Source organism: Mercenaria mercenaria, chromosome 1 (genome assembly GCF_021730395.1).
Source record: "Mercenaria mercenaria strain notata chromosome 1, MADL_Memer_1, whole genome shotgun sequence".
In the NCBI taxonomy this organism is placed as follows: Eukaryota; Metazoa; Mollusca; class Bivalvia; order Venerida; family Veneridae; genus Mercenaria; species Mercenaria mercenaria.
Window position 1 is genome coordinate 63,732,771 of NC_069361.1, and position 144,179 is coordinate 63,876,949.

The 144,179-nt window shown below is 36.4% G+C and overlaps 2 protein-coding genes across 8 annotated transcripts in view; both read left to right on the top strand.

Annotated features, from left to right (window-relative positions):
- Positions 1-214: 214 nt before the first annotated feature.
- Positions 215-77,079, top strand: LOC123535870 (ral GTPase-activating protein subunit beta-like). 7 transcript variants are annotated; one of them, XM_053549370.1, is made up of 31 exons: positions 239-314; positions 1,304-1,431; positions 1,837-1,933; positions 8,042-8,316; positions 10,726-10,924; positions 12,759-12,923; positions 15,719-15,739; positions 22,056-22,289; positions 23,236-23,499; positions 23,953-24,102; positions 26,960-27,157; positions 28,810-29,045; positions 29,593-29,735; positions 41,859-41,962; positions 42,500-42,628; positions 43,606-43,713; positions 47,453-47,548; positions 47,954-48,321; positions 54,044-54,112; positions 60,594-60,704; positions 64,545-64,722; positions 65,147-65,238; positions 65,588-65,715; positions 66,075-66,330; positions 67,273-67,446; positions 70,060-70,198; positions 70,631-70,774; positions 73,439-73,666; positions 74,112-74,268; positions 75,116-75,232; positions 75,909-77,079. In XM_053549370.1, exons 4-31 carry the CDS (start codon positions 8,107-8,109, stop codon positions 76,027-76,029), a joined length of 4,539 nt encoding a protein of 1,512 aa, XP_053405345.1. In that variant the 5' UTR covers positions 239-314; positions 1,304-1,431; positions 1,837-1,933; positions 8,042-8,106; the 3' UTR covers positions 76,030-77,079. The 7 variants fall into 7 exon arrangements, with proteins under 7 accessions (XP_053405342.1, XP_053405345.1, XP_053405350.1 ...); XM_053549375.1 differs by lacking the exon at positions 1,837-1,933; XM_053549367.1 differs by lacking the exons at positions 1,304-1,431; positions 1,837-1,933 and having other exon boundaries at positions 215-314.
- A 6,259-nt stretch (positions 77,080-83,338) lies between these two features.
- LOC123535921 (2-oxoadipate dehydrogenase complex component E1-like) overlaps positions 83,339-144,179 on the top strand; it is a 68,340-nt gene continuing 7,499 nt past the window's right edge. The window contains exons 1-21 of the mRNA XM_053549405.1: positions 83,339-83,491; positions 88,664-88,784; positions 89,137-89,314; positions 93,588-93,695; positions 97,046-97,157; positions 98,171-98,268; positions 99,002-99,065; positions 103,902-103,975; positions 107,080-107,223; positions 108,671-108,786; positions 109,910-109,985; positions 120,159-120,350; positions 121,709-121,810; positions 124,069-124,200; positions 124,573-124,693; positions 127,024-127,163; positions 128,012-128,168; positions 129,146-129,348; positions 134,959-135,204; positions 135,518-135,581; positions 138,703-138,788. Of these exons, the coding sequence (XP_053405380.1) occupies positions 83,362-83,491; positions 88,664-88,784; positions 89,137-89,314; positions 93,588-93,695; positions 97,046-97,157; positions 98,171-98,268; positions 99,002-99,065; positions 103,902-103,975; positions 107,080-107,223; positions 108,671-108,786; positions 109,910-109,985; positions 120,159-120,350; positions 121,709-121,810; positions 124,069-124,200; positions 124,573-124,693; positions 127,024-127,163; positions 128,012-128,168; positions 129,146-129,348; positions 134,959-135,204; positions 135,518-135,581; positions 138,703-138,788 (2,664 nt within the window). The 5' untranslated portion in view covers positions 83,339-83,361. The remainder of the gene's footprint in view (positions 83,492-88,663; positions 88,785-89,136; positions 89,315-93,587; positions 93,696-97,045; positions 97,158-98,170; positions 98,269-99,001; positions 99,066-103,901; positions 103,976-107,079; positions 107,224-108,670; positions 108,787-109,909; positions 109,986-120,158; positions 120,351-121,708; positions 121,811-124,068; positions 124,201-124,572; positions 124,694-127,023; positions 127,164-128,011; positions 128,169-129,145; positions 129,349-134,958; positions 135,205-135,517; positions 135,582-138,702; positions 138,789-144,179) is intronic.

Sequence of the window (144,179 nt, forward strand, 5' to 3'; positions counted from 1 at the left end):
TGCTTTCAGAGTAATGGAAATACTTTTTTTAAAAATCTTACCTGGAGAGTGATTTGGGAGTCAGATTTTTTTTTCAAAAATAAAATGCCAGCCCCCATCCCCACCCCAAGAATATCAAATTGTCGGTCCGTCAGTATATTGTGACCATTAACATACGGTTATCGGAGGAAAGATGTAATAAATTATGGTAAGGTATGGCAATTTAAACATTACTATTTTGTTGACGTTGTAAGAGGCATGAATAAAACCAAACTTCGACTTTTTCGTTTTGTTCAATTTTTACTCTACTGCAGTATGTTCATTTGAATAAAAGGGTAAAACAATATGTTTACACATTAAAGATATGTTTATATGAAATTAGGCGCTGCCTATCTGACGGGAAAACCTAGTCATAGGGATTCTTTTTTCTGCATAAATTGTTCTTTTCTGATATTTTCAGTTTTGACAGTAAGCCTGGTGGTTTTGATCTTGTTATAAAAATTAACAAAGGAAAATGTTTTAAAATGTTTTGTTTAAATGAACGTAGATCTAATCATTTCTTTAAATGTGTCAAGACTAGACAGACCATGGAAAATAGTGATATTTGAGTGCACAGAATCTAGTCCCAAAATGCACCCATACTGGTATCCTCGTTCACCCGTGGTTTGCGACCATAAGACTTTCTCTTAATGAAAATTAATAAAAAATAATCTAGCAACATAAATTTGTACTTACTAATAAAATTCAATCCATTTTTCACGGGTATGTTTAATAAATTACTCAACAAACAAATTTCAGCATCCCTAAGTAGGTCAAATATTTCCATGTATCACTGGGGGCCGCCATTTTTCTTACTACCATTCAATTCGCGGATGGGGTTATCCCATAATTCCTCGAATATAATTTGCAGTTAGGCTACACCTAAAGTCTATAAATGGGTTCTGGTACACAATAAGTCACATAAACCTAATATCAACATGAAAAAGATTCAGTCATGGTTTCAAAAATGTTTCAACAAGACACCCTCCTCAAGCTGGCTAAACAAAGATAAAGAGACCATCACAAAAATTTCTGAGTCAAGTTTACCTGGCTCTTTTGTCTTTTAAAGTATTTTTATGACAGAATATACATTTTTGGTGCTCTTAGAACAGATTCCCCTTCCTCTCAATCACATTAGTAAGCTTATGTCTTTAAGGTTTGTAAATACAGTCCATATTTCTACCCAACTGGCTACTGAATGACTTTAAAACAGAAAAAATAATCACTTAAAAGATGGGGACTGAAAACTTAACAATAAAAATATGCTTGGCCTAATTCAAAATAGGTGGCGCCACTGTTCAAGTATGGCGGTTGACTAGGCATGCAGACGAAGGAGAATTAGTGAGATATTCTTGTTTTTATTTTCTAAAAATGGATTTTAACAATGACGAATTTTGGAAATAAGAAAATAAGGTAAATTTCTAGAAAAAATACTTTTAAAAGCTCTTCTATGTTTAAATGGCATGATTTTCGTAAAAATTAAGGTCGTCAGGGTAGAGTAACCTCTTGTCAAAACATTCCATGGGTTGTGCATGCAGGACCTACGTTTACATTGGAGATCACGTGAAAACAAAGATGGCCGCGAATCGATGATAGTCGCGAATTGAGGGGAGTTGTCCTGTACCTACCTGTAACTTTTTTTAAAACTGCAAATTGTTATCAATGGTTGGTATCAAAATAATGCTTAACATTTGCTGAAAACTTTACATAATTCAAATTTATATCTAGTAAGCAAACTCACACGAAGTGAGGGCCTGAAAGGGGTATGTAAAATGCTGACTGTAAGAACGTTGATACTCTGTTTATATTTTCTGTAAGGCAGTGGCTAGGGGTATGGCTGTCTAGTGTCCAGTAACCAACATGAACACTTGAATGGTATTTGCAGAGACATGGAGAGGGAACTGTCATTTATCGAGCAAGTGATGATTTCATAAAATTTTATATCGTTTTTTTTGTGTGTGTGTGTGTGTGTGGATTAAGTTGCATTGCAAGTGGTGGGAAACAGAAGTATTCTGTGGACACTAATCCTTTAACCCCGAGAAAAACACAATCACGAATTTTAACCCCGAGAAAAACACAATCACAAATTTGATAAAGTATTAATAATAATTAGCCATTTGTAGGTACAGTCGATTTGTCAGTTCCAGATCACTAAGGGCTATATTTGTTACTGAGCTTCTGCAATATATTTTTTAAAGCACATTTTTACACAGGGAGAAAGGAATTTTTTTTTATCCTCCTGCTTTTTAAATTACCACATTTGGTTTGAAAATGCAAAGTAAATAATTATACTGTAGGAGCAACAGTCACCACTTCGGTCAGTTAGGGATCAATTTGGACTAACTCATATCATTTTAGAATAAAACTAAAACGCACTGGGGCACCTGTGAAATAATAATTGTTTTCTCTCATCTGACCAAATCATGACTTACTGGCAACAGGGATTTCCCAGACGCTTGTTTTCTCATATTTTGGGCCAAGGACTCGCATTTGTTAACTGGCGTGTGTCCGCGGGACCTGCTTTTTCGCTGATACCATTTTCAGTACTTTGGTTCTTTTCAGTATTTAAGCTTCTTTTCGGAAGTAACTTTCGCCTGAGCTTGCACAAGTCAAGCGTCTAGCTGACACACGATCATGGCTACCGCTACTTTCTTTATTTTTTTTGGAAATAAATTCTCAACAGACTTAAATGATAATGCAGGGAACGTTCCAAATAATGTTAGCCTAGGCCAGTCTGATGGAGTTGAAACTAATACCAAGAGAAATTCAAAAGAAAGAAAGTTTTTACACGAGTGGACAGAAAATTTTGTATGGCTTTGCTATTGAAATAACGTTATATATAGCAGCTACTGTGTTTCAAAACTGTATAATTGAACAGAATTGCTGCTGCAGACAGACAGCAGTCATAGTATCATAAGTTTGATAAATGACAAAATCTAGTAAATGGCTACAGCTTAGAAATTTTAGCTGACATGAATCATATAAAAAGGTAATTATCAGGTGTACCAGTAGGATGAATAAAAATAAATATAGGTCAACTTATAAATATAATATTGTATCTTTTAGGTTGTTAGATATTTGCTATACAATTCATGAAAATCTCAGTAAATATAATTGGGGACCCCCAAAAGTCACACAGGACTCCCAAATTGGCAAGTATGGGAGTCCCAGGACCCCCATCCAGAAAAGCCAAAGGAAATCCCTGGGCAAGCTGGAAAGATAAAAAAATATTTTCTTGTCTAAAAATAATTTCTTGATTGTGTTGTGTCCCTGTTGTGTCACTGAGTTCCGGCTCACATGGATTGACAAAATACGAATTTTCTCCAGATTCCAGCAATCTGCAAAACTTACGTTTTGGTATGTTATTTCCCTTATTGAAGCAAATATTCATGCTAAGAATAAAATGATTATCTTCATCATGTAAGTGTAAACAGTACTGTGATCCGGAACTGACTAATCAACTGTAGTGAAGGAATCTATTTATCAATTTTATGTTTTTCTTGGGATTGAAGGATTAAAATAATAAACAGTTTAACTTGCTTATGCTCTTGTTTAAATTAGTTTTTAGCTCACCTGAGCATGAAGTGCTCAAAGGTAAGCTTTTGTGATCGCCCTGTGTCCGTCGTCGTCCGTCCGTCGTCAACAATTTTACTGTTAACACTCTAGAGGTCACAATTTTGGCCCAATCTTAATGAAACTTGGTCAGAATGTTACTCTCAATAAAATCTTGGATGAGTTCAATATTGGGTCCGTCATGTAGGGTCAGAAACTAGGTCACCAGGTCAAATTAAAGGAAAAGCTAGTTAACACTGTAGAGGCCACATTTATGACCATATCTTAATCATACATGTGATAAGTTCAGAATCCCAAAACTGGAGGTTTGCCATTTTTCAGCTGGAGTTGGGGTCTCAAAACTGGAGGTTTTTTATCGACATAAATTAAGCGCGCGGACACGTAACTTAGAGGCAAAATCCAACATTTTTGGCCACACAATAATGTATATAAGTGTACACCAGAAGAAACAGTCCTCATAACTCTTGATTTGAATTTTGACAGAGTTATGCCACTTTTTAACTTCATTTTTTTTTTTTGTTAAAGTTTTATATAATGTCAAATATCTCTGTTACATACAAAGCTATTACCTATTATGCCCCTTTTACTGGCAAAGCTTTAATTCTGAGTCAGTCACTGAGAAAAGTCGAGCATGCTATCTTACAGAAGCTCCCTCTTGATCTAACTTTAAACTTTCTTAACAGATTAAATTTGTTGAAACAAAGTCTCAATTTAGGTCTGAAATGAAGGTGAACATGCATTAACATCATTCTAATCAAGGACTTAAAAAAAAAACGAAGCTCTAAATTGATCTGAACACAACTCATAAATTATGTAAATTCCTTACCCCACCCACTTTCGTATAAAAATACTGATGATTTTTGACATGAAAAATAGAAAACAGAAATGCATCAACATGTATTTACCCTTACCAAAATAATGTAGATTGATGTTATCAAATAAATGAGTGTGTGTTTTCATCCAATTTTCAATGAAATAAGTCTGATTTAGCAAATTAATTTGGTAAACATTGGAAGAAAATGGCGTAACTCCGTAAGGGGAAATAACACTCCTGTTCTAAACATAGTAATGGGTTGTTTTTTCCAACAATTTATTTACTGTATGTGATTTTATTACCGAGCAAAATTTTTCTTTGAATAATCAAAATTCATTTCAGTTGGGAATTATTTCTTATGACTGGGAGTTTTTTGCTTCAAATTGGTAAAAAATGGAGCTTAATTGGCATTGAGAATGGGCAGATATTCGGCCCCGTGAGACAGGTGGAAAAGGCCCTGCTTGTCTAATCCCTTATCAAAACAAACAATTAATAATTCACCTGTGAAAAACAACTCTTTCCTCCAGCTACATGTGTGTCAAACATGTATAATACACAACAGTCGGTGACACTTTGATTTACTGTGTAAACATGTTTGGCACTCCTCGGTAATTATCAACGCAGTCATAATACTGATTTTTATTTTTTGAAAAGCGGGAGAAATATGGTTTTGGTCGGGAGACAGGAGGCAAAGTGAAAAAATCGGGATTTTGACCCTCCCGCGCGGGAGATCACATGTATGTCTTAATGAAACTTGGTCAGAATGTTGATCTTGATGATCTATAGGTCAAGTTCAAATCTGGGTCAGATGGCTTCAAAAACTAGGTCACTAGGTCAAATCAAAGAAAAAGCTTGTTAACACTCTAGAGGCCACATTTATGACTGTATCTTCATGAAACATGGTCAGAATGTTAATCTTGATGATCTTTAGGTCAAGACCGAATCTGGGTCATGTGGGGTCAAAAACTAGGGCACCGGGTCAAATCAAAGGAAAAGCTAGTTAACACTTTAGAGATCACATTTATGACCATATCTTTATGAAACTTGGTCAGAATGTTAATCTTGATGATCTTTAGGTCAATAGGTCAGGTGAGCGATACAGGGCCTTCATGGCCCTCTTGTTTAAATTTGGATTGTGCTCATAAATTGCTGAATTCATTTTAGTAAACAATGAAACAGAAATTGCCGGTAAAATTTCCTATTCAATATCGGGGTTTCTGCCAGGCCGTTTTCACTTGTCGAGACCAACATGCCTTTGAAGAGGAGGCTAATTACTGACGTGTGTAATTGCACCAACAAGCTTTAACCACCGTGGCGACATGCCTTGTAAAACACAGGATCGATAATTTGTGACACTGTACAATTTCTTAACTGGCATGTGGTTTTGGTCGGACAATAAATTGAAGGCGTGTTGGTGTACATGATGAATCGATGATCCAACCAATATCGATTTTGCCGTATCAGTTACATCACTTATTGATAATTGCCAATCAGAGTTGTTAAAAACTCTTATTAAGTTGGACAACGATGCTCATTATAAAGTATAAAAGGGTCTGATTGAAAGCATATTGGTGTTATTCATCATCAAGACCGTATTTCACACTTAACCCTTACCGTGCAAAATTTCTATAATGAACTTGTCCATCTTCAAATTTGGACATTACCATTAACGGTTAAAAGGTGTGCTTACCAAAAATATACCTGCTGAATAGCGAACTGCAGATCATGATCAGACTGCATCTTTGATGCTGTTAATTAATCTGAAATTAAATAAATTATTTTAATCTTTAAAAACTCAAATGCACATTAATTGTGATTAATGTGTTAATTACTGGAATCAGTTTGGTATTGTCTTTTTAAAGTTAATATTCATGTGTAAACTGTGAACATGATCACAGAAAAGACAATGACTACAGTTATATAAAAACATACGGTAAATATTCAGTCTTTATTAAGCAAAACATTAATAAAATTCATTAAAGATAGTTACTGATCACTGGAACAAACCATGAAAAAAGCAGCAGTTCGCGGAACATGTTTGACAAAGAAAAAATGCAAGGAAATACCGTAGAAATCTGGTATGTTGGTTGCGTATTGCGGTGCAATACAGTTTTGGCAACATATTGCAGTATACTGGTTTATTGTGACACCCCTACTGATCAGCTGATTATATACGCAAGTGACATTACGTCACATAACGTTTTGACAAAAAAATGAACGCTAATATGCAGGGTTGTTATACTTTAGTTTACTACTCTTCAGTATCAAAATAACTGCCTTTTCATACTGTTAAGAGGGGTGGCAATATCTGAAATTTTACAACTTGTCCACAGACAGTACGGTACGGCTTTTAGACATCAGAAGTCGCATTAGACAAAACCATCATAAATAAACATCCACTTTATCGTTAATGAACACACAGACCTTAAATGCCTGAAAATTTACTTGTCTACGGACAAGTAAGATAGAAATTTTCACTTGCCCGGACCACAAAATGTACGACTTAGACAACTCGAACGCCCTGGTTAATAGTTCTTGAAAACTGGCTTAAAATGCATGAAATTACACCTACCGCGTTCTTATTTATATACGCCTGTCTCTGGAAGAGCGGGCGTATTACGTGAACACTCGTGGTGGCAGGCGGGAGGTCGGCATCCAAACGCATCTCCGCCCTCTAAGTCAAACAGTTTTCATCCGATCTTCAAGTTCAGCAAACTTGGTGACAATATTTGTGGGCATAATTAATATCTCGGCCTAGTTCAATAACCAGCAAAATTGCTCCAGGCACTCTTGAGTTCTGGCCCTTTAATTACTCAAAATCTGCAAATTTAGCCTTGTCTGCCCTCTAAGTCAAACAGTTTTCATCCGATCTTCATCAAACATAGTGACAATGTTTATGGGCATAATATCTCGGCCAAGTTCAATAACCAGCAAAATCGCCCTAGGCACTCTTGGATTATGGCCCTTGAATTACTCGAAAATCTGCGAATTTAGCCTTGTCTGCTCTCTAAGTCAGACAGTTTTCATCTGATCTTCACCAAACTTCCTGACAATGTTTGTGGGCAAAATATCTTGGCCAAGTTAGATAACCAGCCAAATTGCCCCAGGCACTCCTGGATTATGGCCCTTGAATTAGGCCAAATTCGATGACGGGCGTATTTTGTGACAGTCTGCCACTCTTGTTAAAATTTTTCGAACTCTGGAGGGGACACCCCTCCTGTTCACACCCCCACTAGGGCTCCCAACATGCCTTCCGAAATTTCTGGCGGAAACCCTGAATGTCTTCAACCTGAGTGAGAGCTAGAATCTATTTCTAAAACATATTTACCAATATTGTTATTTACTACATGTATATACATAATAAAACGGCAACTTCATGACAATTTATTAATTTACAGCTTTCCTTTAGCAATTATTGAATACACTGGTATCACAGTACATAGCAACTTACAAGTATTTTGATAACCGTACCTCTAGACTCAATGCCAATGGACACTTAATTTGTTATATACCCTTCCTTGAAAACTTACTGGTAAAGAAACAGTTTTTAGTACAAATGAGACAAAGACATTAGTGAAAAATAAATGAGTCTTTGCTTTCATTATAAGTATTTGATAAAAAAAATTATTATTTCAGATGAATTTTAGATGAATGTGACGATATAGAGCTTGAGGCGGTCAGTGAAATTATTTGACCAGTAAATGACAATGTATGCAGATTGGGCATCTCTTCAAGATGAGATTCAGTTTGACAAGGCAAACAGAAGTGTACTGCACAAGTTCCCTAACACTGTTGGAAAGGATGTGGCCTGTAGTGTTGTCAAACATATAGCGCAGAATCTCAGTATCACAGTCAATACATGCGATCCAAGTAATCTAGAATCTCATTCAGAGGTGAAATGGACAATGGAGGTTAGTATCACAGTCAATACATAAATCCAGTAATCTAGAATCTTACTCAGAGGTGAAATGGAAGATTGAGGTAAGTGTCACTGTCAGCACACGCTATCCCAGTAATTAATCCTAGAATTTCACTTACAGGTGAAGTTGACAATAATATAAGTATCGAAGTCTTAAAGTATATTATGTGACCCTTTTGAGTTAGAATCTCAGAGGAGAAATTGTCCATTTGAAGATAGGGGTTAGTATCTCAATTTATACATGTGATACCATTATTTTAGAATCTCACTTAGAGATGAACTAGACAATAGATGTTACATGGGTGGTAAATGCGCAATACAATTCCCGCTAGGAATACGCTTAAAATGGGTTGCGCAACGTCCAGTGCTAGTGTTGCGCGTAAAAAAAAGACGAAATTGAGGTATGGGAAGTTATGATTTTGCTTAGTATGAGACAAGAATAAATTTTCTCGAAAAAAGCAAAATGCTATTCGACACAAATATGATAATACATCATATGTGTAAAATATCTGGTTTGTAAGTTATGATTCGGCTCTGTTATCACAAAAACTCAGGCGACAAGAAGCGTGAAAAAAGTATGAAATCAACAAAAATGGACGTTTCTGACCTCATATGCCTGATCTGAGGACATTTGATGCTTTTTATGATAACTCAACTGTTATAAAGAAACGAATATCAAAATTATTTGCTTCAAATCCTGCTTACGAGGACATAATTGACAAAAAAAAATCGGGAATGGGGTTGCGCACTGGGAATGGAGTTGCTCATATACATCATAATGTATATAATGTATACGCGCAACTCCATTCCCGGGGCGCAACCCCATTCCCAATTATTTTTTGCCAATCTTTCCCCCAAAAGCAACATTTCATTCAAGTGTATGTAATATTCATTACTGTTTTACACGTGTTTGATCATTAGAAGCGTCACATTTCCAGAAAGAAGGCACAAGAGTTAGAAAATTGGCATTTTTCATGATTTCATGCTTTTATGACAGTTGAAGCCAGTAGAGTTTCCGTGATAACAGAGCTGATTCTTAAATTAATAAGTTGGTATTTCACACATATGATCTTTATTCATTTTTGTGTCGAATAGCATTTTGCTTTTTTCAAAAACATTCGTAAATGTGTCAGTATTTACAAAAACAAAAACCCACCCACCTTGATTTTGTATATATTGATGCACAACTCCAGCACTGGAAGTCGCGCAACCCATTTTTAGCGTATTCCCAGCGGGAATTGGATTGCGCGTTTACCACCCGTGTGTTAGTTAACTTCTTGGAAAGGTGCCATCCTCCGACAGCTCGTGTACCAAAATGTTGAACCCATCAAACCTAATTCATTGCTCAGTCCTAAAGTTAGACTTGCATATACATGGAGAAATAAAAGCTAAAATGTTTTGTTTCACATCACATTTCTATTGCTTATTGCATGACTAACACAATTGAGTGTTTTTAGTCCCCTACAGGGTGGAATACTGAGGGGACTATAGGAATGCCCTCTGTCCGTCCATCCGCCTGTCTGTCTACAAATCTGGATCCTGCGATAAATCAATAAATATTCAAGCTAAGTTCTTAAAACTTGATATGTGAATAGAGGGCAATATGTAGATTGTGCACGTGCATGACATATACTTGTAGGTCAAAGGTCAAGGTCACTATTGAAGGTCAAGTAAAAATTGTTTCTGCTACATAACTTTTAAATGCATTGATGGATTATCTTAGTGCTACACACAAGCGTTCCCCATTATAAGACAATGTCTATGCTTATTGGTTAAAGTTTAAGGTCATTGTTCAAGGTCAAGTAAAAAATTATTTCTGCTCAATTACTTTTAATTGCATTAACCCTTAGCCTGCTGCAGGCGAATTTAACAGCCTTTGCAAACAGCTTGGAACCAGATCAGACGCCGATTAAATCGGCGTCTGATCAGGTTCTAAGCTGTTTGCTACTCTGACAATATTTCTTCCAATTTTGGAGCAAATTGAATGAACTTTACAATTTTAGCAGACGACATTTCCAGCAGACGACAATTTATCTAGCATGCTAAAGGTTAAAGGATTTTTTAGTACCACATGTAAATGTTCCCCATAATTAGACTATGTGTCATGCACATGACCCATGGTTGTTGGTCAAAGGTCAAAGTCACTATTGAAGTTCAAATAAAATTGTTTTTTCACTGGTAGGGGACTTCTTTATTGCCACTGCAATACTCTGTCACTTGTTCTATTTACTTTTAAAGCTTTTTTTCTATAATATATAGATTATGACTTGAACTTGTCAGATTACATTCTTTTTACTTTTTGTTCACAAGTAAAAGTTCTTGCTTAATTAAAAAACAACAGCATAAAAGTTGTGTGCCACTTGATGCACACTCATGCATTGTGTTCTTTTCATATTTATAGGTGTTATGCTATGGTTTGAGCCTACCATTGTCTGAAAATGATACCATTAAGGACTGTGTGAATGTGTACTGTGAGTGGCTTTCTGCTCTAACAAGCCCCAAGCTTTCAGTGCCTAAACCTGTGACCGAGGACCCTAATCCATATGCACAGGATATGCTACACCATCTTCTTAACTTGTTTGTTCCAAGAGCTGGATCAGGTATGATTATTTTTCTATCTTATTACATAGGGTTAGCATTAAAAATATATTTTTCTAAAACAAGGAGATGACATGTGCTAAATATACCAATTTTACAAATACTGGAGTTGTAAAATTAGTATATGTGTATTTAGCACATAAGCAGCCACATTGTCTGGCTCTCTTGACTGGTGTCTTCATATATAGGTTTTACTGTAGAAGTAGAAATTTCAAAATTGATAATTGCATTAAAACTGGCCTAGCATTGCTTGATAGAATTTTTGTTTTTAATGGAGGGGATTAAATGAAGAAACTGGCTTTGTGTATTAAATTGTTTTTCGTGTAGGAGCAGATTTAGTGAAGAGACAGGCTTTGATGTGCCACCATGTATTTCTTTTTAGCTCATCTGAGCATAAAGTGCTCAAAGGTGAGCTTTTGTGATTGCCCTGTGTTCGTCGTCGTCCGTCCGTCGCCCCATGTGGTTCTGGGACGATCTGTGTTTGAAAAGAATTGGAACCACTGCCTTACCCTTGCATGATCATAAGAGGCGACTAATAGGGTCTTAACACTTGGTTTTGCAGTAACTCTGTGATTCCAGCAGGTATGCAGATTTTGATTCCATACCTCGTGTTTTTATTTCGATGTAAATGAGATGTGGAACCAAAATTTGTAGTCCTGTTTGGCGCCATATAACCTATACTGTGTTGGTGCGCCGTAAAACCCAAATAAATAAATAAATCGTCCGTCTGTCGTCAGCCTTACGTTGTCAACAATTTGACTGTTAACACTCTAGAGGTCACAAATTTAGCCCAAACTTAATGAAACTTGGTAAGAATGTTACCCTCAGTAAAATCTTGGACGAAAACAGTATTGGGTCATCTAGGGTCAAAAACTAGGTCACCAGGTCAAATCAAATGAAAAGCATGTTAACACTGTAGAGGCCACATTTATGACTGTATCTTCATGAAACTTGGTCAGAATGTTAATCTTGATGATCTCAAGGTCGAGTTTGAATCTGGGTAATGTAGGATCAAAAACTAGGTCACCAAGTCAAATCAAAGGAAATGGTAGTTTACACTGTAGAGGCCACATTTATGATTATATCTTAATGAATCTTAGTCAGAATGTTAATCTTGATGATCTATACGTCAAGTTCAAATTTGGGTCAGGTGGGTTAAAAAACTAGGTCACTAGGTCATATCAAAGGAAAAGCTTGTTAACACTTTAGAGGCCACATTTATGACTGTATCTTCATAAAACTTGGTCAGAATGTTAATCTTGGTGATCTTTAGGTCAAGTTCGTATCTGGGTCATGTCGGGTCAAAAACTAGGTCATCAGGTCAAATCAAAGGAAAAGCTATTTTACACTTTAGAGGCCACATTTATGACCATATCTTAATGAAACTTGGTCAGAATGTTAAACTTGATGATCTTTAGGTCATAAGGTCAGGTGAGCGATACAGGGCCTTCATGGCCCTCTTGTTTGTGTAGGAGCAGATTTAGTCTTTTATGTGCCACCATGTGTTTCTTTTTCGTGTAGGAGCAGATTTAGTGAAGAGACAGGCTTTGATGTGCCACCATGTGTTTCTTTTTCGTGTAGGAGCAGATTTAGTGAAGAGACAGGCTTTGAAGTGCCACCATGTGTTTCTTTTTTGTGTAGGAGCAGATATAGCAAAGAGAAAGGCTTTGATGTGCCACCATATGTTTCTTTTTTGTGTAGGAGTAGATTTAGTAAAGAGACAGTCTTTGATCATGATGTGCCGCTATGTGTTTCTTTATTGTGTAGGAGTAGATGGAGAGAAGAGAAAGGCTTTGGTGTGTTACCATAATTATGTTAAGTATTTTTTTCCTGTAGGTGCAGATTTAGTGAAGAGGCAAGCTTTGATGTGTCACCGTGTGTTGAGAACGATTGAGAGTGTTGCTAAGGAGTCAGCCATGTTGACAAGAGAGACATGGGAAACACTTCTCAAGTTCCTTCTTGCTGCAAATGACAGTCTTCTCTCCCCACCAACAGAGAAAGGTAACCAGGAAAAGTCTAAATGTTGACGTTTCTTGTCTTAGTCTAATAATAGCAGAGTCTTACCTTCATTTAAGTCTCTTACATAATGAGAAAGTTGAAAATTATAGTATTTTGTGGAAAGAAAAAGCAATTGAAATTTGGCTGTGTAGTATACTAGAACCACTGTTACCTGGAATGTGACACACATTTTCTGTCCCATTAGTTATAATTGAGCCGTGCCATGAGAAAACCAACATAGTGCGTTTGCAACCAGCATGGATCCAGTCTAGCCTGCACCTCTGCTCAGTCTGGTCAGGATCCATGCTGTTCGCTAATAGTTGCTCGGATGCGCAGGCTGGTCTGGAGCCACTATGTTGGTTTTCTCATGGTGCCGCTCATATATTTAGTTTTTTAAATGGTATGAGATATTTCTGTCTTACATTTCATTTAGAAATGGTAAGTTAAAGAAGTGAAATTTATACAGAGCTTCAAAATGTGTCGAAATTTTCTTTGTTAGGTAAATGCAATGTTAACTTTTTTTTTTTGCTTAAGATCTTTTCGTATATGCATTTGTTTTCATTAAAAATAAAAACTTGTAAAATATTGTAAAATTAAAGGGTATGAACATCGTATATAGTAGGTGCCAAGGTCCTCACAACTGTGACTTCATAGAATATATTCTTCACAAAAGTCTGCATTTTTTCTAGACAATTTTTCTTTTGTCAGACTTTTGTCCTTCGGCAGAGATTTCTCTTGGGTCAGTGAAAAAAGGTCATCTGTTATTTTAGAATTTCTGCATTAGCAGGCTATTAAAATAAAAAAAATATAAAAAAATTTGATAATTTTAATCTGAAATTGGTGTACTAAGTGTTCAAGGTGATACTTTGCGGCAATTTCCCGGGAAGGACATTAATTTTGGCTTTCTAGTTCAATTTAAGCCACACTCTCACGCTTAAGGCCATATGGCCCTTTTCCAGTTCTAATGATGGAGGAGAGTATTAATTTCACCTGCCAGTTGGTAGAACCACTTTGGTGTTCGGTCAGTGGTGAGTGGCAGGTGATGCAACGTGATGAATCGCTCAGCAGTGGAGGCTCCCCAAGCCTGTTGATACAATATTTCAATAGTAACTTACTGTATAATAAATGATGGAAATGGCTATACATTGTATCATAATATTTATATCTAATTATGACCACACAATTTATCGCTTTCAATTTATTCCCTTTTTGCTTGAAAATGTTTTATATTTATTTTCATTATGTTTTGAATGAAAGTAAATGAGTAAGCCTTTTGCTTTTTTTTTAAGTTTTGCAGACTTCATGTCTTTTATGAATTTCTGTTTTTCATTGTTTCTGAGCTATTTTTCATTTTTTCTAAAGGGTCATTATGAATGAAATTATGAGTGATTTCAAGGAGAATGTGTGCCACATTTTTACACGAGAATGTTACATTATAAGTCACTATCCAGCACAATATATTTTCATGCATATATTCTAACATTGAACCATTTTCTAACAACTTATATAGGAACTTTAACTTGCAGTAAGATCATTTATTAATGTATTTAGCATGTATGGTATTATAATGTAATAAATTCTACATGTTTCTCTTTCTATCTTTAATAATAAAAAAGCTTTAACAAGTTGAGGCATATTGATTTTAACATACTTTCTATGCTTTTCTAATATGTCAAAAGCATTGATATATTCACACATCACTTATAGATATGAAACATTGAAAAAGGAAAATAAAGGGAAACTGAATTTTTTATGTTTATGAAATTTGTATGATCTTGACTCAGTAACCAGATTGAAGGGATGTGATCTATATAGTTTATATGAAGGAATGTTAAACATTTTCATAGAATTTATTTCACATTTCCTCATTGATGTGATATGATGTATTAGGTTGATGAGCAATATACCATTTAAGTCATAGTCTGACTGGTATGGTACACACCCAGCTGTTTATCATCCATAAATATCATGGAGTATCAGTGTCACCTTGTTACCATCAATAGGCCCCAGGTTTTATCTCCTGGTGAGGTGTTTGTTCTCATTGAAGATTTTTTCGTAATTCATTTTTCCTCACCTCCTGATGCATGTGGGGAAGTTGTAAGGTGTCTGTGGAGAACAAGCTGGTACTGGTACAGAATCCAGGAAATTAGTTTGGTTAACTGACTACCACTATTGAAAGTAGAAATAGGAAATGATTTTAAGCCCAAAATTCAACAAACAAATATCCAAAGACATTGATTTGCCTTACCATTGCTCATTATTTATACAGTATTTATATTCATTTTTATAATGATAAGTAACTTGTTTGTGACACCTATGTTTTTTTTTTTGCTTGTATCAGATACATGCTTTATTACCAAAAAAATTTACCAGAAATTGCCTATGTTCCAATTTCCTAAAAGAACTATATGCAGAAACTGATGTAGCACAGATGTTTAGATTCAGATGTTTCAAATTTCATGGCCAAAAAATTATATTGGGGCAAAATTTTATGAACATGACGCTTGTGTTTGACATGTAATAACAAGCTTTTGGTGTGACCTCTGGTAAAAACACTGAAAAAATGCTGGAAGAAATAAAAAAAAATTACAGCTGAATAACATAGGGTCAGTCAGGTAATCAGAAACAATACTTTATTTTGAAACTGGCTGTTCCAGCTTTTATTGCAAATTGATTGCTAAATTTTAGCGTGAATCTAAGCATTTATAAACATGTGATGTTAAAGGCATATAAACCTTGGAATGTTCTGGCTGTTGAAATTTTATCATTGCTTCATTCTATATATTTTTGCATGCCAGACGACACCGGATTGAGTTCATGTAAGTTAGTCACCAGTGCACAGAAAAATAAGTTTGTTTTTTTCCCCTGTCAGCCCTGCTTTCCTATCATCGTAACCATGCTTTACCTTGTTTCTGCAGCAAGCTTTATAAGTTACATTGAAGTGGCGAATTATATATTACATCTGAATATTGAAGTTTTATAACTGTGTAATCGAACTCGAGTTTAAAATTGGATTGCTTAAACTGCTTGTTACATTTACGTTTAGCAGCTAACTGCAATTTTTGTTGTGTTAACTTTAAACAGAAAGATGATAATAACATTATAACTCTTGTTTTTATTAGCTCACCTGTCACAAAGTGACAAGGTGAGCTTTTATGATCGTGCAGCGTCCGTCCGTAAACTTCTGATTGTGACCACTCTAGAGGTCACATTTTTCATGGGGTCTTTATGAAAATTGGTCAGAATGTTCACCTTGATGATATCTAGGTCAAGTTCGAAACTGGGTCACGTGCGGTCAAAAACTAGGTCAGTAGGTCTAAAAATAGAAAAACCTTGTGACCTCTCTAGAGGCCATATTTTTCACAAGATCTTCATGAAAATTGGTCAGAAAGTTCACCTTGATGATATCTAGGTCAAGTTCAAAACTGGGTCACATGCCTTCAAAAACTATGTCAGTAGGTCAAATAATAGAAAAACCTTGTGACTTTTCTAAAGGCCATATGTTTCATGGGATCTGTATGAAAGTTGGTCTGAATGTTCATCCTGATGATATCTAGGTCAAGATCGAAACTGGGTCACGTGCCCTCAAAAACCAGGTAAGTAGGTCTAAAAATAGAAAAACTTTGTGACCTCTCTAGAGGCCATATTTTTCAAGGGATCTGTATGAAAGTTGGTCTGAATGTTCATCTTGATGATATTTAGGTCAAGTTCAAAACTGGGTCAACTGCAGTCAAAAACTAGGTCAGTAGGTCTTAAAATAGAAAAACCTTGTGATCTCCCTAGAGGCCATACTTTCAAATGGATCTTCACGAAAATTGGTCAGAATGTTCACCTTGATGATATCTAGGTCAAGTTTGAAACTGGATCATGTGCCAACAAAAACTAGGTCAGTAGGTCAAATAATAAAAAAACCTTGTGACCTCTCTAGAGTCCTTATTTTTCATGGGATCTGAATGAAAGTTGATCTGAATGTTATCTTGATGATATCTAGGTCAAGTTTGAATCTGGGTCACATGCCTTCAAAAACTAGGTCAGTAGGTATAAAAATAGAAAAACCTTGTGACCTCTCTAGAGGCCATACTTTTGAATTGATCTTCATGAAAATTGGTCAGAATGTTCACCTTGATGATATCTAGGTCAGTTTCGAAACTGGGTTACGTGCCGGCAAAAACTAGGTCAGTAGGTCAATTAATAAAAAAAACCTTGTGACCTCTCTAGAGGCCATATTTTTCATGGGATCTGTATGAAAGTTGGTCTGAATGTTCATCTTGATAATATCTAGTTCAAGTTCAAAACTGGGTCAGCTGTGGTTAAAAACTAGTTCAGTAGGTCTAAAAATAGAAAAACCTTTTGACCTCTCTAGAGGCCATATTTTTCAATGGATCTTCATGAAAATTGGTCTGAATGTTCACCTTGATGATAACTAGATAAAATTCGAAAATGGGTCACGTGCGGTCAAAAACAAGGTCAGTAGGTATAAAAATAGAAAAACCTTGCAACCTCTCTAGAGGCCATATTTTTCATGAGATCTTTATGAAAATTGGTGAGAATATTCACCTTGATGATATCTAGGTCAAGTTCAAAACTGGGTCACGTGCCTTCAAAAACTAGGTCATTAGGTCAAATAATAGAAAAACCTTGTGACCTCTCTAGAGGCCATATTTTTCAATGGATCTTCATGAAAATTGGTCAGAATTTTTATCTTGATGATATCTAGGTCAAGTTCAAAACTGGGTCACATGAGATCAAAAACTAGGTCACTATGTCAAATAATAGAAAAAACGACATCATACTCAGTTCAAAACTGGGTCCTTTGGGGACAGGTGAGCGATTCAGGGCCATCATGGTCCTCTTGTTTGCCATTAGTATTCTACTTCCTTACTGATTAGTTTATATGCTTTATGGAGGCTTGACTATAAGATTCTTTCACTGGTTATAGGTGCAGATGGGAATTTCCGGCCTCGAGGGTAACTGTTTAGGCGGTAACGAGGCTCCAGCCATGTTTCCGCCTAAACAGTTACCGGAGAGCCGGATATTCTCATCTGCACCCATAACAAATGACAGAATCTTTTTCTTGCATACCGATATCAAGAAATAATAGTAAAAATAAAATCAATCAAACGGCTTTCTTTTTGGAACTATTTCTTATAGCAGCGTATTTAAACAAAGCGCGGGAAAGCAACGTCCATAAACAGGAAAGAGGTCATGATGTTTCATACACAAATAACAATGTTTAGTTCCGGTTTTGTTTTATCAGTTGCAGCGTAACGTTATGAAATTTTGATAAAATAACGTGTTTTGAATCGAGAAATATACTATCAGGAACAAAGTCGAGGTATTTGATTCTGATTCCGTTTTTTGAAATAAAATATAAATAACTACACAAATCTTCTACATATATGTAGTTCGTAATACGTCATTTAAAGCACGAGAGTCATCTTACACCCTGGTAAAAATACTGGAAATCCCCATCTGGTATGCAAGAAAGCCCTTTCTTAAGTGCAGAATGAGCTATTTGTCAAGAATTTTAAACTAAATTATCTATAAAGAAAGAGCAGATATTTCAAAACAAAAAAGGAAGTCCCTGATATATTGCAGGTAATGAAAACAGTTTCTGTAACATGCATATTGGTAAATCATTATTATGGCATCTATTTTGGGGGTGGTGGCTGGGGAGGGGAGGGAAGGGGCGGGGGTCATTGATTTGTCATTGTTCATCTGTTTGTGCATTACACAAATGTTAAAGAGCATGTGAAGATTTGCACCTGGCATATTGTTTGTGATATCACCCAGTAACAGCAGAGTTATGATCCTTGAATTTACATGTGTTTTGCACTGTTCAAAATATATATATGACTTACAGAATCAGTAGATCATGGAAGGGACATGAAAAATATATTTTCTTTGGCATGCACACGTGATTGCCTTTACATGCATACACAGTAGTATTGACGTGCAGATGGGATAATCTAAAGGTTCAAAAGACTGCCTTGTGTGCATGTAGAGACTACTACACTACCATGTGCACACTTACACACTTAAACCCTACCATGTGAACACTTAGACACTGCCTTGTGTGCATGTAAAGACTACCACACTATCATGTGCATACTTAAACACTACCATGTGCACACTTACACACTTAAACCCTACCATGTGAACACTTAGACACTGCCTTGTGTGCATGTAAAGACTACCACACTATCATGTGCATACTTAAACACTACCATGTGCACACTTACACACTTAAACCCTACCATGTGAACACTTAGACCCTACCATGTGAACACTTAAACACTGCCTTGTGCACACTTAAATCATATAAAGACTACCACCATACTATGTGAACACTTAAACAATGCCTTGTGCACACTTAAACACAATCTTGTGCTGCACACTTAAAGACTGCCTAGTGGACATGTAAAGACTAAAAACTACCATGTGCACACTTAAACACTACCATGTGTGCTCTTAAACACTACCATGTGCACACTTAAACAGTTACACTACCTTGTGCACACTTAAACACGACCATGTGCATACTTATACACGACCATGTGCACACTTAAACACTGCCTTGTGTACACTTAAACATGACCATGTGCACACTTAAACACTGCCTTATATACATGTAAAGACTAGTATACCCACTACCATGTGCACACTTAAACACTACCATGTGCACACTTAAACACGACCATGTGCACACTTAAATACTGCCTTGTTTGCCTGTAAGGACTACCACACTACCATGTGCACACTTTAACTCTACCATGTGTGCTCTTAAACACTACCATGTGCACACTTAAACATGACCATGTGCACACTTAATACTGCCTTGTGTGCATGTAAGGACTACCACACTACCATGTGCGCACTTAAATTCTACCATGTGTGCTTTTAAACACTACCATATGCACACTTAAACACTACCTTGTGCACACTTAAACATTGCCTTGTGCACACTTAAACATGACCATGTGTACACTTAAACACTGCCTTGTGTACACTTTAACATGACCATGTGCACACTTAAAAACTGCCTTGTGTACATGTAAAGACTAGTATACCCACTACCATGACCATGTGCACACTTAAATACTGCCTTGTATGCATGTAAGGACTACCAGACTACCATGTGCACACTTAAACACTACCATGTGTGCTCTTAAACACTACCATGTGCACACTTAAACACTGTGCATGTAAAGACTGTCACATATGCACAAAAAGGCAACTGCGTGTGCACACCAAAGAAGATTTTATCTTTCCTTCCCTTCAGTGCCACTGTACATTGCTATGCATACAGCAACAGTGAGTGGGGGCATCAGTGTCCTGTTGACACATCTCTAATTGTTGTTTTTGTTTTAACAAGACTAAAACTGCAGTAAATGTTGTCTGTAATTCTATTTGGAAAGTATTCTATATACTAATATTCCATCCTTGTAGAAATTATTATTTCTCTTTGCTTTGTATAAATTCATTTATTTTACATTGATTGTAGAGAAATTTTTCACAACATGAGTTAACTACACTACATAGAATGCTTCCTGGATTTCATTACATGCGCTTTAGAAAAGAATTTGAAGACTGCCATCAAATTGTACTATCACTGGGATTCAAACCCACGACTGCCGGCTCATGTGTCCGAAAACTGCCCAAGCATCACTGAACCTTTTGCTTATAAAATGTTTTAAAATTTCAGATGTAAAAAGTAGTGAATGCTAGTGTTGGAAAAGAATTCTTTAAAATTTCTTGATGAACCATTTAACAGAGAAGACCATTTAGTTGTTGCTTTTATGCTTCTATGGAATTTACTATCTCATTCGCAATTATTGCGTTTGAGTATAAAAGTTGTTATCATCATCATCTTCAGTAAAGACCTAACTCTAGAAGAGTATAATATATCTGCCATTATGTGTGTTTATTAAACCGGAAGTCATTATATCACATCCTATATCTGTAAAAACATAGATGAAAATCATGGTTCCATCATACATTAACTCAAAATATGTCACAATTAGATGGCAACCCATATGATATAATTAACTGAAAACACAGGAAGTTTTTCTATCTTTCTTAAGATAAGTATTTAAACAGAAATGTTGGTCAGTGAAAATGTTTCAAATAATGTCATTAAATGGCTTGTAATTTTGGGTTTATCTTATGCACATGTAAAATTCTCAAAAATGATTATACAGCCCTAAACATTTTCCGATAATAAAAATTTGCTAGATTTTTCTGCTACAGTGAAACACCGCTCGCTCGAGCATCGATGACTCGAGCACCCGGGCTCGCTCGAGCAACTCATGTGGTCCCGGTCGATTTCCTTCTATTTTCTATGTGAAAATGTCACAAGTATGTTATTATTACGCATGACTGTTTACAGTCCCGATGACCGTAAACTTTAGTTTTCTTCGTATGTTGGTCAATGTTTGGGTCGCTCGAAACCATGGATAACTTGAGCATTTTGCTCATCGCCTTACGACCTCGAGCGAGCGGTGTTTTACTGTATGTGAAATTTCATTTTAATGTACATACTGAGAAAAAAAATCTTAATTTATAAGTGTCCAAATATTTTCTTTTCCGTAAAACTTCCACCATCAAACTTTCCTTGAGGTCCACAACACGCACTAGCATCTGTTTCATTGGCTGAATTTCTCACTGCATCCTGAAATTTGGAAAAATTCGGTTTACCTAAATCAAATTCTACATTATTGAAAAAAAAATGACATGAACATAAAGAACTAGCTTAGCTGTTACAGGAAAGGCTTTTGGTGAAATTATTTTGATGTTGAACAATTTTGAAAGTAATTATTTATTCTGCGGCAAACTCTTCAAAAATCTAAGTCTTTCATACAGAGCTTTTATTTTTTGGTTTTGCTATGCTAGCTTTAACCTTTAATTTTATCTTTTATACTTATTTAGCAGTTTCTTAGTTTGTTTTAAAGTTAAGAAAGTTTAAAATAGAATAGACGAATAATTTATACAACAATTATTTATAACTTGTCTATTGTTAGTACCCCAATAATTGCTTCATTATATAGTTAACTTTCTTTTTTTTTCTCAACAATGAGTTTCTCCTCTGACTTCTTAGTGAATTAAATGGTGATTTTTTTCACTTCTGATTTATAGATGACATAGGAGATCATTTATGTGAACGTGTGCTAAGTGTGCTGTTTGAACTGTGGTTACTTGCCTGTCAGAAGTGTTTCCCATCCCCGTCTCTATGGAAGACATTCCGTAAGATGTGTATCTACTGGCGTCATCACGAGGCCTTGATCACACAGTGGCATAGAGTGAATCATGCACTTACTGCAAGACTTCTCAAGTTTATGTACGGACCTGACTACCCAGAGCTTGTAATACGTAAGTTACAGTTAGTCTTTTTTTCAAAAAAGAAAATATTTAGTTTTTACAGTTTGGATTAACTGTCAAAGAATTAATCAGTTTGGAATCTAGATTTACCTAAACCGTCAGAGAATAAACCAATCTGGAATCAACATGTGTACTTTCAATATAACATCATATTTGTCTATGTTATTTAGATTAAATAGCACAATGTTTGAATGGGGATCAAAATAAAACAGACAGAACACAAATCCTTTATTCACATATTAGACATTTTACAGTTATAAAGTGTTAGGTTATTATACCCCCAGTTAGGTTATTATACCCCCAGATTCAAAGTGTCTTGGGACTATATTGGATTTGTGCATATCCGTCAGTCAGTCAGTCCATCCATCCTCTGTGTTCCGTAACTTCTTAACTGCTGGGAAGATTTTCATAAAACTAGTGTCAGTTGTTAACCTCATTAAGACAATGTGCAGAGCACACAACCCAAGGTCAATTTTACATTTGGAGGCCAAAGGTCAAATAGCTTAACTTTGTGTCCACTCGGTACGGCATTGTCTAAACTGCTTGGAAAATTTTTGTAAAACTTACATCAGTTGTTTACCACATCAAGACAACATGCAGAGCACATGACCCAGGTAATTAAGTTCAAGGTTTATATCACACTTAAAAGATCAAATACCTTAAATTTGTGTCTATTCCATATCTTCTTAACCACTGGGAGGATAAACATACAGCTATCATCAATTGTAAATGTCATCAAGTCTTCTTGCGGAGTGCAAATTTCAGGTTACTAGGTCCAAGTTTAGGGTTTCACTTGAAGGTCAAAGGTCATGATCACAACATTTTACTATGCCTGTAATAAACTGGCATCATGGGGTATTAGTTGTCTGTAGTTACAGCTGTAGTACTTTTCTCGAACACTAACTGTGGATAGAATCTCTGTCTTCTGATGTTGCAGCTGATGATGATGGTGTATCGCTGGTACCTGTTGACATGAGCAATGACTGTGTAGCACAGAGCTGGTTCCGGTTTTTACATACAATACAAAATCCTGTAGATCTAGCTAAGCCTGAGCTGATCAGCCAGACACCGATGTTCCTGAGACTTGCCCTCGAGAGTGAAGTTGTGGTAGACCCAAGGCAACATGAGTGCCTCAATAAACTGCCTCAGATATTCTACAAGGCAATGAGAGGGGTGTCCATCATGGTTAATGCATTTTTAGGTAAGAAAGACATTAAATTTGATGTCTGCTTTAAATTTATATACATATAAACATACTCCTGTATGAGAAAGGATGAGTATTGCAAATGATATATTAAATGTTTATCTCTGTTAAATGCTAGAAATGCACTTTTACTTTCTGTTTGAAAATTATGTAGGAGATGGAAAAAAAGTACAATGGAATTTTATGTATGCTCTAGGTAAAAAAAAAAAATTTCGGAGACAGCAGAGAAGCAAACTTACGATGTAGTACATGTATTTCTAAATGTGGGTTTGTGGTTTATAAAGTGTTAATATTTCGTAGTGTTAAATAGCCAATCCTCTTGCTGTAAAATACAGTAAGTAATATCTGAGAAATAAAAAATGCCAAATATTTTCAGAAAACCATAGAATTTAGAGGATGATACGATGAAAATTACCCTTTCAATATATGCAGCAAACATCAATGTTACAGGTATAGCACAAGATGTAAAAGAAGAGAATATGTTAACTAACATGAGTTTCCAGCCCAGCCGACAATCTGTGATGGGTCCACCTACACCACCAGGTCAGAGGAAGTCTGCACGTCCACTGGCTGCAATAACTGCTCCACTGACACAAAGAAGTATATACTGCAGTTTATACTGTTTATTCAAGACTGATTTAATTGGATGATAGTAGACACTGTGCATGTTAAGGATATTAGATTTATTTAATATCATAAATAATTGAAATAAAACTAAGTATACGAAAATCATATTTCAATGACAGTTAATTCTGAATATAACATGAGCACACCCTATTACCTGATGTCCACCACGCTGAGAGATGCGGCTGCCACAGAGGTCAGAAATCAACGATGAGTAGTGGTGTTAGTCTTTTAAGCTGTATTATTTCATTTCAACTTTCCATGAAAATATTCTGGTGCAAACATACGTGTAAATGCCTTAACATATTATATAATTAATCCTGGTGACCAGCTTTGCGAAATAAAGAAGAATTCAGCTGTTTAAATTGGACGTTTATTAAAATTGATGCGAAAATCATATTTAACGGCCCCATTCGAAGCGTTTACAAAATATTTTGATCGGATTTACCTCACATGTCAAACGATCAATCATCTGGGGATAATCCTGGAAAGTTTCAAGTCTGTCCGTACGTCTACACTGACGTTCTGACCGTCCAAAGGGATCCGGGTATAGTCACGCATGATAAACTTTACTGCAGAGGGCATTTTTAAATGATGCCCATCCTGCCGAGGAGTCAAAATATAGGATACTGTTTACGGCAGAGGGAAATTTGGTGTAAAAACGTCTATTTTGGCTGTTTGTTTCGCTTTTAAGACTTGGGAGGTCATGGAATCATTTGCAGTATGTATTGTTTATACTTGTGTTTAATAATGGGCGATTTTCAGTGGCGAACACCGCTGTAACATGGTGTTAATCAGTCTAGATTGAACTATCTTTCTCCGATGTTGCATACTATCTGCTACATGTATAGATTGGTTCTGCTGTTGTAAATGTTCATTTTGTAAATTCATTTTTGTTTCAGTTTCTTTTATGATGAAATATACAGAAATAATGATATCTTAAGTCCTGGTAGTTGCGTTCTTGCAGGATTCAGTGTTGAAGTTACGGTTAATATTAGATTTAAATCGTTTGGCATCTATTATATATTATTATTGGAATGCTGGATATAGGACAAAAACATATATCCATGATTCCAAACGAAGGTGAAATACTTATTTCTAGCGACCAGCGTGTGGGCATTTATTGAAGGTACAAGGCAAAATATCAAAATTGGATACATTTTTAAAGTTGTCAAGAGAGATCGATCAAAATGAAATCTTCATTTCAGATAGTCACTCGGTAATAACTGGTGGTTTAGTTATTTCCATTGCATTTTGATAGATCTCTCTTGACATGACAATTAACTAAATGGTCATTCACTCCAGTGTTAACTTCAAAATCATTGTTACAGCAATAACACATGTATGCCTTCATCTTTGGTTCTGAAATTGAATACAAGATAAATTGTTTAGAACATTTCTGTAAACGATTAATGAATAACAGCTTTATTTAGAACCGATCACTTGACTTATGCCACTGACAACAAAATATTATATTTAAATTTTCTAGCCTAACTGATGTTTTATGTAGAACTATGTTACTATCAGTAGCCTCTTAGTATGAAAGCTTGATAATGCAAAACAATTTGATATTTGATATTAACCTATATTCAACACTGAATCCATCAAGAACGCAAGTATCAGGACTTAGGATTTCATTGCTGGCAGCAAATATCTGTATATTATGATAAAAAAAGAAACAAGAATGATTTTACAAAACGAAGACTTTCAGTGGCAAAACAACACTATACATGTACAGTATCAGATTGTATGCAATGTAGGAGATATATATAAATACAATCTAGACTGATTGCAAAACGATTTATCATTTAATATAAACTGTAAATTCAACACTGAATCCAGCAAGAACGCAAGTACTGATACCAACAGGTCTTACAATATCATTATTTCTGTATATTTCATGATAAAAGAAATTGAAACAAAAATGAGTTTACAAAATGAAGACCTATAGTAGCAAAACAACGTCGGAGATAGATAAAAGTTCAATCTAGACTAAATAACACCGTGTTACAGCAGTGTTCGCCATTGAAAATCGCCCATTATTAAACAAAGTATAAACAAGGCATGCTGCAAATAATTCCGTGATCTCCCAGGTCTCAAAAAGAAAGAAAAAATGCCAAAATAGACGTTTTCACACCAAATTTCCCTCTGTCGTAAACGATATCCTATATTTTGACTCCTCCGCGGGATGGGCATCATTTAAAAATGCCCTCTGCGGTAAAGTTTATCATATGTGATTATACCCGGGTCCCTTTGGAGGGTCAGAACGTCGGTGTAAACATACAGATAGACTTGAAACTTTCAAGGATTATCCCCAGATGATTGATCGTTTGACATGTGAGGTAAATTCGATCAAATTATTTTGTTAACACTTCGAATGGGGCCATTGAATATGATTTTCGCATCGATTTTAATAAACGTCCAATTTAAACAGCTGAATTCTTCTTTATTTCGCAAAGTTGGCAGCCAGGATTAATCATATAATATGTTTAGGCATTTACACGTATGCTTGCACCAGAATATCTTCATGGAAAGTCGAAATGAAAAAATACAGCTAAAAAAAACTAACACCACTACTCACCGTTATTAATTTCCACCTCTGTGGCAGCCGCATCCCTCGGCGTGGTGAACATCAGGTAATAGGGTGTGATGAGGCTTATTTCTTATTAAAACACATCCCAAGTTAGGTACATGTAGTTCTCCACGGCACAGTAGTGGTCAGTGATAACAAGTCATGTAGCTCGAGTATATTTGTACACTGCATGTTTTTAGTGAGCACTGATAAAATCTATAAAGATGGCTTCCTACTGAGAGTCATTTTACTTTTTTTCAGGCAGCAAAGCTTCATCGGCGTTAATCAAGTCAAGTGCACCCACACCTCAGTGCCTACCTGGGTTGTTGTCGTTGGACAGTCGTCTCCCCTTGGCACCAGGCCGACCTAAATGTAACAGCATTCTGCACCTGTTTGGTTCCTGGCTGTTTGATGCATCGCTGGCAAATGTTAAAATACACTCAGTGCATAAAAATGCAGGTAAGTTCTTGCTTATACAGAATAGAATTATTTTAAATTTTAGCTCATCTGTCACTTTGTGACAAGGTGAGCATTTGTGATCGTGCAGCGTCCGTCGTCCGTCTGTGCGTCCGTAAACTTTTGCTTGTGACCACTCTAGAGGTCACATTTTTCATGGGACCTTTATGAAAGTTGTTCAGAATGTACACCTTGATGATATCTAGGTCAAGTTCGAAACTGGGTCATGTGCGGTCAAAAACTAGGTCAGTAGGTCTAAAAATAGAAAAACCTTGTGACCTCTCTAGAGGCCATATTTATCATGAGATCTTTATGAAAATTGGTCAGAATGTTTACCTTGATGATAGCTAGGTCAAGTTCAAAACTGGGTCACGTGGGGTCAAAAACTAGGTCAGTAGGTCTAAAAATAGAAAAAACCTTGTGACCTCTCTAGAGGCCATATTTCTCAATTGATCTTCATGAAAATTGGTCAGAATGTTCACCTTGATGATATCTAGCTCAAGTTCGAAACTGGGTCACATGGGGTCAAAAACTAGGTCAGTAGGTCTAAAAATAGAAAAACCTTGTGACGTCTCTAGAGGCCATATTTCTCAATGGATCTTCATGAAAATTGGTGAGAGTGTTCAGCTTGATGATATCTAGGTCAAGTTCATAACTGGGTCACGTGCTGTCAAAAACTAGGTCAGTAGGTCGCAAAATAGAAAAGCCTTGTGACCTCTCTAGAGGCCATATTTTTCAGAGATCTTCATGAAAATTGGTGAGAATGTTCATCTTGATGATATCTAGGTCAAGTTCAAAAGTGGGTCACGTGCCTTCATAAGCTAGGTCAGTAGGTCTAAAAATAGAAATAGGTCAAGTTCAAAACTGAGTCATGAGATCTTCATGAAAATTGGTGAGAATGTTCACCTTGATGATATCTAGGTCAAGTTAAAAAGTGGGTCACATGCCTTCAAAAACTAGGTCATAAGGTCAAATAATAGAAAAACCTTGTGACCTCTCTAAAGGTCATACTTTTCAATGGATCTTCATGAAAATTGGTCAGAATTTTTTATCTTGATGATATCTAGGTCACATATGCTCAGAAACTAGGTCACTATGTCAAATAATAGAAATAACGACGTCATACTCAGTTCAACACTGGGTCATGTGGGGATAGGTGAGCGATTCAGGACCATCATGGTCCTCTTGTTATTCTGTGTTCTTTTGTTTTTCTATCCATTACAAATGTTTATGCTTTTTACACTTCTTGAGATATCAGATATATAGAAAATTCTGGAAAAAAGTTTCATCTTGAAAAATTTAGGCTGAAATTGTATACATGTATGTCATTCTTTCTGTTTTGCTGTACTGCTGTGCAGATGGTATTTTCTACTGTTTTGATGCATTGTATTGGCATTTGAAAAAAAAATTCATGCATGGCAATATAAGTGTCTCTAAATATCAGTCCAATTATTTTTTTTGGACTCCATGATGTAATAATTCTTGTTAAGGATTAAGATTGGCAACAGTCTTAAGATTAATGATAATCTAAGGTAATATAGATAAAAGTCATACAAATTGTGTGTCATTCAGTGACGGGCTGAAGCTGCATCTATAGATTGATATTGCGGTGGGAGAAAATGACTGACATGTGCCTTTATTTTTGTTACTAATAGGTCAGACTCATAGAAGAACAAATTCTTTGATTGATCAATCACGTCCGACCTCGCTGTCCATAGATTCGTCACCAGAGAAAACTTCACATTCTGACAACACGTATGAAGCTGGGCGAGCTGAAGCATGTGGAACATTATGTAGGCTGTTCTGTGCTCATAAAACAGGGGAGGAAATACTACCAGCTTACTATTCTAGGTTCTACTTTGCCATGTATTATGGGCTTAGAACAGATGAGGTATGTTAGTAATTTACTCCTGTTAGGAAAGACACTTAAGATTTTAAAAGTTGATCAAATGTTGTCCTTTACATTAAACACATTAAAGTGACTTGCTTAAAGAATTGGGGCCAAAAAATCAAGTCCACTAAATAACGATTTGTTAAAATTTAGATTTCATGAAAGTGAACATTTTAGAGAATGCCAATGAAAAAGAACAACTTACAGCGGATCTAAAAGAGAAAAATATCTAAGACTCTGCATTAAAATAAAACAAGATGATATTAAGATGACAGTTTTAACCAGAAAAAAAGTACAAGTAAGTTAAGGTTAGCAGAAAGATTGTTTAACAGATGTTATGGTGTTAGAGGCTAACTGATGGGTGAAAACACGTTGTAACTATCTGGAAGCGAAATACCATGGTGTCGAGAGACTTGAGACTACTTGTCACTAAACATATCCAACTCAATCATATCTTAAAGTAAAGAGTAATTTAAAATGCTTTAGAAGAAAGGCTTGTGTATATATATATATTTGTAAATGTGACATTTGTGTTGATATCTTACAGAATATGAGCGGTCCAGTTTTGTCAAACATTTTATTCAACTCATGCGACCTACTGAGAGTGGACCTCGCTGGTGCACAGATTCTCGTGCCACATATCCTCAACTCCCTAGAGCTTGTTCTTCATGATCTTACACCAAAGTTCAGGTTTGTGTCTATAGTAAATACATGCAAAAATCTGCAGATGAAGACAGAAAGAAGAAAGTCAGATCTTTTAAGGCATTTAAAGAGAAAAAATACTGATAGACAATTTTCTTATCTGATGCAGAAAAACGTTTGCCCTGTTTGCATTTGTCTTGTTTCAACCCCCCCCCCCCCCCCCCCCTCCCCCCCTCCCCCCCTCCCCCAACTACCTGCCCATGACTGTCAAGTTTACTAAGTTTACTGTCTTCAGACATTCTCTGTTAAAAAAATAGAAATTTCATGGAATACAGCAAAATTGCTTTGTAGTGATGAAATTCATGTCAAATTCTGCAAATGAGGATAAAACAAAAGAAAGTCAAAATGCTTTATGGCATACAGATTTTTTTTCCAGCAAGTAAGATGTTATGATTGAGTGTTTCCCCATCTGATGCAGAAGTCTTGTTGAAATATGGTGCTGGTGTTTGTTCTCTGAAATTTCTTACTAGTGTCAATAGTGAAATGCCTTCAGTATACAATTATCAAAATACTGCTGAAAGTGTACCGAAAGTGTTTATGAATATGGTTTCTGTTGATATTTTGTTATTTTTCATCACAATTTTTCTCCTTGACTATTGATGTGAATGTATTTTCTATATATTTTGCGATTTCCTGACAGTCTTCTTTTTCCCAAAATATATTTCTGGAAATACACTTGGTCACTTAATTTCAATGTTTTTACACCATTCAAGGGAGGTTGAATATATTGCTTTGGTCTGGTTAGCTGGTCCATCAGTACACACGCTGGTTTCAATAACTGGAGAATGTATTGACCTGTGTCAGTCAGACTTGATGTGTTGATTGCTTGTCATCAGTAGATGATGACTATTGTTTTTGGCTTTCAAAGGTCAAGGTTGCCTGTTAATATTGCCTGATTGTCTTTTTATCTCGCCTGAGCATGAAAGAAGAGGCAAAATTTCTAGGAGTGGGCTTGAGTTCATGCCACCTAGGACAAAATTTTGCAAGCGTTCCTCAGATAGTGAAACGGGGGTATATTTTTAGCAGAACGCAAAGTCATTAGATTTTAATTTTTACAGCTTTTCAGTCTTTCCATTATGATTTGATATTTTTGCAAATGAGTGAACTGAAAATTTCTTCTAAATGTCTCAGTTTTAGGGTGTCAAAAAAATGTATGCTTGACCAATCTTATGGGGGCATGCTAGGTGCCCACTACCTTGATCAACTTTTGAGTATGATATCAATTTGAGGAAATGCAATTTAACTGCTACATAGTTGCTTAAGGTTGGTCTATATTTTAGTTATAAATAGTTCTGTGAATGATGACAGATAATCTGAAAGTCAGAAATAATCTCTACACATTACATGCACTGATGATCATGTGACCGAGAATCTGACACAGAATTTATAAATGGTGATCACAGATTCTGAAAATTTTCATATATGGTTGAAATTCATGTTTTTGTACGTAGGAGTGAAATTTCTAAACTTTTCCTTGCTTCTTTCCTCATCCTAAAGTGCAGCATTATAGTTTGATAACTTAAATTTCAGGGCATATTATGGTATGCTATGTACAAGAAGTAGCTACTGTATCTGTGTCTCCTACTATTCACTGTTAGGTATTTGATTACATTTGCAAGTATTACATATTTGAAGCTTCACTACTGTTTTTTGTGGTTGGAAATCATATAGATTCTTTGTTTCCTGAATTGATATTTTGTATTTTGTTTTGTTGGGAATGAAATCACCCAAACACAGTTTATGTGACTTTTCAGTGTTATGATATAGAAAAACCTCACATGCCTGTGTGGTCATTATTTTAGGCACAAGTTGACACTGTAGGGTTTGAACCACTAAGCAGCTGCTAGCCAGCTGGGTAGTTTCCTAACATGAAAGAATTCTGCTCTTTGAGCAGGGTCTAAACCATATTTATTGAGGGTCAGGTGGCCCTAAACACTCCTCCATCAAGGTACTTATACTTACTGTTAGCAACTGATAAATTTCTATGTCACCCTGTCAAATCTTTCAATATGGAAAAAAAGCTGATAAACTTTGATATTGCTGTGATGAATCTTGAAGAAAGTTATACAACTTGGATGGGTTCTGCAGATGATTAAAACTGTAAGCAAGTCGGATGAGAGAGAGGGTCTAATCCTTGGCCATATGATAGATTGTCGTTTGTTATGATGCAGAGCTACTAGGAATGGTTTTCATTGCTAAAATACCAGACTTGTAGATATTAACTGTACTACTTAGTAGAACCTGAAGCTTGCATTTTTCTCTGATGAAGAGCTTTTTTTGTGTAAAGTTGAAGCAATATCTCCCTCCTTACTAAGCTTCAACTCTTGCAGACATGTACACATTGAGTCTGGAAATAAAGAAGTCATTAGCTCGACTATACGAAGTATAAGGAGAGCTATCCTACTTGCATCGGCGTCGGCATCTTTCCGCGTCCCCACCTTGGTTAAAGTTTTGATGCACTTTCTCTTTTTTCAATTTATCTCTGTAATTACTAGATGGATTTGATTCAAACTTGAAATACCTATTCCTCATCATCATCCACATCATCTGACATAAGGGCCATAACTCTGGCACCAAAATTTCATGAATTATCCCCCCTTTTCACTTAGATTTTCAGGTTAAAGTTTTGATGCACTTTCACTCTATCTCTGTTATTACTGAATAGATTTGATTCAAACTTAAAATAGTTGTTCAGCATCATCACCCACATCATATGACACAAGGTGCATAACTCTGGCACAATTTTTCATGAATTATTCCCCTTTTTACTTAGAATTTCAGGTTAAAGTTTTGGTGCACTTTCACTCTACCTCTGTTATTACTAGATGGATTTGATTCAAACTTAAAATAGTTGTTCAGCATCATCACCTACATCATATGACACAAGATGCATAACTCTGGCACAATTTTTCATGAATTATTCCCCTTTTTACTTTGAATTTCAGGTTAAAGTTTTATGCACTTTCACTCTATCTCTGTTGTTACTGAATGGATCTGATTCAAACTTAAAAACAATTGTTCAGCACCATTACCCTTATCATATGACACAAGGTGCATAACTCTGGGACCAATTTTTCATGAATTATTTCCCCTTTTTACTTAGAATTTTAGGTTAAAGTTTTGATGCACTTTCACTCTATCTCTGTTGTTACTGAATGGATCTGATTCAAACTTAAAAACAATTGTTCAGCATCATTACCCTTATCATATGACACAAGGTGCATAACTCTGGGACCAATTTTTATACGCCCGTTTGAAAAACGGGACGTATTATGGGAACGCCCCTGGCGGGCGGATGGGCGGGCGGGCTGACAGCGTCCACAGACCTTGTCCGGAGCATATCTTCTACATGCATAGAGGGATTTTGATGAAACTTGGCACAGATGTTCACCATCATGAGACGGAGTGTCATGCGCAAGAACCAGGTCCCTAGGTCTAAGGTCAAGGTCACACTTAGAGGTCAAAGGTCAAATTCAAGAATGACTTTGTCCGGAGCATATCTTCTTCATGCATGGAGGGATCTTGATGAAAGTTGGCACAATTGTTCATCATCATGAGACGGAGTGTCATGCGCAAGAACCAGGTCCCTAGGTCTAAGGTCAAGGTCACACTTAGAGGTCAAAGGATACAAGAATGAAAACTTTGTCCGGAGCATTTCTTCTTCATGCATAGAGGGATTTTGATATAACTTGGCACAAGTATTCACCACCACAAGACGGAGTGTCATGCGCAAGAACCAGGTCCCTATGTCTAAGGTCAAGGTCACACTTAGAGGTCAAAGGATACAAGAATGAAAACTTTGTCCGGAGCATTTCTTTTTCATGCATAGAGGAATTTTGATATAACTTGGCACAAGTGTTCACCACCACAAGACAGAGTGTCATGCGCAAGAGCCAGGTCCCTATGTCTAAGGTCAAGGTCACACTTAGAGGTCAAAGGATACAAGAATGAAAACTTTGTCTGGAGCATTTCTTCTTCATGCATAGAGGGATTTTGATATAACTTGGCACAAATGTTCACAAGCATGAGACGGAGTGTCATGCGCAAGAACCAGGTCCCTAGGTCTAAGGTCAAGGTCACACTTAGAGGCCAAAGGTCAGATACAAGAATGACTTTGTCCGGAGCATTTCTTCTTCATGCATGGAGGGATTTTGATGTAACTTGGCACAATTGTACACCATCATGAGATGGAGTGTCATGCACTGGTCCCTTCTTTTGAATTACTTCCCTTTGTTGTTACTATAAATAGCTTATATTGTAACTTTTTCATTACTAGACGTAGGGAAAAATGGAGACCACTTTTCTGTAGTACAACATGCATGTTACATCCAATTTTGAGGTGTATTTTGACCAATCTCTACCTGGTTAGGATTTTTGTGTGGACTTACAAATTTTTTTTGGATTTTTTTTTTTTTTTTTTTTTTTTAAAGATTAACTTCCCTTAGTTGTTACTATAAATAACTTATATTGTAACTTTTTTATAATTGACCGTAGGGAAAAACCAAGACCACTTTTCTGTGGTACAACATAGATGTTACTTTCTAATTTTAGGTGTATTTTAAGGTATCTCTACCTGGTAAGGAGTTTTTTTGTGGACTTAGAAAAACAAAAGAATTACAATGATTACTAAACAACCACAAAATTAAAATTCCATTTGCAAATACAGGTGCTACAGTAAAGAAATTTGCTGTGACGGGCGTATATTGTGACATTCTGGCACTCTTGTTCATGAATTATTTCCCCTTTTTACTTAGAATTTTAGGTTAAAGTTTTGATGCACTTTCACTCTGTCATTACTGAATGGATTTGATTCAAACTTAAAATAGTTGTTCAACATCATCACCCACACCATATGACGCAAGGTGCATAACTCTGGCACCAGTTTTTCATTAATTATTCCCCCTTTTTACTTAGAATTTTATCTTTACCTCTCTTATTACTTTAAGTTGATATTTTTGACATAGACTCAGGCTATTGTGCAATATCTTCATCCACAATTGGAGTCATTAAACACTCCAGTGACAGCTCTAGTTTCCTCAGATTTGCCCAGTTTCACTATCCAGCATCGAAATAGTCGAGCTCTCCTGTGACAGCTCTTGTTTTTGTGTGAGACGGTGATTTAAATTTGCAGATATAGTGCTTTCATTTAACAGTTTCATACTTAGACCTTGGTATTTCTACAACTTTTAAGAAAATAAGTAAGTATCTTGAGAGACTGCATTTGATGAAATTCTGTCTGAAATCATAACACAGGTGTTGCATTTTATAGCTGTATATGTCTTATCAACTTTTGGTCACTTATTCCCAGTTTCAAAGATACTCAGAGAAAAAATATATTAAAAAAAAAATCAAAAAGAAATATTGATTTGAAGTTGGGTAGGTGGGGAAAGTATTAAACTTGTCCTGTATAAAATAGCTGTGATTTTTCCCCCAAGGTTTACATTGACTGGTGCTATACTAGCATAATATAGAGAACTGGGAATATAGATTGTAAGGTCTTGAGTTTATTCCCCAGTTGGGACTATTATTTTATCATTCGAAAGTAAATAAAACAAAATACTTCACGATTTATCATTATTATTCAATAAGAATCATGTAAAACATTACATCATATGACATTTATCACAAGGGGTAACAAGTAATGTAGATAATAACATTATTATGGTAAGTTTGGAGGTTTAAGGCCACTTAATGTTTGGACAGGGAGTGCTGGAGCAACTGTCCAAACACAGTCGGTCGAGAAGAACCAGCGAGCCTGAATGAGTAAAAACGAAGTGCGGATCGATGCAAATTTTTGTCCATAAAAACGAGTAACGAGACTGCAATATTATGACAGTGAGTGCCGAAGCAACTGTCCAAGCCTGCAATATTATGACAGGGAGTGCTGAAGCAACTGTCCGACATGAATAGCAAAATAAGCAAATGGCATAACCTGTTGCGAATAAGGCAAGCTATCATTGGAATCCACGGGCAAAGACGCAAATTTACTTGAAACCAATTAATTAAGTAAAAAACTTGGCAAGTGCAACAGTAAACTACGCAAACTAGGCAAATATGGAAAAGCGCAACAGTAAACTAAGCAAGCTAGGATTGCCAGATCACTTGGGCAAAACCTAGAAACACAAACAGAATTGCAGGCTTACAATCAGAATTTATCTAACCGCGATTCAAATTACGCTGTGTATTATTACTATAAATACGTCAGTCGAATAGGCCCCCAAACCAACAGGAATGAGGCCAAGGCCCCAATATCGACAGACAGATACCATACAATATCAAATAATAAAATAATTTTGTGTATAAGCGGTGACTTTTGCTGGTGGGCATGTTCAACCCTCGACCGACAGAATTTTTACGCCACAATAAATTTGTAGAAATTTATACCCCAAAAATTCTTAAAGAACATTGTGCAAACTAAATTTTCCTTCATGAAATAGTCTCATATTTCCAGCTCAGCAGACTTCTGTAGCAGTAGTATCAAGCTTTACCTCCAAAGCGCTTAAAATATAAACACTATTGCTTTAAGTTTTTATCCAGTACAGTCCAATATAGTCTAGATAAAACTCTAAACCGACATTATTTAAATGGATGCCATCTTGTCTCCAAAAGTTAGTTGCAGAATCAATGTCAGGAGATACAATATCATGTTTGCCAGATGAGCGGACCAAATATCTGCCCCAGCGATTAACCCTTGTACGCTTGTTCTCTATGGTACGCCACGGATTGACTGCGCCATCCCACACCCGTCTTTGCAGTATATCAATCCAAATAATTGTTGCTGAAGGAAAAGCTGTTCTTAGGTATTTAACCTCTCTGTTGATTAGGTTTTTAATTTGGAAAATTGAAAGAGAGGTCAAGTCATTTCCCACTAAATGAATAATAATGGCTTTGGGTGGGGATGAGAGCAGGACTGCAGCCTCAATAGTGCAGCGAAAAGAGAACCAGTGCAGACCCCTGACGGCCCACCAGGCAGTTGTCTTACCTGGCAAGCGAAGGTTGGGTTTTCCAGTAGCTTTAGCTCTTATCCCGGCCCAATAAGGGATGGAATCACCCAACATCCAAGCGTCCGCATCTGGCTGTAATAAGCTGTTTCTTGCACCATCGAGGTCCTCGCTCGTGCGCGTCTGTCCCCGTGTAGTTACCACCGAATTTGGAGAGGGTGGAGAGTCCGTCTGGCAATGTGAATCAACCAATCTCCGGCAACGGCATCATCGTTGACAGGATTGACATCGGCATTATTTACGTTGTGTTCCCGCCTAGCATTAGGATTCTGACCTGCAGCACCTTGCTGCCTTGGCCCAGCAGCAGCTAATTCCTTCTCCGTACACGTCGACCACGTGGCATGATAAACGTAATAGAGTTTACAGCTGTGAAATTGAGCTTTTAGCAGCGTAGTATATCTTCAGTGTTGAATCGAGAAAGAGAAATTTGCACAGACTTTTGGTGCTTATATACCGTTGGTAGAACTGATACCTGGCTTAATGATAGCATGCTGGCTAGAAACCATGCGTAACGGACGATAATATCCGAAGATCACCAATTGCGTAGTGATCGTGACGTAACTGCATAGCAACGGTGTTGACAGCTTTTTCTTGCAAAATAAAGTAAATTATTTGCAGAAGAAAATAATTTCTAATATTTGACTAATTGTGAAGTAAACTTCATTATCATGTGTATCTGTACATGGTGAGACATTTTAGAAAGTCAGAATACAGGAAACTTTGTGTTTTATGTGAGCTATATGTATAATATATGCCTGACAACCATTGTCCTCTGATACAGAATTCCTCTGATATTGTGATGTTTGTCTTCTTAATCATATTCCTTTGACTACTCAGAACATTCTGCACACATTCAATGGAGTGAAAAGGAATTGTGTTCCGGAAAGTTTAGAACATGTGCAGACTGTGCTAAATAAAATCTGGTACAGACTGAACAGTCACGTGATAAGATATTTAGGACAATGGAAAGCAGGTCTTGGTTCCTGTCAACTATGTGTAATCTCAACAGTGCAGGGTACCAGATCAGAACAGTATACTATTTTATTCCCTTGTCAACAATTAGAATTATGCTAGAATTTTTAGTGCACTGTTCTGTATAGTCGCAGGAACATGGCCTTTAAATCTTGAAATAAACTTGAATATTGACATACATATAAACATTTGATATTTTGTTCTCCGGTTAGATTTTCATGTTTTAGGGAACATTTGCATTAGAAAGTATTACCAGTTAAATTTCATTGTCAGAATTTATAGTGGATGTTTATAATTATATTTTAGGGATAAAAACTGGTACACTACAAACAATCTTGCTAGTATCTGTGAAGTGAAGTTTGCACTATATTATATAGAGAATTGGGAATAAAGATCGTAAGGTCTTGAGTTTACAGTAATCCCCTGTTGGGACTAATATTTGACTAATTGTGCAGTAAACTTCGTTATCATGTGTATCTGTAAGTGATGAGACATTTTAGAAAGTCAGAATACAAGAAACTTTGTGTTTTATGTGAGCTATATGTTTAATATATGCCTGACAATCAATGTCCTCTGATACAGAATTCCTCTGATATTGTGGTGTTTGTCTTCTTAGTCATATTCCTTCAACTACTCGGAACATTCTGCACATTCAGTTAAGTGAAATGGAGTAGTATTCTTCAAAGTTTAGATTGTGTGCAGGCTGTGCTTTATAAAACCTTTTGCAGACTGAACAGTCATGTGATAGATATTTAGGACAATGGAAATCAGGTCTTGGTACCTGTTAACTATGTGTTATCTCAGCAGTGCAGGGTACCAGAGCAAAACAGTATACTATTTTATTCCCTTGTCAACAATTAGAATTATACTAGAATTTTTAGCGCACTGATCTGGATAGTCACAGGAAATTTTTAAATCTTGAAGTGAACTTTAATGTTGACATTTGTGTAAACAAGTGATATTTTGTTCTCCGGTTAGATTTTCCTGTTTTAGGAGACATTTGCAAAAGAAAGTCTTACCGGTTAAATTTCTTTGTCAGAGTTTATAATGGATGTTTATAATTATTATTTAGGGGATAAAAACTGGTACACTACGAACAATTTTGCACTTTGCAGTAAAGTTTTAAAGTATTTAACTATTAAGGCAATATATTAATTGTTAAATATGTTGTATATACACATAAAATGTATTCCTGAACACTAGTATAGGAATTTTTCAATGCACACTTTCAGAAGAACTTTCATTTATTTTTAGCTCACCTGAGCAATGCTCAGGTGAGTTTTTCTGATCGCTCGATGTCCGGCGTCCGTCGTCCGTCGTCTGTCGTCCGTCGTCCGTCGTCCGTCGTCCGTCGTCTGTCGTCTGTCAACATTTAGCTTGTGTATGCGATAGAGTCTGTATTTTTCAATTAATCTTCATGAATATTGGTCAGAATGATAACCTTGATGAAATCTAGGCCGAGTTCGAAAATGGGTCATCTCGGGTCAAAAACTAGGTCACTAGGTCAAATCAAAGAAAAACCTTGTGTATGCGATAGAGGCTGTATTTTTCATTTAATCTTCATGAATATTGGTCAGAATGATAACTTTGATGAAATCTAGGCCGAGTTCGAAAATGGGTCATCTCGGGTCAAAAACTAGGTCACTAGGTCAAATCAAAGAAAAACCTTGTGTATGCGATAGAGGTGGTATTTTTCAATTAATCTTCATGAATATTTGTCAGAATGATAACCTTGATGAAATCTAAGCTGAGTTCGAAAATGGGTCATCTCGGGTCAAAAACTAGGTCACTAGGTCAAATCAAAGAAAAACCTTGTGTATGCGATAGAGGCTGTATTTTTCAATTGATCTTCATGGATTTTGGTCAGAATGATTGCCTTGATGAAATCTAGGCCAAGTTCGAAAATGGGTCATCGCGGGTCAAAAACTAGGTCACTAGGTCAAATCAAAGAAAAACCTTGTGTATGCGATAGAGGCGGTATTTTTCAATTGATCTTCGTGAATTTTGGTCAGAATGATAACCTTGATGAAATCTAGGCCGAGTTTGAAAATGGGTCATCTGGGGTCAAAAACTAGGTCACTAGGTCATATCACGTAAAAACCTTGTGTATGTGATAGAGGCTGTATTTTTCAATTGATCTTCATGAATTTTGGTCAGAATGATTGCCTTGATGAAATTAACACCAAGTTCGAAAATGGGTCATCTGGGGTCAAAAACTAGGTCACTTAGTCAAATCAAAGAAAAACCTTGTGTATGCAATAGAGGCTGTATTTTTCAACTGATCTTCATGAAATTTAGCCAGAATGATTACCTTGATAAAATCTAGGCTGATTTCGAAAATGGGTCATCTGGGGTCAAAAACTAGGTCACTAGGTCAAATCGAAGAAAAACATTGTGTATGCAATAGAGGATGTATTTTTCAATTGATCTTCATGAAATTTGGTCAGAGTGATTGCCTTGATGAAAACTAGGTCGGTTTTGAATATGGGATATCTGAGGTCAAAAACTAGGTCACTAGGTCAAATTAAAGAAAAATCTTGTGTATGCGATAGAGACTGTTTTTTTCAGTTGATATTTATGAAATTTGGTCAGGTTGATTGCCTTAATGAAATCTAGGTCGAATTTGAATATGGGTCATCTGAGGTCAAAAACTAGGTCACTTGGTCAAATCAAAGAAAAAACTTCTGTATGTGATAGAGGCTGTATTTTTCAGTTGATCTTCATGAATTTTGGTCAGAATGATTGCCTTGATAAAATCTAGGTCGAGTTTGAACATGGGTCATCTAGGGTCAAAAACTAGGTCATATCTAAGAAAATGCTTGTTTTATCGCAAGAGACCAATTTTTTGGTCCAATTTTAATGAATATTGGTCAGAATATTTGTTTCCATGAAATCACTAGGACAAACATGTTTTACACTGTTATGGAGTGTTTCTTAGGTGAGCGACCTAGGGCCATCTTGGCCCTCTTGTTTATTGTTAATTTAACCGAGTTCTGCAGATGACGAGAATAGAGGGTTGTCAGATTGTACGTTTTGAGATATTTTTCTTCAGTGCCAGTCCCAGGTTTTTCCTTCAGTGCAATATGGTAGAAGAGTTACTTTTCTGATGCAGCACTTGTATCTTTTAGGTTAATGGTGTTTAAAAATTCTGTCAAAGTATGTGATTTAGTGCACATAGCCAGACATTTCCCCCAAAAAATCAAGGAAGACCATTTAAGAGGTGCTCTTTATACTTGGTTCCATTCAGAACATAAAAAATTGTTGTTACAAATTGTATGACCTGCCATAGGTTGATAGTGAATTTGAACATTATAAAAGATAGGTAGAAATAATGTTTAGCTTCTTCAACTTACTATATTTTGTGCATACAGTATGGGGAAATAGCTCTTTGACATTTTAGGTAACTAGGTTAATATTTCAGACAAGATTTGATTTAATATAAACTGATGGATAGTACTCCTGTACATTGTTTATGTCCATATTGGCCACTATCGTACACAACCGTGGATTAGTTCAGCAGCAAGTCTTGAATTTAGTAACTTGAAAGTGTTTTACATGTATTGTCATTACTTGAATCATATCTAAAGAAAACACACAGAGTTTGTTGCTTTGCTAGAATGACAGAGCCCCAGATCTTTTACTGAGTCATTATGAAATGGCACACTTATTGCTATTGTAAATTTTGAAGTCTGCCAATGATTATAAACATAAGAAAGTCAGAACACTGCAGCAAAACATTGCTGTAGACAGCACGACCTTGCAATATAATTGCAACACGTTTTACTTGTGATTGACCGATTACGAACCTATGAGGCAGAACTGGTATTTCATAAATTATAATGAACCTGACAGAACATCCTTTAAAGTAAGCAAGATTTACAGTGGATAGTATAAATGTATCAGATATTGTTAGTCCCATACCAGTGAAACACCAGATAGGACTGTGCTATGTCTGTCTGTACATCTGTCTGTCTGAAAATCTGGATCCTGCAATTACTCAACAAGTATTCAAGCTAGGTTCATAAAACTTGGTATGGGCATAGAGGGCACTGTTACAGGCTGTGTGTGCAGATACCTACTGCAGAGCTGAGGTAAGCTTGTGTTTACCCTCTAAATGCTTCTTTCTGACATGTTACAGATTGTGTGAGCAAATACCCAGTGTAGAGCTGAGGAAAGCATGCGTTCACCTTCTTCTATCAATGCTGTGCCTGCCACAACACTTCAAAGATTTAGAAATTAAAGGTAAGATTGAAGTTTTAATTTACATACTGTGAAGTAATTCAGTTTGTGATGAAGATCCTAGCCTTCAGTAGATTCACACACTAGCCATAACATTTTTATGCTCCCAGCATCTACTGATGTGGGAGGCATACAGTGATTGTCCTGTGCGTTCGTCCATCCGTACGAGGTTAACCAAGTGGGACTGTTTCGTCTAGCATCAATATCCCTAACTAGAATGACTTGATACTAATGCAGATGTAACCTGTGACCATTCCTCATCTTCAGACATCACCAGACCTCAGTTTGACCTTGACCTTGAACTTGACCTCGTTTTGGACTTAGGTTGCTTTGTATCGACAAGGATGCCACCTGGGGCATCAAGCGTTTATTGAACGCAGCTCCTTGCTTTGCTTATTCATGGTTTACAGTTCAATTTGTTTCTACTTTAATCAGTCTGAGGATTTTTTATGAAATTTATTTTTGAAGTTCAGAAAAATTTATGTAAGAATTTATTGTTTTTATAATAGGTTTATGTTAATCTAGCTTTCCATATTTCAGATATTCTGTCCAATGAGAATGTACCAGAACACACCATATCGTTTATATCACTGAAATCACGTATCACAGAACTCTTGTTTAAGGCTTTGCTGAATGAAACGGACTCAGCTAACACTCAGATGCTTCTTGGTAAGTTGTTGTAGATCTTAATAATTTTTTTATATGAGGAGCTGCCACTTTGGGATCTAGATTCTAGGGGTTGTAGTTTAATGGGAAAAGGTTTTCAGAAATAGTTACTTGCTGTAAATGTAGAATACATATGAAATCTAGCGTATAAAGTCTCAAATATGTAGGAAGTGAGTATAAAGACTTGAGTATATGCAAGAAATCTACTGTATGATGTCTAGGATTTGTAAAAAGTCTAGTGTATTAAGTCTAGTATACGCAAGAAATCTAGTGTATAAAGACTAGTACATTTAAAAATCTAGTGTATAGAGTCTAGTATATGCAAGAAATCTAGTATATGCAAGAATGTATATGTAAGAAATCTAGTATATGTAAGAATGTATATGTAAGAAATCTAGTATATGTATATATGAGAAATCCAAGACTGGTTAGATTAATTGCTTACCTTGTTAGACAGAAAATTGAGTACAATGAAATCATGAATTTCACATTTTTACTGTAACTAAAAAAACAACAACAAGGGAATAATATCTAAGCATGATATAATAAGTTAAAGGCATATCTGAATATCATTTTCAGGAGTGTTAATTAAGAAATAATATATCTCATCCAGTGATTTGTCGTTGAATAAATCATTGTTTGGAGTTCAGATGCGAAGGAATTATATCACGAGGGCGCAGCTGAACGACAAACAATGATTTATTCAAGAGCAAATCACTAAATGAGATATATTATTTCAATTCTAACACATTACCAAGGATTTTTAAGTACATCCTTGACAACATTCATTAAATATTTGTCCGTTTTCAATAGGTTTCTTTTCCAGCGCGCCGCTATGCCGTTTGACGCCATGACGTAATAATTGTGACGTCAGAACAGTGATTTGTTGTATAATAATTCACTGTTTTCTGCCTTCTTTGTTTAATAGGAAAATGAATCGGATCCTGTTAGAATCATTTATAATGCTTAACTATTTGCAGGTGGTTTGATGTTACTGATCCAGGATCTTGCTCTGTGTGAGGAGGCCGACCATGCTACCATACAGCCCCCTCAACATGAGGAACAAACTGACACTGACCCTCATACTGGTATGTGATACCTAAAGGTTTACTATCTATACCTCAACATAAAGTTAAACTGAAACTGATCCTCATGCTGGTTCATGATACCTCATACTTCTTTTAAACCTCAATATCAAAATGAAACTGATTCTGACCCTCATGCTGGTATGTGATACTCATACTTTACTTTATACTTCAACATGAAGATCAAACTGACACTGACCCTCATACTGGTATGTGATAGCTCATAGTTTACTTTATACCTCAACATGAAGATGAAACTGATACTGACCCTCATACTGGTATGTGATACCTCATAGTTTACTTTATACCTCAACATGAAGATCAGACTGATACTGACCCTCATACTGGTATGTGATAGCTCATAGTTTACTTTATACCTCAACATGAAGATGAAACTGATACTGACCCTCATACTGGTATGTGATACCTCATAGTTTACTTTATACCTCAACATGAAGATCAGACTGATAATGACCCTCATACTGGTATGTGATACCTCATAGTTTACTTCATACCTCAGCATGAAGATGAAACTGATACTGACCCTCATACTGTTACATGATAGCTTGTAGTTTACTTTATACCTCAACATGAAGATCAAACTGATACTGACCCTCATACTGGTATGTGATACCTCATAGTTTACTTTATACCTCAACATGAAGATCAGACTGATACTGACCCTCATACTGGTATGTGATACCTCATAGTTTACTTTATACCTCAACATGAAGATCAGACTGATACTGACCCTCATACTGGTATGTGATAGCTCATAGTTTACTTTATACCTCAACATGAAGATGAAACTGATATTGACCCTCATACTGGTATGTGATACCTCATAGTTTACTTTATACCTCAACATGAAGATCAGACTGATACTGACCCTCATACTGGTATGTGATAGCTCATAGTTTACTTTATACCTTAACATGAAGATCAGACTGATATTGACCCTCATACTGGTATGTGATACCTCATAGTTTACTTTATACCTCAACATGAAGATCAGACTGATACTGACCCTCATACTGGTATGTGATAGCTCATAGTTTACTTCATACCTCAGCATGAAGATGAAACTGATACTGACCCTCATACTGGTACATGATAGCTTGTAGTTTACTTCATACCTCAACATGAAGATGAAACTGATACTGACCCTCATACTGGTATGTGATACCTTATAGTTTACTTTATACCTCAGCATGAAGATGAAACTGATACTGACCCTCATACTAGTATATGTTACCTACCTCAAAGTTAACTGATACTGATCCTCATATTGGTACATGATACCTCATAGTTTTCTATAAACCTCAGTAGGAAGATGAAACTGGTTCTGACCCTCGTACTGGTATGTGATACCTCATAGTTTACTTTATACCTCAACATGAAGATCAGACTGACACTGACCCTCATACTGGTACATGATATCTACCGCAAAGTTAAACTGATACTGATCCTCATATTGGTACATGATACCACATAGTTTTCTATAAACCTCAGTAGGAAGATGAAACTGATTCTGACCCTCGTACTGGTATGTGATAGCTTATAGTTAACTTTATACCTCAACATGAAGATCAAACTGACACTGACCCTCGTACTGGTATGTGATACCTCATAGTTTTCTACATACCTCAACACCAGGATCAAACTGACACTGACCCTCATACTGGTATGTGATACCTCGTAGTTTTCTACATACCTCAACACAAGAACAAACTAACTGTTTCTGACACTCATATTTTTTTACAAACCTCAACATAAGGAACAAACTGGCACTGCCCCTCATACTGGTTTGTGATACCTCATAGTTTAACACATACCTCAACACGAGGAGCAAACAGACGCTGACCCTCATACTGGTACATGATACTTCATAGCTTACTATATACTTAAACATCAGGATCAAACTTGCACTGACCCACATACTAGTTCATGAAACGTCATAGTTTACTATATGCCTCAAAAGTTTTACAATTTGTCTTGAATAGATTATGCTTAGAGATAATACAGTTCTGTACTTAAAAGGATGGTTTGGACACTCATAGTTTACTGTATACCTCAAAAGATTTACATATATACAGGGCTTAAGCTAGGCTAAGATTTTAGGGAGAAGTCACTTCTCCCTCAGCATAGATCAGGGAGAAGTGGAAAGATTTTAGTAAGAAGTGGAGAGATTTTAGGTAAACATGGAAAGATTTTATCGCCATGACATGCAAGCTGAAAAAGGAACTTTAGAACTAGATTCTTAACTATTTTTACATGATTTCCTGTTTTTGAGTCTTTTAATTTAAAGTAAATAAAAATTCACCAACATTTCAGTGATTCTGTTTTCTTATCCTTGTAAATCTAATTTCTTATCCTTGTGAATCTAATTTCATATCCTTGTGAATCTAATTTCTTATCCTTGTAAATCTAATTTCTTATCCTTGTAAATCTAATTTCTTATCCTTGTAAATCTAATTTCTTATCCTTGTGAATCTAATGTGATTAAACTGAAATTAAAGGTTTTTTTCACTCTTGCCTAATGATTACCCAAGAAAACCCTTTAAATATGAATACAATAAAAACAAAGTTGATTCCAGATCAGCAAAAAATAAATCAAGCTCCCAGTGCTAATATGCCTGCCCGCTTAGCTCAGTAAGGAGAGCGCAGATATAAGGATTGCGGGTAGTTCGAGCCTTGGGTGTGGTGTATGTTCTCCGTGACGATTTGATTAAAGACATTGTGACTGAAATCATTCCTCCACCTCTGATTCATGTGGGGAAGTTGGCTGTTACTTGTGGAGAACAGGTTTGTAATGGTACAGAATCCAGGAACAATGTTTAGGTTAATTGCCCGCCGTTACATAACTGAAATACTGTTGAAAAATGGCATTAAACCCAAAACAACCAACCAACCCAGTGCTAATGCACTCAGAATCAAAACAGGAAACCCATAAAAGCATTTCACAGTCCCTTTAAATAACACGTTTGTATTGAGTTGGTCCTGAATTAAATACATGTCAACAGCAGTGACATCACACAGAATACACATCTTTCTTTGATCTGGAAGTGTTGGCACACATTAAAAGAGAAAAAGTTGTCAAACAGGTTTAACCCAGTTTCTTTACGTGACTTTCAGTTATATTAATTTAGTCACAGAAAGTGTCAGTAATAATATTTTGTTTTTAAAAGTCTGGGTTTTGAAAAATACAAATAAAATTATTACTAAAGGTAAGGTAAAGGTCAAAAGCAAATGTATAAGCCAGAATAACTTAATGTAATATAAATCCCTATTGCTTAGTTTAACAACACAGTGTGAACAATCTATTTACAAAACAAGTGTCAAAGACCGTACATACCTTCGCACTTCTTGGTATCTTGAAGTAGGCGGAGCTTAAATTATGCCATCTTGTATTCGAGTCAAGTGTCAACATGCCGATAGTGGATAACTGGCGGATGTGGATAAAAGTAGGGCGACTTGAATTTCGCATTGATGTTAGATTGGGGAGCTACAAAGGGACTATTTCGCTCAAGTCGCCCCCTAGCTCAAGCTCTGGTATATTGGGTAGCAAAGGGATACACTGGCCTAAAAAGACAATTCAATATTTAAAAGTGAGGTGGTTTGGACAACAGATTGCTTAACTTTATATCAACTCCACCTGTTTCACATTATGTATTGATATCATCAAATATAAAAGCAGAAGCTTTTGTAAGACTTGATATTCAGTGAGGATATATAATTTCAGATGCTAGTCAGACAAGTATATTGAGTAATGGATCAACAGACTCCAGTTATACAGAATCTTCCTATCATAGACTACATACCCAGTCACATGATAACGGTAAATATTTAAGTCAGTGTTGATATTTCTACACATATATAATGCTGTAATGCCTTTGCTCAGATTGCATTTATTTAGATCAAGTATTTTAGTTTTATGTCTTACTCGTGTATTTGGCTGTATCTGCATTAAAGCATATCAATTGTTAAAAATATTTGCGCAAAATCCACTATTGATCAGACTATACTGATATATCATTAAAGTTGATGGTGGTAATATTGTATGGTTCTGGCCAAAATGACTTGTTTTATTAGTAGATTTTGAAAATGAAAAAATGTTAATCTCATTTCTTTGTTTGAATTTTACCGTGTGAATAAGCAGATTCAACACCATCTTGAAATCTGTGAAAGGTAGTTACTCATGAAAAATAATGATTGAACAAGACAGTTATGATCTGTGTTTCAGAAACAGCATATGGATTGTTTGGTCAGGCTACATCTCTTGTGTGCAATAGATTGATGGCATCATGGAAGGGTGAGCTCAGTACAGCTCTAGCTGCCATGGAGCTGCTGTCGGGGCTTGCCAAGGTCAACATTACACCTCCCAACATGCTCATGTGTAAACGGACAGTCAAATGGATTTGTGATTTCATTGTGTTCCAGTGTAGTCGACCCGCCCCGAATCACTCACGTGACCTACATTCTATGATTGTAGCGGCGTTTAAATGTCTAACTCTGTGGTTAGTGGAGCACAGTAGACTACTGTATGATAAAGAGTGTCTACACAACGTTCTTGAAGTGGTGGAGCTTGGCATCTCCGGATCAAAATCTCAGGTATGATCCCTTTAAACGACTTCTCCTCTTTCACAGTAGTGTGAGTCAATCATACACAACAATAACCATTCTTTGCTTTTCAGTTATATACCATTAAGTTAACAAGGGACTCGAAAAAAAAATTTTGTATAGAGATGAAATTTCTTCAAAAGTATATTATAATGTAACTTGCAGTTCAAGATTGCATTCAGGAAATTTTCAACCATTTTTCAAGTGTTATCAAAATTAATTGATTCATTTTGAAAAGCTGAAATACAGTACACAACAGTTTATTTTTTATTATGCCCCCGAAGGGAGGCATATTATAGGTTTTTGAACCGTCTGTTGATCTGTCAGTCTGTCCGCAATTTTCGTGTCCGGTCCATATCTTTGTCATCGATGGATGGATTTTCAAATAACTTGGCATGAATGTGTACCACATTAAGACGACGTGTCGCGCGCAAGACCCAGGTCCATAGCTCAAAGGTCAAGGTCACACTTAGACATTAAAGGTCATTTTTCATGATAGTGCATTCGTGCCCGGTCCATATCTTTGTCATTCATGGATGGATTTTCAAATAACTTGGCATGAAAGTGTACCACAGTAAGACAATGTGTCGCGCGCAAGACCCAGGTCCGTAGCTCAAAGGTCAAGGTCACACTTAGACGTTAAAGGTCATTTTTCATGATAGTGCATTCGTGTCCGGTCCATATCTTTGTCATCCATGGATGGATTTTCAGATAACTTGGCATTAATGTGTACCACAGTAAGACGACGTGTCACGCGCAAGACCCAGGTCCGTAGCTCAAAGGTCAAGGTCACACTTAGACGTTAAAGGTCATATTTCATGATAGTGCATTGATGGGCGTGTCCGGTCCATATCTTTGTCATTCATGCATGGATTTTAAAATTATTGGGCATGAATGTGTACCACAGTAAGACAACGTGTCACGCGCAAGACCCAGGTCCATAGGTCAAAGGTCCTAAACTCTAACATCGGCCATAACTATTCATTCAAAGTGCCATCGGGGGCATGTGTCATCCTATGGAGACAGCTCTTGTTTGTATTGTAAATAAAAATAAAATGTTTGCATTGCTGAAGACACTTATTTGGGGTTTTTTGATGGAAATTTTATATATATTTTGGCTGTATAGTACATATTCATCAACAAAGTTCATGTTCTTACGCAGTGAATGTTTATGACATATAAACATATATTTTATTTTGGAAATTTAATAATCTTGGTTAAGTAGTCTTGAACTATTCAGTAATTTTAACTATGTTAACAGTCAGATTTTTTGTTGACTTTATAAACTTGTCGTTTTTTTATCCTGCACATTTTTTTCATTTTCTGATATGCTTACATTGTGTACTATAGCACATACATATTATACACTGATGTACCCCACACACGCCATTGTACACTGTTACACGGATGCATGCAGATACTTTATGTGACTTTATTTTGAAGAGTTTAATGATTAAACTTCTGTTATTCTATCATTTTATTCTGGAGACCTGAAGAAGTAGCAGGATATAAAGGTCAAATAGCCTGGGTCATTTTTAATGATTTAAATACAGTAACTAAGAAACATATTTTATGATAAATTACTGCTTAAAGCATTGGATAGAACTTGGCATTTATGACCTGCTCCTGCCCATTAAGGGTATATTCTTAGCAGTGTTAGGTCAACATGGTCAATGTTTAATGTGTTCAGCCGATGTCAAAAGCATCATTATTTGATATCCTTGTATGACCCCTGCATTGTCTTTTTGACTTGTGTAGCTTTTCCCAGAGTCAAGGTTATACAAAGACAATATACTGATATAGTTCTTTTTATCTGTTCAGACAGATACTCTACTATGAGTTTTTACACACAATATGAAATTTGGGATAGTTAACAAAGGTCTTGATTGAAATAGGCTTAAATAGTATGCATTAGTGCCTTTTCACAAAGAATTCATAAATTCATTTTAGGCAATATCTCAACTTCTGTAAACTTTCTTTTTTAGACAAAGGCTTATTTAGTGGTTTACTAATTATCCCCCGCCGATGAAATCGGGAGTGGGGTATTGAAATGGCGTTGTCAGTCCGTCCGTCCGTCCACAGCCATTTCTCAGTAACTACTTGGTAGAAAAACTAATTTCACAGGTTCGGTTATTCGCCGATGACACTGCTGTCTACTTAACTGTAAATAGTTCTGCCCAAGAAAACATCCTCCAGCAAGACTTAAATAGGTTACAGATATGGGAAAGTAAGTGGGACATGGAGTTCAACCCCTCAAAATGCACTGTTATGAACATAACAAGGTCAAAAAACCCTTTTAAATCAAAGTACACACTCCATGGCCAAGTCTTGGAAACAGTTCCTGATGCAAAGTACCTTGGGGTCACTATATCCTCAGATCTAAATTGGAATAAACACATCAGTTTAGTCACTTCCAAAGCTACCCGAACACTAAACTTCATTAAACGAAACATCCCATGCAAGAACCATAAAGTTTGAGAAGTAGCTTATAAATCACCAGTCAGGCCACAGCTAGAATATGCTAGCTGTGTTTGGAACCCTTACACCCAATAAAACATCCACCAGATCGAAATGATTCAGCGGAGGGCAGCACGATGGGTAAATCATGACTACTTTCCTTACAGCAGTGTCACAAACATACTATGTCAGCTGAGATGGCGTACCCTTGAAGATAGGAGATCTGATTCACGCCTCCTTATGTTCTACAAGATAGTGAATGGTTTGGTTGCTGTGCCACTCACCCCCTATGTCAGCCCACTATCCCGTCGAACAAGACATATGCATCCCCACTCCTATACTCAGATCCTCACTCCCTGTAATTACTATAAGTACTCTTTCTTCCCAGCCACCATAGTACTTTGGAATGCCCTTCCAGTACAACTTGTGCAAGCCCCCACCCTGAATCAGTTTAAACAGGGTGTGACCAAACTTGTACACAATGCTTAACATGATAGACCTGTTTTTAAACTGCTTGATAGAATTTCATGAAACTTGAAATAAACATGAACCAACATACTGCGATGATGCCCGTCAAGTTTTTTGTTTTGATTGGTCAATTTCCCTCAGAGTTATTGCCCTTGATTTAATAAAAATGTCCGTCTGCAGCCATTTCTCAGTAACTAACAGGTAGAATTTCATCAAATTTGAAATAGACATGAACCAAGATACTGCGCTGATGCCCGTCAAGTTTTTTTTTTTTGATAGGTCAATTTCCCTGGAGTTATTGCCCTTGATTTAATGAAAAATGTCCGTCTGCAGCCATTTCTCAGTAACTAGCAGGTAGAATTTCATAAAACTTGAAATAGACATGAACCAAGATACTGCTATGATGCCCTTCAAGTTTTTTTTCGATTGATCAATTTTCCATATAGTTATTGCCCTTTAATTGTTTAAAAATCCACAGATCTGTACATAACAAACCAACCAATTGGAAGAATTTCATTAAACTTCTTTCATTCTTTTCCATGAACATTTATTATAAACATGTGATGTTGTGTACCTACACCTGGTCGCTACCTTACCTTGGTCACCCCCCCCCCCCCCCCCCCCCCCCCCCCCCCCCCCCCCCCCCCCCCCCCCCCAATTTTTTTTTTTTTTTTTTTTTTTTTTTTTCATTTTCGTTTTCTATCAGTATTTATAATCAACATGTAAACTGTTGTATCCTCACCCCTCCCCCCCAAACAAACCGTTCATTTTCTTTTAATTTGATTTTGACTAATGAAATTATTTGCTTCTTGGTAACATTCTTAACTTTCTGCTGGATATATTTTTTTGCCGTTCCTCACATCTGACCCTTTCGGCGGGGGATTCCAATTCATCGAATTTGCTTGTTTAAATTTTTAATCCCCCGCCGTGGCGGAGGGATTATAGGAATGGTCTGCGTCCGTCCTTCCGTCCGTAACAAAATCATGTCCGGTCCATATCTCCTAAACCCCTTGAAGGATTTTCATGAAACTTGGGTCAAATAATCACCTTATCAAGACGATATACAGAACCCACGAGTCAGCCTTGTCAGTTCAAGGTCAAGGACACAACTCAAGGTCAAAGGTTTGAGCCTGCCATTTTGTGCAGCTCTATATCTCATAAACCCCTTGAAGGAATTTTATAAAACTTGGGTCAAATGATCACCTCATCAAGACGATGTACAGAACCCATGAGTCAGCCATGCCAGCTCAAGGTCAAGGTCACAACTTAGGGTCAAGGTTTTGAGCCTTCCATTTTGTGTCCGCTCTATATCTTCTAAACCCCTTGGAGGAATTTTATCAAACTTGGGTCAAATGATTACCTCATCAAAACGATGTGCAGAAATTATGAGTCAACCATGCCAGCTCAAGGTCAAGGTCACAACTAAGGGTCGAAGGTTTGAGCCTTCCATTTTGTGTCCACTCTGTATCCCCTAAACCCCTTGAAGGATTTTCATCAAACATGGGTCAAATGATCACCTCATCAAGAACTCATGAGTCAGCCATGTCAACTCAAGGTCAAGGTCACAGCTGAAGGTCAGAGGTTTCAGCTCTGTATCTCCTAAACCCCTTGAAGGATTTTCATGAAACTTGGGTCAAATGATCACCTCATCAAGACGTTGTGCAGAATTCATGAGTCAGCTATGTCAGTTCAAGGTCAAGGTCCCATCTAAAATCAAAGGTTTACCCTTTCACTATCCATAGCAGTGGCGGGGGATTTAGCTGCCTTGTTATGCTTATTTTACTATACCTCAGTTTAAATGTTTTACTTGTAGAACGGTTGAGAAATATTTTTGCTGATAGTTATGTAGTATTTAAATTTCATCATTGTAGAACTACACTAGTAAGCAGTCAGTCTTTGATAATGTAACAAATAAATATCTTCATAGTTCATGAGTTAGCCTTCTAGAATAAAAATATTTCATCATGAAAAAAAAAGAAGATATTTTTGTCCTGATCATGCTTCACATGTCAAAATAGAACATTTTGGAAAGTGTTCATTTGATGTCCGAGTTCTACAGTAATAAGTATTTTCGTGATGGGCAATATTTATTTGTAGCTCACAATGTTTGATGTCCTTGACTCGTTTTGTTTGCTCTGATGTTAGGCTGTTTTATTGGCAGAATTGAAGCTTGCCCCTTATTTAAGTTTGTGTATTCTTAACATGACTGAACTCTAATCTCCACACAAGCAAGATCTAGATAGGTATATCTAGGGACAAGCAATGAAGAGGTCATAGTATGATTAATGTTTTAATCAGTATTCACATTGATGACAAAAGACAAAAAGTTTTAAAAGTCATTCATCCTGTATCTTGGATTCATGTTGGAAAATTGTGAGTAACTTGCGAAGTATAAGAATGTGCTTGTAGAGGATTAAAGACCACTAATTATGTTAATTGACTGCAATTACGTAACCTTAAGAGTATTGAAAAATGGCTTGATTCTAAATGTGAAAAACAAACTATAGTTTTTTGTTAACCCCAGTTGTGATGTAGAATTTTTCCATGTGAGTCAGTTATCTAGCAGGCTTGAGTTATTCTGTTCAGGCGCAGAGAGAGATATAACCGCCACAAATTATTGCAGAAAGATGTACATATGACATATGACCTTAAGTTATGCGACTTGAATTGCAACAAAGCAAACACACGAGTCAAAGACTGGCTGCATATTTTGTATTTTGTTGATAGTTCTTCCTGTCATTTAGTTGATCTAATGTTATGTTTGTTGCTACATCAACTTGGTTTTCAGAAAAAATCTTCTGACACTGGAACGGTGTCTTTAAAATTTGGAAAAGATGAAAAATCTGTGTACACGCAGGTATACATTGTATCACGCTCCTGCACATTTCCTACACATGGCTGCTTGTACTCAAGAACTTGTTTGTCTTCACTTGATGCAGATTTATTTTTGCATGGTTTGAAAATGTACAATTTTTCTTTTATTTTTTCGAAGAAAACAACGCTCCTTTAATGGGTGTGACTGTTTTTGATTTTCAGTTCATCTATATTAATCACATAGTTAATAAGTTATTCTCAAATTGGTCAATATAACTTAGGAGCCTAGGGTGTCTTCCATATATTTATGAAGGTTTGCCTGTATTAAGGAAAATGGCTAAAACATTAAGAAAAGCAAATGAGCCGTGCCATGAGAAAATCAACATAGTGGGTTTGCGACCAGCATGGATCCAGACCAGCCTGCGCTTCCGCGCAGTCTGGTCAGGATCCATGCTGTTCGCTAACGGTTTCTCTAATTGCAGTAGGCTTTAAAAGCGAACAGCATGGATCCTGACCAGACTGCGCAGATGCGCAGGCTGGTCTGGATCCATGCTGGTCGCAAACCCACTATGTTGATTTTCTCATGGCGCGGCTCAAATATTAATCTTCTATTTTCCAATTGAAACTTAATTTCAAATATAATTGAAGATCCTGTACTTCTTTTACTGCTTTATACAGTGAAGACATTTAAGTTTGAACAAGCAGCCCTATATATATATAACCCACTACACTTACTGGTTCACACAAAAATATGTGTGTTTTGAGAACATGACATTTTTATTTTTCATTAGAAATATTTCTGGTATTGTGGTTTTGAAACGAGCAGCCCTTACCTGTCAGTAGCTTTATGAGAAATACTGTATGATAAGTTAGTAAGTAAATGACAACAAGAAATTGAATGAAACACACATATTTTTATAATGGTTTTGTATATATTGTCTATAGTTTTGACCAGTTTTAGTTTGTTTGCTATGTATTTTAGTTATTTTTATTCACAGGTATCAATGCCTTTATATACAATATAAAAGTAGTTTGTGTTTTAATTTGAAACTTAAACTAAACCTTTCCTGAACTAGATTATTTTGAAATTTTTTACCGTTTTCATGTCTTATTTATGACTGACTTACTTTTCTGTTTTTCATGCACTGCATAATTATATCAGTTCAGTTAAAGCTTAACTCCATCTCACAGTTCAGTTATACCATGACTTTATATATCAGTTAACTTATACCATGACTCCATATGTCAGTTCAGTTAAGCCATGACTATGCAGCTGTTTAATTAAACCATGGCTGCTTATCACAGTTCAGTTATACCACGACTCCACATATCAGTTCAGTTAAAACCATCATAAATTAGTTCAGTTATACCATGACCATACCACCTTTCAGTTAAATATGAAAAATTGTTGAAAAAGACGTTAAACCCGAACACACACATAATATATTGGTTCACTTTAAACATGACCGTATCACTGAACAGTCAAAGCAGTCAAAGCATGGCTTCAATTATTTGTTTAGTTAAACTATGACCCCCATATATCAGTTGAGTTAACAGGGGGGCCAACACAAGTAACTTTAGATACCTTACAGAGAGAAAGGTCACAATTCAGGTAACATTTTACCTGTATTTTCCTTATTACTTGACAGATTTTCATAAAATGAAGTGCGTCAGAGACAGCGAAATGAGCGTTTTTCCTCCGCACAAAGCGTCTGCCATCTGTTCTCAGTAGTTTTCTAAAACACTTCGCCCAACTTCTTTTCTTTGACATTGTGGATAGCATACACACTTTAACAGATGGGCGAAGTGTTGGAGAAAAGTACTGAGAACTGACTGCAGACATTTTGCTGTCTTCAACACTGTTTATCTTATGAAAATTCGTAAAGTAATAATGAAATTATTGGCAAAATATCAGCTGAAATCGAGTCATTTGTACGGTATCCAAAAGTCATGTTGATTGGCGACCCTGTGACTGAGTATCACAGTTCATTTAATTATGTCTCCCCCAGGAGACATATTGTTTTTGCCCTGTCCGTCCATCCGTCTGTCCGTCCGTACGTACGTCACACTTCATTTCCGAGCAATAACTGGAGAACCATTTGACCTAGAACCTTCAAACTTCATAGGGTTGTAGGGCTGCTGGAGTAGACGACCCCTATTGTTTTTGGGGTCACTCCGTCAAAGGTCAAGGTCACAGGGGCCCGAACATTGAAAACCATTTCCGATCAATAACTAGAGAACCACTTGACCCAGAATGTTGAAACTTCATAGGATGATTGATCATAAAGAGTAGATGACCCCTAGTGATTTTGGGGTCACTCCATCAAAGGTCAAGGTCACAGGGGCCTGAACATGGAAAACCATTTCCGATCAATAACTAGAGAACCACTTGACCCAGAATGTTGAAACTTCATAGGATGATTGTACATACAAAGTAGATGACCCCTATCGATTTTGGGGTCACTCCATAAAAGGTCAAGGTCACAGGGGCCCGAACATTGAAAACCATTTCCGGTCAATAACTAGAGAACCACTTGACCCAGAATGTTGAAACTTCATAGGATGATTAATTATGAAGAGTAGATGACACCTATTGATTTTGGGGTCACTCCGTCAAAGGTCAAGGTCACAGGGGCCTGAACATTGAAAACCATTTCCGATCAATAACTAGCGAACTACTTGACCCAGAATGTTGAAACTTCATAGGATGATTGGACATAAAGAGTAGATGACCCCTATTGATTTTGGGGTCACTCGTCAAAGGTCAAGGTCACAGGGGCCTGAACATGGAAAACCATTTCCGAACAATAACTAGAGAACCACTTGACCCAGAATGTTGAAACTTCATAGGATGATTGTACATGCAAAGTAGATCACCCCTAATGATTTTGGAGTCACTCTGTGAAAGGTCAAGGTCACAGGGTCCTGAACATTGAAAACCATTTCCGGTCAGTAACTTGAGAACCATTTGACCCAGAATGATGAAACTTCATAGGATGATTGGTCATGCAGAGTAGATGACCCCTAATGATTTTAGGGTCACTCTGTTAAAGGTCAAGGCCACAGGGGCCTGAACATGGAAAACCATTTCCAGTCAATAACTTGAGAACCTCTCAACCCAGAATGTTGAAACTTCATAGGATGATTGTTCATGCAGAGTAAATGACCCCTATTGTTTTTGGGGTCACTCCATTAAAGGTCAAGGTCACAGGGGTCTGAACATTGATAACCAGTTCCGATCAATAACTTGAGAACCACTTGACCCAGGATGTTGAAACTTCATGATGATTGAACATGCAGAGTAGATGAACCCTGTTGATTTTGGGGTCAGTCTATTAAAGGTCAAGGTCACAATGGCCTGTTCATGTAAAATCATTTTTTGGAAATAACTTGAGAACCACTTGACCTACAATGTTGAAACTTAATAGGATGATTGGACATGCAGAGTAGATGACCCCTATTTATTTTGAGGTCACTTGATCAAAGGTCAAGGTCACAGAAGCCTGAACAGTGACTTGAGAACCACTAGGCCAAGAGTGTTGAAATTTAGCAGGATGATTGGACATGCCAAGTAGATGATCCCTATTGCAGCCAACCATCAGTGTCTCTTTGACTTTCGCTCCTGACCCCTATTGACTTCTTGCCTATAGGACTTTGCATTGGGGGAGACATGCGCTTTTTTACAAAAGCATTTTCTAGTTAACCATGATTCCATAATGTATTTTCAGTTTATTTAAGCCAAGACTCAATTTAACAGTTAAGATTTTCATGACTTTAGTTATGTCATGAATCAGTTTAACAGTTCAGTTTCATGATAGGCCATTGTGTATTGATATTGTTATATCATGGCTCATGATCATCCAGTCACTGATGTCACAGTACATGGCTTAATGTGTCAATTCATTTATGCCATGAATTTAATCGATGAAACCACATCACTTAAACTGCAGTGAAGACTTTATTTGATTGATTGAGTGAATAATGCATTGTGGTGTAGAGATTTCTGTAGTTTTTGTGTTAAGTATACACATCGTTCATTTTGTAGTTGACCAGTACATCTCACATAAGTATTTAAATTCCACACAGTTAACAGGATACTAATACACAGAAGATACTAAGCTCTTGCTTGTGTGAGCATACAGAAATTTTGAAGAAAAAACATTCTGCATTCAACTTGCTGAGGTGTCTATCTGGCCTGATTTACTTTGCAAAGCTTGGACTACAGACCAGAACTCGCCCGCCCGCTTAGCTCAGTAGGTAAGAGCGTTGGTCTACGGATCACGGGGTCGCGAGTTCGATCCTCGGGCGGGGCGTATGTTCTCCGTGACTATTTGATAAACGACATTGTGTCTGAAATCATTAGTCCTCCACCTCTGATTCATGTGGGGAAGTTGGCAGTTACTTGCGGAGAACAGGTTTGTACTGGTACAGAATCCAGGAATACTGGTTAGGTTAACTGCCCGCCGTTACATGACTGAAATACTGTTGAAAAACGGCGTTAAACCCAAAACAAACAAACAAACAAACAGACCAGAACTCGCAAGCCTGATCCCAAAGCAAGGCAATCATACTCCCTGATGATTTGATGAGAAATGACATTATGTCATATTCACCCCCACCCCCCATCATACTACCTGATGATTTGATGAGAAATGACATCATGTCATATTCACCCCCCACCCCCCATCATACTCCCTGATGATTTGATGAGAAATGACATCATGTCATATTCACCCCCCACCCCCCATCATACTCCCTGATGATTTGATGAGAAATGACATTATGTCATATCCCACCCCTCCCCTCCTTCATTTTAATCACAGGCAAAGAGTCATTTATCTGTGAAGCACATTGAAGTTAGGTCTTCTAGGAAAATAGAGAGGCACCAGTGGATCAATGTTTGTATTAAACCTTACATATAATCACCACTAGTAGAAGAATTTTAGTAATTTTTTTTTTTTTTTGTGGGAGAATAGTGCAAGATACAGAAGACACTCCAAACTTCCTAAAAAGCTTTCCTGGTTCTTTTGCATGCCAGATGTAAAGCACCCATACACAGGATTCTTATCTGTCTTCTATTGACTTCTTGCCTATATGACTATTCATTGGCAGAGACATGCGCTTTTCTTCAAAAGCATCTTCTTGTTAAAAATGGTTTGAAACCCTACAAAAAGAAGTGTCTAGGTTTTAGAGTGGAGATTATGAAAAGCTGTGTTATGGAATGGCATTGTAGAGAGTATGATTTAGGCTGCTCTGCTAATCTGCTTGTTTGTTTCTGTTTTAGAGTAGTTGTGTGTTTAAATTACAAATTCAGCTTCACTGAAATGGTCATTTATCATCCATTTATATACACAAGTTTTTACAGAAAAATCACCAGTTAGAAAGCTAGATATTCCTGTCACCTAGTAGTCCTGTGGTTAGATCAATGTGGTTATAGTAATTTTCCAGTTAAAACATATTTCCGCATATCATTAAACGATTTTCTATTGACCCATTTCAATATTCCACCATTTACAAGATCAGTAATGGTCCTGCTAGAAATAGCAATGACAGTGTGCACGTTAAGATTACATGTAGATTCTAAGTTCTTGCAACCTTGTTGGAATGTTGTGAACAATATAGAACAGATAAATAGGACTTTTCTTGAAATGTAAATATTTAACCCTAACCCTGCTAAATTTCTATAATGAACTTGTCCATCTTTCAGTTTGGACATCCATCTTTCAGTTTGGACAGTACCGTTAACTGTTAATAGGGGTTTACCAAAAAGATACAGACTGAATGGCAAACAGTGCAGATCTTGATCAGACTGCACAGATGTGCAGGCTGATCATGATCTACATTGGCCACAAGGGCAGAATCAGTCGTGTCCAGCACGATAAGGGTTAGGTGTTGGTCAGGTGCTGGTCAGGAAGACTTCTGCTTTTGATATCACTTAAAAAATCTAGGACATGGTGATACAGAAACAGAAAAAATAAGATTGTAGCAAAAAAAAAAATAAAAAATGTACGCTGATTTTTTCCTCTCAGAGTCTCATGAATGTTTAACAATACGCAAATGTAGAAAATACTATTCCACCAAGGTATATGACTTCATGGTGTTAAATCTCACAAGATCAAAATAAAAGATTTTCAACTTTTTATTTATTTTTTTAATCACAATTTTCTGTTTTATTCACTTTGTTGGGAATTTGGATTTATGGCACATTACTATTTTTTCTTTTTTCCTTTTTTTCCTTTTTTTCCTTTTTTAAAACTGGATCTTTATTTCAGATTTGCTTTCCAATATTTTTTATTTGTGTCATGGAGCATGTGTGAAAGTCGTGTCTTGTCTTAATAGAGATCTTTGACCTGATTTAAAATTTATTTTCTTTTGACACAGTAGAATTATTGAAAGAAGCATCAGAACCTTTTCTTTAATCTGTGCACAAAATTGAGTTAAAAAAGTTGTGTACATTTTGTTACAATAGTACCGATAATTTAGCAAACTGTGATAAAAGTCATTCAATATTTCTACATTTTTAGAATAAAGCGAGTGATCCTCCAAAGTTTAAGGGAGAAAAGGACCTGATGCCAGCATCTATGAGGGTGAAAGATGCTGCTGAGGCTGTTCTCACCTGTATCATTGATCAAGTGGTAAGTACAGCTTCTATAAGCTCTGTAGAGAGTTGCAATAATTAAAGTGAGATAACAACTTGATGCCAGCATCTATCAGGGTGAGACTGTTCTTTCTTGTATCAATGACAGTTTGGAAAGTGCGCCTTCTACAGGGATGGTAAGGTATTGTAATAAATGGAGAAAAAGCCTTGTGGTCATCTATGAGGATGAATGTTTTCTCATTTGTATCAGTGGCCAGATGATAGGTACATTTTTAGCTCACCTGAGCAATGCTCAGGTGAGTTTTTCTGATCGCTCGATGTCCGGTGTCCGGCGTCCGGCGTCTGTCGTCTGTCGTCCGTCGTCTGTCAACATTTAGCTTGTGTATGCGATAGAGGCTGTATTTTTCAATTAATCTTCATGAATATTGGTCAGAATGATAACCTTGATGAAATCTAGGCCGAGTTCGAAAATGGGTCATCTCGGGTCAAAAACTAGGTCACTAGGTCAAATCAAAGAAAAACCTTGTGTATGCGATAGAGGCTGTATTTTTCATTTAATCTTCATGAATATTGGTCAGAATGATAACTTTGATGAAATCTAGGCCGAGTTCGAAAATGGGTCATCTTGGGTCAAAAACTAGGTCACTAGGTCAAATCAAAGAAAAACCTTGTGTATGCGATTGAGGCTGTATTTTTCAATTCTTCTTCATGAATATTGGTCAGAATGATAACCTTGATGAAATCTAGGCCGAGTTCGAAAATGGGTCATCTCGGGTCAAAAACTAGGTCACTAGGTCAAATCAAAGAAAAACCTTGTGTATGCGATAGAGCTGTATTTTTCAATTGATTTTCATGAATTTTGGTCAGAATGATTGCCTTGATGAAATCTAGGCCGAGTTCGAAAATGGGTCATCTCGGGTCAAAAACTAGGTCACTAGGTCAAATCAAAGGAAAACCTTGTGTATGCGATAGAGGCGGTATTTTTCAATTGATCTTCATGAATTTTGGTCAGAATGATTACCTTGATGAAATCTAGGTCGAGTTCGAAAATGGGTCATCTGGGGTCAAAAACTAGGTCACTAGGTCATATCACGAAAAACCTTGTGTATGCGATAGAGGCTGTATTTTTCAATTGATCTTCATGAATTTTGGTCAGAATGATTGCCTTGATGAAATTTAGACCAAGTTCGAAAATGGGTCATCTGGGGTCAAAAACTAGGTCACTAGGTCAAATCAAAGAAAAACCTTGTGTATGCAATAGAGGCTGTATTTTTCAACTGATCTTCATGAAATTTAGCCAGAATGATTACCTTGATAAAATCTAGGCTGATTTCGAAAATGGGTCATCTGGGGTCAAAAACTAGGTCACTAGGTCAAATCGAAGAAAAACATTGTGTATGCAATAGAGGATGTATTTTTCAATTGATCTTCATGAAATTTGGTCAGAGTGATTGCCTTGATGAAAACTAGGTCGGTTTTGAATATGGGTTATCTGAGGTCAAAAACTAGGTCACTAGGTCAAATTAAAGAAAAATCTTGTGTATGCGATAGAGACTGTTTTTTTTTCAGTTGATATTTATGAAATTTGGTCAGGTTGATTGCCTTAATGAAATCTAGGTCGAATTTGAATATGAGTCATCTGAGGTCAAAAACTAGGTCACTTGGTCAAATCAAAGAAAAAACTTCTGTATGTGATAGAGGCTGTATTTTTCAGTTGATCTTCATGAATTTTGTTCAGAATGATTGCCTTGATAAAATCTAGGTCGAGTTTGAACATGGGTCATCTAGGGTCAAAAACTAGGTCATATCTAAGAAAATGCTTGTTTTATCACAAGAGACCAATTTTTTGGTCCAATCTTAATGAAAATTGGTCAGAATATTTGTTTCCATGAAATCACTAGGTCAAACATGTTTTACACTGTTATGGAGTGTTTCTTAGGTGAGCGACCTAGGGCCATCTTGGCCCTCTTGTTTAGCTCACCTGAGCACAAAGTGCTCAAAGGTGACCTTTTGTGATCGCCCTGTGTCCGTCATCGTCCATCCTTCCATTTGACTGTTAACACTCTAGAGGCCACAATTTTGGCCCAATCTTAATGAAACTTGGTCAGAATGTTACTCTCAATAAAATCTTTGATGAGTTCTATATCGGGTCATCCGGGGTCAAAAACTAGGTCACCAGGTCAAATCAAAGGAAAAGCTTGTTAACACTCTAGAGGTCACAATTTTGACCCAATCTTAATGAAACTTGGTCAGAATGTTACCCTTAATAAAATCTTGGACGAGTTTGATATTAGGTCATCTGGGGTCAGAAACTAGGTCACCAGGCCAAATCAAAGGAAAAGCTTGTTTACACTCTAGAGGTCACAATTTTGGCCCAATCTTAATGGAACTTGGTCAGAGTGTTACTCTTAATAAAATCTTGGACGAGTTCGCTATTAGGTCACCAGGTCAAATCAAAGGAAAAGCTTGTTAACACCCTAGAGGTCACAATTTTGGCCTAATCTTAATGAAACTTGGTCAGAATGTTACCCTCAATAAAATCTTAGACGAGTTCGATATTGGGTCATCTGGGGTCATAAACTAGGTCACCAGATCAAATCAAAGGAAAAGCAATCTGACTAAAGTACATATCCTATTACGCTACACACAGGATCTGAGAACGACCTATTCATTGCTCGTTCTGACGACCATTTCGCTAGCCAATCAGAGCCTAACTTACAACATCTTGCAAATCTACCTGTAGCTTTGACTTTTGATATTTACAATTCTTATGTCGTAATGTATCAGATAGCCGGTTAGCTCAGTCGGTAGGCCACTTGCTTTGTAAGCGAGGGGTTCCGGGTTCGAACCCTGGAATGACTGCACATTTTTCTTACTCTTTGACATTCGAACAAGTCGTCTGATTGGTTAAAATAAAAATAGCAATACTGGAAATCCAAAATATACAGAAGACGAATGTGAATGGGTCGTTCTCAGATCTTCGTTTAGAAGATCAAGTACTTTAGTCAGATTGAAGGAAAAGTTTCTTAACACTGTAGAGGCAGCATTTATGACTGTATCTTAATGAAACTTAGTCAGAATGTTAATCTTGATGATCTCAAGGTCCAATGTGAATCTGGGACATGTAAAGTCAAAAACTAGGTCACCAGGTCAAGTCAAAGGAAAAGCTAGTAAACACTGTAGAGGCCACATTTATGATCATATCTTAATGAAACTTGGTCAGAATGTTAATCTTGATGATCTTTAGGCCAATAGGTCAGGTGAGCGATACAGGGCCTCCATGGCCCTCTTGTTATAATTCTGGAAGATTATTACAGTAACTAAAAGGATGAAAGAGTCTAATGTGAGCATCTAAAGATGCTATTTAGGCTGTTTATTATTGTATCAATGATCAGTGGGTATGTACATTTACTGAAATACTGTTGAAAAACGGCGTTAAACCCAAAACAAACAAATAAACAAACAATTATCAAGGTGATTGCAGAGACTTACAATAGTTCAAAGGAGTAAGGACCTATAAAGCTAAAGTATGCCCCTTGACAATGTGAAAAGTACAATTGAAAGTGACTGTAGTGTGTGACAGTGAAAACATACTTTTTAAGTTGAAGGCAAGGCACTGAGACTTGACTGGTTAAGGAAAAACTGAGTATCAACCTATTCCGAAATGTGAAAAGTTTTCAACAGTGAAATGTTTAAAAACACTTGATTTTTATATTTTACTAGTCGTAAACTATCGTAAGAAATGAGTATGATCCAAGCTTTTCAAAAAGTTCTGTACAATTAGAAGGATGTTGAAGTAGTTTTATGTTTTAGTCTATTAAGTATATATTCAAGTTTACATATTTAAAACCTATAGTGGTCAATGCTGTTATTACAGGGTGCCTTTCCACCACCGTGTGGTCCCGAGTCACTGTTCTCATTGCTTGATGAGAAATCTTTGCTTAGGTACGCCAAAGGTACCGGGCTACCAGAACATGGGTCACCATTCAGATACTTTGTTCTAGACAACTCTATCATCATTGGCCTACTAGAACAACCACTGGGAAACTATGAAGGTATAGCTGCCTGAAGAACGTCAGTTCGGATTGTTTTCATATTACTTTTAAAGTGATAAACACCAAATGTTTATTGCCTTACATATTAATGGTATTAGTAACATTAGAACAGTTTAAGTACATTACTCTGTTTTCTTTCTCAGAAATTAGTCTTAAATCCCTTCCTGACATTGGTCATGACTATTAAAGCAAAACCATAGATTTTGCTATTCTTTGCTTCCATTTATTTTGCAGTCTGGTAGCCCATAGCCATATTTGCATTGCATTAATGCTTTTGACTGGTTATACATGCACTTTAGGAGTTATTGAAGCTTTATTCTTGACTACCTGAATTTGTTAGTATTGCTGTTCATGATCATTAGTCAAGATTTAACTATCCTGACTACATTGTATATTCAAATCTACAATATTTTGATACTTTCAGATCCATTACCAACAGTGACAGCACTGATACGAGGTCCATTTGGTCGGCATGCTTGGACCATGCAACTGAGACATTCTCCTAGGATAAATAAGGTATATACATTGCTAAAACTGACTTGATTGTAATGAAAATATATTTCATAACCATCTGTTGTACTGTAATTTATATTAAAATGAAGTAAGATGTTCTAATCCAGCAGAGGCCTCCTTTGTTTGTCAGGTAAGGTTGTTGACTTAAGGTTACTTGCCCCTCGTGGCCCCATTATGGGTTAACCTAATTGATGGTTCAGCAGGTGCCTCAAATAATGTCTGGAACAGCAATTGATGTCTCCTCTGCCAATAAAGATGGGTAGTTGTTGTATGACCTAAATTGTGTTAAAATTCAAGAAAATACAAAAATTTACTGAACAATTCTTCATTTCATGTTTATTTCTTTTATTAGATGTCTTCATCAAAGAGTCTTTTAGCTGACCCAGGCAGGCCACTGCCCATGGAGAATATTGGAACACATCATGTAGTAAAACACAAGTATTTCCCAGATAGTGTGGACAAAATACCCCTTACCATGGCGTGAGTACAGTAGATGGTTGCTTTCATTTTCCACAGTTCACTTATTCCATAGTGCAACTTGTGGTTGCTTAATTAATCATGTTGAAACAATTTAACAAATTATCTGATGGCTTAAGACTTAAAAAATTCAATTTAGATATAGTTGTAATCTGACATTACTGTTAATGTCCTTTGTTCACCTAAACTCCCGAATTCTATTTCAGTGTTAGTGACCAACTAAACTTTTATAGACATTTTCCTTCATTTTGCATGACAAAATTATGTTGAATTATTTTGAAGACTATGTCTGTGTTTGTATTTATTAGATAATTCAGTGGGAAGTAGGATTTACATACATCATGACTCCTGTTCATTTTCAGAGACAAAAGTATACCGACCCTTGATTCATTAGTAACTGATGTAAAGATGCAGTCAGATCTAGATAAACTGAAAAGGCAGATTGAGCAGCAGACACAGTTTGAGAACAACATCGGTAGGCGGAGTCAGGTAGAGGCTGCTCGGCGACCGTTTCCGAATCCTGCAATGGAGTGTAAACCACCTAAGCTGTGCCAAGAGTTCCAGACAGCAAGACTGTTCCTCTCTCACTATGGATTTCTCTCTTTGGAGGCTTTGAGGGTAATCTTGCTCATTACTTATAGTGGAAACATTAAAAAAGTCTTGTCATAAACTGCTGCCTAATTACAAAAGTTCCTTTTGTTACTAGACAAGATTGTTCAAATTGTTTTGATTTATTGAAAAAAATCAGTGACTAGAAAATTCATGTTCAAATTAATTTTGACTTGTTAAAAGATATGACAAGCAAATCTATTCTAAACTACTGGTCTTTAAAATATTGTCACAGAAATGTTCCTTTGGTGACCCTCCATTAAATATTCAAGCCATCCTGATTCTTCAAAAACAAACTGGCCACCAGGGGACAGTTCTTGTTTTACCTATATGACAATTAAAAACAATCTTATTAATCTGCAGGTATGTTGTCAAAATAATTGACTTTCTACTTGTATAAATTACAGTGACCTAAATGGCATCTTCTTAGGAGCATTTCAAAAGTTTGAAATATTCCACTTTAAACAAAATTTACTCAGGATCCACATGATGGGTCTATCCAGACTTTGTCTGTAGCATCCTTGGAACATTTCTCATGTTTGGTTAATGTGACCTTTTATGATACAGTGTATCATGACTTACATACAAATGGTCATGGTTCAGTAAAGAACTTAGGGTCAGGAAAAGCCTTCTTGTCATTTAGTAAAAAAAAATTATAATATTTGAGGATTTTGAGCAATTTGTTATCGTTTAGTTATTTTCGAGGCCATTAGAAATAAGGACTAAATTTAAATGTATTTAAATCTAAGTTACAGTACAACCTCTCTACAACAGACACCACATGCAAGTCTGAAATGTTCTTACTTTAAAGAGGTTTCTGCTCTGGAGTGGTTAATTTACATAGAATCCTATCTAATGGGAAGAAATATCTGTCTTTATGGAGAGGCATTTGTTCCTTGCAGGTTTTGTTAGGACAAGTTACACTGTACTATGTCAAATTTTCTGTTACAGGAGCCTAGCAACAGTAGCCTGCCACCAGCCTTGGTGATGTTGGACACCAGTAACACCACTTTGTTCTCGGACATTGAGTTACTTGATAACATACCAAGTAGAGATAGTGATACTGTCCATGTATTCTACGTCAAAACAGGACAGAAACAAGCACAGGATATTGTTACCAATGTTGTAAGAGTTTTCTGTATTACTATACCTCAGATACAGTATATGATAGCATATGTGGGTTCCATTGGAATCACATATATCAGTATGTTGGTCCATCTGTCCATAATTCCTTTCTGTCTCATAATCCTTGTTGCTTTTGAATCACTTGCCCCTCTTAGGTGCTTGTTGGAAAGCTCACATGGGGTATTGAATTTTTCATGTGAGAAATCCATCCAGCTAGCTTACTGAAGGTCTGTAGTTCTACCCAGATGCCCACTCATGATAAAGCAATGCCTGGAGGTGCACCTGGGGTCTTCTTCCACCATTAAAACAGTCTTAAAGTTGCCACCTTCACTGTTATGAGTTATATTAATTTAGTTCAAAATACATTTTTGGAAGGGGCCAAGGAGGGCCAGGTGGTAAAGGCTGACTTTGAAACACTTGCCTGTCACTGATATAGGTTTGAAACTTCACTTTAGGTGTAGAATTTTTTCATGTGAGGAAGCCGTAGAGCTTGCTAATTTAAGGTGGTTGGTGCTACTTGGGTACCAGCTGATCCTGAAACTTTACATGAAGAGGCGCTTGGGATAGGGGGGGGGGCACCTCAAGCTGATAATTTGACATATTACCTGTATTTTTTGTCTCGTAAACAAACAACATAAAACACATAAATAAAATATTTATTGAAAGTTACTGTCATTGAAGCTCGGCTTATAATGATGAAGACATACTTTTTTGCTCACCTGTCACAAAGTGACAAGGTGAGCTTTTGTGATCGCGCAGTGTCTGTCGTCCGTCCGTCCGTCCGTAAACTTTTGCTTGTGACCACTCTAGAGGTCACATTTTTCATGGGATCTTTATGAAAGTTGGTCAGAATGTTCATCTTGATGATATCTAGGTCAAGTTCGAAACTGGGTCACGTGCCTTCAAAAACTAGGTCAGTAGGTCTAAAAATAGAAAAACCTTGTGACCTCTCTAGAGGCCATATATTTCACAAGATCTTCATGAAAATTGGTCAGAATGTTCATCTTGATGATATCTAGGTCAAGTTCGAAACTAGGTCACGTGCCTTCAAAAACTAGGTCAGTAGGTCTAAAAATAGAAAAACCTTGTGACCTCTCTAGAGGCCAAATATTTCATGAGATCTTCATGGAAATTGGTCAGAACGTTCATCTTGATTATATCTAGGTCAGGTTCGAAACTGGGTCACGTGCCGTCAAAAACTAGGTCAGTAGGTCAAATAATAGAAAAACCTTGTGACCTCTCTAAAGGCCACATTTTTCATGGGATCTGTATGAAAGTTGGTGTGAATGTTCATCTTGATGATATCTAGGTCAAGTTCGAAACTGGGTCACGTGCGGTCAAAAACTAGGCCAGTAGGTCTAAAAATAGAAAAACCTTGTGACCTCTCTAGAGGCCATATATTTCATGAGATCTTCATGAAAATTGGTCAGAATGTTCATCTTGATGATATCTAGGTCAGATTCGAAAGTAGGTCACGTGCCTTCAAAAACTAGGTCAGTAGGTCAAATAATAGAAAAAACCTTATGACCTCTCTAGAGGCCTATTTTTCATGGGATCTGTATGAAAGTTGGTCTGAATGTTCATCTTGATGATATCTAGGTCAAGTTCGAAAGTGGGTCACGTGCCTTCAAAAACTAGGTCAGTAGGTCAAATAATAGAAAAACCTTGTGACCTCTCTTAAGGCCATATTTTTCATGGGATCTGTATGAAAGTTGGTCTGAATGTTCATTTGTTTATATCTAGGTCAAGTTCGAAACAGGGTCATGTGCGGTCAAAAAACTAGGTCAGTAGGTCTAAAAATAGGAAAAACCTTGTGACCTCTCTAGAGGCCATACTTGTGAATGGATCTCCATAAAAATTGGTCAAAATGTTCACCTTGATGATATCTAGTTCAAGTTTGAAACTGGGTCACGTGCCGTCAAAAACTAGGTCAGTAGGTCAAATAATAAAAAAACCTTGTGACCTCTCTAGAGGCCATACTTTTCATGGGATCTGTATGAAAGTTGGTCTGAATGTTCATCTTGATGATATCTAGGTCAAGTTCGAAACTGGGTCGACTGCGGTAAAAAACTAGGTCAGTAGGTCTAAAATTATTAAATTCTTTTGACCTCTCTAGAGGCCATATTTTTCAATGGATCTTCATGAAAATTGATCTGAATGTTCAACTTGATGATATCTAGGTCAAGTTCGAAACTGGATCACGTGCGGTCAAAAACTAGGCCAGTAGGTATAAAAATAGAAAAACCTTGTGACCTCTCTAGAGGCCATATTTTTCAGTGGATCTTCATGAAAATTAGTGAGAATGTTCACCTTGATGATATCTAGGTAAAATTCAAAACAGGGTCACGTACCTTCGAAAACTAGGTCAGTAGGTCAAATAATAGAAAAACCTTGTGACCTCTCTAGAGACCATATTTTTCAGTGGATCTTCATGAAAGTTGGTCAGAATTTTTATCTTGATAATATCTAGGTCAAGTTCAAAACTGGGTCACATGAGCTCAAAAACTAGGTCACTATGTCAAATAATAGAAAAAACGATGTCATACTCAAAACTGGGTCATGTGGGAAGAGGTGAGCGATTCAGGACCATCATGGTCCTCTTGTTGTTGCTAGTCATCAAGAGCCAGTGTTCAGCCCCAGTTCCTAGAGTTCCTCCACTCACTTGGTTGGCCAGTAGACATTGGGAAACATGCTGGATGGACAGGTCACGTAGCTACAAGTTGGAAAATCATGGATCAAGATGATGCTAGTGGTATGTTTGCATTTTTGATAGATATATACAAAGACATTTTATATGATAAATCAGTCTGTTTAAATTTTGTATTTAAACACGTCTTTCCTATGATAGATATATTCAGTTTTAAATAGGTTTTTGAAAGCAGACTTGCAACACAAATTCTTAGACTAAATTTTCTTGTACATGATCATAAAAAGGTATGTGTATTTTAAAGTGATCATGTTTGAGCTCCGAGATTAGATTAGGCTATTCTGTAATTCAGATGGTTGCTACAAAAAAATGACTGATATTCTGCTAAACCAATAAACTTGTGAATTGGCCATCTTAAATATTCTTGCGACTTCTAGCATTGAAGAAACAAATACCATTAGACCTCTCTACACATGCCAAAGGAAGTAAAGATGACAGTGGCAAAGAACTTACTGGTTTACCATTCATATTTAACAGATAGTGACTACCCTAGAGGTACTGGTGGCAGTGTGTATGATGGCAGACAGCAGGTTCTCTACTGGGCAGATGTCATGTCCGAGGTTGCGTTTGTAGTGCCCTCTATTGACAGCTATAATAGATACCTGGCTGACCCACAAGGTGGTAAGTGTATGACTTATTGACTATTCTTTTGAAAACTACAGGAATCAAATTTTTTTGAGAAATTAAGTTTCTGGGCTATTTTCACCTAAATCTCATTTTGTCATTGTTCAGGATTCATATATATATATGAAAGTCATTAAATCTGGTGAAATGGAGATAATTGTCAGTTACTTGCACAGTGACAGTTGTTAATAAAATTTGTTAGAAAATCTTTTTGATGTGTAGAATGCAGTCAAGCAAACTAGTAGCAGGCTCAGTTTGATTGAGAGGTTATGAAATATATGACACACCTTGCGTCCCCTAGCACTGGCTTAAACAGTTATGTTAATACAGAAACAGTGAAAGGACTGTATGACCTCAGAGGACCAGAATATATAACATTACTGAGCCTTGCATTAAGGACAATGCTGTAGAAAAAATATGCAGTAGAACATACTTTGTCCTCCGGCTTTCAGCTGTTGGCATTGTCCTCTATGGCAGAGAATTTAAGACTTGCTGGCATTAAACTGTCTTCCTGGTAGTTTGATGGTACTTTTTTGTGTGCTTTTTTAGCTCACCTGTCACAAAGTGACAAGGTGAGCTTTTGTGATCGCGCGGCGTCCGTCGTCCGTCCGTCCGTCCGTGCGTCCGTGCGTGCGTAAACTTTTTGCTTGTGACCACTCTAGAGGTCACATTTTTCATGGGATCTTTATGAAAGTTGGTCAGAATGTTCACCTTGATGATATCTAGGTCAAGTTCGAAACTGGGTCATGTGCGGTCAAAAACTAGGTCAGTAGGTCTAAAAATAGAAAAACCTTGTGACCTCTCTAGAGGCCATATTTTTCAATGGATCTTCATGAAAATTGGTCAGAATGTTCATCTTGATGATATCTAGGTCAAGTTCGAAACTGGGTCAGCTGCGGTCAAAAACTAGGTCAGTAGGTCAAATAATAGAAAATCCTTGTGACCTCTCTAGAGGTCATATTTTTTATGGGATCTGCATGAAAATTAGTCAGAATGTTCGTCTTGATGATATCTAGGTCAAGTTCGAAACTGGGTCACTTCCGATCCAAAACTAGGTCAGTAGGTCAAATAATAGAAAAACCTTGTGACCTCTGTAGAGGCCGTATTTTTCATGGGATCTGCATGAAAATTGGTCAGAATGTTGATCTTCATGATATCTAGGTCAAGTTTGAAACTGGGTCGACTGCGGTCAAAAACCAGGTCAGTAGGTCAAATAATAGAAAATCCTTGTTACCTCTCTAGAGGTCATATTTTTCATGGGATCTGCATGAAAATTGGTCAGAATGTTCATCTTGATGATATCTAGGTCAAATTCGAAACTGGGTCATGTCTGGTCCAAAACGAGGTCACTAGGTCAAATAATAGAAAAACCTTGTGACCTCTGTAGAGGCCATATATTTCATGGGATCTGCATGAAAATTGGTCAGAATGTTCATCTTGATCATATATAGGTCAGGTTCGAAACTGGGTCAACTGCGTTCCAAAACTAGGTCAGTAGGTCTAAAAATAGAAAATCCTTGTGACCTCTCTAGAGGCCATATTTTTCAATGGATCTTCATGATAATTGGTGAGAATGTTCACCTTGATGATATCTAGGTCTTTTTTGAAACTGGGTCACGTGCGGTCCAAAACTAGGTCAGTAGGTCAAATAATAGAAAAACCTTGTGACCTCTCTAGAGGTCATATTTTTCATGGGATCTGCATGAAAATTGGTCAGAATGTTCATCTTGATGATATCTAAGTCAAGTTCGAAACTGGGTTACGTGCAATCAAAAACTAGGTCAGTAGGTCAGATAATAGAAAAACCTTGTGACCTCTGTAGAGGCCAGATTTTTCATGGGATCTGCATGAAAATTGGTCAGAATGTTCATCTTGATAATATCTAGGTCAAGATTGAAACTGGGTCACATGTGTTCAAAAACTAGGTCAGTAGGTCAAATAATAGAAAAAACTTGTGACCTCTCTAGAGGCCATATTTTTCATGGGATCTTTATGAAAGTTGGTCTGAATGTTCATCTTGATGATATCTAGGTCAAATTTGAAACTGGGTCAACTGCGGTCAAAAACTAGGTCACTAGGTCTAAACATAAAAAAACCTTGTGACCTCTATAGAGGCCATATTTTTCAATGGATCTTCATGAAAACTGGTGAGAATGTTCACCTTGATGATATCTAGGTCAAGTACAAAACTGGGTCACATGCCTTCAAAAACTAGTTCATTATGTCAAATAATAGAAAAACCTTGTGACCTCTCTAGAGGCCATATCTTTCAATGGATCTTCATGAAAATTGGTCAGAATTTTTATCTTGATGATATCTAGGTCAAGTTCAGAACTAGGTCACATGAGCTCTAAAACTAGGTCACTATGTCAAATAATAGAAAAAACGACGTCATACTCAGTTCATGTGGGGACAGGTGAGCGATTCAGGACCATCATGGTCCTCTTGTTTGTATGATTGTTTGCTCAGTTTAGTTCCCTGTTGATGCCTGAAATGTGGCAATCTAAACTTCTAAAGAACAAAATAAAAACATAACTACTCAGTTTTGAAATGACTGTAAACTTCAGAGAAATCAAGATGCAGGTCTGTAGGCAGTTGGCTCCATTTCATATCCTAAGATCGGAAACTGAGCGTACAGTCTTTCAACTTAAAAACTTTCAGATAAGTCACCACAGTTTATGAAGAGGAGTTCTTCAGTAACTCTGACCAAACCAAGATCCTTGACCCAGGAATCTGTGGACAAGATGCGACTGGAGGCCCCAGGTTCCCCGACTGATGCTCCTGTAATGAGGTCAAGGCGTGGTCGTCAGCCATTAATGATGGGACTGGATACCAAAATATTTGTAGTTTGGCTAGAAAACTTTGAAGATCATGAAAATTTCCCAGCAGGTACAGTTTCAATATTTTAGAGAATTATAGAGAATAACTATCATCTGAGAATGAAGGACACAGTATAGTGATATCCTTCAGTTATTGCTTTTGTAGTAGAAGGCATTTAAGTTATCACCAAATGTATCTTACCTGCATTGCCTGAGTCTTGCTCTAGAACTAGATACATCTACATTTCCAAACTATTTTATTTAAATCCCATCATAGCAAAAGATTTCTAGACAAGTACAAGCTACTTTTGCCAAAAAGCCTGCTTTCTTCAGGTTTTCCTGCCCTTTTAAAAGAGATGGTAAAGCTGTCTGTCAAAATGAGTGCATTAATTGGTCATAAGCTGCAGCCTCTCGTTCTTTAAAACTACCCTAAGTTTTGGACTTTATAATGAACTTTCTGATTTGTGAGGTTTCCGCTGAGCTTGGTAATGAGAATGTTGTTGTAATTATTCTAGGTGACTTACTTGGGGTAACAAGTACAGGATTGGAACATCACTCAACAAGTAGCTCCCTGACATTACCTAAGGCACCAGAAAAAGATGTGTTCATCATCTTTATACATGCTCTACAAAATGGACTGTTCCGTATACACATGCAAGGACAGACTGGAAAGTAAGTTTATCTATACATTATTTACATAATGGACTGTTTCGTATACACATGCAAGGACAGACTGGAAAGTAAGTTTATCTATACATTATTTAAATAATGGACTGTTCATTTACGAATGCAAGGTCAGGCTGGGAAGTAAGTTTGTCTTTGTACATACTTTAAAGAATGGACTGTTCCATATATAATGTAAGGTATTGTATTTGTACATACTGTAAAGAATGAACTGTTCCATATACACATGCAAGGACAGAATGGAAAGTAAGTATATACATTCTTTACAGAATGGATTGTTCAGTATACACAAGTGACTAAGGACTGTAAAGTGTTTATATTTGGGATCATTTTGGAAACATTTGTAATACATTGACACATTTATCATTGCAGGCACCTCCACCAGTAAGGCCATACGACTATTCTGTAACCTTTACCTTGCTATATTTTTAAAATGGATTTGTCTCATCATTCAATTTGGGCAGTACCATTTATTATTTGAAGGGGTGTTCACTGAAAATTTACAGACTGAATAGCAAACAGTGCAGACCATGATCCGTGCATGTGCATGGTCTGCACTGGTCGCAAAGACAGAATCACTTGCCACTAGCAGGATAAATGTTAAGGAATATTACAGTCATCAGAATTGCAAATCCATTAACCTTCTACAAGGCAAAGTAATGGCTTACTTACATATAAAATGTATTATATAGACAAAGCATCTCGAGACAGTAGCAAGTGATATGAAATTGGAGGCCTGAATAGATTTTCTTTTACCTACTTACTAGCCTAGATAGCCAATCAAGACATTTCTGTAGGTACAACTTACATTCAGTCAGCTTCTTTCGTTTTACAGATTAACGATGGCAATTCCATTGGTTGATGGAATGGTGGTTAGCAGACGTTGCCTTGGAAACCTGGTCAGACAGACTGCAATCAACATCTGTAAACGTAAACGTTTAGAAAGTGAACTGTGAGTAGCTCAACAATTACTGTAGTTATTTTGTACATTTCAAAATTTCTGCCACAATGATCAGTCAGTTAATTAAGTTCCAAACTGATTTAACATTGACCTTATCTAAATTCTTGGATTTAGATATTAATATTAGATAACTTATTTCATTAGTTGAGAGTGCTAATCTTGCAAGCTCACAGAAAGTGATAATGACTTAAATTGTTATTGTTAGATATTCACTTCATGATGTTAAAAGGGATGTGAAAAGGGGATATATAATATATGCTTAGTACAACCAATGTAGCCTTATATATTGGTCGATACAAACTGACTCAGTGGCAGAGAAGTCGCTTTGAGTGCAGGGATCATGTCTGTGCCATACCAAAGACATTAACAACGGTACTAGTAATCTCCTTGCTAAGTACTAGGCATTGGAAGGGGAACTGGATTATCTTCCCGCATACCTTCATAGGGATGAATACATCAAGAGTGAAGTGTTGAGAGTGCTTAATATACACAACAAACTAAAATTAGACCAGTATAAACTAAAGTTAAAAGTAATATTCACTTTGCCCTCTGTCAACATTTCTTTCAGTAAGATCAACAAAACTATGTATTAACTTGAACATTAGTCTATAACTGTATAATTCTTCTTGCAAATTGATATTTCATTCTTACTAACAATATATCTCAGGTATCAGCCACCACATGTAAGACGGAAGTTGAAGATTCAGGAAATGGTGAAGAATTATCAGATGAAGATGGAAGCTCCCGACTTCTATACTGCATTGTTCCAGGATGCTTGCAAAGAGTAATCCTTGCTTCACGAACTGAAGGGTCATGTTATAGAAATGCAGATAGTGTGCAAATAGTGTTGCTATACAAAACTATTTACTAGTAGTAGTCATTGTAAAACTGTGTATTAAGTAAGTTAGAAAGCAAGTGCCTGTTACCTACTTGTTGTGGTAGGATTTATTGATGAGAATGCTTGTTCCATGGAAGTTTGGCTTTAATGACAGCTTTACTGAGTGTCTGAGTAGCGTCTGCTGTAAACAAAACCGGTTTTTATTAGGTATATTGTGATGTTTCAGTTCAGTGAAAAATATATATTTACAACATTAAATGATGAAAAAGTAAATGATGGCTGCTTAAAAACCTGGTGGAGGACAGAACTGATATAATTATTGGTAATTCTAGTCAGCCTCATTGTTAGACATGTGAACATAGCATAATTGTTTGATATGTGAACATAGGCTTACTGTTCAACTTGTGAACTTAGCCTGATCGTTTGATATGTGAACATATCCTAGTTGTTAGACATGAGATCATATCGTAAATGTTAGATATGTGAACATAGTCTAATTGGAAGATGTGTGAACATAACCTAATTGTCTGATGAAATTATATGTGGACATGGCCTACTTGTTAGACATTTGAGTATAGAATATGAGTTAGAGTTATGAACATAGCATACATGTACATCATGTGAACATAGCCACATTTTAAAATGTGAATGTAGCATGCCTATTAGACATACGAACATTATTGAATTTTTAGACATGTAAATTAACATAGATGTGAACATAGGCTAGTTGTTATATATACAGTATCAGTTGTTAATTGTTTGCAAATATAGTGTAAATATCTTGTAGCAGACTGCTAGTACTAGAAATCAAACATTATCAATATTAGGAGCTTAGTTCAAAGTAAATGTGTACAAACTGTATAATGTTACATGATGTTTGATTATTAGGATCTATATTGTTTTTAATGTATAGATATTATTTCTAAACATACCTGATCAATCAAAAAAGTGCAATATTTGTTAATGTTTTAACAAACTTGAGAAATAAAAAAATGTCTCTAACAGCTGTTTTCTTTATTTATCACCCACGATTTACACAATGTGTAAATGGTGCAGTAAGTTGAAATATCTAAAAATGGAGAGAAGTCCTTTGCTTCTGATCTGTCAACCCTTTGAAATTTCCGAAGTAGAGAGGTATTAATACTGGAGTCTTATAACTGCAGGTGCAGGCAGTTCAGGAAGTATCAGTCTTTTAAGGATACAAGTCCAAGACAGTGTTTTTCTTCAAGCAGGACGATTTGATGAGTGCTGAATGTAACTTTCTATCAAGTACTGACAAATTATTTAGTAGTTGTGGTCTTTGCGATATGCTCCTCTCACTGTTAAGAATCTTTTTCAAGGTCGTTCAGTTTTTAAAACTAGTTCAACAGCTGTAATCAGGTGTACAAAAATGTGTGAGAAATCGATAGTGTACGGGATTAAGAAGACTTGCCGAAAATGACTGGAAATTTATATTAATCCTAGGTTTGTGGTTTGTCGACCATTTAGTCCTGGTGGTATCACACGTGGCGTAGAACGTGTTTCGTCAATTCAGAGGCATTTTGCTAAAACAGGAAAAATAAGGGGCTAATGAGGTCGTTATAGGGTGAGGGATTCCTTCAAGAGTTAAATGGTCTACAAAATCAACTTCCCACCTTGGCCTGTTAATCTCGTTATATTCTCCATTTTTTCTCCCAGAAATGCCTCGTGCAAAGTAGATAAAGTAAAAATACTTCCAAAAGTTATCAGTCTGGTTAAAACGCTGTATGATCTTATTTTTAAGTCAGATTTAAACTACAAAGTTCAGTAAGGATTATACCACAATCTTTCTAACATGCAAATTATGCCGTGTGTAAGGTCTACTTTGCAAAGACCATGTGATACAAATCGGGGCCTCCTTGGTCGAATGGTAGGTCGCTGAATTCGAATTACTTACCCCTGACCGGGATCCAGCCTCACTTGGGGCGTAGAATTCTACATGTGTGGAAGCCATTCAGCTGGCTTATGGAAGGTCGGTGGTTCTATATATACTCAGATCCCTACCCGTAATGAAATAATGCCCGGAGGAGCTCCGTGGGTCTTCCTTAACCATCAAAAACTGGAGTCACAAAATGACCAATAAAAGAAATCGGTGGAGATGTAAGAAGATTCGGGAACGGACAAGAAAATTAACCGTGGCCGAGAACTGAGTTGGTTGGTTGCTTCTTGCCTAAGTCTTCTAAGTCAGGAAGAAGACTACCTCTAGAGCGATGTAACAAAAAATGGTAACATTAGAGGCAACAGTTACTGCCTGCCTCCATCCTGTTGGGTGTTGTCTCTTATAGATGAATGGTGTAGCAATTTTTTCTTGAGAAATGATACAATGCTATTTTCTATACTTTTTAATCATAGAGCTAAATTTTTGGGACACAAAAGCGGACGTAGTTGTACAGTGGTAACACTCACTACGAAGCCATTAGCAGAGCCCCCGCTTCTCCAACTAAATTATAATTAACTAACATTCGTATCTGTCATGCTGAAGAACCAGAGAAGCTCTGAATGATTGGAGCGTCATATTTACCAACTAACATTCTGGTGGAGAATTCGCCCATATCGGTTACCCGCAGCGACAGAAAATAAGCTAACAAATAAATGCAGTGTAGAAAACAGCTTTTGACTATTGGTTTCAAAGAAGATTGCTAGTGTGTATTTTTGCTTCTGGTTCCTATGGCAGCCGTGGTTCAGCAATGGTCAAACTTCAAGTTTTCCAGTTTTTTTTTGTGTTTTTTTTTTTTTTTGTTTTGAAATCACTGTGAATTTTCCATGAAAATGGCCCAGATATTTGTATCAACTATGTATACAAGTGTTGACAGACCAGCATTGTTTACATGTTAGTAAATGGAATTAAGGAGACGAAAACATTATGAAATATTTGTCCAATTTGTGAAACACAAGCGGCTCAATTATCTTCTGCTAAAATTTTGCGACTTTATCACTTGGCGTCTACGACAGCTTTAAGTCTGTCCTTGAATTCTTTGATTGTAGACTCAGATATACGCACAGAACGCCAGGCAATCATTACATGTACAATGACAAAACGTTAACGATCTGGAAAACATTAAAGCCTCCTATTTTATTTCGATAAAGTGGACATAGTTTCAGCCTCACACTGTACTAAATAAGGTCAAAGAGTCCACCATGTTAAACGGTGGTGGCCCAGCTACAAGTACATAGTGATTTCAAAGAAATGAGTGTTTGTGAATGCGCATTCTGGTGTGAACACTACCTTCCAGTAAGTTTGAAAGTATGGGAAGTTACCTTCAGACTTAGTCCAACTTCTTAAAAAGTACAGCTTCGACGAAGGCCGGGGAAGTTACCATCAGATTAAGTAACACTTCTCGAAGGGTAAAGCGTCGACGAAGCTAAGTAAAACTTATCAGGAAGTATAGCCTCGGCGAAAGCAGAATTTATAGGCCATTACCTTCGAACTACGTCAAACTTCCGAAGAAGAAGCGGAGTAATTTACCATCAGAATATGTCGTATTTCTGAAGAAGGAACGGGCAAAGTTACCTTCCATCTAAGTCAAAACTTCTGAAGGAGCGCCGCGGCGGAAGCGGACAAGTTACTTTCTTTCTTTCTTCTGTTAATGACTTCGATCAAGACTGATCATTACGTCATGCGGGTAGCAAGTTAAACAGTCAGAAAAGTTGATAAAGCAACTACCTATATATAATACAATTTATAAAATAAGTAATTTTGAAGCCGATATCGCTCTGACAACCTTACATGCTTAAAAAAGGGTAGGCTGACACAGCCTGCTAAAACTATGTACAAGGCCATACTACATTACATTGACATAATGGCCTTCTTAAAGGAATCCACTGTGCCAATGAAGACAGTTGACTCAGACAGACCATTCCAGACTCTACAGACGCTTGGGTACGTACGTCATACATTCGCGGTTAATGCAGTCTAACTCAAACTTCTGAAGGAGAGCGTCGGCGTAGGCGGGAGAAGTTACCTTCATACTAAGTCAAACTTCTTAAGAAGGAGAGCCTCGACGAATGCGGAAGACGATTTTTTGTGAATGCGCATTCTGGTGTGAACACTGCCTTCAAGTAAGTTTGAAAGCATGGGAAGTTACCTTCAGGCTTAGTCAAACTTCTTAAAAAGTACAGCTTCGACGAAGGCCGGGGAAGTTACCGCCAGATTAAGTAACACTTCTCGAGAAGTAAAGCGTCGACGAAAGCTAAGTAAAACTTATCAGGAAGTATAGCCTCGGCGAAAGCAGAATTTATAGACGTCAAACTTCCGAAGAAGAAGCGGAGTATTTTACAATCAGACTATGTAGGAGTGCCGCTACGGAAACGGGCAAAATGACCTTCAGTTTAAGTTAAAACTTCTGAAGGAATCTGAGTCAAACGTCTGAATAATCTTTATATTTATTTAGTCAAAATATGAAAAAGTTCTTAACGTTAGAAAATCTTAAGATAAATATTGATAAAACGAAAATATGTATTTTTAGAAAAAGAAAACAGAATATTGATTTTCAATGGTACATTAATGATACACCAGTGGAAACTGTGAACTCTTTTTGCTATCTTGGTGTGAAATTTAATTGTAATGGAGCTTTATCTGAAGCTATTAAGGCACTGTCTGATCAAGCACTTAAAGCTGTTAATGGTCTATATTCACTATTTTCTAGGTTAAAATTTGATGTTAAGACTAAATTGACACTCTTTGATCGTATGGTTGAACCAATTTTATTATATTGTGCTGAAGTATGGGGCGTATACGATACAAGTTGCTTAGATAGAATTCATATGAAATTTTGTAAAAGGATACTCGGTGTAAAAATGCAAACCCCAAATATGGCAGTGTTGGGGGAACTTGGAAGGTATCCTCTCTCAAAACTGTGTAAAGAGAGAGTTCTAAAATATTGGTTAAAGCTTGTAAATAATCCAGATTCTATCATGACTGATATTTTTAGAGACCAATGTAACAATGTCAATTCTCCCCGATGTACAAACTGGCCCAAATATGTTAAAACTCTTTTAGAACAATTAGGATATGGATATTTATGGAACCATATAGCGCCAAATATTAACTATTTTCCAATGCTACAAAAACGGTTAAGAGACCAGTTTATACAGGAATGGCATGGTAGTATTACAAACATGCCAAAACTAGAATATTATTCAAGATTTAAAATGCTGTTTATGTTTGAACCATATCTCACAAATGTTGATAATGATTACTTAAGAAAATTACTCAGTTGTTTTAGAATGTCTTCACATTGCTTAGCTATTGAAACTGGAAGGTATAGTGGTATAGCTAGGGATCAAAGAATATGTCAAAATTGTAATTTAAATGTTATAGAATCTGAGTATCATGTGTTATTGACTTGTCCTAAATATAAAAACTTACGTTCAAAATATTTGCCAAAAACATCGTGGCCAAATCTGAAAATGTTTGACAATTTGTTGTCATCTGCTAAGAAAAAGGTCCAATGGAATATATGTAAATATTTGAAGGAAATTTATTTGTTAAGGGTTTGAAATCTTGATTACAAATTATTTATACGCATGATTTGAAAGAACTGTATACTGTTCATTAGCCAAAGGCATATATATGTCGATTATGCTAATAAATGTTGTTGTTGTTGTTGTTGTTTCATACTCTGTGAGCTTGAAGAACATTAGTTTCTAAGACAAACAGTTGCTCTCAGACTAAATCAGACTTCCGAAAATGGACTGAATTTTAAAGTTCTTAAGAAAGAAAGCCTCGACGAAAGAGGTGGACGTTGCCCTCAGACTAACCAAACTGCTTTAGGAGATTCTCGACGAAAGCGGAGGACGTTAACTTAATTAATCTAAGTCAAACGTCTGAATAATCTTTATATTTATTTAGTCAAATTTAGTCAAAATATGTTTTACAATTTACTACCCGTGTCAAACATACAACAAAAGATCCCATTGCAAACCTTTAAATGGAGATCATGCGTTATAAACGTTATAAACAATTCTTTAAGAGTGTACCGAGTCTATAGTAATTAAAACAAACAAAAGAGTAAATTGACAATACACAAAAGATTAATAAAATTTATGTGCATCTACAAAGCATGTAAACCAATAAGTTGGTCGTGTCATTTAGACATCGAGGTGTTTTTTTTTGTGTTTTTTTTTTTTGTGTTTTTTTTTTTTTCAAAAGCGATGTCTTATTTTGAATGTCTGTCCGTCTGTTAAAGGACAAAACACCTGAGATTTGACCTATCGACCAGTCAAGAAAATATAACGATATTCATCTCTTGAGTACAATGAGTTGGACTATCCGATCTTCATCTCATTCATTTGAAGGGTATAACTGTAGCCAGCACCAATAGATAATTATAAGTCCATACATGTTGGAGGGTATGTCTATATTTCTAGTTAATAAACCTTCCATAGACCTAAATAAAGACACATGTTTCACTGTCGGTTCAACCCTGGTCCTTAAGGATGTAGGAGCGAATTTTTTCTAACGTTCATTTTTGCATGTTGACATAATTACCCCACCCACTTTATTTTTTGCAATGGAAAAAATGTAGAGCTATTTAGATCTACAAAAAAAATTCTGACGGTAAGATTTTCAAAATATTTTGCAGCTTTAATGGCACACAAAAATGCTTCAAACGGAAAGAAAAAAGGTTGGGGTCACCGTGCATCTAAGAGATTTATTGAGAAAAAACTGTTAGAAACTAGTGAATTTTGATATTTTTTGTTCTTTTTGTTTTAATCTATATTTTCTAGATAAAATAAAGCGCTGTCTTGAAAAACTTTTATTTCAAAATATAGCTTATTGTTATATGTTTCAGTCAGGAAAATATTAAAACCAAACCTGACCACTTTTATAGATATTTGACATTACCTACCGCTACCCCATTGTAAATCTTACGTCAGTTTTAGGCAAATGCCAGCCAAAAATAAGGGTGAAAAAAAAATTCCGCAAAAAGTAGAATCTATTTGGTTAAATGGTACATTATTAGAATCTAGTCATACTTTAATTATTTAGCGTTAATTTTCGGTAAAACTTTTGTTAGAAAGCAATATTCGAAGAAACACTTTTCAAAATGGCGGATATCCTGAAAAAAAAAACGCTCGTACATCCTTAAACAGGTTTCTGTTGGGCAAACTCAGATTGGTCTAGGTCAAACCTGAACACCAAATAAGCTAGAGCTCAGTTAGCTCAGCACTCTGTCGACGGATATCGGATACTACAAATGGCGTTGTAAATTTGAGTTAACTCCCTTTTATCCATTTTTTTACAAGGTCGTCATAAAACAAAATGTTGACACAGATTTACAAAACAGGCATTTTATGTAAATTGCGTCAGCTGACAGTCGCCTCATCATGGTATCACAGCAAAGCAGGGGTGTATGGACACAGACCTCAGCAATCATCAACGCAATTCCACGGTAATATCTGTAAAGGCAGTGGCTACGATTACGGTACCGTAATCCTAGCCTCTGGTTCTAGTATTACGGAAGTTCCGTATTCCTAGACAACCCTATGAGGATAGGCTAGGATTACGGAAGTATTTAAGAGGCATCAAATATTATGTTAGGACATGCATAAATGACGTTGTAAAATTACTTATTTCACTGTTATTTCATGCTATCGATCCGCTGTTTTGGGTAAGTATAATCTTAATGGTGGCACGCGGAAATATATACCTGCAATTTTTGTCATCAAATCAACACAAATGGTCTTTAATAACATACAATATGGTTATAAATAAAAAAAATCGAAGTATAGAATATTTTTTTAAACCTAACTTTTACCCTCATATTTCTATATTTCCGCGGGCCGCCATTAATATTGCGTTTAAGATTATACTAACCCAAAATGGCGGATAGATAACACGGAATGATAAGGCAGGCATCAAAAATCGCTATTTTAATAAAGTGAAATAAGAAGTTTACAACATCATTTATGCATGTCCTAACATATTTTTAATGTCTCTTAAATACTTCCGTAACCCTAGCCTATCCTCATAGGGTTGTCTAGGAATACGGAACTTCCGTAATCCTAGAAGCGGAGGCTAGGATTACGGTACCGTAATCGTAGCCACTGCCATCTGTAAAATACATTTCAAACGATAAAATGCCACATTGTCAAATGTCGTAGTTTTGTGTATGTGTTTTTAAATTGTACTTCATCCGGTGGGGCGTATATTCTGCAGATAATTTCATACTTTGGATCAGCATGACAAATTACAATAATGTTGTTTCAGGTAGATTCAGGTTGTATCATTTGTAGAGGTGTGTCGTTGTTCTCTATTTTGATTGGTCAGTTGTGGAGGTGTGACACTGTCAGAATTTAGTATGCTCAGAATAAAGAATATACATATATTTAAACACCTATTTATTAGTTCTCTGGTATGCTTTACTGCAATTTAGGAAACTTTCAAATTTAAATGTTTGTTGGTGAATATGTTTTAAATAAGGCCAGTTGCATGTCATTATTTTTCTTGTAAACTGAAAAAGTACGTGCTTCAATGCACTTATACACTGCCTGGGCAAAGAGCTATAAAAATAAATAGATCGGCAACTTTAAAGGCATACTGGTTTCCAAGTAGTTTCCAGACCGAAATCGCTATTTTTTGCCAGTAACTTTCAAACAAAACATAGTAGAAACATAAATTTTCACAGAAAAAAGTTAGGTTCTTCGTTAACACCATGCAGAATTCATATTACACTTGCGTTCATAACACAAATGTAGATGAGGCCTCAAATGGGGCAATGAATTCCATTAATATCTCAATTAGTCCGAGTAGTTTTCCGGACCTTTCATTGTAACAGTTGTAACCTTTCTGTAAAAGCAAACATTTCCGATTTCGTTATATATATTCAATATTAAAAAATAATTCTAATGCGTGAGGACGATTTGAGAAGTTTATTTCAAGAATTTAACAAATACTAGATTTATAATACGCTCATTACAGTTACGTCTAATTACGTTTGAATGACGTTTGCTACGTCACGCTAAAATGACGAGACGTATTTAGCGGACTGGTAATATTGCAAAAAAGAAATTAAGAACATTTAATATAATTAACAGCTTTTTTTTAAAAAAAAGACGGTATCGTAGGTAGATCCCTGTCTATTTTGGTTCCTATTTTTAATCGATAATTTTTTGTGTTGTATTTTACTTGCAACAGTCAAACAGTATTTAATGGTCTATTTCACCCACCATGTCCTTGCCTTGGACATGAAATAGAATCTGTATGCGTGTTTCCGCTAACATACGAGAAAAATATATATTTATTACGCTCAGTTTGATAGGACACTTTGTCTTTCTTTTTTTTCTTTGTATTTTTAGCTCCACTATTTGGAGAATAAGGGTGCTATACTACTCGCCCAGGCTTTGGCGTTGGCTTTCTTGGTTAAAATTTTTCGGCAACCTTTGTTGTTCTGTCACATCTTTTTTACTTTTACTTTTGCTTATATCTTACTGTAACTTCACATAAACATGTGCAGCATACAAACAAAGCCTTTTTATGCAGTATACCCAAGGTCAAGGTCACCCGAGGTGTTATACTTAGTGTTTGAAATTATTTTTTGTTTAAAAATTTAAGCTCCGCCTTCAGACACACGCACTGTCTTCAAATTTTATGTTATATGAACATTGTGCTATATTCCCCTTGTTGTGTTGAAAAATGCCTGGGTGAAATGAAAGATATGTTCTGTTATGTTTTGTTCTGTTCTGTTCTGTCTACCTGATTAGCTGGTAGAGTCAGAGTCCAATTAAAATGAGTCCCGCTCACCCGAGGCGATGGTAGCTTTATTCAAATTAGTTATATATGTAGAACAGCTGATGTAATCACTAGGAGACAGGTCATTTTCAGTTTGTTCTGTAGTGAATTCTGCAATAATTATGAACGAAAATGAAAAAGACCTGGATGTTAGCTTCGAAATGCTTGATTTTGAATGATAACAGCGGTGCTCTGGAGCCGGATATTAAAATAAATTGAAATTACCAGTTACCATGCCGGCGGCAACTGTTTCTTCTGTGAATGATGATAAAGTCCCCGTCGTAAAGTCCGAACAAGTCTCTGAGATGCCGGAAATGGATCAAACACAGAGTTGTGCCACGTAACGATTACATGAATGATGCATTAGTGATTAATGTTCCTAACTGTGTAAAAGAATCTAGTCGTTATTACAAAAACTAATTTCTATGCAGGTTAGAGTTTATTAGCACGCAAATATCAAATTAAATTGTTCGCGCGGCTGCTTACTAATAGACACTAACCTATACGACAAGTGGAATTGAAACTGCAGTAATAACATCTAAACTTGTCCATGACTGTTCTGAAAATGAAATAAATTATAACTATTATTTTTTAACTGGTTATCATAAATTAAAGTCAAAACATTAAAATATAAGAAAGCAAAGAAGTTATGAATAGGCGTACAGTTTTTCGACTAAGCGTACAGTCTGGATTTTAAAAATTGCGATTAGTGGCCTGTGGGCCAGTAATGTATCGAATAGTGGGACAGTATAATCGGCATACATGTCCCTGAAAATGTATTCGTTACCATAAAGCTATGCTAGTATTTATCGATGCCTAAGATATTTATCTACGAAGTAGCAATTCTTTGCAAAAGCTCAAGATACATGTATTTCAAAGAATTGATAGTTTCATTACAAAATCGAACAAATATCAACATGTGATTTGACTGAAATTAAGTATATAATGAGTTTTATCAGACGTGTTTGGTATCTGCGTAAACAGTAGCTCTTAGACAATATGTAGATTAAAAAATACACTTAATTTATGCGATTTTAACGAAATAAACGAAGAAAATTCAAGCCATCCGCGACAGCAAAAATTTGTGTTTTGATTTTTGAACGCCTAGTTTTTGGCGACTTCCGGTTGGGCGTACAGAGAATCTATACACTTTGATGATTGGAAGTCTGAGAAATAAACAATTGGACCTGATTCGGTTTATTACATGTCGGCCACATCGCCAGTGGAATACTTTAATATGCGTCTGTTGATTTGATCACAATTGATCATTTTTAGTCGGCAAACGCTTCAATAAGGTAACGCGCTGACACGAGCTTACGCAAGATTATCTCCTGTTGCCATTCTTCTTTGGCCTGGGACATAAGCATCACAGGCAAGTTACATATAACACATGATGAAATTTCAAAATCATACTTATTATTGAAAACATTGAAAATGTCCATCATTCTGCCTAGGCTGTGTAAGCCCATAATTATAATTATGTGAAATCATCTATCAACTGAGCCAGCTCTAGCCTAATTCATTTGCAGTTCCAGTTTGGCCTGTTTTATAGACTGCTATCTCTTTATTGTAACGTTTACAAGAGGAAAAAAGACATTGCCTATGTAAAAACTTCTTAATATCTATGACACAACAGCTACATGTAATAGCAATGCAGTCTTTGATGGTAATGGGAAAATGCTATTCTTGTAGTTTTCTTACTTGTTACTTACTATCTGAATAAATGCCATGTTGTGTGTTCATATGATGGCATATTTCTGCCAGGAGATAGCTAGGTAGCTAGGTAGCTATTGCGATACTTAAAAAAGTTATCTTGATAAAGCCAAGTTTTCTGAAAAGATTATTTTAAAACTGGAAATATTATTGCAATAATTTACATTAGTATCTCGATAATATTTGCGTAATTGCCAACAGTTGCCATTTATTAGCACGATAGTTATCTTGATACTTTCAGCAATTATCTTGATATTTCATACTTTTCTGACACTTTATCTCAATAACCTAAAGTTTCCTGGAAATAAAAATCATACCTTGAAAACAGTAATTTATTGTGATAATGTTTTCAGAAAAATGCACTTTACTGGAAAGTTTAGAATATTATTGTGATAGCTACCAAGTATCTTGTGGCAGTTTCAAGCGCTAACAGGAAATTTGCGCTGAAACATTTTCAACAAACAAATAAAATATCTAGAAGATAATATGTTTTGCTGAAATGTTTTCAGAAAAATTTCTTGAAAAGTTTACAATATTATCAAGACAGCTACCTAGCTATCTCATGGCAGAAATATGCCACCTATGTTCAAGTTTGGGATGTGTATATATTTTCTGGGATGATAATTGGAGATGACCTGGCTGTATAATTGTACTGGGATTGGTTATGTGATGTTTATTTCTATACCTTGTCATTCTTGTAGTGATTGCCACTCATCTGTCTTGTAGTAGTGGCCACTCACCTTTCTTGTAGTAGGGGCCTATCACCTTTCTTGTGGTAGGGGCCACTCAAGAGTCACTGTATGTTGCTAAAGAGCTGTTATGTAAACTAAATGTTATATGCTCTCCTTGTTGCAGAATGTGTTAGTGGTATAGCCACAGTGTGACTTCTGGAAAGTAACTATGGTAGATGATTCAACAACAAAATTTGAACTTTCTGTAGAAATTTATCACATCAACGTTTCAGCTTATACTGTTTTTTTTTCTAACAAAGTGTGTTTCTGGTTATCTGAAGTTTTCTTTAGTTTCACTTTGACTCAGCATCAATTACAATATAGAGCTACATTGTACTGGTATCATCAAATTTCGTTTCTAACACATCAGTATGACTGTTCACTTTCAGTTAAAGATAGCCATGTGCAGAACAGGATACAAAGTAGTAATGTGTACAGACTTGTCGAAGCTTACAGAACACATGGCCATAAGAAAGCAACTCTAGATCCGCTGAACTTGCAGCCAGAAATGTAAGTACTGATACAGATTTTCAACTATCAGTCTCCTTGGATATGCATCAGTGAGAAAAATCACCTGCCTGAAGGTATTGAGTATTTACAGAGCAGATTACATTTAACATATTTAAATCAGTGCAATACACAGTACAACCTAATTATGTAAAGAAGGTGTAGGTACATTTTCAGGCATATTATGCCCCCGTAAATGAAGTGTAGACTGGAGTCATGTCGGTGCATCAGTCCAGCCGTCAGTCTATCCATGCACTGTGATAACATCTGAAAGGATTGGTTGATTGAGTTCATTTTAGGTAGATGGATACATGATTATAAATTGCAAGTTAACCTGGAGAGCTCTTTGTTGTAGTGATCCACATGAGCTGGCACCAGAGAGATATGGTTTATCAGCTGGTACCCAGGTGATTGATGTAGAAGGAATATTTCATGGTGGTGATGGTTCCCAGTCTATGTCTGTCTCAGATCTCATTGGTCATCTTGAAAAGGAATACTGTGACACTATAGCAGCAGAATTCCAGCATTTAAGGGTAATCTGTGTTGTAACTGTATTGATAGAGGATAATTGATTTCTTGCATTCTGTGTAGTTATTTTGAATTTGAACCACATGCTTATGAGTCATAAGTCATAATATAGTGCATGTTTTAGTCTTTATTTAATATACCCTAATCCGGTCTATAAACCAACATGGTTGTATATTGCAGGGAGTTTGATTTATACGGACTTACTTTTTCCAGGATTTGTTGTTGTAGTCATACAACATTACTGTTTACAGATATGATGAAACCCAGTCTTTATTTTGTATAATTTAACAAATACAGCAGAACTTTACATTTTGGTCAAGATTACTGGCTGGGCAGTCAGACAATAGTGGTCCAGCAATGGTTCATTTGCAGTATATGGACCAGTCAGTGAGGCAGTAATGGTCCATATGCATTTTACTGCGCGCCTGAGCAGTTAGTCAGTCTTTGTCCGTATGCAGTTTACTGGCCAAACAATCAGACAGTAATGAACCATATGCAGTTTACTGGCAAGGCAGTCGGACAGTTATGGTTCATTTGCAATATATGGACCAGTCAGTGAGACAGTAATGGTCTACATTGTATATGCAGTTTACTGACTGAGCAGTTAGACAGTCATTGTCCATATGCAGTTTACTGGCAAACAATCAGACAGTAATGGACCATATGCAGTTTTCTGGCTGAGCAGTCAGACATTTATGGTTCATTTGCAGTATATGGACCAGTCAGTGAGTCAGTAATGGTCTATATGCACTTTACTGACTGAGCAGTTAGACAGTCTTTGTCAGTATGCAGTTTACTGGCCAACAATCAGACAATAATGGACCATATGCATTTTACTAGCCAGGCAGTCAAAATGGTAATGTTCCATAATGCAATTTACTGGCAAGGCAGTCAGACAGTAATGGTCCATATGCAGTTCAATGGCAAGACAGTCAGACAGTGATGAATGGTCCATTTGCAGTTTAATGAATGAGTAGTCACACAGTTATAATATTTGCATTTTACTGACTTAGAAGTTAGACAGTAATTATCTATATGCAGTATACTGGCTGTGCAGTCAGACAGTAATGGTTCATATGCAGTTTACTGGCTGGGCAGTCAGATAGTTATGGTTCACATGCAGTTTACTGGTTGAGCAGTCAGACAGTAATGTTCCATACACAGCTTACTGACTCAGCAGTCAGACAATTATGGTCCAACAGAGCAGTCAGACAGAAATTGTCCATAATACAGTTTACAAATTGGGCAGTCAGACAGTAATGGTCCATATTCAGTTTACTGACTGTATAGTCAGACAGTTACGGTCCATATATAATAATTGTCTGACAATAATGAATTATTTAGACCTCAGCTCTGTTTCAGTCAATAATTTTGTAACATTTTTAGGCTGACTGCCTAAAACTTGCATATGACCCTAATTGTTAATTATTACTAGTTCCTACAAGTAGACATGCAGGTTTGTGTCCCATTTAATATGCTATAGATTTTCTCAAAAATTAACGTTATTTCTTCAGTATATCCAGATTTTTTTCTCTCTCAAATCATTTGTAAACTTTACAGGATTTCTGAAAGCATGATTTGAATTACTCATAACCAATCTCAGCGTAATTAAAGTAGTTAACAGTCACAGGATGTTTGCCAGATTGGAGGATGGTGCTTCAATTGTTTAAGATGTTGTACAACATATTTTATACTGTATAGTGGGTTATATTCACGGTGCCAAATGTTCGCGTTTTTTGAAGAGTTTTGAAATCACGGTGTCTTAATTTCGCGGAAACTACTTCGACGGCGAATTAAAAACCTTGGTTATAAAGAACAGAAAGGGCAGTCACTCTTACTGGACATACAAATAATGATGAATATGCAAATTTTCAGTTAGACTCAAAACGAAAGTAGGATTTACATCAACACCTCCTTTGCGGGGAGCGGAATTGGTCTTAGTGAACTATCCATTTTTGTTTTCTTGAAAATAAAACCAATAAAATATTGTTCTATTTGATGTTTCCTTTTAAAATTTAAATATTTTTATGAATGAATAGAAAGCAATTTTCAATATCTCAGAATGGCATTTTCCAAAATGATATCAACTTCTTAATTCCGATCGATAACAAACGGTGTGATCCTCCTTTGTTAAACTTTATAGATGAAATGGCCAGTAATTGTCGGCAATTAGCATGACACCTCATGTCAGTTTCGTTGTTCACAGTTTTATCTTGGTTAAAAATTATAGTCGATCTTTTATTAGTATAAAAAAAATTCCAGATTTTTCATATTTCTTTCTTCAAAATACTACTAAATTTATATAAAACTAGAGCTATCACTGAATGTGATGTATTTACCTCTCCACCCCCACAGACACAGTACATTGCAATTTGACGTGCACAATGTAAAATAACACAAAACAAAGTCAATAACGCTGATAAGTTTGTAACTGAGTGGTTTTCCTTGGTGAAATGTGTGTATACATATTTGCAGTAACAAAAAATCACGGTGTTTAGATTTCGCGCTGTCAATGTTGTCCGCGAATATAGCGAAAATTAAACCTCCGCGAATATAACCCGCTATACAGTATTTGAGTTTTAGCTCGTCTGATTTTTTAAAAAAAAAATCTAAGAGGTATTGTCATCATAGTAACAGACACTTGATCGTTGGTGTTGGTGTTGGTTAAAATTTTTGTTTAGGTCACCTTTTCTCAAAAACTGTAAGAGCTACAGGTTTGAAACTTTGCACACTTGTTTATCATCATTAGGTCACTTTGAAGGCTAAGAACCATAACTCTGATTTGCATTTTGTTAAAATTATGGCCCTTTTTTACTAAGAAAATTTGGGTTTCTTGGTTAATTTTTATGCCCCCGTAGGGAGGCATATTAGTTTTCAACTGTCCGTCCGTTTGTTAGTTAGTTAGTTAGTTAGATCGTTTGTCACAACGTTAACTTTTTGCATGAAGGCACTTTACTCGCGGACCCCTGCACCCAGGACCTTCAAACTTCACATGCTGATAGTACTTATTGAGTACACCACCACTACTGACTTTGGGGTCACCAGGTCAAAGGTCAAGGTCACAGGGGCCAACGTTAACTTTTTGCATGAAGGCACTTTACTCACGAACCACTGCAGTCAGGACCTTCAAACTTCACATGCTGATAGTACTTATTGAGTACACCACCCCTATTGACTTTGGGGTCACTAGGTCAAAGGTCAAGGTCACAGGGGCCAATGCTAACTTTTTGCATGAAGGCACTTTACTCGCGAACCCTGCACCCAGGACCTTCAAACTTCACATAAAGGTCAAGGTCACAGGGGCCAACGTTAACTTTTTGCATGAAGGCACTCTACTCATGAACCACTGCACCCAGGACTTCAAACTTCACATGCTGATAGTACTTATTGAGTACACCACCCCTACTGACTTTGGCGTCCCCAGGTCAAAGGTCAAGGTCACAGGTGCCAACGTTAACTTTTTGCATGAAGGCACTTTACTTGCTAACCACTGCACCCAGGACCTTAAAACTTCACGTGCTGATAGTACTTATTGAGTACACCACTCCTATTGACTTTGGGGTCACCAGGTCAAAGGTCAAGGTCACGGGGGCCAACATTAACTTTTTGCATGAAGGCACTTTACTCGCGAACCACTTCACCCAGGACCTTCAAACTTCACATGCTGATAGTACTTACTGAGTACACCACCCCTACTGACTTTGGGTCACCAGGTCAAGGTCATCAGGTCAAAGGTCAAGGTGCTGCAGGGGCATTTGTCACCATTAGTGACAGCTCTTGTTTTGTTTAGGTCCACCTTTTCTAAAAAATTATAAAAACTACAGCTTTGAAACTTTGCGCACTTGTTTATCATCATTAGTTGACTATGTAGGCCAAGAACCATAACTCTGATAGTCATTTTGTCAGAATTATGGCCCTTTTTATACTTAAAAAATTTGAGTTTCTTGGTTAAAATTTTTTTTAGGTCTACCTTTTCTCAAAATCTACAAGAGCTACAGCTTTGAAACTTTTGCATACTTGTTTATCATCATTAGATGACTATGTTGACCATGAACCATAACTCTAACTTGCATTTTGTCAGAATTATGGTGCTTTTTGTACTTAGAAATTCTGAACTGTAACTCATTTCTTACATACTGTCAGGCACTTGCAGACGAGTGATGGCACTCATATGCGGTGCTCTTGTTAACATTTACATTTATCAGAGTCGCATCATGTATAAAATTGAATGTTTTAGCATGTGTCTAATTTCATCTGCTGTTTATTATCTGCATGTAGACAGAAGAAGAAAGAGAGTGGTTCTCAGAAGCATTTGAAAGTAAACATCAGATAAGCCTGACTAATGATAGAAGAATAAATCTCGCAAATCTCATGCTCAAGTCACAGGTGAGTAAAAATGTTGTGATAGAAATTTTATAGCTCACCTGAGCAGATAGGGCTCCATCCTCCAACATGCATTGTAAACAATATTTGCTCAATTTTAATGAAACTTGTTCAAAATGTAACCCTCAGAAAATCTGTGATGAGTTTGTTACTGGGTCATTTGGGATGAAAAAGTAGGTCACAGGGTAAATTAATAGGAAAACCTTATTAACACTCTAAGAACCACATTTCCTACCTCATCTTTAAAAAACTTTGTCAGAATGTTTGTCACTATGAAATACAGAAAAAATTCAAAACTGGGTTACCTGAGTTACTAAGTAAAAACTAGGTCACCAGGTCAATTTATTGGAAAACTTTGGCTACATTTCCTATCGCGTCTTCAAAAAACTTTGTCAGAATGTTTGTCAACAATTTTTGCTCAATCTTACTGAAACTTGGTCAAAATATTACTCTCACAAAATCTCTGACGTCAGTTTGTTACTGGGTCATCTGGGGTAAAAAACTAGGTCACTAGGTCAGTTAATAGGAAAACCTTGTTAAAAATTCCTTTAAAAAACTGTTTCAGATTGTTTGTCTCTATGAAATACAGAATAAATTCAAAACTGAGTTACTTGAGAGTAAAAACTAGGTCACCAGGTCAATTCATTGAAAAACGTTGTTAACACTCTAGAGGCCACATTTTCTGTTTGATCTTCTTAAAACTTTGTCAAAATGCTTGTCTTTATGAATACTAGGTCAGAGTCAAAACTGGACTAAAAAACTAGGTCACAGAGTAAATTAATAGGAAAACTTTATTAACACTCTAGAGGCTACATTTTCTATTTGATCTTTTTAAAAAATTGTCAGAATGTTTGTCTCTGTAAATTTTAGGTCGGGTAACTGGGTAACCTGTGTACAAAAACTATCTCACTGTATCAAATCATAGAAAACCTGTGTTAACTCCCTCGAGACATCATTTTCTGTTATCTCTTATAAAAACTTTGTCAGAATGTTTGTCTGGAAGAAATCTAGGTCAAGTTCAAAATTGGGTTACCTGAGGTCTTAAACTAGGTCACTAGGTCAAATCATAGAAAAACTTTATTAGCACTCTAGAGACCACATTTCCTACTTGATCATCATAATTTTTTGTCAAAATATTTGTCTGTATAAAATCTAGATCAGGTTCAAAACTTGGTTTCCTAAGGTATTGGGCGAGGTCAGTAGGTCAAATCATAGAAAAAACATTGTTCACACTATAGAGACCACATTTATTACTTGATCTTCATAAAACTCTGTCAGAATGTTTGTCTCTTTGAAATTTAGATCAGGTTAAAAACTCAGTTGAATGAGATGTAAAAATCATAGAAAAACCTTGTCAAAAATATAGAAGTCAATTTTTGTTTTGTTATTCATAACAGTTTGTCAGAATGTTTGTCTTTATGAAATCTAGGTCAAAATTGAAACTGGATTATCTAGGTCAATGTTGGTCACTAGGTCGGATCATAAAAAAAATTCTTTGTTTAAGATCTAGGATAAATTTGTAGCCTGGAGTTACCAGTATTGGTGGGGATAAGGATTCATCTCCTATGCATTTGTCTAAACTTGGGTTAAATATATCAAAATGAACTTATTTTGATACATTATTTACTTGTGCATCCTAAAGAGATCCAAATTTTTTAAAACTAGCTTTCAATTTAAAATCAGAGCCATTTTAATAACATGACCCCTATAAGCGGTATGTCTAAATGCCGAAACCTGAATCAGTGTACTCGTAGGTCATATGATTAAGTGATATTAAAATGGAAAAGTATGTCCGAAACATTAAAGTTATCATAAAAGCAATACTTTCTTATCATGAAAGTGAATATATTTACTGGGATTTGTAATATTTGTATCAAGTAAGGTTAACCATAGCAATGGCAGTGAAAACCATCATGCAGTCTAGCCTCCATTTGCAAGCAGCAGTATAAGAGGTGGATGATAGTGACATCCTTTATGGTTACATTCTCCAAATTGAGTGAATACAAATGAGATGCAACTATTTAACTGCAATCTTTCCATTTCTGGCAGAAAAACAAGATTTATTTACATTCACATGTGAAACAAATGGAGGTAAAACAGTACTTTTTACAACAAAAATATATAAGAAGATGACATTTTGGGAATATCCTGTATGCTAATTCTGGGTAATGCATATTATTTTACCATATATTTATAATTTCGGCAGATCTTGAAACTACATCATACAAAATATTGTTTCAAATGGTTAAAAAGTGTGGGAAGTAGAGGAGATTTTGTAACAGTGGAAAAAAGTAATAAGAAATTCATGAAAATTTACACATGGGTATTTTAAATCATCATTACTTTTTATTTAAAATCACATTTTGCAAAGTTTGACAGCTGTGATGTAGTTAATAAGTTTACACAACCACTGCAAAAACTTATTATGTCATACGACTCCCTGTTCAAACAAGGAGTATGCTTAAACAAAATACACCGATTCTGGTGCCCCACTGATTCAGGTAACTGTACGATACCTGGGTCACTTTAGAAAAGACTAAGTCATTAGTTCAGATCTTTAAAAAACTTTGTTAGCACTTTAGAGGCCACTTTTTCAACTTGATCATCATTGATATTTGTCAGAATATTTGTCTATATCAAAACCAGGTCAAGTTCAAAAGTGGAGTACCTGAGCTCAAAAACTGTGTCATTAGTCAATTCATTGTAAAAGTTTGTTAATATCTACCTGATTTACATAACAAATGGTCTAAATGTTCATCTATGACATCAAAGCCAAATTAGATACAAGGTTATCTGGGGTAAGAACTAGGTCAGGTGAGCGATGCAAGGCATTCAGGGCTTCCTATTTCATTAAATACCAAAATTATTCCGCAAACAAATAGTTTTCAGTGTTAAAATGTTTGACTATTGTCATTTTTATCAATATTATTTTTAGCTTTTTTTCAACATCTTCCTCATTTGTCATAGTCATAGTTATTACCATTATAAACTGGGTTTTCACTACAGCTGCAAAAGTTAGGAGGATGAAAAACATTTCTAGGAGGACCCTGAACATTTTTAACAGATATTGTGAACCGTGGATGTAAGAAACACTGAAGATCCAGAATTCTATGATAATGAATATGTAAATTTGATTTAATTTCTAAACATTTCTAAACATTTAAAACTTTCAACATTTGAGTCAGCACAATTTTGATTTGAGTTGGTCAGTTTGGCGGGCAACTGAATTTTCATTAAAAAAAGACGAACATGATAAACATTACTATAATAACCGTTGTTTGACAGTTTAATTATATAAAACTGATACCTTCAAAATGAATCAAGTATCAAATTATGGTGTTTTTCCCTTCCAGGCATTTGATCATTTTTTGGCACAAAAGTTCACTACGTTGAAGCGATATGGAGGGGAAGGGGGAGAAAGCATGATGGCTGTATTTGACGAGATATTCAGAAAAAGTGCTCAAGGTAATACCTGATGAATAATATATGACACCAAGGTCCATGATAATATATTGTAAATGATAGGCAGTAATACAACCAATGTGAGGTAGAACTCAGCATTGCTAAGAATCAGACAACATCACATTTTGTATCAAAGAACAAATTCGCTGACCTTGGTATAAACTAATATGTTAAATAATTTTATGTTAATAACAAAGCTAATTCCTTTTCAGTAAGTTTGAAGAGAAAGACAACATTGTTATAATGCTATTTCAGTCTGCTAGATGTTCTGAAATCATTTAAGAAATGAGAAAGTTATGTACTACAGTACAATTAACTATTTGATAACCTGGTAAAATGGCAGCCATTTCATTATTATGGCAACCTAAGACAAAATGGCAGATTTAGTTTTTTTTAGGACTTTTAGATATATATTCAGATTTTTTTTTAAGTGTATTGCTAAACAAATATTTCAGCATTGTGTAAATTATGTTATAAATACATTTATGTGGTTGCCTCCATAGTTAGCTATTTTCTGAAATTTTAAAATGTCATATCTCTTTCAATAGTGGTCTGATTAGTAAATGGTCAGTAACCTTGATTTTGGCCTACTGACCTACTTTCTTGTTTTTAAGGGTACAGCCATGAAATTTAGAAATATTATACATTATACAGTTTTGCACATCTTTATACATTTTCTCCTTGTTCAATATACAAATGCATTATATCATATTTTCAAAACCTCTGTTCCTGTGACAATAAGCTTCTGTCTGAAGGTATTCATCACCATTAGTGATAGGTTTATGTACAATAATTGTAACACTGTTGATTTTGGTAAAATGGTGTTAGGTTTTGCATTCTTCAAATTGTGCAGATAAATCCCATTTGCTATAATCACAAATATTTCAAAGTCCAGAATTAACAACTTCTACAGTATATATTGAAAACAGGTGCTCAAGTTCATTTATCTTGTAACATGTTAAAACCTACTGCACATGAGGGAGATCTTATTGGAACATATTTATTGTCTGTTACAGCTGGTCTAGAGGAAATAGTGATCTGTATGCCACACAGGGGACGTCTTAATTTCCTTACGTGTCTTCTCAATTATCCACCAATTAGAATCTTCCAAAAGGTGAAAGTACAGTTCTTTTATGTGATATATTGCCAATTTTCAACTATAATATTTCTCTCAGTACATATAAATGACAACACAACATATAAACAAGGTCATAATCAAACATACTGTTGTATTTATATGGGAAAGTTAATCATATTTCAGGTCAATTCGGGGGCCTCAATGGCCGCATGCTTAAGGTTGCTGACTTTGGGTTAATAATTTTCAAATTTTAATTAATGTTTAAACAATTTATATATCTTACAGTTGCTAGAATTTTCAGGTAAAGTATACCAGTCATTTAAAATCAAACCTGTCAGTTAACATACTAATGTACTTAAACATTTACAATTAAGAATGGGACCTCCGTGGCCGAGTGGTAAAAGTCACTGACTTTTAATCACTTGCCCCTCAAAAATTAGGGTTCAAGCTTCACTTGGTGCATTGAATTCTTTAAGCTATCCAGAAAGTTGGTGGTTCTACCCAGGTGCCTGCCTGTGATGAAATAATGCACGGAGGGGCACCTGGAGTCTTTCTTAACAATCAAAGCTGGAAAGGCACAAAATGACCTATTATAATTGTGTCAGTGCAACATTAAACCCCAAAAAAAGTTAAGAAGATAAAAATTAATGAAGATCAGTTAGTTAATATAATAAGAAATTGGAACTTCCTTTTTTGCAGTGATTGTTATAGAAAAAAATTAACTTGAAACAAACTAAATGTTCATCAGCTGTAACTGTCAATATTTCAGGTATCTGGAATATCAGAGATACCAGATGGCTCAAAGGGAACAGGAGATGTAGTGTCACATTCATGTAAGTACAGAAGGTGCAGTGTCACATTCATGTAAGTACAGAAGGTGCAGTGTCACATTCATGTATGTACAGAAGGTGTAGTTGCACATTCATGTAAGTACAGGAGATGTAGTGTAACATTCAAATATATACAGGAGATGTAGTTGCACATTCATGTAAGTACAGGAGATGTAGTGTAACATTCAAATATATACAGGAGATGTAGTGACATATTCTATACAGGAGATGTAGTGTCACATTCATGTAAGTACATGATATGTAGTATCATATTCATGTAAATGAAGGAGATGCAGTGTCACATTCATGTATGTACAGAAGGTGCAGTGTCACATTCAAGTATATAAGGAGATGCAGTGACACATTCTGTACATGAAATGTAGTGTCACATTCATGTAAGTACATGAGATGTAGTTTCACATTCATGTAAATGAAGAAGATGTAGTTTCACATTCATGTATGTACAAATGGTGCATTGTCAATTCAAGTATATACAGAAGATGTAGTATCACATCCACGTAAATGCAGATGTAGTGTCACATTCATGTAAATGCAGATGTAGTGTCACATTCCTGTAAATGCAGATGTAGTGTCACATTCATGTAAATGCAGAAGATGTAGTGTCACATTCATGTAAATTCAGGAGATGTACTGTCACATTCATGTATGTACGTGATATGTACTGTCATGTTCATGTAAATGAAGGAGATGTAATTTCACATTCATGTAAATTCAGGAGATGTACTGTCACATTCATGTAAGTACATGGTATCTAGTGTCATGTTCATATAAATGAAGGAGATGTAGTGTCATATTCATGTATGTACAGAAGGTGCAGTGTCACACTCAAGTATGTATTCAGGAGATGTAGTGACACAATTCTATACAGGAGATGTAGAGTCATATTCATGTAAGTGCATGAGATGTAGTGTCACATGCATGTAAGTACATGATACGTACTGTCACATTCATGTAAATGCAGGAGATGCAGTGTCATATTTATGTATATACAGGAGATGTAGTGACACATTCTATACAGCAGATATAGTGTCACAATCATGTAAGTACATGAGATGTAGTGTGACATTAATGTAAATGCAGGTGTTGTAATGTCACATTCCTGTAAATGCAGGGGATGCAATGTCACATTCATGTAAATGCAGGAGATGCAGTGTCACATTTATGTATATACAGGAGATGTAGTGACACATTCTATACAGCAGATATAGTGTCACAATCATGTAAGTACATGAGATGTAGTGTCACATTAATGTAAATGCAGGCGTTGTAATGTCACATTCCTGTAAATGCAGGGGATGCAATGTCACATTCATGTAAATGCAGGAGATGTATAGTGTTACATGAATGTGAGTACAGGAGAGGTAGTGACATATTCATGTATACAGAAGATACAGTATCACATTCATATAAATGCAGGAGATGTAGTGTCATCATATTCATGTTTGTACAGGAGATGTAGTTTCACTTTCAAAAAAATGCAAGAGATGTAGTATCATGTGTCACATTTATGTTAGTACATGAAATGTAGTGTCACATTCATGTGAGTGCATGGGATGAAGTGTCACATTGATGTGGGTGCAGGAGATGTAGTGTCACATTCATGTGAGTGCAGGAGATGTAGTGTTGCATTCATGTATGTACAGAAAATGTAATGTCATATTCATATAAGTACAGGAGATATAGTTTCACTTTCATAAAAATGCAAGAGATGTAGTATCATGTGTCACATTCATGTTAGTACAGGAGATGTTGTGTCACATTCATATAAGTACAGGAGATAAAGTGTCATATTGATGAAAGTTAAGTAGATGTAGTGTCACAGAAATGTAAGTACAGGAAATGTAGTGAAGATTCATGTACAGTGAAACACCGCTCGCTCGAGCATCGATGACTCGAGCACCCGGGCTCGCTCGAGCAATTCATGTGGTCCCGGCCGAGTTCCTTCTATTTTCTATGTGACATTACCATGGCTGGGTCGAGCATCGATAACTCGATCGCTCGAGCATGACACCTGGTCCCTGTGTATTAATTTACTCTTTGTTGCTTCTGGCTAACTCGAGCAGAGGTGTCAAAATTTTTTACACCTTCGGCGGTCAGAATGTATCGGTTAATTAAACATTTTCACACACTAGAGATGGTACCTACCCAAATAAATCAAAGGGGGACAACTCTGAATTGACCGATAAACTGAAGCCAACATTAAACATTGATCAAAAGTGAAACAAAAAATCAAATAGATCCTTTTTCAAACAACTTATCAGGCAGACAAAATATGACCTACATTTGTTTAAATCCCTTTGTATTCAATATACAATATGCACGCTTTTCTCATGACTTACACTGACAGTTATTTTGTAAGTTTTAGTGAGGCCCTGATAGAAAGTTTAGTAATGCATGAAGATTATATAGAATAATGCATACATTCCTTTGAAGAAAATTAACGACTTTAAGAAACGTTATTATAATTAAGTTTTGATATTTTAGCGAGAGTTATTTATTTATTGTTCTCAATGATGATACATTGATTTACACATTTATATTATGTCAAAATGTAAAATGTATATATCCAACAATGAGAAATAACAAAAAAAAAAGTGAAATTGGTAACACAAAAATTCATTGTCGTCAAATATAATTACAATATTTTAAGGTAGTGGTTGTAATTACTACATGTTAAGGTAGATGACAGGTAATGACTCTATGTAATGTATTTTAAGCAATTTTCAATTTAAACATTCCCTGGAGGGAACTAGCACAATCATTTGCTTTCCTTGAAAAATGAATAAATGCTGAAAAAGCATATGGAAATTACTTTATTTGATGATTTTCGTTACAGGTCAACTACCCTAAACAAACTAAAAGGTGTTTATTTATTGTTGAAAACAAAGTAATCCGATAATTTCAGATATCAATATTTATTTAAACCTGATACTGTTTACACAACTTGAAAAAAGGTTTTTGTTGGGGCCTCTTATTTACAAATATATCAACAATTATCACCTGAATTGAGTGCATTCATGAGTGGAAAATATTGATGGTAAAATGGTGTAGGGGTTTGTTTACAATATAAAATCTTTCATAACTTCTTTAAGGTACATTTTTGGTATGGTTTTGGTAAGCATTTAATAAAGAGCATGTCATTTTCTTTCACTCAGTATTTTTTCAAGCGTTTTAGGCTCTTGGCTAGTCTTGGAATCTGACTTTATTAAAAAACAAAAGGAAGTTCAGTATAGGCTCTTTCAAAATTATGAAAGTAGAGTAAACTTACATTATACTCTATTGAATTTATTTAGCTGTGGGAGCTTTTGATATAGACTATAATTGGGGAAGTCCTAAAATCTTTGAAAAATGGACAATACAAGAGTTGTCCATTTTGCTTCAGATATTTTGAGAAAGTCATTTTTTAGATATCAGATTTATCTATTTTAGACATGGAGAAGAGGAAAGCCATAAATATATTTAGAAAATTGGTGCACTTAGCTATCATTTCACTCTGAAGAAAAAACAGTAAAGATGAACTTGAATTTTTTAGGTACCATCTCTACACACACCGTGAGAATTGCGTAGTCTATTCCCAGACTATCTTAAATGTTTGTTTGTCGGTATATTTGATATTATGATGAGATTAATTATTGATAAAAGCTAAAAGAAAAGTTTTATTGATAAAATATTGATCAATTACTGATAACTTAAAGCATCTTTTCTGCTTAGATCTTAGTAATTTAATCAGCAGTCATTCGCATGCAAATGAAGGAAATAATATTAAGCCGTTTCATAAAATTGAGACGATAATTATGATATGCACTTGTTGATGAAAAATAATTTTAAACAATTCTTAGTTGTTTCTTAGCATGTGCCATTTACAAATTACATACTGAAACGTCATCAATAGATAACGTTTGTAATACGTTTGTTTTTGAAAATGTCACAAGTATGTTATTATTACGCATCACCGTTTACTCAGCAAACGGTCCCGATGACAATTGGTACAACAAACTTAAGTTTTCTTCGTATGTTGGTTAATGTTTGGGTCGCTCGAAACCATGGATAACTCGAGCATTTTGCTCATCCCCTTGCGACCTCGAGCGAGCGGTGTTTTACTGTATGTACAGGAAATGTAGTGTTGCTATCATGTCAGCATACAAAAATGTAACTTAAAAAACATCAACAGAAAATTTCTGTAAAATGTGTGTCCTGCTAGGCTTTTACTAGAGGTTTCAAACTGCAGGTCCTAATTGTTTGTTCTGTTAGGGGGTTGTATGACTTAAGCAGTCACATTGTGTCCACCTATGTTACAAGTGGGAGCTTTGTTGCTTATATTCAAGTTCTTATTGTTGGTGGTTCCTACTTTAATTGTCACTTTTAAATAATAGACATCATTGAAAATGTTTAGGAAGTATTGCCATTTCATAAAAAACATTGGAGAAAAACCTTACTACCAAAGTTCCTGTGTTACTGCATATGTGGCTAATCACATGTTTTCTTAAGATTTATGACACCAATAATTTGGGCCATATAATCTTCAGAAAAATGTTTGCATGTTCTGCTGAACATTACATCAGGTACATACTGACTCCTTGGTAGAAAATTTTCACAAGTCAACTGGTTATCTTCTGGCTTCTGCAAATTAAATACTTGCTCATCCCTTGTTGGATTTGAAGTTATCAAGGCCACCAGCATAGTGAAAATTGAACATAGAAATATGTAGAACCTTTAGAAAAAAGTTTAATTTTTATGATATCCTGCTGAGAGGCCAAAAGGTAGAGTTCATATGATTTTTATTTCAGAATCATTTGTATTTTGTTCCTGTATTTTCAGACACGTCAGTAGATCTAGAATATGAAGGAAGGAAGATACATGTTTCATTCTTACCAAATCCATCACATCTTGAGGTAAGTTAGCTCAAATAAAATAGTACTGAACATATACCTTATAAATCTTTTAATTACTATTTTTGTAAGTATTAGCATAATATAAAACATACAAAGTTTTATTTTTATCCAGCTTGATTTCATTTCCCCTCTGACAACAAGCTAGATGCTTCGTATACTTGATAAAATAATCATGTTTTATATATCAAATGTTAACTGCATAAACAAAAATGCATCTTGAAAATATTTTTTGTAGGCTCAACATAGCTCAAAATGTTTGGGTGCACTATTATGATCACTCATCATCAGTCCATCATTAAGTTTCTTTGAAAATATATGGTGAAAAGTTAAATGGTTGTTGGATTGTTCTCTTTCAAAGTTATTCATACTGTTCTACTTTGTAGCATCTCCAAAACAGATACTTCAGTTTAAAATAATTGTAAATTGTTAATGTTTTTAGCTCACCTGAGCAATGCTCAGGTGTGTTTTTGTGATCGCTCGATGTCCAGCGTTCGTCGTCTGTCTGTCTGTCGTCTGTTAACATTTAGCTTGTGTATGTGATAGAGGCTGTACTTTTCAACTGATCTTCATGAAATTTGGTCAGAATGATTTCCTTGATGAAATCTAGGCCAAGTTCGAAAATGGGTTATCTGGGGTCAAAAACTAGGTCACTAGTTAAAATCAGAGAAAAACCTTGTGTATGCGATAGAGGCTGTATTTTTCAACTGATCTTCATGAAATTTGGTCAGAATGATTGCCTTTATAAAATCCAGGTCAAATTCGAATATGAGACATCTTGGGTAAAAAACTAGGTCACGAGGTCAAATCAAGGAAAAACCTTGTGTATGCGATAGAGGCTGTATTTTTCAACTGAACTTTATGAAATTTTGTCAGAATGATTACCTTGATGAAATCTAGGCAAAGTTCGAAAGTGGATCATCTGGGGTCAAAAACTAGGTCACTAGGTCAAATCAAAGAAAAACCTTGTGTATGCGATAGAGGCTGTATTTTTCAACTGATGTTCATGAAATTTTGTCAGAATGATAACCTTAATGAAATCTAGATCAAGTTTTAAAATGGGTCATCTGAGGTCAAAAACTAGGTCACTAGGTCAAATAAAAGAAAAACCTTGTGTATGCGATAGAGGCTGTATTTTTCAAATGATCTTTATGAATTTTGGTCAGAATGATTGCCTTGATAAAATCTAGGTAAGTTCAGTTGTGAGTCATCTGGGGTTAGAAACTAGGTCACTAGGTCAAATCAAGGAAAAAGCTTGTGTATGCAATAGGGGCTGCATTTTTTAAGGGATCTTCATGAAATTTGATCAGAGTGTTTGTTTTAATGAAATCTAGGTTGAGTTTGAATATGGGTCATCTAAGTTCAAAAACTAGGTCACCCGGTCAAATTAAAGAAAAACTTTGTGTACGCAGTAGGGGCTGCATTTTACACTGGATATTCTTAAAATTTAGTCAGAATGATTGCCTTGATGAATTCTAGGTCAGATTAGAATATGGGTCATCTGTGGTCAAAAACTAGGTCACTAGGTCAGATCAAAGAAAAACCTTGTGTATGCGATAGAGACTGTATTTTCCAATTGATTTTCATGAAATTTGGTCAGAATGATAGCCTTGATGAAATGAAGGTCAGATTCGAATATTGTTTATCAGGGGTCAAAAACTAGGTCGCTAGGACAAATCAAAGAAAAATGTTTTATATGTGATAGAGGCTGTATTTTTCAATTGAGGCTCATGAAATTTTTTCAGAATGATTGCCTTGATCAAGTCTAGGATAAGTTCGAATGTAGGTCATCTTGGCTCAAGAACTAGGTCACGAGGTCAAATGGAAGAAAATACTTGTTTACACTTAAGAGACCACATTTTTGGTCCAATCTTAATGAAAATTGGTCAGAATATTTGTTTCTATGAAATCACTAGGTCAAACATGTTTACACTGTTATGGTGTGTTTCTCAGGTGAACGACCTAGGGCCATCTTGTTTTGGTGACCCTTACCAGTATTATTCAAATTGATATTCTGATTTGTCAAAAAACATGCCTGTCAGAGGGCTTGGTCATTTTTGCCGAGCCCACTTGTGGAAGCGGAGACATGGTCATCCAAATGGCTGTTTATGTATGAGCATTAGTGCATGTGTCTGTCTGGAGTTTTTGTTGGGAAAATAACTCTTGACATACATGGAGAAATATTGTTTATATTTGGCATGAATGTTTGCATTAATGAGATGGAGTGTCATGCGCAAACCACAGGTTCCTATCTCAAAGGTCAAGGTCACTCTTTAAGTCTTAGAGGACAAAGATCATGTCAGGTCTTGTCTGGGCCATAACTTGGACGTGCATGGAGCAATCTTGTTTATGTTTGGCATGAATGCTTTACTCAGTGAAACTGAATGTCACGCACAAACCCCACATTGCCAAAGGTCAAGATCACAGTTAGTTTAGAGCTTTTCCATGCCATAACTTATATAAGTATTTAGGAATATCTTTTTATTATTTGGCATAAATGTTCACCTTCATGAGGCAGAGTGTGGTGGGAAATCTCAAGTCTCTATCTCAAAGGTCAAGGTCACACTTAGGGGTCAAACATCATTTTAGAGCTTGTCAGGACTGTAACTTTGCCATACATAAAGCAGTCTTTTTTTATTTGGCATAAATGCCTGCCTTAATGAGATTGAGTGTCTTGTGCAACTTCCAGACCCCGGTCTCAACTGTTAGGGTCACACTTAGGGATCAGAGGTCATGTAGGAGCTTATCCATGCTTAATAATTTGTAGCTTTTAAGAGGTACACATATAGTAGATCTGAAAGCTTTATTATTATCTCAGCTAAAGACATTTGGATATAGATTTAAATGTTTCATGTCTACCAATCAGCATGTCAATTTACCTGTCTGTCTTTCTGTAAATTCTGTTTGAAGTCCAGTTGTATCTCCAAAAGTAATTTTATGAATCTTGGCCCCTCAAAAATATATGCAGAATCAATGTTCTGATAAAGGTCAGGATTGCTCATATAGGCCAAATATTTAGACTTTTGATCTATGAGTATCTTTCACAACCTTAGCACATTGCAGTGAGAAATACATATATGACTGGGGATACATTTGTTTGTCTGCAGGCAAACAATCCAGTTGCAGTAGGAAAGTGTCGTTCTAAACAGCAGACATTACAGGAAGGAGATTATAGCAATGCTGGAGAGTCACAACAAGGGGACAGAACTCTTTGTCTTCAAGTTCATGGCGATGCTTCATTTTCAGCACAGGTAAACTTCCTACATCTAACTTCTGTTTTTTATGAACTAATAAATCAATACTTTTTTGGGCAGAATATTGCTATTTATTTCAAGTGATTTTCAGCCAATATAATTTCAATTATAAAAGTATTTTTGAATTTCTTACCAAATTGTTAAATGTTTTTTTGCTGTCGGCTGAACATGATTGACTGCTGTAATGATTTACTGAAGACACTGTGCTTAAAGAGGAAGCTGGAGTATATAAGCCACAGGATGGAGCTGAGACTGGCTTTTATGTAGTCATGTCCCCATCAAAGAAGTGGGGCTATTTTGCTATGCACTTACGGTCGCGTCAGTATGTCTGTCCTGTCAGTAGAGGAAACTGTTTCTGACCAATAACTTGAGAACCACTTGACCTAGAACCTTGAAGTATAATTCAGCTAATAAAGTAGATGAACCATGTAGTTTTTGGGGTCAGTAGGTCAAAGGTCAAGGTAACCAGGGCCTGAAACTTGAAAATGGTTTCCACAAAATAGTTTGAGAACCACTTGTTCAAGGACCTTTAAATTCAGTGGCATGGTAGCTTTTATCAAGTAGATTACCTCCATTGTCTTTTGGGCCAATAGGTCAAAGCTCAAGGTCACAGGGGCCTGAACCCTGAAAACAGTTTCTGCCCAATGACTTGAGAACCACATGACCCAGAGTCTGTAAACTTAGTAGTATAATTGGGTTTACGATGTAGATGACCCCTAATGTTCGGTGGGTCAATAGGTCAAAGGTCAAGGGGTCAGGGTCAGAACTTTAAACATGACCCCTATTATGTTAAGGGTCAGTATGTCAAAGGTCAGTGTCACATTGACCTGAACCTTGAAAACAATTTCCACTCAATAGCTACAAAACCATTTGACCCGGAACCTTCTTACTTTACAGCATGATTGGGCTTAAGAAGTAGATGACGCATATAATTTTTGGTGTCAGTTAGTCAAAGATCAAGGTCACACTGAACTTCAAAATGGTTTCTGCACAATAACTTGAGAACCATTTGACCTAGGGCCTTTAAACTTGAAAGCATGATTGCACATATGATGACCCCCTATTGCTTTTGGGGTCAAAGGGACATGAACATTGAAAACTATTTTTGCACGGAAACTTGAAAGTCATTTCACTAATAACCTTCAAACTTGATAGCATTGTTGAGCTTGATGAAGCAGAAGACCCCTTTTGTTTTTGGGGTTGGTGGTTCTACCCAGATGTCTGCTCATGATGAAATAATGTGTGAAGGGGGCATTTGGGGTCTTCCTCCACCATCAAAACTGGAAAGTAGCCATATGACCTATAATTTTAACAGTGCAGCGTTTTACCCAACAAAAACTGAAAAAATTCAGAACAGCACCAGATTCTCTGGTAATGCAAATATCACTGAGTCACAGAACAAAGAGCCTAAATTATTATGTACTCATGTTTTCTCTTTCTTCAGGGTATAGTAGCAGAAACATTTTGTATAGCTGAGTGTCCACATTACAATGTAGGTGGCAGTATTCATTTCATCGTAAACAACCAGATTGGTTTCACAACTGAAGCAGCCAGGGGGAGGTAAGTAACCAGTCTGTACATTACAATGTTGGCGGCATTATTCATTTCATCGTAAACTGTGTGACTGGTTTTGCAACTGAAGCAGCTAGACTGGTTTCACAACTGAGACATTAAATTCTTACGCTGCCATTTTTACCTAGCATGCGATAGGAACATGCCGATTTCAATAGAATGCAAAGTGATACATACTGAAACGCGGTAGGGTAAAAGTAAGCACGTTGCTGTCGAGAAAATGCACTAGGAAAGGAAAAAAGATTAGTACTATTTATATTTGGACTACATGTGACTAGACCAGCGGAGGCTTACATTCTATTTGGTAGTGATCAGCCTATAAGGCTGAACACCACTAAATCCAGCTCTTCTTTATTTCATATAAAATCTACTTACTTCATAACGGTTTTTCGACATTTTCTAGCATATCAGAATTTTCAGACTTATATTCCCATCAAGAACTAGATCGCTACTTTACAAAAACAAAAAGAAAAGGGGGTGTTAACTTTTATATAAGAAAACTACAGTTCGTTAAATACAACCCGCTGAATTTACTACTTTTCGCTTCTTTCAGTTTCTCTTTTCGAGACATTAAATTCTTACGCCGCCATTTTTACCTAGCATGCGATAGGAACATGCCAATTTCAATAGAATGCAAAGTGATACATACTGAAACGCGGTAGGGTAAAAGTAAGCATGTTGCTGTCGAGAAAATGCACTAGGAAAGGAAAAAAGATTAGTACTATTTATATTTGGACTACATGTGACTAGACCAGCGGAGGCTTACATTCTATTTGGTAGTGATCAGCCTGTAAGGATGTTAGTGACCAGTCTATATTTGTTTTGTACTATTCACTGTCTGTTTTTAAAATAAATTAAGAAGGCAAAAAAAAGAAGTATGTATAATTTACGAAAATACATTTGCAGAGATAGAATATGCATACTGACAGCCGCTTTCACAGAATAATAATTTACCAATACATTCAAGGTTATGGTTATTTTGTTGTATTTACTTTCATAGAACAAAATGATGGTCTGAAATTTTAATTTATAACCTATGTTACCAACATATAGTACATGTATTCTGCAGTATTTTTTTTGTTTGTTAATTGAAACATTTTCGTTTTAACAGATCATCACAGTATAGTAGTGACTTGGCCAAGATAAATGGATACCCTGTCCTGCATGTTAATGCAGATTTTCCTGAGGTAAACTGTTTCTTCACATATTTTTTACCTTCAGTATGATGTAACTTACTTGTCCCTGATTTTTATAATTTCTTGCTCAAATCATCTGGAAACAAGGCTTGTCCATCAGTCTTGAAAAAGAAGAAAGGAGATTACCCAAACACTGACTGACATCACCTATGATATGTAGATATATATAACAAAAGGAATTTCTGAAGGTGCTCCAATTTCTAGAGTTTTGTCCCTTTATTACTACTGTTTGCAGATCAAATTATCCTTTCAACCTTTTTATGCCCCCGAAGGGAGGCATATTGTTTTTGAACCGTCTGTCTGTCGGTCTGTCCGTATTTTTCGTGTCCGGTCCATATCTTTGTCATCGATGGATGGATTTTCAAATAACTTGGCATGAATGTGTACCACAGTAAGATGACATGTCGCGCGCAAGACCCAGGTCCGTAGCTCAAAGATCAAGGTCACACTTAGACATTAAAGGATAGTGCATTGATGGGCGTGTCCGGTCCATATCTTTTTCATCGATAGATGGATTTTCAAATAACTTGGCATGAATGTGTACCACAGTAAGACGACGTGTCGTGCGCAAGACCCAGGTCCGTAGCTCAAAGGTCAAGGTCACACTTAGACATTAAGGGATAGTGCATTGATGGGCATGTCTGGTCCATATCTTTGTCATCGATGGATGGATTTTCAAATAGCTTGAGATGAATGTGTACCACAGTAAGACGACGTGTCGCGCGCAAGACCCAGGTCCGTAGCTCAAAGGTCAAGGTCACACTTAGACATTAAGGGATAGTGCATTGATGGGCGTGTCTGGTCCATATCTTTGTCATCGATGGATGGATTTTCAAATAACTTGGCATGAATGTGTACCACAGTAAGACGACATGTTGCGCGCAAGACCCAGGTCCGTAGCTCAAAGGTCAAGGTCACACTTAGACGTTAAAGGTCATTTTTCATGATAGTGCATTGATGGGCGTGTCCGGTCCATATCTTTGTCATTCATGCATGGATTTTAAAATAACTACGCATGAATGTGTGACACAGTAAGACGATGTGTCGCGCGCAAGACCCAGCTCCGTAGGTCAAAGGTCCTAAACTCTAACATCGGCCATAACTATTCATTTAAAGTGCCATCGGGGGCATGTGTCATCCTATGGAGATAGCTCTTGTTGTTGCACGTTTACGTCACAAAAACGTGAAGCTGAAGCTATTTTTGGAGTAATCCTGACTGGTTAACCCCGCCCCATTCGCAATAAATTTTTCATTCACATTGTCGTGAATTTTGTTTTTTCTTTATCTTGACGTCACACAAAGCGCGTGCACTGACTTTATCTGTGAAATGTCAAGTCCAGTATCGCCGTACTTATATGCATTGTAAAGTACAATAAGGTGATAATAGATATGTTGTTTTAAAAGTAGAATAAAAAATATTTCAACTACGTCCAAATGGAAACAGCTTTTTTAGCTCACCAGAGCCAAAGGCTCAGGGTGAGCTATTCTGCTCACTCACCGTCCGGCGTCCGTTGTCCGTCGTCCGTCACCCATTGTCCGTCGTCCATAAACTTTTACTTTAAACGGCATCTCCTCATAAACCGCTAGGCCAATTTCATCCAAACTTCAAAGGAATGTTCCTTGGGTGAAGCTCTACAAAAATTATTCAAAGAATTGAATTCCATGCAGAACTTTGGTTGCCATGGCAACTGAAAGGAAAAACTTTAAAAATCTTCTTCTCAAAAACCAGAAGCCCTAGAGCTTAGATATTTGGTGTGAAGCATTGCCTAGTGGACCCCTACAAAATTTGTTCAAATCATGACCCCAGGACAAAATTGACCCCGCCCCAGGGGTCACTTGATTTTGCATAGGAAAATCTTAAAAAATCTTCTTCTCAAAAACCAGAAGCCCTAGAGCTTAGATATTTGACGTGTAGCATTGCCTAGTTGACCTCTACTAAAGTTGTTCAAATCATGACCCCAGGGTCAAAATTGACACCGCCCAAGGGGTCACTTGATTTTATATAGGAAAATCTTCAAATTTTTAAAAAAAATAAACCAGAAGGCCTAGAGCTTAGATATTTGACATGTAGCATTGCCTAGTGAACCTCTACAAAATTTGTTCAAATCATGACCCCCTGGGTCAAAATTGACCTGCCCCAGGGGTCACTTGATTTTACATAGGAAAATCTTCAAAAATTTTCTAAAAATAAACCAGAAGGCCTAGAGCTTAGATATTTCACATGTAGCATTGCCTAGTGGACCTCTACAAATTTTTTTCAAATAATGACCCCGCCCCATGGGGTTACTTGATTGTACATAGAAAAATCTTCAAAATTTTCTAAAAATAAACCAGAAGGCCTAGAGCTTAGATATTTGACATGTAGCATTGCCTAGTGGACCGCTACAAAATTTGTTAAAATCTTCACCCCGCCCCAGGGGTCACTTGATTTTACATAGAAAATCTTCAAAAATTTTTTAAAAATAAACCAGAAGCCCTAGATCTTAGATATTTGACTTGTAGCATTGCCTAGTAGACTTCTACAAAATTGTTCAAATCATGACCCCCCGGGGTCAAATTGACCCCGACTTATGGGGTTACTTGATTGTACATAGAAAATCTTCAAAATTTTCTAAAAATAAACCAGAAGGCCTAGAGCTTAGATATTTGACCTGTAGCATTGCCTAGTGGACCTCTACAAACTTTGTTCAAATCATGACCCCCGGGATCAAATTGACCCCGCTCCATGGGGTTACTTGATTGTACATGGAAAAATCTTTAAATTTTTAAAAAAATAAACCAGAAGGCCTAGAGCTTAGATATTTGACACGTAGCATTGCCTAGTGGACCTCTACAAAATTTGTTCAAATCATGATCCCCAGGGTCAAAATTGACCCGCCCCAGGGGTCACTTGATTTTACATAGTAAAATCTTCAAAAATTTCTAAAGATAAACCAGAAGGCCTAGATTTTAGATATTTGACATGTAGCATTGCCTATTAGACTTCTACAAAATTTGTTCAAATCATGACCCCCGGGGTCAAATTGACTCCGCCCCATAGGGTTACTTGATTGTACATAGAAAAATCTTCAAAATTGTCTAAAAATAAACCAGAAGGCCTGGAGCTTAGATATGTCAAATGTAGCATTGCCTAGTGAACCTCTACAAAATTTGTTCAAATCTTGACTCCCCAGGGTCAAATTGACCCAGGCCCAGGGGTTACTTGATTGTATATAGGGAAATCTTCATAAAACAAACCAGAAGGCCTAGATCTTAGATATTTGATATGTAACATTGCCTAGTAGACTTCTACAAACTTTGTTCCAATCATGACCCCGGGGTAAAATTGGCCCCGCCCCAGGGATCACTTGATTTTACATTGGAAAATCTTCAAAAATTGTCTAAAAATAAACCAGAAGGCCTAGAGCTTAGATATTTCACATGTAGCATTGCCTAGTGGACCTCTACAAAATTTGTTGAAATCATGACCCCCGGGGTCAAATTGACCCTGCCCCATTGGGTTACTTGATTGTACATGGAAAAATCTTTAAAATTTTCTAAAAATAAACCAGAAGGCCTAGAGCTTAGATATTTGACATGTAGCATTGCCTAGTAGACTTCTACAAAATTTTTTCAAATCATGACCCCCGGGGTCAAAATTGACCCCGCCCCAGAGGTCACTTGATTTTACATAGGAAAATCTTCAACAATTTTCTAAAAATAAACCAGAAGGCCTAGATCTTAGATATTTGTTTTGTAGCATTGCCTAATAGACTTCTACAAAATTTGTTCAAATCATGACCCCCGGGGTCAAATTGACTCCGCCCCATAGGGTTATTTGATTGTACATAGAAAAATCTTCAAAATTGTCTAAAAATAAACCAGAAGGCCTAGAGCTTAGATATGTCAAATGTAGCATTGCCTAGTGGACCTCTACAAAATTTGTTCAAATCTTGACCCCCCCAGGGTCAAATTGACCTAGGCCCAGGGGTTACTTGATTGTACATAGGGAAATCTTCATAAATTTGCTAAAAACAAACCGGAAGGCCTAGATCTTAGATATTTGATATGTAACATTGCCTAATAGACTTCTACAAACTTTGTTCAAATCATGACCTCCGGGGTAAAATTGGCCCCGCCCCAGGGGTTACTTGATTGTACATTGGAAAATCTTCCGAAAAATTTCTAAAAATCATCAGTTCGACATTTGAAACATGTAGCTCATATTACTCTGGTGAGCGATACAGGGTCATCAAGACCCTCTTGTTGTTTGTTGTGACAATTATTATCGACTAAATTTCCAACCACGCAAGGTATAAGGTTTTATAGAAAGGTAGATATACTGCATCATTGAACCTTCAAGCTACGCAACACTTGTAGATCTAATTGCCATATCCATAAAAACTGATTAATTCGTTATTCAAACTTCTGCAGAGAGTCTTCTGTAGCTTAACTATCACATATATAATTCCATTATAGATCTAGTTTTTTTATTAGCTCACCTGTCATGAAGTGACAAGGTAAGCTATTGTGACCGCTTGATGTCCGTCGTCAGTCGTGCGTCATCCGTTGTGCGTCGTCTGTCAACAATTTCTAAAAAAATCTTCTTCTTGAAAACCACTGGGCAGAATTACACCAACCTTCACAGGAATGATCCTTGGGTGGCCCCCTTTCAAAATTGTTCAAAGAATTGAATTCCATGCAGAACTCTGAGAAAAAATCTTCTTGTCCAAAACCACAGGGCCTAGAGCTTTGATATCTGGTGTGTAGCATCATCTAGTGGTCCTCTACCAAAATTGTTCAAATTATCCCCCTAGGGTCAAATATGGCCCCGCTCCGGGGGTCACCTGGTTTATATAGACTTATATAGGGAAAACTTTGAAAATCTTATGGTACAAAACCACATGGCCTGGGGCTTTGATATTTGGTATGTAGCATCATCTAGTGGTTTTCTACCAAGATTGTTCAAGTTATCCCCCTAGGGTCAAAAATGGCCCCGCCCCGGGGGTCTCAAATTTTATATAGACTTATATAGGAAAAAAAGTTTAAAAATCTTCTGGTCTGAAACCACAACACTTAGACCTTTGATATTTGGTTTGTAGCATTCTTATGGTCCTCAACCAAAATTGTTCAAATTTTACCCCTTGGGTGAAAAGAGACCCTGCCCTGGGGGTCCCAAGTTTTATATAGACTTATATAGGAAAAAGCTTTAGAAATCTTCTTGTCTGAAACCATACGACCTAGGCTTTTGATATTTGGTATAATGCATTGTCTAGTAGTCCTCTACCAAAATTGTTCAAATAATGCCCCTGGGGATGACATACACAGTTTTGCACACAAATCGAAAAACTGAATTTCATTGACCATGAATTTGACCTACTGACTTTCTTAATGTTTTATTAGCTCACCTGTCACAAAGCTTTGATATTTGGTATGTAGCATCATCTAGTGGTTTTCTACCAAGATTGTTCAAGTTATCCCCCTAGGGTCAAAAATGGCCCCGCCCTGGGGGTCTCAAGTTTTATATAGACTTATATAGGAAAAAAAGTTTAAAAATCTTCTGGTCTGAAACCACAATACTTAGACCTTTGATATTTGGTTTGTAGCATTCTTATGGTCCTCAACCAAAATTGTTCAAATTTTACCCCTTGGGTGAAAAGAGGCCCTGCCCTGGGGGTCCCAAGTTTTATTTAGACTTATATAGGAAAAAGCTTTAGAAATCTTCTTGTCTGAAACCATACGACCTAGGCTTTTGATATTTGGTATAATGCATTGTCTAGTAGTCCTCTACCAAAATTGTTCAAATTATGCCCCTGGGGATGACATACACAGTTTTGCACACAGATCGTAAAACTGAATTTCATTGACCATGAATTTGACCTACTGACTTTCTTAATGTTTTATTAGCTCACCTGTCACAAAGTGGCAAGGTGAGCTATTATGACCGCTTGATGTCCGTCGTCCGTCGTCAGTCGTCTGTCGTCAGTCGTGCGTCAACAATTTCTAAAAAAATCTTCTTCTTGAAAACCACTAGGCAGAATTACACCAAACTTCACAGGAATGATCCTTGGGTGGCCCCCTTTCAAAATTGTTCAAAGAATTGAATTCCATGCAGAACTCTGGTTGCCATGGCAACCGAAAGAAAAAACTTTAAAAATCTTCTTCTCAAAAACCAGATGCCTAGATCTTAGATATTTGGTGTGAAGCATTGCCTAGTGGGCCTCTACCAATTTTTTTCAAATCCTGACCCAGGGGTCAAAATTGACCCCACCCCAGGGGTCACTTGATTTTACATAGGAAAATCTTTAAAAAATCTTCTTCTAAAAAACCAGAAGCCCTAGAGCTTAGATATTTGACTTGTAAGCATTGCCTAGTGGACCTCTACTAAAATTGTTCAAATCATGACCCCAGGGTCAAAATTGACCCCGCCCCAGGGGTCACTTGATTTTACATAGGAAAATCTTCAAATTTTTTTAAAAAATAAACTAGAAGGCCTAGAGCTTAGTTATTGTAGCATTGCCTAGTGGACCTCTACAAAATTTGTTCAAATCATGACCCCCGGGGTCAAAATTGACCCCGCCTCAGGGTTCACTTGATTTTACATAGGAAAAACTTCAAAAAATTTCTAAAAATAAATCAGAAGGCCTAGAGCTTAGATATTTGACATGTAGCATTGCCTAGTAGACCTTTACAAGATTTGTTCAAATCATGACCCCCGGTCAAAATTGACCCCGCCCCAGGGGTCACTTTATTTTACATAGGAAAATCTTCAAAAATTTTCTAAAAATAAACCAGAAGGCCTAGAGCTTAGATATTTGACATGTAGCATTGCCTGATGGACCTTTACAAGATTTGTTCAAATCATGACCCCCGGTATCAAAATTGACCCCCGCCCCAGGGGTCACTTGATTTTACATAGGAAAATCTTCAAAAAAAATCTAAAAATAAACCAGAAGGCCTAGAGCTTAGATATTTGACATGTAGCATTGCCTAGTGGACCTTTACAAGATTTGTTCAAATCATGACCCCCAGGGTCAAAATTGACCCCGCCCCAGGGGTCACTTGATTTTACATAGGAAAATCTTCAAAAATTTTCTAAAAATAAACCAGAAGGCCTAGAGCTTAGATATTTCACATGTAGCATTGCCTAGTAGACTTCTACAAAATTTGTTCAAATCATGACCCCAGGCTCAAATTGACCCCACCCCATGGGGTTACTTGATTGTAAATAGAAAAATCTTCAAAATTTTCTAAAAATAAACCAGAAGGCCTAGAGCTTAGATATTTGACATGTAGCATTGCCTAGTGGACCTCTACAAAATTTATTCAAATCTTGACCCCCCCATGGTCAAATTGACCCAGCCCCAGGGGTTACTTGATTGTACATAGGGAAATCTTCATAAATTTGCTAAAAATAAACTAGAAGGCCTAGGTGTTAGATATTTGATATGTAACATTGCCTAGTAGACTTCTACAACCTTTGTTCAAATCATGACCCCCGGGGTAAAATTGCCCCCCCCCCCCCAGCAGGGGTTACTTGATTGTACATCAGAAAATCTTCCAAAAAATTTCTAAAAATCATCAGTTTGACATTTGAAACATGTAGCTCATATTACTCAGGTGAGCGATCCAGGGTCATCTTGACCTTCTTATCATCAGTTTGACATTTGAAACATGTCGCTCATATTACTCAGGTGAGCGATCCAGGGTCATCATGATCCTCTTGTTTAAGATTCAGCCTTGTTTTACTTTTTTTGGTGAGGTTTATGTGTATGTGTATTTATTTACTATTTATTTGAAGTCGTTTAAACATTTTTTCAATTATTTACAAACCTTTCTTCGTTTATGGAAAGATACAGTTATAAAATCACGTAAGTCAAAATAATTCGACGTTTAGTTTGTTTTATATTTGTGACGGTTAATCTAAAAGGACCAAAATAATTGAGGAAAAATCACAGCACTCCGTCATTATTGGTTTTACCGCTTATGCATATGTGTAACGTTAATCGTGTGAAAAACATACATAGATTTAAATCTCCAGATATTTAGTATTTTGGAGAATTATGACAATTCTTCCATAAATTAATGAGGAATGGAAGCCCACTTTTGATACATGTAAGTTTTATTTTAATCAATATTCGCAACAAAATCAGCATTTAAACCGAAATCGGCAGCGATGACAATTTCTTCTGAGTGAAGAAAATTACTCAAATTTACGTACTAGGAAATTACCGACTTTTTTCAACTAAAGAGGCATGGGCGGATCCTGGTATTGAACTTATGCCCTTTAAACAATGATGAATGAATCCGACAACTCGACCACGAGTCAGTCACGTTTAAGAATTATTGTGAAAGCTAAACACGAGATCTACAAGTCTGCATCAAAAGGTACTGAAATTTAGGCAGAAAATGTGTGCATGTACATAAAGCAAAGAGGGTGTCTTTTTTATACGCCCGTTTGAAAAACGGGACGTATTATGGGAATGCCCCTGGCGGGCGAATGGGCGGGCGGGCGGGCGGCGTCCACAGACTTTGTCCGGACCATATTTTCTACATGCATGGAGGGATTTTGATGAAACTTGGCACAGTTGTTCACCATCATGAGACGGAGTGTCGTGCACAAGAACCAGGTCCCTAGGTCTAAGGTCAAGGTCACACTTAGAGGTCAAATGTCAAATTCAAGAATGACTGTCTGGAGCATATCTTCTTCATGCATAGAGGGATTTTGATGGAAGTTGGCACAATTGTTCATCATCATGAAACGAAGTGTCTTGCACAAGAACCAGGTCCCTAGGCCTAAGGTCAAGGTCACACTTAGAGGTCAAAGGATACAAGAATGAAAACTTTGTCCGGAGCATTTCTTCTTCATGCATAGAGGGATTTTGATATAACTTGTCACAAATGTTCACCACCATGAGCCGGAGTGTCATGCACAAGAACCAGGTCCCTAGGTCTAAGGTCAAGGTGACACTTAGAGGTCAAAGGATACAAGAATGAAAACTTTGTCTGGAGCATTTCTTCTTCATGCATAGAGGGATTTTGATATAACTTGTCACAAATGTTCACCACCATGAGGCGGAGTGTCATGCGCAAGAACCAGGTCCCTAGGTCTAAGGTCAAGGTCACACTTAGAGGCCAAAGGTCAGATACAAGAATGACTTTGTCCGAAGCATTTCTTCTTCATGCATGGAGGGATTTTGATGTAACTTGGCACAATTATACACCATCATGAGAGGAAGTGTCATGCGCAGTTCCTTTCTTTAGAATTACTTCCCTTTGTTGTTACTATAAATAGCTTATATTGTAACTTCTTCATTACTAGTCATAGGGAAAAATCGAGACCACTTTTCTGTAGTACAACATGCATGCTACATCCAATTTTGAGGTGTATTTTGACCAATCTCTACCTGGTAAAGATTTTTGTGTGGATTTATAATTTTTTCTTTTTTTTTTTTTTTTTAAAATTAACTTCCTTAGTTGTTACTATAAATAACTTATATTTTAACTTTTTTATAATTGACCATAGGGAAAAACCAAGACCACTTTTCTGTGGTACAACATAGATGTTACTTTCAAATTTTAGGTGTATTTTAAGGTCTCTCTACCTGGTAAGGAGTTTTTTTGTGGACTTAGAAAAACAAAAGACTTACAATGATTACTAAACAACCACAAAATTAAAATTCATTTACAATACAGCAGCTAGAGTAAAGAAATTTGCTGTGACGGGCGTATATTGTGACATTCTGGCACTCTTGTTTAACTTTCATGCTACCTAAATGTAGCGTGCATTGTGGCAAGGTTCATTTAAATTTTAAATGAAGATTAGTACATCTGTTACATTCCGGTTAAACACTCGTTCCAACAGTATTTAAATCAGCATTTTTTTTGTAAAATTCTCGGTCATGCAGCCAATGTAAACAAGTTCATTCAGTGTATTTTTACTCGTATTGGAAAAAAATACTATTAAAGGGCAGAGTTACCTGTATAGACAATATCCAAAAATAGCTTCAGCGTCGCTGCTTTAGTGACGTAAAGGTAAAAAAGGCGAAAGGAGAATTTGATTTGCAAACAGTAGTAATTTGGACACACTTGTACACTTACCAAAATATATGCTTATTGTATTAGGTTACAAACAGTATTGTGTTACAGAGATTACAATCAGTTATTTTTTTGTTCTTATTTCAGGATGTTGTCAAGGCAACAGCAATAGCAATGGAGTACCGCCAGCGATTCCGCAAAGATGTTGTTATAGATTATGTATGTTTCCGTAAATATGGTCACAATGAGTTAGATGATCCGTCATTCACTCAGCCTGTTATGTATAAAGCCATCAAAAGTAGAAAAAGTATTCCAGATTCATACGCAGATGAATTAGTGGTAAGCTGTTAGTTTTGTTGTGTTTATTGTAAAGTTCATCTTATTTTATGATATTTTTATGCCCCCAAAGGGAGGCATATAGTTTTTGAACCGTCTTTCTGTCTGTCGGTCTGTCAGTCTGTCGGTCCGTCCGCAATTTTCGTGTCCGGTCCATATCTTTGTCATCGATGGATGGATTTTCAAATAACTTGGCATGAATGTGTACCACAGTAAGACGACGTGCAGTGCGCAAGACCCAGGTCCGTAGCTCAAAGGTCAAGGTCACACTTAGACGTTAAAGGATAGTGCATTGATGGGCGTGTCCGGTCCATATCTTTGTTATCGATGGATGGATTTTCAAATAACTTGGCATGAATGTGTACCACAGTAAGACGACGTGTCGCGCGCAAGACCCAGGTCCGTAGCTCAAAGGTCAAGGTCACACTTAGACGTTAAAGGATAGTGCATTGATGGGCGTGTCCGGTCCATATCTTTGTCATCGATGGATGGATTTTCAAATAACTTGGCGTCAATGTGTACCACAGTAAGACGACATGTCACGCGCAAGACCCAGGTTCGTAGCTCAAAGATCAAGGTCACACTTAGATGTTAAAGGATAGTGCATTGATGGGCGTGTCCGGTCCATATCTTTGTCATCGATGGATGGATTTTCAAATAACTTGGCATGAATGTGTACCACAGTAAGACAACATGTCACACGCAAGACCCAGGTCCGTAGCTCAAAGGTCAAGGTCACACTTAGACGTTAAAGATCATTTTTCATGATAGTGCATTGATGGGCATGTCCGGTCCATATCTTTGTCATTCATGCATGGATTTTAAAATAACTATGCATGAATGTGTGACACAGTAAGACGATGTGTCGCGCGCAAGACCCAGCTCCGTAGGTCAAAGGTCCTAAACTCTTAACATCGGCCATAACTATTCATTCAAGTGCCATCGGGGGCATGTGTCATCCTACGGAGACAGCTCTTGTTAAATCCTGTAATTTCTACAGTATGAGATTCAAAAGTTTGCATGCAAGTTGGTATCATTGCATAATAAAATTTTAATTTGTGATAAATTGTAATTCTATGACTAAGTTTGTGAAAGTCTTCTGAAGATATGTCTTTTGTTCAACTTTTTTGTAGACAGCTCTTGTTTTTTGTTGCTGCACATAGTAGGAAAAGTTTAACTAGGTATATGCAATAAATAACAGGAATACTTTTTTAGAAACTTTTTCTCTGTACTGGTCAATAAAAAGCTCCAGTTTATTAGATAAGACCTTCTCATTTCTCTAGTTTCATGAGAAAATATGTTGAAAGAACTGAACAATTTTACTGAAGATATTATTGAATGATGTTTGTTGTTTTATTCAGTCAAGTGGTGTCTGTGTGGTTGAGGATTTGAATAAAGTACAGCAGGCCTGGTCACAGACACTAACTGAAGATTTTGCTGCCATTAACTCAAAGCCAGTCCAGGTATAGTAAAATCTGTAACATATACTTTAAAAGTTAACTTGGAAATATATACCACAATACCAACTTTGCAAACACAATCTATAGCTTAAACTGTTACAATCAAACTTTGCTTTGTCAGACTTGCAGCCCCTGGTATTATATTCATGTAATTCGAGTTTTGAGACATTCATCTTGTTTTTTCACTGGGTAATTTTGCAAAACTTATAATTGCTGTACAGATTTATACCACATAAAATGTATATGTATTAATTAAGAAATTAGAAACAAGAGAAGGTTTGCAATTCTTTACTTTGTACTACAACTGCCTGCTAAATGTTGTTGTAGAATGTTAATTATAATCCATCTTTAAATACACAATTTATCATAAACATGTAATTCAGTGAGACAACATTGGATTATGCCTCATAACAACAACATTCATGTACAGTTGAAATGCTCTTATCACAAAGTCACATTTCTCAACATTTTAGTTATCTCATAGGAATTTGCACATGTGACACTTGGTAGGAGATGGATGAGTCATGACAATGATGTCATCAAGGATTAACTGTTGATTTTCTTAATACCTCAGCTAACTAACATGTATGATAGATTAATGAACTTCAGTATAAATCTGCTATAACTAATGCAGTCAAACTATAAAAATGAAGAAAATGAAAAAATCTGTGTCCAGTATGAGACAGATGATGTGAAATAAGTTTATTTCACACTGGTAGTATATTTAAAATACTATTTCTCATAGATGATCTTGAATCTATTATGATAATCATTTATCAGATCTTTATCACTCATACTATACCATACCATACTTGGTAATCTCAAGCACCGATTGCCTGAAATGTCACACTGATAGGTTCTGATGGTAGAGCTACACAGTATGATATTCACTCTGGTATACTGTAACAAAAGCAATTGATTTAAACATGTGATGTTATCTGCAAACCCCAGATACCTATTTTAAACTCATGTAGAGTTTTGTAAAGAATCTGTGACTCTAGATCTTCTCTCATCCATCCAAGTAGTTGGGTGGAAATAAATCTATAAACACAAAGCTGTGTTGTAAAGTCTAAGTGGTAATCTCTCTATGAAGCCAACTTTTCAAGTACTGGTAGTAAATCCACATTGGCAGTGACCCATACCTTACAGGACTGTACAGCACTGTTACTACACTGCACTACACCACACCATACAGGACTTTCTGGCTCTGTACACAACTGCACCACACCTCACCACACCATACAGGACTTTTCAGCTCTGTACACCACTGCACAACACCTCACCACACCATACAGGATTTTCCGGCTCTGTACACCACTGCACAACACCTCACCACACCATACAGGAGTTTCCGGCTCTGTACACCACTGCACAACACCTCACCACACCATACAGGATTTCCGGCTCTGTACACCACTGCACAACACCTCACCACACCATACAGGACTTTCCGGCTCTGACACCACTGCACCACACCTCACCACACCATACAGGACTTTCCGGCTCTGTACACCACTGCACAACACCTCACCACACCATACAGGATTTTCCGGCTCTGTACACCACTGCACAACACCTCACCACACCATACAGGATTTTCCGGCTCTGTACACCACTGCACAACACCTCACCACACCATACAGGATTTTCCGGCTCTGTACACCACTGCACCACACCTCACCACACCATACAGGACTTTCCGGCTCTGTACACCACTGCACAACACCTCACCACACCATACAGGATTTTCCGGCTCTGTACACCACTGCACCACACCTCACCACACCATACAGCACTTTCCGGCTCTGTACACCACTGCACCACACCTCAACACACCATACAGGACTTTTCGGCTCTGTACACCACTGCACCACACCTCACCACACCATACAGGACTTTTCGGCTCTGTACACCACTGCACCACACCTCACCACACCATACAGGACTTTTCGCCTCTGTACACCACTGCACCATATCTCACCACACCATACAGGACTTTTCGGCTCTGTAAACCACTGCACCATATCTCACCACACCATATAGGACTGTACACCACTGCATATACCTCACAATACAGTCCATCACATTACAGGACTGTACTTCATATTCTCCTCTGCACTGTACCATACCTCAACACACCATACGGTCCAACACATTACAGGACTGTACTTCATATTCTCCTCTGCACCATATGGCACTGTACTGCACTGTACCATACATCAATACACCAGAGAGTTTGCCTATTCTTTCATTTATTTTAGCCGTATGACCTGCAGCGACAATGGAGTGGGTATCGCCAGGCACCAGGGGAAATAACTATGTGGGATACTGGTGTAAATGTAGATACTCTCAAATATGTTGGTGCTCAGTCAGTAATGTTGCCAGCTGATTTTGTAAGTCTATCTTCTTTCCTTCTTGCAAAATGTAAATTAGAAAAAAAATGTACTACCAGTATTCAAACTACAGTTAAACACCAATGGCTCAGTATCACAAGAGCAAAGTACTTGAGTTATCAATAGTTTTGAAAGATTTCGAAAAGAAAATATAAGAATAACAACTGGTGGTCCAGCTATCAATGCTTCAGTCGGCAGTGTTTATCTTTGAATACAGTTATTGCAATTTTTTTAAATGAAATATTGTTTAAAAGGTTTAAAAGATGTACTGGAGAAGTACATTTGAAAGTATTTCAACAGTGTCCAGAACAAAAAAGTAACTAACTGTAGTCATAGCATCAATGGTTATATGAGTATAATTTCTTTCCCTAGAATGTTCATCCTACAGTAGGTAAGCATCATTGTGAGCGACGTATACAAAAGCTGACTGAAGGAGTCGGCCTGGAGTGGGCTGTAGCAGAAGCACTAGCATTTGGTTCCTTGATGCAACAAGGCAAGTTCTGCATCTTGAACATTTTTAGCTCACACAAAACATGATTATTGTGATAACTCAGCATCTGTCCATTCTTGTTGTTATCCCCTGATGAAGTCCGAGGGATATAGTTTTGGCATTGTCCTTCCTCTTTCTGTCAGTGTGTCCGGAGCCATATCAGGGGTTTTTTTTCGGCCGTTTTTATAGCCGTTATTGGGCTATATTCCCAATGCAAAAAAGTATGTTTTTTTCCCAAAATGAGTGCAAAAATTCCCAATCTACATTCTGAAAAAAAAAAAATCATCAAAATTGCACAAACATTGACTAAATTATGGACAATTTTGTAATGGCGGTATGTTCAAGAGGTTGTACAACGTGAAACAAGTGTATGAGAAAGTGCTTAAACACAGCCTTATTATATCCTATGGGACTAAATATTTCCCAATCTGGAACATTTACGCGTCAAAATTCCCAATTTTGGGGGTATAGGCTATGTTCCCAAAACAGCAAGAAAAAGCCCTGCATATCTAGAAGGGGGTTGGGAATATGTAAATAAAACTTAATGAAAATATTTGCCACTATAGGGAAATGCGGCCTGTCAACTTTCAGTCAGCTTGCTCAAGTGACACCAGAGTTATGGCTCTTAGAAGTTTCTAGTGTTAACTATATAGGGTACTGTAAATATGGCAATTTCTGCTTCATAACTTGTGACATATTTGACCTAAAACTATGAAATTCAAAATGAACTTAGATCACCATAATGTGGTAGTGCACACATGATTTCATCAGGATCTCTACAGTAACTCCAGGGTTATTGCCCTTTAATTGTTTAGAAATCCACATTGTTGTACATAACAAACTAACAAATTGGTAGAATTTCATTATACTTCTTTCATTTTTTTTCCATGAACATTTATTATCATGTGAAGTTGTGTACCCATACCCAGTTACCACCACCGCCCTGGTCACACACCCTCCCCGTCTCCGCCCCCCTCCAACCCAAAAAATTTTTTTTTTTATACATTCCTTTTTAAAAAAAATTTCAAACCTTCCATAAATATTTATCAACACGCAAAATTGTACCGTTCCCCCACCTCGCTTCTCCACCCCTTCATGCCAACCACCCCGATCATGCATCCCTGCCCCCGGCCAACTTCTTTTTTTCATTTTTTATTTTCCATCAATATTCATAATCAATATGTGAAGTTTTTTTACCCGCACCCAGTCACCCCCATCCCCGACGCTGCAATAAACAAATTTTTTTTATTTTTTTTCATTCCTTTTTTAGCTCAACTTTAGTAGAGCTATTGCACTCGCCCCAGCGTCGGCGTTGGCATCTCCGTTGGTTAAAGTTTTTGATAAATTTGAATACCTCTGTTACTATCAAAGCTTTTGACTTGAAACTTGAAATAGTTATTTACTATCAAAGTCTACACCACGAGAAATAATCCGCATAACTCAGATTTTAATTTTGATGGAGTTATGCCCTTTTTCAACTTAGAATTTTTGGTTAAAGTTTTTGATAAAGTCAAATATCTCTGTAACTATCAAAGCTATTGACTTGAAACTTAAAATAGTTATTCACTATCAAAGTTTACACCAGGATAAACAATCAGCATAACTCAGTTTTTAATTTTGATGGAGTTATGCCCCTTTTTAACTTAGAATTTTTGGTTAAAGTTTTGATTAAGTCAAATATCTCTGTTACTATCAAAGCTATTGACTTGAAACTTTAAATAGTTATTCACTATCAAAGTCTACACTAGGAGATTAGGGATCACTTGACTGTGACCTTGACCTACTGACCTACTTTCTTGTTTTTTAAGATTCAGCCTTGAAATTTGGATGACATGTACAGTTCAGCACACCAATCTTAAAACTGACTTTCAGTGACCATGAATATGACCTATTGACCTACTTTTTTGTTTTTTAAGATTCAGCCTTGAAATTTTTATGACATGTACAGTTAAGCACACCAGTCTTAAAACTGAATTTCAGTGACCATGAATGTGACCTACTGACCTGCTTTCTTGTTTGTTATGTTTTAGATACAGCCTTGAAATTTGGATGACATGTACAGTTTTGCATGCCAACCTAAAACTGACTTTCATTGACCATAAATGTGACCTACTGACCAACTCTCTGAATATTTTAGCATCAGTTTGACATTTGAAACATGTAGCTCATATTACTCAGGTGAGCGATTCAGGGTCATCATGACCCTCTTGTTGATAATTTCTTCCGCTTACCAGAAGTGAAGTGTCATATACATGCCTTGTTATCTGCTGTGTTTAAGGCTGGTAGTGCTCTTTATGTATTTGTTTCAATGTTACATTTTGATCAATATGCAGGGTTTAATGTACGAATTAGTGGTCAGGATGTTGGAAGGGGTACGTTCAGTCACAGACATGCAATGCTGGTGGACCAAGTTACAGATGAAATATATGTACCTCTTAATCACATGTCACTAGATGGTCAAGGTTATCTTGAGGTTAGTGCCTAAGCATACTTAGTTTTGGTTGGGTACCTTAAGTTTCAGTACAAGTTTCAGAGGAAATATGTTCCTCTTAACCACACATCTCTAGATTGACAAGGTTAGTTTAAGTTAGTCCCTTTAGTGTATGTATGTTTGTAAAATGTGTGATATGTATCATCAATTTGTGGGAGACAATTTTTTGTGGATTTTCTGGTTGTGTCTCGCCATTCAGTTTAATCTCAATGAACAAATACAGTTCCTTTTTCTCCAGTGTTAAATCTGTGAAATCATTAAATTATGCTCCTTGAAATAGCTGCATTTACAAAAAACTTAACATTTTGTGCCAGGGAGATTAAATGATTGCATATTATATACCGGTATTTTCTTGTGAGTCAGTCTCCTTTATTTTCTAATGTAATTTATTCAGATGTATTTTTGACCCATACAGTGTAGATAGGTGCAGATGAAGGAAGGAGTTATAATGGGTTATAATACATAACCCTTTTCACAATATCTATCAAGTATACTACAGTAACTTATTGAAATTTTTTGTGCTGTTATTAATTATTCCTTGAAACTGTTAGGTTTTGCTGCCTTTGTGATAAATCTGTTAGAAGATCCTTTGGAATGAAATCAAGCAAAATAATAGCAGACTCAGTTTGATTAATTCTGTTCAAGAAAGGTAATGGAATATGTAATATCCCTCACACTACATAGCACCAGCTTAGGCGGGATTCTATCAAAGCCAAATTGAATGGATTCCATGATCAAATTTATCCCAAAAAAAAAGATTTGTTTTACCGTTGTGTTTAAATTATAATGTTTCTGTTTTGTTCAAGTGAAAAAATTTAATTAATATTCAGGTAGCAAACAGTGCCCTGTCAGAAGAGGCTGTTTTGGGTTTCGAGTATGGAATGAGCATTGACAATCCACGTTCTCTTGTCATCTGGGAGGCACAGTTTGGTGATTTCTTCAACGGGGCCCAGCCTATCATAGATACATATGTCACAAGTGGAGAAAGTAAGATGTTAATAAACAGGTGCTTTAAAAAACAAAACTGGTTATTAGATTGGCAAATCTCATTGGGTGGGCGGCATCAGACTTTGGATTCCACTCAATAACTCGAGTTAGGAGTGCATATGGGGTCACTAAATTGAAGATCAAGGTCACAATTTTTAAGAGTAGAAAACTTGAGTCAGGATTGACATATGGCAGTGAAACATCTATGCTTGTTGTATCTGTACTTCTGAATAGCATGATTGGATGAAGTCAAATATGTATAATAGAACATGATTATTTCTTAAACAGAACTTGATGGCTGAAAACCTGGTTTTCATGAAATTTCCATGTTTCTAGTTATTCCTTAAAATCCTGGTTATAAGATTGGGGAACAGCCTAAGGGTTGGTGGCATTAAGCTGGGGTTCCAGTCAGTAGCTTTAGTTTATATTTATATCATCACCAAACTTGGCGTATAGTAAGCTTATATAGAAACCTTTATTGTGATTGTATTTGAGGCCTCCGGAGGTGGTTCAAGGTTGCTTTTACCCTTTATGTTTTGATTTGATAATTGAAATGAAACTTTGCTTAAAGTTAGATTATAGAAAAACAAGGGTTGGGATTTAATTTAGGCTGGAAATGTCACAACACATGGTCAAGGAAGTTAAAGCAGTTTATGATTTTAAAGCAACAGAACACTCAAAATACTATAAATGCATTTTACAAGAGTATAATTTGATTAAGTAAGAGTTTAATGGCATTTGACAGGAATCTGTATAAGTATGTATGAACTTAATATTTTATGTTAGGTAAACAAAAATCAAGCAGCTTATATTATTCTGTATGCTTATCCTTTGAGATGCCGTTTTCTTTGCTATCTATATTTTTTAGAGCTTTTATTTACTACAGCTGAGCATTCATTACAAAGAATGACTCATTTTATTGAAAATCATGAGCTTGGTTGCAAATGATAATAATAATTGTAATGATCAATCTTCAGATAAATGGTTACTTCAGACAGGCCTTGTGATGTTATTACCCCACGGTATGGACGGTGCTGGCCCAGAACATTCATCTTGTCGCATTGAGAGGTTTCTACAAGGTTGTGACAGCAGTGAAACATCTGTGGATGGAGACGATATAAATATTCAGATCCTGAACCCCACCACACCAGCTCAGTATTTCCATCTCCTCAGGAGACAGGTGAGTCTGTTTGGTATATTATGGCTATATTGTCATGTTGGCCAGACAGTCCGTCTTTTAGTAGACAGTTTGGTTGCTGAGCAATAACTAGGAACACATAAGCTAACATTGATAAAACATCATGGATTTTTAAGCAACTCGTCTGCAGTATCGTAACACCACAGTTTCTATTTGTTGCGGGCCTATTTTTAGCTCACCTGTCACAAAGTGACAAGGTGAGCTTTTGTGATCGCGCAGTGTCCGTTGTCTGTCGTCCGTCCGTGCGTGCGTCCGTAAACTTTTTGCTTGTGACCACTCTAGAGGTCACATTTTTCATGGGATCTTTATGAAAATTGGTCAGAATGTTCATCTTGATGATATCTAGGTCAAGTTCTAAACTGGGTCACGTGCGGTCAAAAACTAGGTCAGTAGGTCTAAAAATGGAAAAACCTTGTGACCACTCTAGAGGTCACATTTTTCATGGGATCTTCATGAAAGTTGGTCAGAATGTTCATCTTGATGATATCTAGGTCAAGTTCGAAACTGGGTCACGTGCGGTCAAAAACTAGGTCAGTAGGTCTTAAAATAGAAAAACCTTGTGACCACTCTAGAGGTCACATTTTTCATGGGATCTTTATGAAAATTGGTCAGAATGTTCATCTTGATGATATCTAGGTCAAGTTCGAAACTGGGTCACGTGCCTTCAAAAAATAGGTCAGTAGGTCTAAAAATAGAAAAACCTTGTGACCTCTCTAGAGGCCATATATTTCAAAAGATCTTCATGAAAATTGGTCAGAACGTTCACCTTGATGATATCTAGGTCAAGTTCGAAACTCGGTCACGTGCCGTCAAAAACTAGGTCAGTAGGTCAAATAATAGAAAAACCTTGTGACCTCTGTAAAGGCCATATTTTTCATGGGATCTGTATGAAAGTTGGTCTGAATGTTCATCTTGATGATATCTAGGTCAGGTTCGAAACTGGGTCACGTGCTGTCAAAAACTAGGTCAGTAGGTCTAAAAGTAGAAAAACCTTGTGACCTCTCTAGAGGCCATATATTTCATGACATCTTCATGAAAATTGGTCAGAACGTTCACCTTGATGATATCTAGGTTAAGTTCGAAAGTGGGTCACGTGCCTTCAAAAACTAGGTCAGTAGGTCAAATAATAGAAAAACCTTGTGACCACTCTAGAGGCCATATTTTTCATGGGATCTGTATGAAAGTTAATCTGAATGTTCATCTTGATGATATCTTGGTCAAGTTCGAAAGTGGGTCACGTGCCATCAAAAACTAGGTCAGTAGGTCAAATAATAGAAAAACCTTGTGACCTCTCTAAAGGCCATATTTTTCATTGGATCTGTATGAAAATTGGTCTGAATGTTCATCTTGATAATATCTAGGTCAAGTTCGAAACAGGGTCATGTGCGGTCAAAAACTAGGTCAGTAAGTCTAAAAATAGAAAAACCTTGTGACCTCTCTAGAGGCCATACTTATGAATGGATCTCCATAAAAATTGGTCAGAATGTTCACCTTGATGTTATCTAGTTCAAGTTTGAAACTGGGTCACGTGCCATAAAAAACTAGGTCAGTAGGTCAAATAATAAAAAACCTTGTGACCTCTCTAGAGGCCATACTTTTCATGGGATCTGTATGAAAGTTGGTCTGAATGTTCATCTTGATGATATCTAGCAAGTCAAGTTTGAAACTGAATCAACTGCGGTCAAAAACTAGGTCAGTAGGTCTAAAATTATTAAAATCTTTTGACCTCTCTAGAGGCCATATTTTTCAATGGATCTTCATGAAAATTGATCTGAATGTTCACCTTGATGATATCTAGGTCAGTTTCGAAACTGGGTCATGTGCGGTCAAAAACTAGGCCAGTAGGTATAAAAATAGAAAAACCTTGTGACCTCTCTAGAGGCCATATTTTTCATGAGATCTTCATGAAAATTAGTGAGAATGTTCACCTTGATGATATCAAGGTAAAGTTCAAAACAGGGTCACGTACCTTCGAAAACTAGGTCAATAGGTGAAATAATAGAAAAACCTAGAGACCATATTTTTCAATGGATCTTCATGAAAATTGGTCAGAATTTTTATCTTGATAATATCTAGGTCAAGTTCAAAACTGGGTCACATGAGCTCAAAAACTAGGTCACTATGTCAAATAATAGAAAAAACGATGTCATACTCAAAACTGGATCATGTGGGAAGAGGTGAGCGATTCAGGACCATCATGGTCCTCTTGTTTGATGGATCTGGTTGTGTTTGCTGTGCTTCCAGGAAATATACACGTACCTTTTTATTTTCATAGGATGATTGTCTGAGGTCAGTGAATGAACCCTATTGTTTTTGAAATTAGTATGTCAGATGTCAAGATCACAATGACCCTGAGACAGAAAATAGTTTTCAAATCAATGACTAGTGAATGGTTACGGTTACAGTATTTAATCTCAATAGGATGATTTCTTGTGGTTACTAATTGACCCGTATAGTTTTGGGGTTAAAAGGTCAAGGTCACAGAAAGTGTTTTCTGCTTAATAGCTGCAAAATGCTTTGTCCTAGGATAGTAAAACTTCAGAAAATGATTTCTGTGGTAGATAGTTGACCATTATTTTTCAATGTTAATATGTTAAAGGTCAAGATCATATTGATACCTTAAGATTATAAATCAGTTCTTATCCATAACTAGATCCTAAGACAATTATTGTAAAGTAGATGATCTCTATTATTTTTGAGTCAATGATCTAAGTCACACCAGACTGAAGACTTAGAGTTACTTTTTGCAGGACATCATTGGAGGCATATATGTTTCACAAAAGCTTTTGTTCTTCATGTTTTTTGCATGCTCTTTAAATGTTATTAGTTTTAAAAACTTTTTTTAGAACTGTAAAATGTCTGTGTTCATGTTTGCAGTGTACATGTGTTGGATGACCTTCTGACATGAGTTTTCAAATCAAATCTTATTCTTAGAAAAAACATGGCTACCAGAGGGCGTGGACATTTTCCCTATATGTTTGTAGGGAAACCTTTGATTTATTTTGTCACAAACTGCTTGCCTGATTTTTAAATAATTTCAAACAAAAGTTTCTTGGGTTATCTTTTACCTAAAAAAAGTTCAAATTTCTTCAATTATCAGAAAACATGGCTGCCAGAGCTAAACATAGAAAATATTCAAACAACATCTCTTCTTGAACCACTCCCTTACAGAAGAAAAAGGCCTGCTGCGTACTCTTGCTGTGTACATACAGCGTATATGATGCGTACATGATGTGTACTGAAATCAAGGGCTTTAAATAGTACGCAGGATATACACCGCACATACACCGATAGTACGTTTGTAGTACACTTTTGACATGCAAATGAGCTCTGCCGCATACTACTTGCTGCGTACATGCTGTGGACTACATAGTACACAGGATGTACGCTGGAGGAATTAAGTATGCGGGAAATAGTACGCAGCATGTACGCGGCACATACACTTTTCACATGCAAATGAGCCTGCGGTGTACTACCCCTGCGGCGTACATGCTGTGTACTCCTGCGACGTACATGCTATGTACTCCTGTGGCGTACATGCTGTGTACTCCTGGCCCGAGTCCTGCGGCGTACATGCTGTGTACTCCTGCTGCATACATGCTGTGTACTCTTGTGGCGAAACTGCTGTGATAATGTAAATTCCTTACCCCACCAACCTTCGTATGCAAATGCTGATCATTTGGACAGAAAAAAACAGAAAAAAGATAAGTGACATGCATCAATAAGTATTTACCCTTACCAAAATAATGTAGATTGATGTTATCAAATAAATTAGTATGCTTTTCTTCATCCACTTTTCAATGAAATAAATGAATTTTTGTAGCATGTAATTTGGTAAACATTCGAAGAAAATGGCGTAACTGCATCAAGGGGAAACAACTTTAATGCAACTAAATATAAGTGTTATGATTTATTATAGACGATGTGTGCGTAGTATGTATTTATTTTGATTAAAATCCATCTGAGAACAATCTAGGACTGGAATTATATAAGCGTTTATACACTTTTACGTCCGTAAAAAGTAACGCACCAAAAAATTTTGGATTGGTTTTTTCCAATGGGGCGAGCGCAATTAGCCAAAAACGTTCTGAAAATATACGAGCGGCAAATCCGATGAACAACTTTTTAATTTGGTGAGGCCTTAATGAGTTAACATAATGAGCATTAAAGCCTTTATAAAACATGATAGAATGGTGTTTTGCTTAAGAGTATTCAAATAACAGTGAGAGCTATTAATTCTTCTCATTCGGGCGCTGTTGAGGCATTATCTTGGTAATTATTTCATGTATTACAAAATGTAATGCAACGAAGTTCAAATAAGGCTTTTCAATTATCCAAGTTAGAAAGCTCCAGGATTAATTCAAAATGAAAAAGAATATATTTTTACACTGCATGCAAGGTGCAGCTCAGAAATCACTAAGATGTAAGCTTCACAAATGAACATTGCAAATAGTTTGACAAATTTTCATTGTTCAGAATACGGGTAATCTGAACTATTCTATGCTATTAAGATAAAAGTTACTCGGAAATCAAGTTCTTGCTTCCAAAAAAAAAAAAAACGTACAAATCCTTCCTGCATGATGTGTACTTCAGACTTTTACCTAAAAAAATTCAAAGTATAAACACCAAAAGAAAATGAACAAGTCCCTCCCGCGTATATGAAGTTTACTTAGACTTAAACTTATAAAAAAAAAAACTAAGTATAAATGCCAAAAGAAATTGTACAAGTCTTTCCCGCGTATATGAAGTGTACTGCACAAATTTCAAAGTATCTGCGGTGTACATGCAGTGTACTATTTTCTTGTACAAGTCCCTCCTGCGTACATGCAGTGTACTCCTTAAATTTTCAGAGTCTGTGCTGCGTACTTGAAGTGTACTAGTGACCTCCTGCGTACATGCTGTGTACTCGTCAAAATAGTACGCGGCATGTACGCGGCATGCGGTGTATGTAAAATGTACTCCTCTGGCGTACTACTGTGTTCGCGGCATATACACAGCAAATACGCAGCATGTACGCCACAGAGGCTTGCTTCTGTAAGGGAAGCTTAGTCAGATTTTTAAACAGTTGAACAGAAGTTTTCTTTCTGTGACCATCTACCAAGAATTTTCAGGTTATTTTCATTTGTAAAGAATTGGCCACATGTGATGAAAATAAAACAATCTTCTTCTAAACCACCAGTGGAATATTGAAATATTTTCATAGAAATGTTCTTTCGGTGACCCTTTGCTAAACTTTTAAAAGTCATCTTTATTTGTAAAAAAATGGCTTCTGGATAGGTGATGCTAGGTTTTCCTATATGGCTTTTTGGAAAACCTTAAAAATATTCTTGTGAATATACAGGCCAGTTCTCAAAGTAATTTGAAATAAATATTTCTTGAATGACTCTGTTGAAATTGTTACATATTTAAGCTGTGATACTTGTGTGAGCAACCAACATAATGACCCACTTGTTAACACTTAAATTTGAACAATATATTAATTACTTTTCACAAATATTTCTTTACATTAAATAAATTGCATACAATTTCAATATGTTTTAGTCAGTTTAGGAAGTTTTCTTTTTATTGATAAAATTTATCATAAATCTGCAGATGATACGTAATTACCGAAAGCCAGTTATTGTTATTGCACCAAAGATATTACTACGTTTGCCAGCAGCAACTTCTAGTCTTTCTGAAATGGCTCCAGGAACTACTTTCCAATCTGTACTTGGGGACCTCAAGGTCAAAGGTGAAAATGTCAAAAAGGTTGTCTTCTGCTCAGGCAAACATTATTACACCATTCAGAAAGAGAGAGATACAAGAAACATAGATGATATGGCTATAATTAGACTTGAGGTATGTACAAGGTTATAGTTTAAGTTTATTGTAATTTAAAACTTTGGAGGAGACCCATGTTTAGTATTCAAGTTTTATTATTATATATATGTACTTTATTACAAAGCAAGCACAGCCTACAATGTTAGTGATTTCTCTAAAAAAATGTGATTTTTGCAAAGATGTTGGTTGGAAATTGATAAGTCATTAAATAGATTTGTATAAAAGATCGTGGAAAAGAAGAATGCCATTAGGGAATGCAAATACAGTTGTATTTTTTTCTGAAATACAAATGCAGTAGACTTTGCATAGTTTATAATTAATTCTATTCCAGAGTCTTTGTCCATTCCCAGCTGCTGAGTTGCAAAGAGAATTGAGCAAATATTCAAATGCCAAAGGTATAACTTTCACCAAATTTTTCCAATTTAAATTTGAAAGAAAGATGAAAATGGATGTCTTGTTAACTGACTAAATTATGCAATTAGAAAGCTGTCATGTGGGACTTGGTTTCCTACCATTGTTCATTATGAATGAGATAGTTTTTTCTCATTACCTTAAGTGCTGACACATTTAGTGAACATGTATTACATAGTGACATTACCGGTATTTTGAAAAGTGTAATCACCCAATCCACATCTTTGACATAGCATTTGAAAAAACATTAGAACTGTCATCAGAAGACTTGCCCTTGTCAGCATTAGTAAAAGCACCACTGAAGTCATTCGATCTGTATGCAAATTCAGCCCACCATTGTCAAATATTGTTGAAATTGTAAATTAATACTGGGGCGTATTAGAGCTATCTTAATGGCACGATGTCAGAGAATAGGTAAAATATATACCTATTGTAGCATATAAAAGGCCGGTGGTCACTCTTGGAGGTCAAAGATCAGATAGTTTAAATTTGTTGTAGCTCCATGTTTTCTTAACCACTAGAAGGATTTTCATAAAACAAGCATCATTTCTTAACCTCATCAAGGTGACATGTAATGTATAATGTGCACAACTCAGTTAATTAGGTCTAAGGTCAAGGCCACACTTAAAGGTCAAATATCTAATAGCGTACATTTTTGTCCATAGCTTCATAAAATTAGCATCAATTGCTAATCTCAAGATAACATGGAAAGTGCACAGCCCAGGTCACACTTGAAAGTCAAGGGTCATAATCACAACATCTTACTTTCCCTGTATCAATGCTGAGACGAACTCTATTACTCCCCTGTTCTGATAACTCTATTTGTTTTTTTAGCTCACCTGTCACATAGTGACTAGGTGAGCTTTTGTGATCACGCAGCGTCCGTCGTCCGTCGTCCGTCCGTGCGTCCGTCCGTAAACTTTTGCTTGTGACCACTCTAGAGGTCACATTTTTCGTAGGATCTTTATGAAAGTTGGTCAGAATGTTCATCTTGATGATATCTAGGTCAAGTTCGAAACTGGGTCACGTGCCATCAAAAACTAGGTCAGTAGGTCTAAAAATAGAAAAACCTTGTGACCTCTCTAAGGCCATAAATTTTTAAAAGATCTTCATGAAAATTGGTCAAATGTTTACCTTGATGATATCTAGGTCAAGATCGAAACTGGGTCACGTGCCCTCAAAAACTAGGTCAGTAGGTCTAAAAATAGAAAAACCTTGTGACCTCTCTAGAGGCCATATTTTTCATGAGATCTTCATGAATATTTGGGCAGAATGTTCATCTTTATGATATCTAATCAAATTCGAAAATGGGTCACGTGGGGGGTTTAAAAAATAGGTCAGTAGATCTAAAAATAGAAAAACCTTGTGACCTCTCTAGAGGCCATATTTACATGAGATCTTCATGAATATTGGTCAGAATGTTCACCTTGAGATATCTAGGTCAAGTTCGAAAACTGGTCATGTGGGATCAAAAACTAAAGGGCATTAGGTCTAAAAATAGAAAAAACCTTGTGACCTCTCTGAAGCCATATTTCTCAATGGATCTTCATGAAAATTGGTCAGAAAGTTCACCCTTTATGATATCTAGGTCAAGGTCGAAACTGGGTCATGGCGGCAAAAACTAGGTCAGTAGGTCAAAAATAGAAAAACCCTTTTGACCTCTCTAGAGGCCAAATTTTTTCAATGGATCTTCATGAAAATTAGTCAGAAAGTTTACCTTGATGATATCTAGGGCAGGTTCGAAACTGGGTCACGTGGGGGTTTAAAAAATAGGTCAGTAGATCTAAAAATAGAAAAACCTTGTGACCTCTCTAGAGGCCATATTTTCATGAGATCTTCATGAATATTGGTCAGAATGTTCCACCTTGATGATATCTAGGTCAAGTTCGAAACTGGGTCATGTGGGGTCAAAAACTAGGTCATTAGGTCTAAAAATAGAAAAACCTTGTGACCTTTCTAGAGGCCATATTTCTCAATGGATCTTCATGAAAATTGGTCAGAATGTTCACCTTGATGATATCTAGGTCAAGTTTGAAACTGGGTCACGTGCGGTCAAAAACTAGGTCAGTAGGTCTAAAAAAAAGAAAACCTTGTGACCTCTGTAGAGGCCATATTTTCAATGGGTCTTCATGAAAATTGGGCAGAATGTTTACCTTATGAAAAACTAGGTCAAGTTCAAAACTGGGTCACGTGCCCTCAAAAAATAGGTCAGTAGATCTTAAAATAGAAAAACCTTGTGACCTCTCTAGAGGCCATATTTTTCATGAGATCTTCATGAATATTGGTCAGAACGTTCACCTTGATGATATCTAGGTCAAGTTCAAAACTGGGTCATGTGGGGTCAAAAACTAGGTCATTAGGTCAAAAATAGAAAAACTTGTGACCTCTCTAGAGGCCATATTTCTCAATGGATCTTCATGAAAATGGGTTAGAAATGTTCACTTGATGATATCTAGGGCAAGTTCATAACTGGGTCACGTGCTGTCAAAAACAGGTCAGTAGGTCTAAAAATAGAAAAACCTTGTGACCTCTCTAGAGGCCATAAATTTCAAAAGATCTTCATGAAAAATTTGGTCATAATGTTCACCTTGATGATATCAGGTCAAGTTCGAAACTGGGTCCGTGCCCTCAAAAACTAGGTCAGTAGGGCGAAAAAAAAAAAAAACCTTGTGACCTCTCTGGAGGCCATATTTTTCAAGAGATCTTCATGAAAATTGGGGAGAATGTTCACCTTGAGAAAATCATGTCAGGTTTAAAAGTGGGTCACGTGCCTTCAAAAACTAGTCATTAGGTCAATATAAAAAACCTTGTGACCTCTCTAGAGGCCATATTTTTCAATGGATCTTCATGAAAATTGGTCAGAATTTTTTATCTTGATAATATCTGGGTCACATGTGCTCAAAAACTAGGTCACTGTGTCAAATAATAGAAATAACGACGTCATACTCAGTTCAACACTGGGTCATGTGGGGATAGGTGAGCGATTCAGGACCATCATGGTCCTCTTGTTTTCTGTGAAGAAGGCTGAAAGTTAAAACATGTTAGAAAAGAAATCTAGTAACAGTATTTGAATGTTTAAGTTGTTCTCAGCTGTATATTTTTCAGAATATATCTGGGCACAGGAGGAACATAGAAATATGGGTGCATGGTCTTTCGTTTCCCCAAGATTTGAAAATCTTGTCGGATGTAAGGTACAGTCAAAACTTTTATGATTTGCGCAGAAATATATGATACTAGTAAATTTATAACTGAAAGGTATTAATGAAAATCACTTGGAATTCGCAACTCATAGAAACGATATGCAGAACACATGTTTCAACTTACCGGACCAAAGGTCACGGTAAATACTTTAAACCTTGAACAGTTGAAACTCAGTATCTCAAACTCGCTTCTCTCAAAATTCCAGCTATCTGGAAGACAGGTCCTGCCCCAAAACATGTGCACATGATATCAAGTCGAATTTCAGTATCACCAGGTAAAATGCTTTATCCTTTGGAATTCAAGATACCGAATTTCAACTGTATTTCATTTCTAAATGCCTTGCAAGTATTCATGAATCTTGGCAAGGTCTTAAAACACCGTTTCAGTTGTGAAGGTCCGATTTCCTGGTCACAGTGCAAAGTCAAACCTTTGGGACTTGAGTTTATGTTTGGAAGATCTCTTTTAAACCACTTGAAGAGAATCTAAGAATTAATTAAAAGTTCCACACATCAAGACAATGTGCACAACTAACATGCTGAACTAAAGGTCAAATGATTGGGTCTTTGAGTTTATGTCTTGTACATTGTGATTTTTCACGTACCTTAATCATTAAAATAATTCATGGAACATATCTTTTCTTAGGCCTAAATCCATTAGATGATAAATGAATATTCCAAGGGGAATTTGTTCGTTATTTCCTGCAGGAGATGTATATCGAAGTTGATCCCATCTGTCTAAGTTACGCAATATTTGCCCACACAATATCTTAAATGGCTAATGAAATACAATGCCATTTACTGTATGAAAGATAGTGCAAGAACCATAACTCCATTGTGAAAGGTTTTCAATTTATCTTTCCTTCTGTGAAGAAATCAGCCCTCCCGCTTAGCTCAGTAGGTAAGAGCCTTGGTCTACGGATCGCGGGGTCGTGAGTTCGATCCTCGGGCGGGGCGTATGTTCTCCGTGACTATTTGATAAACGACATTGTGTCTGAAATCATTAGTCCTCCACCTCTGGTTCATGTGGGAAAGTTGGCAGTTACTTGCGGAGAACAGGTTTGTACTGGTACAGAATCCAGGAACACTGGTCAGGTTAACTGCCCGCCGTTACATGACTGAAATACTGTTGAAAAACGGCGTTAAACCCAAAACAAACAAACAAACAAACTGTGAAGAAATCACTACTGGTACAATTCAAGCTCCTGAATGTATATATAGATACATGTAGGTATGAGTGGAAGTTACAAATGCGTAACTTTTGATTACCTATTGATCTCCCGTTTGTGGCTGGGGATATGGCTTTCTCTCTAACGTCTCTTGTTCAGGTCAATTTTAATCTTTTATAGAAGGCATGCCTTTTACTGTAAAAAAACCACTAAAGCAAGTTTCATAATGGATTAAAACTGCAAAAAAAAAAACAATGCTAGAAGAGTTTTGTATTTTATTGACGTCCACATACAATTACAATAACCTTAAGGTATTTAAAACTGTTGCAAAATATAATTACAGTAAACTTAAGATGTTTACAGCCATGTCCACATTCATGTATAATAGCTTTAGCTATTGAAAGCTTTTGTCCAAACACATTTTAAATACACTTTAACTGTTTAAAGCTGATTTTCATATACTACAGTTTTAGCTATTGAAGGTTTTACCACATACATACATATTTTATAAGTAAGCTGATATCTGAGTAGGAATGGATTGAAACTTCACGCAGTTGTCCATGTCATGAGTTGATATGCATTGTGCAGGTTCCTTAACCCTGTTATGGAATTTTACAGGTTATGCCCCTTTACTGACTTTAATTTTCATTCAGTTGACAAGGCTGTCGAATAGTTGAGCGTTGCTGTCCTCTGACAGCGCTTATTAACTTTATTTGGTCACATATAGATTCAAATTTCCATATAACATCTTAGACACAAAATTTCCCTACAGTAATTATCTGCACCTAGCCACAGATAGATTCACAGTTTCCTCATGCTTCTTAATTTTATACTTTTTTAATTTTATGTAAGTAAACTTTTGAAGGTATTTCTGCATATAAAGATTTTAATAGTTTTATGTTGGTGACTTAGTCATCTTAATAGATATTAGGTTTTAGAATATGTAAATGTGTATAGATCACATTGTCTCTTATATTTCTGTATAGAAAGGCATACGTGTTTTTTTTTAAAATATTGTAATATTATAATGTTTTACCATGCTATACGTACGAAGAGACGTAAATAAACTATTTGACTTTGACTTGACTTGACTTGTCTACATTTATAATAAACTCTATTTAAAGCTGTTTCCACATACAGTTACAAAAATCTTTAATACAAAGGACAAAATTATATATATCGGTAAGTACTAAGAACAGAAAAAAATACAAATTAGTGTAATTGAAATTAATTTCTTTAATGAAAGATCATTATCTAATTTAATTATCAAGAACTTGGCTGGTATTTGATCCTTAGATTGACAGGTTATGATTCTAATGCATGTCAAAATAAACAGTCACGACTAATTGGTAAACCATGGAATCACAGAATTTTCACCTAGGCACAAATTTATAATAAACTAATATCTACTTGTTCATGTTGTGTGGTTTTTGGAAGTAAAATTGTATTGAAATAAGTCATTTTTTTTTAAAATACAGAAAATAGAAGGAATAGATTGGGATCGAGAAAATCTTCCAATTTTGTGAAGTTTCCGGGTTTTGAAGGTCCGGTATTCAGAAGGTCCACTGTATTTAAAGCTGTTTCAACTTACAATGACAATAAACTCTATTTAAAACTGTTTCCACACACATTTACAATAAAGGGCTCGGTACGCTTTACATTGAAAAATGGCCCATCACAAAAATTGCTAATATTTGTCATGCAAAGATTGCAAACTTTTAACAACAAGAAACTGAAAAAATTATTCAGATACATCAAAAACTCACCTTTCTACAGAATATTTACCGACCTGACTGTTCGATCGAGAATGTCGTCTGCTCAGTTCATTTTGACGTCGCGCTGAATTCTTCATTTCCCGCTTATCACTTTCTCAGTATCCACTAGTTTAATTCGGTACTGCGGACATTAAGCAGTTGTCGACTATTTATACTGTTACTGTTATTTAAATGTAGCGAATAAGTATAAAACGACAAAAGAAACAGATCCGCATTAACCTCATATATCGTGCTGACTTTATCAAGATGCTGACCGCGATAAATAAAACAATAATCTACACTCATGGACTTTTATAATCGGTCACTGTTGTTATAGCGATAACTTTGATAATATTTAAATTACTCAATTGATATTTTCTCGATCGCCTTTGTTCCCATAATATTATACCATTTATTCGTGAGGGTAATTTCCCGTTAAAATGGCTCAAATTAACCATGCGTGGTGTACTTTATTATTTTATTTTAGTAGTCTTCACGAAATTATGAAAATCATAGATGACTGATTATAAATGTCTATGAGTGTATATTTATATTTCATATGTGGTTAAAATAAATAAATAAAAACCGGAACCGCGTTTGAATATGTGTTTTCATACTTGTAATACAATTCACCGCTGCCGCTCTCCCTATAGTTTTTAATCTGTTATACGCAAGTGACTGACAACTAACTAACATTTTGTATTATCGTTTGTTGCATACTCTCTGTTATGGAGAAATAATGACTGACGCAGATAGAAAGGCTTAGTGATAATTTTATGCATTTTATATATCTGAAGCGATTGATACAAAATGATGAATTAAATATAAGTTTGATGATAATGAACAATTAACGCATACGTACATGTATATATAAAACACTGATTAATATACATGTGTCTGTGTAAGTGGTAATAAACATTTCATTATTGACAGCTTAGGAAACTTTGACATGTAATGCTATTACAATTTCCATTGCTAATGTTCAAATACAGTTAGGTATCTATTCCTATAAACTGTAAGTCTCTATTGTGGAATGCAAAAATAACAGTTCTAAGTATTCTATTAACATCGGATCAATAGTCATTCTTTAAACAAAAGCATTTGAGTGAATGAATGGATGAATGAATGAATGAATGAATAAATGAATGAAAAGACAGTAGAATAAAATCATTTTCATAGAAAAGCTAACATGCATATCATTCGACTTTGTAAAACGATAAAAATATAACAGAGTTTCGCCGAACTAGTGTTCATACAGCATGTCTTAATTAGTCATCCACTGTCAACATAGATATGACAAATGACTGGTATTTTTAACTATCATATCGGTTAGCGACGTACATGTCACCCACCAATTTGATAAACATCAACACATTTTGGATTAAAACATTATTCCTCTTGCTTACTAGCATCAGACACGAAGTAATCCCAGCCAGTCGGCCATTTGTTTGAACGATAACGACCGGTTCCCAGGTACCATACCACACTCGCTACATGGGCACATGACCCGACAACACGTGCGCCGGCCTTACACTTGCAATACCAAGATGTGATATTTTTACTGTCATACCCTATCCAACATTTATACTTAACAACTAATGTATGCCTGCTTTGTAGTCTAGCTTGCAAAATACCAGGAACATCGCTACATACAGATAATGCATAGGTGTCGTCACTCATATGTTCAGCTGTGTACGATTTAGCCAATTTTACAGTATAAACCCCTAAATTAATTACGCGCACGTGTTCTTCTGACAATTTAGGAAAGTCAGTAACTGCTGATTCTGTTACTTCTCGCCACTTTTGTTTCGTCCGGCTTTGAAGTTTTTCTTCTACTGTGTTTTGTAATTTCGTTTTTCCTTTTAGCAAGTTTGAACATTTTAGTGCCAAGTTGGATATCTGCGAGGCGATCCTTTGTTTGAGAAAGTGGAGGCTTAAACTTGTTACAGATTGCGCATATGATGCGGACATAATCCGTTTAATACGGTAATTGACTTGTTGGTAGTACATTATTTAGAATCTGCCATTGTTTGATTCTAGCATTGGCAGATTCTACAACCCAACGTATTTTTGTCACAAGTCTACTTTCGCTAGCGTCTTCTGTTGTGTGTTGTGTTTTTCCTTTCTCTAAAAAAGAAGGCATTTTAGCTTCAATTTCGATGTCTTTAAGCACTCCTAAAGAATCTCTAAAACCTCTGTCAACGACGAAAACATCGCCACGCCTAACCCATGTTTTCATTTCTTCAACATTTTGCTCTAACATACTGTTCAAAATGTTCGCATCATTATTTTTACCATTCGCCAAATATGGACCAAGTACTGATACTATGTATCCAGATGTTGTTACTACCATCATTGGTTTGACAAGTGGTCTTTTCTTGTGTACACTGTATGTTTTGCGCTGGAATTTGAAATTAGAACTTTGGTGTATATACATGTACGTTCCGTCTAAAACAAGGATC

Bases quoted from the DNA above. Each gene is read 5' to 3' on its own strand.
- LOC123535870 (XM_053549367.1), top strand. From the start codon at position 8,107: ATGACAATGTATGCAGATTGGGCATCTCTTCAAGATGAGATTCAGTTT. The intron at 29,046-29,592 runs GTATGTTAGTAA...GATATCTTACAG, and splicing joins ATGGGCTTAGAACAGATGAG to AATATGAGCGGTCCAGTTTT. The intron at 60,705-64,544 runs GTAAGTACAGCT...CTGTTATTACAG, and splicing joins CCTGTATCATTGATCAAGTG to GGTGCCTTTCCACCACCGTG.